The 117,883-nt window shown below is 38.1% G+C and overlaps 2 protein-coding genes and 1 long non-coding RNA gene across 18 annotated transcripts; 2 read left to right on the plus strand and 1 right to left on the minus strand.

Annotated features, from left to right (window-relative positions):
• Positions 1-1,329: 1,329 nt before the first annotated feature.
• LOC144296130 (uncharacterized) lies at positions 1,330-37,665 on the minus strand. 7 transcript variants are annotated; one of them, XR_013363288.1, is made up of 9 exons: positions 34,367-37,662; positions 32,219-32,344; positions 31,471-31,687; positions 30,689-30,824; positions 25,232-25,311; positions 23,355-23,422; positions 22,099-22,331; positions 9,677-10,236; positions 1,330-1,755 (listed from the first exon to the last, which is right to left on the minus strand). XR_013363288.1 is itself a non-coding variant. In XM_077869053.1 (8 exons), exons 1-4 carry the CDS (start codon positions 34,367-34,369, stop codon positions 30,757-30,759), a joined length of 414 nt encoding a protein of 137 aa, XP_077725179.1. In that variant the 5' UTR covers positions 34,370-37,662; the 3' UTR covers positions 9,385-10,236; positions 22,099-22,331; positions 23,355-23,422; positions 25,232-25,311; positions 30,689-30,756. The 7 variants fall into 7 exon arrangements, 1 of the variants encoding a protein (XP_077725179.1); XR_013363292.1 differs by lacking the exon at positions 1,330-1,755 and adding an exon at positions 27,895-28,588 and having other exon boundaries at positions 9,385-10,236; positions 34,367-37,665; XR_013363290.1 differs by lacking the exon at positions 1,330-1,755 and having other exon boundaries at positions 9,385-10,236; positions 30,689-30,901; positions 34,367-37,664.
• LOC144296131 (uncharacterized) lies at positions 1,558-13,226 on the plus strand. Of its 3 annotated transcripts, none has more exons than XR_013363294.1 (6): positions 1,558-1,794; positions 2,997-3,137; positions 3,458-3,574; positions 3,728-3,843; positions 7,293-7,384; positions 9,604-9,751. It is a non-coding gene; the product is annotated as an uncharacterized LOC144296131 (long non-coding RNA). The 3 variants fall into 3 exon arrangements; XR_013363293.1 differs by lacking the exon at positions 9,604-9,751 and adding an exon at positions 11,634-13,226 and having other exon boundaries at positions 1,559-1,794; XR_013363295.1 differs by lacking the exon at positions 9,604-9,751 and adding an exon at positions 11,634-13,226 and having other exon boundaries at positions 1,572-1,693.
• Positions 37,666-39,047: 1,382 nt separating the features above from the next.
• On the plus strand, positions 39,048-112,258 carry AGFG1 (ArfGAP with FG repeats 1). Of its 8 annotated transcripts, none has more exons than XM_077869054.1 (15): positions 39,049-39,304; positions 57,644-57,737; positions 83,311-83,426; positions 86,649-86,811; positions 87,818-87,971; positions 95,468-95,587; positions 96,246-96,317; positions 97,842-98,051; positions 99,175-99,355; positions 102,183-102,262; positions 102,481-102,573; positions 107,159-107,206; positions 109,582-109,740; positions 110,826-110,917; positions 111,572-112,258. In XM_077869054.1, exons 1-15 carry the CDS (start codon positions 39,138-39,140, stop codon positions 111,629-111,631), a joined length of 1,809 nt encoding a protein of 602 aa, XP_077725180.1. In that variant the 5' UTR covers positions 39,049-39,137; the 3' UTR covers positions 111,632-112,258. The 8 variants fall into 8 exon arrangements, with proteins under 8 accessions (XP_077725185.1, XP_077725180.1, XP_077725186.1 ...); XM_077869061.1 differs by lacking the exon at positions 39,049-39,304 and adding an exon at positions 42,697-42,848; XM_077869059.1 differs by lacking the exon at positions 95,468-95,587 and having other exon boundaries at positions 39,048-39,304.
• The last annotated feature ends 5,625 nt before the right edge of the window (positions 112,259-117,883 follow it).

The following is a 117,883-nucleotide window of genomic DNA, read 5'->3' on the forward strand; positions in this document are numbered from 1 at the left end:
ATGAGGAAACACAGGCCAGCTGTTCCCAGATCTGCTTTTTCACCCGAAGCCGGAAATCCAGATTTGATCTGAAATTTCTCAATTTCTAAATCTTGGCAATGAACTAGAATTAAAAAACGAAAACCCAAAAAAACCAAAAGAAACACCTATGCCAGATATTTTTTTTGTCCGTGGACGGGATCCAACCTGGGCCCCCGGGTTATGAGTCCTGCCAGGGTCAGCCCGTATGGCAAAATCGAAGGTCAAAGTGGGCCTGAAGTCACATGTGTTCATCTTCACGAATTTCAAAACCTTGCTTCAACGAGGGCCTGCGCGTGCATATTGTTGTGGCTGTATCTGACCCACCCAGTCCCGTGACCGACCAGTTTCTCTCTTCCCTGTCTTTCAGGGTACTGAGGTTGGTGGGGATCTCTAAGCCACTGCTGTTGGAAATCTCAGCTTCTGAACTGTGTGTTCCCAAGCAAGGAGTCAGGCTGAGTGAGGCCAGCAGGAAGGATGGGACTAGCTTCTTCTGTCACCCTGACAATGTTTTCTAAACCTGGAGTGAGGCTTCCTGACTCAGTCTCTGCCGCTTTTTACATGGGAGTTGCCAAGAAACAGAAGAAGGGATACTAAAAATATAAGCTTTGTCATCCTTCTCTTCTTTTTTCTTCAAACCTTTTCTCCATGAAACGCTTCTACCCAACTCCCGAATCTCCATTTGTTTTTCTTCTTTGTTCGTTATTCATTCACTCAGTAAATATTTATTAAGCAAATGATGTGTTCCAGGCATTGGGTTAGGTGCTGGGGAAGCCCAGAGAAATCAGACTCAGTCCCTGCCATTGGAAGGCTTATGGCGACCTAGGGAGGGTGCCTGGGTGGCTCAGTTGGTTCAATGTCTGCCTAGGCTCAGGTCATGATCCCAGGGTCCCAGGATGGAGCCCTGAGTCAGGTTTCCTGCTCAGTGGGGAGCCTGCTTTCCCCCATTGCCCCTCCCCCTACTCCTACTCTCTCTCTCAAATAAATAAATAAATAAAATCTTTTAAAAAGGGGGAGGGGAGGAGAAAAAGAAAGACCTACAGTGACATGGGTTCTTGGATTATCCAGAACTGAGGCTCGAGTATGTCTGGTGACCACAACCCTAACATACATAGCTCTTCTCCCTCCCCCACCCCCCACGAGTGGTGAATTGGGCTTGGGAGGGTGGAAGTGGATGATAGACACCGAATTGAAAGAAATGACTGAGGTTCCTTAAGAGAAAAAGTCATCGTCATGGTGCCTTGCCTTTAAACTAAATAACGATTTCAACAAAGGCATTATTATACTTTCTTTTTTCTTAATAGACTTTATTTTTCAGAGCACTTTTATATTCACAGCAAAATTGAGCAGAAGCGATTTCCCATATCTTCCACCAACACACCACTATCACAACGCCCCCACACCAGAGGAGTTCACTTGCTACAGTCGATGAACCTCCATGGATACACGTCGTTGTCACCCACAGTCCGCAGTTCACATTAGGGTTGGCTCTTGGTGTTGTACATTCTATGGCTCTTGATAAATGTATGATGACACGGATTCACCATTATGGTGTCATACAGAGTAGCTTCACTGCCCTCAAAAATTCTCTCTCTGTTGATGTTATTTCTGAAATTCTGAAATGCTTAAGAAGAGGAAATATCTGTAGCCCAAGGGGAGGATGATTTGATCAAATGTAGGAAAAGACTCAGCTACAGATGGGAGTCTGGGGGAAGCTGCAGGTTCTTCTGTAGGAGCCTGGGAAATGAGTTAAAATGATTGACTGGCATTAGGCAGGTAACTCTGACGAAACAGCAGCAAGACATTAGTGAAGCCAGGGAGAAAGCACTATTCCCTTTTTGTCCCTCCTCTCATATTTACAATTCACAGTACTGGGAAGCCTTGGTGCTTAACACACTGACAATACTACTTATTTGTTGTTGTTGGTTGTTGTTTTTTAAAGGATTCTATTTTTTTTATTTGAGAGAGAGAGAGAGAGAATGAGTGGGGTGAGGGCCAGGGGAGAATGAGACTCCCCGCTGAGCAGGGAGCCTGATGTGGGGCTCGATTCCAGGACTCTGGGATCATGACCTGAGTCAAAGGCGATGCTTAACCAACTGAGCCACCCAGGCGCCCTACCACTTATTTGTTCAAGAAAGATAATCCTAAATTTGATTTGAAATTCCTTATTGCGACAAGGAATGGCTATATTTGCTGAGTAGATTTACCAGAAAAGGAAGGCTTCTTCAGTCCAAACTCTACTGGACTTATATTTTTGGAAACCTCAATGGAGAAAAAAAATCTTCCTGATGAGACATGTGCAAAACAGCTTTTATATATTAAATGTTTGGATCCATATCCTTAACTGTTTATAACTGCCTCAACCTTTATTTTATCATCAAAATAAATGTCTATAGATTCAATGGTTTGAATAGGCTTCTAGAATTGGGGTAGATAGGAAAGGCTTGACTTCAGCCTCCTCCATGTTTGACAGAAAGCAAGCAGGTCTTAAATCTGGAGTCACCTGCTCTTGAACCCACACCTGACCCAGCCAGAAAAATGGACGTGTGTCAGTGACCTGGGGAGAAAAGGATTTTATATAAAATTAAAAGAATTGTTGACTTAATGTCAACAATGTTACATGTTACATCTTGGGTCCAAGTAACTCTGGGGGTGGGCACATTTCAGAGAACAGAACCCAGCAGAAGAATTGCTTCCTAGTGAAAGGGGTGAGATGAGATCACCAGCCTGGATCATCACAGCCCCGGTCACTGACCTGGAGACAAGGGCAGCGTTGAAATCTGCACATCAAAGGCATTCCTACTGTTGCTGAGACACTTCTAGGGACCCCACAAGATACCGGAAGGGAAGGGGCCAAGACATGGCGGCTGAGCCCTTGCAGTGGTGTGGGTGGGAAGGGGAAGTTGCATTAACAATTATTGTGACTTAATTTATACCTGGGCAGCCACCAAGCTAGCTTCTCTCTGCTCCAAACCCAGCCTTCCACAGCCTGCTCTGGGATCTGCCACTGAGGCGCAGCCAACCACATTTTTGGTGTATGCCTAGAAGATGCTGGAGGGGAACTGAAAGGCTGGAGGAAGAAGAAGGACATGCTCCTTCCCTGACCACTTCCGGCTCCTGTGAGCAGCAATGCTGGCAACACTTCCTCACCATGGAGCAGCGGTTCTGTCCATGACAGCCACCTAATCCAGTGTGCAGTATTTCCAACGCTCACAGAGCTGGTCTCTTCACAGTCCCTCAGGAAGCCATCTTTGCTCCTGCTCTAGTTTTCAACCCTGGGGGGTTGGGGTGGGCGGAGTGACAATTCCTCCAAGCACCCAAGATTCAATGGTTTCAGCCTCATGTCTTTGTTTCCAAGCCCTAGAGGTGATGGCTGCTTCCTATAGTTGCTGCTTCCATGATAATTTATTGCTATCTTTCTGCCATTTCTGTTTTCTAGTTAACAACTTTGCACTAGGTTATCAATCAAGTTCTCTCTGTTCAAATATCTTCTCACTGGACCCTGACTGACACACACCTGGAGTTCGCCCTGTGCTTGTATTCATTCAACAAGCAGGTAATGAGTTTCCCGCCGTGTGCCAGGCACTGTACGAAATGCTGGGGGTTCAGTGATGAATATGTCAGGCAAGCTCCTTGCACTCACGGGGGAGGAGGGAAACAGCCCCTGTCAGGTTGATGGCTGTGTTCCTAACCCCTCTGTTCCCACCAGGCGACACCCACACTGATCCAGATCCATTGTGTTTTTGCTCCTGATCCAGAGGGTGCCTCTTCTATTTCTGTTTCTGATTACCTTATTCAACGAAATAGTATATAACTCAACAAAATGTAAGTGCTCAAAGGATGAGCATCCTTTTTACAAAAAGTAAATTATGTGAAGGTTATTATCAACAGTGATGCAAGTGGATAGATATTATGTGCCTGAAGGGCATCTCATCTCTGTGTATCCTTTCCAAAAATCCACATCTCCAGTCTCATGAAAAAAACATTAGATATTGGGAGACATTCTACAGATACCTGGCCAGTACTTCTCAAGATAGTCAAGGTTATGAAAAGCAAGAAAAGACAGACTGTCAAAGACCAGAGGAATCTGGGGAGATGGGACAACCAAGTTCAATGTGGCACTGGGGCTTTGATCCTTGGACAGAAAGAGGCAATGGACAAGGGAGTAAAATCCAGATAAAGCATGGAGTTAATTATTATTTAATATGTCATTGTCGGTTTCTTAGTTTTGACAAATGTAGATGTTAATGACTGGGAGAAGTGGAGTGAGGAGTATTCAGGAACCCCCATACTAGCTTTGCAACTTATTTGTAAATCTAAAATTACTCCAAAATAAAATGTTTGTTGTATAAAAAAAAAAAAAAAAAAAAAAAAGCTAAATTGCATGCTTCGGGAGATTTGGTAATTGTGGGTTGCTTTCGAACAATGCCTTTAAATTAGACGTGGGCAAGGCCTAATTGTAAAAGATAAGGAAACAAGTTTCAATCTTGCTTTCCAAGTCCCTTTATGCTCATGCTTCACTTTGAAGCAACCGAAACCAGAAATTATAGACGATGCTCTATGTCTGTAGTTTATGCAAGAAAAATGATGCGGAACCTGAATCAACAAACTCCTATTCAGTATGATGACCTTGTTTCTCGGTTGAAACCGAGGCAAATGAATGTGCATTTATTTATATTTTCACCGAAATATTTAACATAGACATAATCACTTTTTTTTTTGACATAATCACTTTTCTATGATTCCCCAATTTTTGTGTAATCAGCCTACCAACTACCAGTCTCAAATGCACTAAGACTGCTTCTGCTAAAAACTAAAACAAGATCATTGTAGAGTGTGAATGGTGCTCTCAAAAAAACAACAACAGCAACAACAAAAAACAAAAAAAAAACAAAACCCAAAAAACAAACAAACAAAAAAATCAGGCATAGTAGAAAAGAGAGTGACCAGGCAAGGATGGGAGGCTTCTCAGGGGGTCAGAGGAACTCTCTGAGGAAATGACATTTGAGTTGAGGTCAGAACATGGCCTGGGGAATGTTCGTTGTCAGAATTTAATGATGGAGAAAGTCACACAAACAAATTAATGCAGCAGTGTCATAAGATGGATGTGCTGGCAATGGGGGACTCGACGGGAGGGGGCCCCTTCCTAACTGGGGTTGTCAGAAGAGGCGTCACAGGAGACACTGCCACACAGCAGTGCTTTGAAAGAGAAGGCATTTCCTAGGCAGAGGCAAGAGGGAGCAGAGTGATTTCAAGCAGTGGGCGCAATATTAATAAAGCACAAAGATGTGAAACAGCCTGAGGTATTTGGGAAACAGGGCGTAGAAAGGTCAGAGTCACACTTTATCAAGAGTTTAACAAAGCCCAGTTTTGCTGCTTAAAGTGTGGTTGAGGATCGACAGTACCAGCACCATCCAAGACCTTGTTAGAGATGCCGAATCCCAAGACCTTCCCAGACCTACTAAATGGAAATCTTCATTTTAATAAGAATCCCAGATGATTCACATGCACCTTATAGTTTAAGAAGCTTTGTCTAGAGGAAGGATTGGAGCGAAGCGTTTGGAAGTCAAGATACAGTTTAAGAAATTATAATAGTCTGGTCACAAGATGAAGATGTCCAGAGCTAAAACAATAACACTAAGGAAGAGAACAGATGTTAACAGAGGTTCAGGGGATGGAAGTATAAGCCGTGAAAACTGGTGTAGCTGGCATGAGGGAAGTGGGGAGCTCAAATGACCTTCAAGGGGTGATATTCCAGAGCCAGGAGGTGATCCCATTGTATGTATACGTAATTATTACTAAAAACTAAATGATATATAATGACAATAATATAAATTATATTAAATACAAATGTAATAAATTCTCATCATAAGTCACCACTCTCTAATTATTTTACTACATTTCACTCCTGAGATCATGACTTGAGCTGAAATCAAGAGTCGGCCATCCGACTGACTGAGCCACCCAGGCGCCCCTACCTTCTTAACCATTTCAAGTGTATTTTTCACTAACGTTAGGCATGTTGATGGTGTCGTGCAATAGATCTCCTGAACTTTTCCTCTTGCAAGACTGAAACTCTATACCCATTAAACAACAGACTGGACTTTTAAAAATAAAATTAAAAATCTAGAAACAGGCTCTGAGATATAATGTGGTCCGAGATTTACAAACACAAAGTATATATATATATATATATATATATATATATATATATATATATATATCACCTACATCTACCTATCTAAGCACCGTTAAACAAAGTTGTAGTTTTCTTTCCTAACTTCACTTTTAGGGCCAAAGAGCTTGGGTCCTAGTCAAAGATCGTCATCGATACAGAAGGTCCCCCTGCTACTTACGTTCTGTAGCTCTCCATTGGCTGACTTTTTAATAGAACTGGTAGCTAGCATTTCTGAACTTATTTTGTAACTATCTTTACCATTGACAAAGATAGTATCGAACTTTATTTCAAGCACTTGGTTTATGCCAGATACGGGGCTAAATCTCTTCATTGTAATATTTTATTTAATCCCCACAACAAGCTAAAGAAATAGGTACTATACTAATTACTATTTTACAACAAAGAAATAAAGACATAAAATATGCTTAATGCCAAGGGTTACATGACCAGCAAGGGGCTGAGCCAAATTTGGACCAAGATTAGAGTCCGAGCTCTTCATCATGAAAGTAAAGACTGTCTTTTCTGTACTTTCTTTTCTTTTCAGATCAGACTTCCAGGTTTAGCAATCTGGGATTGCTAGTCCTAAGAAAGAATGAGGATCCTTTTTTTCTCCTCCATCACTACCCACAACCTTTCCTCCTACACGGACCCAAACATTGCTCAAACCCTTTCCTCTGCCACTCTTGCGTAGTGCCACCAGGGTGATTGCTACCTTGTGTCCTACACCCTGAGATAGACTTCTGTCCTGCCAGGGAAGCTTGGGAGTGTTGAAAAGACTGGCCCAGAAATTATCGTGGACTCTTTGCCAGGAAAATGAACCCTGGTACTAGGCTTCCCAAAGTGTGTTTTGCAGAATAAGAAGAGTTTATATGGGAAAAGGGTTCTGAGTCACTTAAATTTGGAATGCTACAAGTTAAACAAAGTTAATCATAAAGTTAAATGTATTTTAATGCTGCAGAACATCTTAGAGCCTTGAATGGGCCAGTGTAGACTGTGACTCTCCCATGAGGGGTAGAACATGTACCATTTCTCTATGTACTTGACCTCAGAATCTCTTTTTTCATGCACATCTCTCTCTCATGACTACCGTTCTCAGGAAGACACTCTGGCAAACAGTTCCCCAGGGTAACCTCAAACGAATGAAAAATAGCTTCTTACGTAAGTCTGGGCACATCTCTCTTCTATAAGGTAAGAATGTATATTCTAATATTTTAGTCCAGGTAGAGCACTTGGGTAAAGGGAAAAAAAAATTTTCTTCCTCTATCCATCTTAGGTTCTCCTGCTGGGGTTCTATAAATTAGGCTGGTCAAAGATTGACAAGAGAAAGCAAACAGAACCTAATTTTGTGCTTTGTGTGTAAACATGGGAGCACTCGGCACCGAGTAACCTAACGCGGACGTTGGAACTCGGGTTTATATATACCATCGTAGGTTAGACAAAGGAAGAGGGGTCTTGGCTCCTGGGAGGGGAGACAAGTTGTGGTAAGGCAATGAGGAAAAGTATGCTAAACAAAGACTGTTTAGTGACATTTATCGTGGTGCCTCTTCAAGAGTCCTCCTCTTCCCAGCACAGGAGGGGAAGATGTCTCTAGTGATGTAAATTTCCTTTACAAAAGGAAACCTGTACCCTGTGTTTAAAGCTTTTCCTTCTCCAGCTGGTTCTCAAAATGATCCATATGCCAAAGAGGCAATGTTCTGGGGTGTTAGATCCTGGTGCCTTCCAGCATGTTCCCGTTTCCAAACGTAGGCCAACTTTAAACCAGCCATTTGCACCATAAGGCAAAACTGAGTGAGGTTCTAAGCTGGTGCTTAAACTGGCCTCTTGCACTGTCAGGAACGTACAATCCAGAATCTAATCTGTTCATTTGTAGGTGATGATAACAGAATCTACAGGTTCGTTCGCACAGATGTTATTGCTACTTATGAGATAAAGTTACTCAATTACTTAGGCATCCCTAGGTACTTAAAGCGAACATAAAGTATTTCTATCTAATAGCTGTATCTGTACCCTGTTACTGTACACCCTGTGGAGAGTTTTATGGCTCCTCCCAGGAATTAGAGGGGTGGGGGCTGGGGAGGCAGAGAAAAAGGAATATGTTCTATCCCCTAGTAAGCAAAAACCACAATGGAAACAATTTAAATGTTTCCTCTTATCCAGAGAATGTCTCCTGTAGTACGGCAGAAAATAAATATTGCCATTTGGGATGTGAGAGGGAGAAAAATGACAAAAATTAGGGAGTAGAAAAGCCTCTGTGCTCCATACCAGAGATGCTGAGATTCTGAATCATGGGATGTTAGACAGTTGTAAAGATTACTCGGTGCAGCCTTTCATCTTGCAGATAAGGAAACTGAGCCACAGAGCAGGAGGTGTGCTTGGACACCCGGTTGATTTCGTAGGTCCAGGAGGAAGGAGAGCTGCCACATTGCCAGCTCACTTCTCTGTTAAGCTCTGGCCCCTGGATGCAGCCTGCAGCCTCATGCTGCCTTGCTCATGTGGGTCAGGTCCAAATCCACGTGTTGGTCGGAAATGCTTCTACTTTACTAACAGCCTTTCACTCCTGAGGTTTGAGAGCCAATTTTTATGGTACCTGCTGACCCTAGCGGCTCACCTTTCTTCAAGCCTTTGGTGGTGCAATGTAAAGGCATCTGAATGGCTTCTCAACAGGAGATAGTCCATTTTGCAATTCCTTTCCTAGGCTGAGTTAATAGCTAAGCTCCTGTGGGATACGGACCAACTGAAATCCTATTATTTAGTGATCAGAAATGGCCCTAGTCCTAGTTTCTCATTTCCTTTGAAGGAGCCAACATGCTTTTCCTCTTTTTTCTTTTTTATGTAATACAAACTATACGGATTGTTTTATGTTGGAGAGATCTTTTATGGACAAAAAAAAAAAAAGATTTTTCAGACAAAATATTTGCAGTGTTTAAGAAGCAGGCAAATTTGAATGAGAGCCTGTGCCTATTTGCAAACTACTTAAAACAGATGAGATAAAAGACATAATGGAAAGAGTGAGCTTGTAACCATTCAGGGACTATTGAATTTCACGTGTCGGGTTAGGCAATCGATCAATCAATATCAAACTATACAAGTAAAAGCTAGAAAGGTAGTTCATATGGCTTGTCACGCGAGTCACAATAAGTCACAAAAAATATCACACAATATCAAAATGAACATTTAAAAAAATCAGCTTTATTCATTGCAGTATGGTTACAAACCGTAAAATTCATGCACTAAATAGAGTTTGATGACCTTTGACAAATACATACCCTTGTGTGACCTTTGTAACCACCACGACAGTCAAGAGATGAAACAATTTCATCAACCAATAGGTTCTCTCACGTCCATTTAAGAATAAGTTGCAGACGTGATGATCTTCTATTTCCTAAATACTTGTTTATATTATATAGGAGTTCTCCTGTGTGACCGTGGGACAAGGATCAAAATCAGGAAATGAACACTCAAACAAAGTTATTATCTTACCTATTGACCTTATTAAGGCTTTGTCAGTTGTCCCCGCGATGTCTCATTTTATAGCAAAACAATCCAAATGTTGAATTCAGATGTCTTGTCTCTTCAGTCTCCTGTGATCCAGGACATTTCCCCGAGCCTTTCTTTCTCATGACATTGGTATTTTTGAAGCGTACAGGTCAGTTATTTGGCAGGCTCTCCCTCCACTCAGATTGTTTGATGTTTCCTCATGACTAGATTCAGAGTATGCACTTTGGGCAGGAATACCACAGATGTGATGCCGGGTTCTCAGAGTGGCCCAGCAGGAGACACGTGCTGTTGACTTGGGTCAGCAAGGTGGTTGCCTTTGGTCATTTGGTTAAGGTGGCGTCTGCCACATTTTTCCACTGTAAAGTAACTGCTTTGCCCATAATAATCAAAAAGGATCTGAGAGGAATATTCCTTGAGGTGCACCATATGATTCAGCAACTATACTCATGAGCATTCTTCTCCAAAAGCAGTCAAATCTCAACTGACCAGAGTCAATAAAATGGAAGTTGTTCTTTGCTAGACTGTTGGTTGCTCCCTACGACCTGGGGAGAAGAGAGGATTTAAACAATGTTTTAAAACTGGCATCATGTGATGTGAGCAGCACTGGGGGTTATATAGGGCAACTGATAAATTGTTGAACGCTACATCTAAAACTAATGATGGGCTTTATGCTGGCTAACTGAATTTAAATTAAAAAAAGTAAAGCTGGCATCTGGAATTTATCTCTCCAAAAGGATATTCTAGGGTCTACCTGAGGTTCTGAGAGGACTGGTCTGGAACCCCGGGATCTACCGCAGCTGGCCATTAGCATGGGTGTTTTGATACCTCAGTCTTCAAGGGTTAATTCAACCATGATGATTCTTTGTGGTTAGAAAGTCAGGAAAGGTTATATATTTTAGTAAGAGTTTCAACAGTAGATGTTAAAGTGCTAAAAAAAAATCTTCCCATTTCCTATTCAAACTTGAATAAACACTTTCAGTTAATCAAGATTCTCTAGTATATGCAGAAACTCTGTTCTGTCTTTGACACATGTATTTCTAATACATAGTAGTCATTTCACACTTAGAGTTTTATGCTTTCTCACATATACGTGGGACTGTATTCGTGGACCATTAGATTTTTGCCACCAGAATTTCTCTTGTCATTTAACCTCCTGGATGGTTTTTAATGTTTTTAAATGAACATTCCTGGCATCAAATCATGTGGTAATTAATGGGCAGGAATTATGTTCATTCTCTAAAATCATCTTCTAGAATATTTATTTATTTTGTTGTTTCTTTAGAAGTGTGGGAAAATGTGCTACACATATTTCTCAAAGCTAGGCTGTTACCACTTTAAAAAAAAAAACAAAACACACACACACACACACAACACGACCAGATTCTAAATGCTTACTCATCGCTGGGAAAGCTTTCACAGCTTTACATCTACAGAAGCGCTGGGCCCTCCAGTTTCAGATAGTCTTCCTTTTATGTTTTGTTAAATAAGAAATGACGACTTGAGAGAAGACACGTCTGAGCATTAAGCATGGCCAAGGGGCTGGAGCTTCCTGTTCATTTAAGTCCACTGACAGATTGGTGGAGGAAGAAGAATATTTTCTTTCTCAAACAAAATCAGATGTGAAGAGCCAGAGAAGCAGCAGTGAACTGGGGGGTGGGGGGGTCGGGGCGGTGTGCCTGGATGCTTATTCGGCATTCTTGGCCTTCATGTCCTCCCCTGACTCCCACATTGGCTATGAACTGCTCTCTTGTTGGTGCTTCTCCAGGCCTTAACCAACCCATCCATTGTCCTATGATTGTGTTTAGCCCCCCACTCAACCGAGGACTCTGATTCTTACTTGTATCTAGGACACCTAGATAAGTTCCTGAGACATGTCAGGCAGTTGAATGGACAACTGAATGCTTCAGAGGTTTGATTAATATCACCTTACATTTCATAGGTAGAAAGAAACAAAATAATTCAGCACAACCCCACGTTTTATGGAAGAGGAAAGCAACTCCACGTATTTAAATGACTTGCCAACGTCACCAAGTATTTAGATGATAAAATAGGACTAGAACTCATCTGGTGCTCTTTCCAATGCGATATGCATACATAAATTTGATTCTTACAGGACTGGCCAAAAACAAACTAGAAAGAATGTAGAGACTTTTCTCCTCATGTTCTTTACTTAATGTTGATATAGCTGAAGTCCCTGGAAAAATTCACCTTTTGAGAACAACAGCCTTGAAGTCAGAATCAGTGGCTGTGACAGATAAACTCTGTCAACCTTCATGTCCAAGCAGCGATCCCCAGGGGGTCATCTGGAACCTGCTCCACTTAAAAGGAATTTTCCATTTTAGAATCAAGTGCACAGATGACCCTCCCGGTCATATTATTTCTGAATCTTTGTACTCAATAGTCCCTCTACTTGAAATTCTTTCTACCTATTAAACATTTTCCAAGACATGGATAGATGTGAAAATTTTAAAATGTTGACTAAATAAGAAAGTTGCAGAAGGAGGAGTATAGTATATAACATCACTCATGTAACTTCTCTACTTTTTAGTTACATACAATAAAATGTACTTTTCCTGCTATACAGTTCTATGAGTTTTGACAAATTCAGAGTTACGTTGCTTTTGCCACAATCAAGATACAGCACAGTTTCATCACACACATCCCTAAATTTGCCTCTGCTACCTCTTAGTCAAACCTCACCCTACTCCCCCAAATCCCCCCATGCTCTTACAACCACTGATCTCTAAGTTGTCATTACAGCCTTCTTCTCCAGAACATTCTGTCAATGGAACCATAGTGTAACCTTTTGAGATTGGCTTTCTTCACTCAACATAATGCCCTTGATATGCTCCAAGTTGTTGCTTATATCAAGTTATTTTATTCATTATTAGGTACTATCCCACCTCATAGATGACCTGTTTTATTTACCCATTCCTAAGTTGAGAGACATTTAGGTTTCCTGTCAGCCTTTGACGCTTATCAGTAAAGCTGCTGTTAAACACTCACACACAAGTTTTTGTGTGAACATAGATTTTCATTTCACTTAGCAACAACACAGAAATAGGATTGCTGGGCAGTTGAGTAAGTACATATTTAACTTTATAAGAAACTGCCAAGCAGTTTTTCTGAATGGGAGTTCCAGTTTTGCCACATCCTTTCCAGCACATGGCATTGCCAGGCTTTTTAGTTTTTAGTCATTTTAATAGCTATAGGTATATATTTCATTGTGGCTTAATTCGATTTTTTTCTAATTACTATCAATTTGAACATTCTGAAAGTGATTATTTGTCATTAGTATATCTATCTAGCGTAGAAGTATTTGCTCAAATGTTTTGCTCATTAAAAAAAAAAAAAAAACAACAACCAACTGGGAGTGCGTGGGTGGCTCAGTCAGTTGGCTAAGCATCTGCCTTCAGCTCAGGTCATGATCCCAGGGTCCTGGGATTGAGCCCTGAGTCATTGGGCTCTCTGCTCAGCAAGGAATCTGTTTCTCTCTCTGTCTCTCCCTCCATGCTCATGTTCACTGTCTCTCTCTTTCAAATAAATACATAAATTCTTAAAAAAAAAACTGGATTGTTTGTTTTCTTATTGTTGAATTTTGAGAATTCTTTATATAGTCTATGTAAAAATCCTTTGTCACATATGCGATTTGCAAATACTTTCTCTTTTTCCTCTTCTCTTTCCATTCTTTTAAAGGTATCTTCTGCAGAGCAAAACCTTTTGACATTGATGAAGTCCAATTAATCATTTTTTCTTCTACAGTTTGTTACTATTTGCATCACACCAAAGAACACTTTGACTAACCTATATTGTCCTCAAAAAATTTTATAGCTTTATGTTACTTTTAGATCTATGATCCATTTTGGATTTCTTTTTGCATAAGATGTAACATAAAATTTGAAACACATAAGCACCTCTGGATAAACATAAAATATATGGGAAAAATACATGGGGTAGGAGAAAAAAACATGGAATTGGGTAAAATTTACAAAGAAGTATTCAATATGAACCATAACATTTTATTTCCATAAAAATAATGAATCTTGAAGTTATGGGTACATGCAATTTTACATAGCCTCATCACAACTATAAATCCTGGACACTATATATAAAACAAATGTAAGATTCTAAAAGGTGGAGAGAAGAAGGCAGACTGGCTAGGGCCCTCAGGTCTCTAATAATGACATGGTGCTAAGTTCTCTGGGGTTTTTTTTCTGTCTCATACATATTCTAGAGAAATTCACAATTATACTTGGGGACTTCACCACTCTGCTCAACAATTGGTAGAACAACTAAATAGAAAATCAGCAACAGTATAGAATTCAACATCAATAACTAATAGGACCTCACTGATATTTATAGAACCCTCCACCTGATAACATCAGAATACACATTCTTTCCAAGTACCAGTGGAAAATATATCAAAATAGGTTATACCCTGGGCCACAAAAAAGAGCTCAAAACATTTAAAATAATTGAAATCATACAGTGTATTTTCCAACCACAGTGGAATCCAACTAGAAATCAAACATGGAAAGATAACACGAAAATCTCTAAACTCTTAGAAACTAAACAACACACTGCAAGATGATCCAAAGAGGTTGTCTCAAAGGAAATAAAAAGTTACACTGGCATTAATAAAAATAGAAATAATGCCACATAAGGAAATTTGTCCCCATGAAAATTATATGATTTTCTATTGTGGAAAATCCCAAGGGAAAAACCAATCAATCAATCAATCAATCTCCTAGAATTAATATGTATGTGTAGCAGAGTCACAGGATACAAGATAAACTTATAACAATCAATCTTATTTCTATATACTAACAATGAATATGTGGACAGACATTACAAATATGATACCAGTCACAATTGCTTTAGAAAAGTAAATGACTTAGGTATAAATCTAACAAAACATGTATAGGACTTGTGTGTGGAAAGTTACACAATGCTGATGAAAGAAGTCAAAGAAGCTCTACTTCTTTGAGAGACACACTGTGTGTATGGCTTGAGTACTCAACATCATGATCATGTCGATTATCCCCAAATTTATATACAGTTTTAACATAATTCTTATCAAAATCCCAGCAGGAACTTTTATAGATTTAGGCAAGATTATCTTAAGATGTATATGGAAAGGGAAAGGCACCAGAATAGATAAAACAATTTTTAAAAAGAAGAATAAGGAAGGAGGAAGTAGCCAACGTGATTTTAAGACATATTATATAGCTGCAGGAATCAAGATTGCATAGTATTGGTGGAAGAGTACACTCAGATCAGTGGGATGGAATAAAGAACCCAGAAATAGGCCCACACAAATATGGCCAATGAATGTTTGACAAGAGTGCAAAGCAATCTAATGGAGGAGGAAATGTCACCTTAATGGTGCTGGAACACTAGGACATCCACAGGCAAAAATATGAACCCCAACCTAAGTCTCAAACCTTATTTAAAAAAAAAATACCTTATAAAAAACCCAGAGCAGATCATGGACCTAGTAAAATGGAAAGCTATAAAACTTTTTGAAGAAAACAGAGGAGAAAGTCTTCAGGATCTAGAGCTAGGCAAAGAGTACTTACACTTGAAAAGAAAAGCACAATCTCTGAAAGAAAAAAACTTAATAAATTAGACTTCATGAAATTAAAAATTCTTTCTCTGACAAAGACCCTGTTGAGAGGATAAAAAAGAAAAGCTGTAGACTGGGAGAAAACCTTTGCAAACCACATACCTGACAAAGAACTAGTATGTAGAATATACAAAGAGCTGAGCTCTCATAACTCAACAGGAAAACAAACAACAATCCAGTGGAAGAATGAGCAAATGACAGGAAGGGACATTTCACAGAAGAGGATAAACAAATGTCAAATAAGCAGGGTAGCTGGGTGGCTCAGTGGTTGAGCATCTGCCTTTGACTCAGGTCGTGATCCCAGGGTCCTGGGATCGAGTCCCACATCAGGCCCCCCCGCAGGAGGCCTGCTTTTCCCTCTGCCTGTGTCTCTGCCCCCCTCTCTGTGTCTTTCATGAATAAATAAATAAAATCTTTTTTAAAATGGCAAAGAAGCATATAAAAAGATATTTGACACCATTAGTCATTGGTAAAAGGCAAATCAAAACCACAAGGAGATACCAGTAAATAATGACCAGAAGAGCTAAACTAAAAAATAGTGACAACACAAGATGCTAAGCAAGGATGCAGAGTAACTTGAGCACTCATCAAACTACTGATGGAAATCTCAAATGGTACAGCCTTTCTGGGAAAGAGTTTGGCAGTTTCATAAGAAATTAAACATGCAGGGGCTCCTGGGTGCCTCAGTAGGTTAAGTATCCAACTCAATTTTGTCTCAGGTCATGATCTCAGGGTCCTGGGATCAAGCCCTCCATTAGGTTCCGTGCTCAGTGCTCAGTCTTCTTGAGATTCTCTCTCTTCCTCTCTCTTACCCCTCTCCCAGCTCCTGTTCTCTCTCCTAATAAATAAATGAAGAAAATCCTTTAAAAAAAAATTAAACATGCAACTACTACAACCCAGTGACTGCCCTCCTGGGCCTTCATCCCAAAGAAATAGAGACTTAAGTTCACAAAAAAACTCTGTATATGAGTGTTTGTAGCAATGATAATAATGCTTATCAATAATAGCCCCAAACCAGAAACAATCCAGATTCCCTTCAACAGATGAAGGGCTACACAAGCTGTGTACCCTGGAAGACTGTTCAACAACAACAGAGAAAGAATCACTAGCACACAGAACAGCTTGGATGAATCTCCAGGAAGTTAAACTGAGTGAAAAAGCAAGTCCCCAAAGGTCACAAATTATATAGTTCCATTTACAAGACAATGGCTACGTGATGAAAGTATGGAAACAGAGAACAGATGAGTGGTTTTCAGGTGTTAAGGAGAGGTCATAGTGGAAAAGATGTTTAGTGGGGTTATAACGGGGCACCATCAGGGATCCTTGGGGTGATGGAAATGTTCTGGGTCTTGACTGTATCGGTGTCAGTGACTTACTTGTGATATTATAGTATAGTTTTGTAAGATGTTATGGGGTGAAACTGGGTAAAGGTTACAGGGGAGCCTCGTATTATTTCTTATAACTGCATGGGAATATACAATAATCTCCAAATAAAAAGTTTAATTAGAAAAGTGGATCTGAAGCAAAAACGGCAACATTTTAGTATTTATAAAAATAGTGCATGAGTGCGGATTATGTAATTTTCCATATTTTTTATGTTGGAAGTTCCTTTATTTGAAGAAAATAAAGAGCGTGTTAAGACTCAGGTCACGTGTCACCTGCAGTCAAGACTACTGTCAGTTAGAATTATATTAATTGCTCTTTCTCCATGACTCTGTGGGGATAGAGTCAGAATGGGAGCATCTTACATCTAGCACAGTCTATTTATCTTTCTTTACACCTCCTCTCGGACCCCTGGATTGAGCCCAGTGTCTTGAATACAATCGTTATTCTTATTGATACTGTCAATATTATACATTTAGCTGTGTTCTAGGGCTTCTCAATGAAAAGGAAAGAAAAAAAAAAACCCACACAGATTGAGTCTTCATTCCATAAAGAAAACAAAACAAACAGGCCTAAACAAACATAATAGAAATTGTACAGAAATTCAAAGAAACCATAAGGTATTGCAGCACATATACCATACTCACAGTATGCTTTTTTTTTTTTTTTTTTTCCTTCAAAGCAGTTACTTCACCCAAGAGGACAAAGTATGGTTTGTGGAGTGAAAAGTCTGTGTTTGTTCCTTTGATGCTGGCTTCTCTCTCTTAATATCATTCCAAATGCCTTGGGCATCAAGCAGCAGACCTTGAATTTAACCTCGGCTTAAACAGTGAGCCGCTGCCTTGGCTCACAGGCCTGGAGAGTCGGAATGGTGTGGTCGGGGTGGCTGGGTCTACAGCCCTAGTTCTAGATTCCCTTGCTCTGTCACCCTTGTGGGCTGACTTCATTTGGAGGCAAACGTTGAGAAGTCCTGGGCTTGGTATCCTTGGTGACAGTGTCTGGAGGGAGAAAGGAAAGACCTTGTCTTCTCCTCCGACAGGGGAGACTTGAGGACAGCTCTCTGCTCACCCGGCCTGCTCACTGGGCATGGCCAAACCAGCTGCTGACAACAGGGTTGGGTTTCTGAACACACCAACCACCACCTCCCCACCCCCACCCATGCCAGGGGGAAATCTGGGGTTCAGGTGGGATGATGGAAGCTCTCTATCAACCCTTCATTCAGGGGCTATTTATTTCTGCCTTTCTCTTTCTGCAAATTTACTCAGTTTTATTTCTATTAATGAGGTGGTACCAGGAGTTTAAAATTCTGGGCGGATTTGAATTTAAGAGAAGAGAGGAACTTTCTTCCTCATGTTTTCTGCTCGTGATGCTATATGCTAAAAGGCCCCAGGTTAGAGCCAGATGGGGCTTGTTACTCCTAAACATCACAGGGAGAGATGCCCAGGCTGGGGGAGAGATGACTTGGGTGGAGCTCTGATTCCAAGGGGATAGAAAGCCAGAGAATGTGGGGCAGGTGACAGGAGGCCAGGGGTTGGTCACCCTGTGGCAGTCCCTTTGAGGCTTGGGTCAAGTTGGTGAGTTTCTCTAAGAGCAGACTAGAGGCCAGAAAGACTCCACAAAGAGCTTCAGGGGCAGGCCCAGAGAAAGTGGTGCCTTTCTGGTATGTGTTTAAAAGCACAAAGGTTAAAGGCGAAAGGTGTGTTCAGGGAGAACGGGAAGCCAGCCAGGAAGATAGCTGAGAGAATGATGCATTCCTGTTTTAGGATTTTAAAGAGGATGGTTAGGGTCCTGCGTCTTGAAGCAACAACACATTCAAGGTCTGTGTGGCTGTTAATGAACATCCTAGTTCCACGCGCTCCCCTTGGATTTGCAGGATCAACGTTTTTTAGTTTAAAGCTCCATTGCATTTCACTAAGTGAAGCCCTTTTTGTAATTAAGGAAAAACAGCTACAAACTTCCAAATGAACTTGGGAACTTGGATTAAAAGCAGATAAATAGAGAACCCATCGAAGGCTAGGAACAATGTTATTTAAAGTCTGCCACTAATATTAAGAGATTATTTTCTCTAATTATCTCTCTCATGTATTTGGAATAGCTTGAGACATTTATGGGACTGGCCTGGTAAAGATTTAATGGTGATATAAAGTACTGTGAGCTCTGGAAATAAAACAAAACAAAAAAAAAAAAAAAGAGAGAGAGAGAGAGAGAGACAAGGAATTGGGGCACAGAAAAAAATCATTTTTTTTCTCTCTTCTCCTCTCTGAAAATTTCTAGGAGAACACATGAGAAACTATTAATAGTGCCCGTTTCTGAGCAATGAGGCTGGAGGTTGGGCAGGTAGGGAAAGGAAATTTTGCTTTCGCTACCACTCTGTGAGGTAGGCATTTTTCCATTCACCATGAGCTTAAATGACTATTGCAATTTGTAGAAATTAAGTAAAACAGAAAGAAAAGAGTTTATTAAGTGTACTTAAGTGTTTATTAAGTGAGTTTATGGAGAAAGTTGGGGCTGGATTTTTTGATTCTTGGTTCCCTTATGATCCCTGCTATTGTCTTCCCTGTGAAGAATTCGGGTTTGAATTATCCTGGGCAGCATCATTCAGTAGAGGAGGATTGCAGGCAACTGATTTTTAATAACAATAAAGGACTAAGATTCTAGACTCTATCCTTTATGAAGATGTCTCATGTATTCAATATCACCATAAGAGACTCCTCTAACTGTAGGAAACAAACTGAGGGTCGCTGGAGGGGACATGGGGGGATGGGTGAACTGGGTGACAGGCATCAAGGAGGGCACGTGATGCGATGAGCACGGGGTACTATATGCAACTGATGAACCCCTGAACGCTACCTCTAAAATGAATTATACGCTGTATGTTAATTGACTTAATTTAAACAAAACAGAATTAAAAAATAAATTAGTAAACATCACCAAGGAGTCTCCACTAAGCCTTAGCTGCACTACTGTCACAAATACCCCAGAAAATGCCCGAAGATCAGACACAGTTCATTAGGAAATGTTAACAGAGTTGTAACTGAATGCAAGTGACAGATTTTAATTCAAGTTAGCCCAATAGTGCAGAAAAGCCCAACTTTGATTCTGTTTGGGGTGGGGGAGGGGGAAGGCTGTCATAATCAAGGCATAATTTCAAGGAAAGAGTGACTCCTTAATGGGTTACAGAGGGAGGGGCTTTAATGCTTCACGTGGGCACTGCTTATTCTGCTTCGGAGCCCGAAGAGTTTCATAAGGATTTGCAGGGGATCTGGCTTGCTCCTCATACTTCCAAAACATCTGAGCTAACGTGGAATTTGTAACAACTCTTTGGTCTTTGAAAATATAAACTCAAATTAGATTTCCCAAACCAGAAACTCGAAGCAAGCAAAAATATTATGACAAATGATAACCTCAAGCCAATGTATTCATAATAGTGCTTACTTTTTTGATGCTAGTATTTTGGTAACAGTTCCTAAGTAAATTGTTTTATCCATTTTTTTTTTCTCTTTATAACCTCTCCTGACCTGTAGGATTGAAATCTACAGGAGGTTGAAGAGCTAACCAGGAACCTTTGGGCTGCCAAGGTCCTTCCAAACCTGCACACACAAAACTTTCAGTTATGTCTCTCCTTTCTGTTTCGTCTTTCCTTTCCTTACCTTGTCCTTATGCTCCTGCTCCATCCTAGCTTATAGTCTCTTTTCCTTTCTTTACTTCCTAAAGGAGAATGAATGCTGGATATGATTTGGGGTAAGGGCAGGCAATAGGGTTATCTCTTGGAGACTCCTGAGATACTTGCTTGCTACCAATAGGGTTTCATTTAAGGTTTTGACTTTAAAGATCTACTTTGCCTATCAAAGCATACACTCGAATAATATGGAGAAACAAAAATATAAGCTTCTGATGAACGGTACAGCTCTGATAATTTAGGCATGTGTGACGGTTTCTTTTTCCTTGAGGCTCTTGAGAGTCAATTACCTGATTTGAAGTCTTATGAAATTCAATCATCCGTCTCTTGAAACAACTAGAGAAGATGCTTTTGTTTCTCTGTATGATTTTTAATACTTGCTTAAGCTGGGACTAAGAGCCAGGATTAGTAGGAAATGTTTAAAATGGTTTATTTCAGAATAGTGTGTATTCCTTGAAGCCATGAAGCCAAGGAATCTGCTTTGCTTGGGGCTGAGTGAACAGCTAGACAGCAGGAAAAAAGAAAAAAAAAAAAAAAGCATAGGAAAAGACCTTGACCAGTTTCTCAACCTTGGCAGTAATGACATTTGGGGCCTGATAATTCTTAGTGGTGGTGGAGGGGGGGCTGCCTCAGGCAATCTGGGATGTTCGGCAGCATCGCTTGGCCTCTACCCAGTAGAGGCCGGTAGCAGCCTCTCCTCCCCCCAAGCCCTGACAACCAAAAATGTCTCCAAATATTGCCAAACATCTCCTGGGAGTGGGGTGGGGGGTGCAGAATCGCTCTCCGTTGAGAACCTCTAACCTAAATAGAGCGGTGTAACTGTTTTATGGACAGTCTCCGGGAGTTATTTCAGAAACTTGAAAAAAAATTAAAAACTGTAGCAGGGTAAAATGGCACATGCCTCCTCATGTTCCTTGGTCATTTGCCTAAGACGGTGTGTCACAGCCTCTCCCAGGGGACATCAGCCTGCTTTAGGACTGGGCTTTGATGACCTAATAGATCTTTTCCTGTCTCAGGATTCTGGCTAATGACAGCATAATCAATGTGCTGATGCTGAAAACATGCTGAGAAAACAATGGGAACAGGGTCAAATTCTCCTGAAGAAAGATTTCTTTTCTTTTCTTTTCTTTTCTTTTCTTTTCTTTTCTTTTCTTTTCTTTCCTTTTATTTTCTATTTTCTTTCTTTCTTTCTTTCTTTCTTTCTTTCTTTCTTTCTTTCTTTCTTTCTTTCTTTCTTTCTTTCTTTCTTTTTTCTTTCTTTTTTAGTAGCCTGGGCCAAACACAACATTGCAGTGTCCATTTCTCATAAGGCAGAAAATGTTACAGATTCGAGGCACAGTAAAAGTTGGCCTTTTTATGGTAGTGAGGGCCGGCACATATTCGTATATAGATGGAGCTAAGATACAGTCGCAAAAGGAAAAATCTTGAAATATGCAACCAGGTGGCTTAAAAATCACAGCCAAATCTAGATATTCAATTTGGCAGTAAAACACCTTCTTTCCTTTTTGGGAGAGAGATCACACTATGCCTCCTCGATTCTGCTGAATTATGAAATGCAGAAATTGAGACACGGGACCAGTTTTTCTCTTTCTTCTTTTCTCCCCCCCCCCTTTTTTTCCATGATGGTGTTCACAGATATAAGAAAAGTTGATTCAACACATCTGGATTGTAAAGTCAAATATGAGGCATGGATGTGTCAGTACAAGTATTACGTACCGCTGATGTGCAATTGAACATTGAAAATCAAGTAGCTGCCTTAGCAAGCTCTGTGAAGAAGGGAGCATGGATTTTTCTGTCTTCTCTGTAGCTTGCAGAACTTTTTATATTATATGAACCACAGGCAGGTCTTCAGTTGTCAAAGCTAAACGTTATTCCATGAAATGCTTCCTAGTGGGTGGCCGACTGGCTGCACCAGCCATGTAGCTTGATGCATCTTAAAATGTCTTCTCCTGCTAGGAGAGGTAAGAAAGGGTCAGACAAGGGACTGGTTAATTGAGAAGAGGTTCCCTTTCTTGAAAAACACCCCCATCCATGTTTACTAAACCTCATTAATAGAATTTACTATTAAAAAATCTACAAAAAATAAAATTCTCTATTCTCTGTCTGCCTCTTGGATTTTCCCACTCTAACATTAGTCTTGGTTGTTTCCCTTGTCGGGGATGGTCTTGCTTCCCAGGGCTGAGTGCCCTCCAAACCTTGCCCATCTCCAGCATCCTATTCTACAAACAAATGAAATTCTGTATTCTCTGTCTGCCTCTCGGATTTTCCCACTCTCAACATTAGTCTTGGTTGTTTCCCTTGTCTGGGATGGTATTTCTTTCCAGGGCCAAGTGCCTTCAAAAGCCTGTCCATCTTCACTGCCACCTCCTCCATGAACTTTCCTATCCCTCATCCTTTTGAGACCAGGGCAATTGCACCTTCCTTTGAGCTGCCTTCTCATATTATCTCACCATTCTGGTGACACTTCACTTTCTGTCTCATTTTGAGGTCATTTACATTTCCTTTCCTATTATACACGAAATCCTTCCAGCGAAGGCTCTATCTCTGATTCCTTGCTCTATTTCTCATACCATGTGGCTGAGGGCACTGCATTTAGTATATAACTTGTGCAGTATATGGCCCTGTAGGTACCCTATCCGTGTTGAAATCTGTTCTACCCTAATTAAATCAGCCTGGAGGTCAAGAGAATGGGGTCAAGCTCCCCTCCAACCCCATCAGGTGAAGAAAGGCAAATATCAGTTTTAGTTCAACTCCCCGGACTCATGTTGCAATTGTTCCCTTTGCAAACATGCATCAGCATTTTTGCTACCCTTCTTTCTACAGATCTGTGATGAACAAACTTCCTAGTAAACATGGTCTGCTTCTTGAAATGGGGCATGTTGCTAAAGACACAGCCACTCTTTTTCTTTCTCTGTTGTATAACACACCAACCTGCTCATTCATATTTAGAAATATAGAAACAATTACGTCACCTAGTCCAGTCTGTTTGTAGGGGTGCCATGGCAGGAGAGATGTTGAAATGACACCATGCCTGACCTTCCTGCAAGATGAGAAAGAATGTTCTAGGAACGAATTCTTTGGCTTAGGAAGTACGACAGGTAGAGTGCCTAAATCCATTGACTTGTTGCTTTCTATAAATTGATAATTGGATTAAAGGAACTATTTGAGCTGAATATTTCTTCCCACAGAATGAGAATGAGATTTCTTTAACTTGGCTTGGTATGGGGTTACTCTGTCTTCCTCCTTTAAAGAGCTGAACTCTGGCAAAACTGTTTCATGTTTTCTGCCAATTTGTGGTCATTGCCACTTTTGCAGTATTTGAAATTCATGTAACATTTATTCTGTCTCCAAGGTTGTGCCATCGGTTGGATCTCAGATGGTACTGGGGAAAAGGCAATGGTGTTCTAGTGGGCAGCACATGGAAGGACACCTGGATTGGCATCCTGGCTCTGCCACTATTGGCAATTTGGTTTGGGGAAAGCCAATTAACCTCTCTTTCTCCGGTTGCGTTTTTGAGAAGTCAAGGCAACAATAATACATATCTCCTAAAATTGTTGCAAGATTTTAATAACACGTGAACATGCATCAGAATGTTTTTCAATGTGAGATAAATGCCAATTCTTATACCACCAGACTGTCCAGTATCGGAACCATACATTCATTTCAAATCAACAGTACTTGATGTTTAAATACCTTCTCCATGAGGGACAGAGAAAGTGAGTAAGAGATGCTGACCTTGCCATTGGAGGGCAGTTTATCCAGAAATGAAGTTGAGAAGACATGTGAGTTTAGTCATGTTTGCTTTGTGAATCTCACTTTTGTGGATGTTGGTTTCCCTGACTGAAAATGAAAGTAGTAATATCTACTTCTCAAAACCAAATAAGATGATACACATGAAATATTGAGCCCTAGGCTCGACACATCTAGTTGCTCAGTAATGCTACCACTCCAAGGGGTGTAAGAAAAAGGCCAGGCTAGTATTCGAGGCTTCAAATTAATAAACAAGAACCAAGAACCATTATTTCTGGTTGAAAAAATCTGACAAGGCTTCATATAAGATTGCAATCTGGCCAGAGGATTGAAGGATACATACATTTCTGCATTTGCAGGTAATGGTAGCAATGGGTAATATGTGCCTTGCATTGTTCAGAGCACTTTACATGGACCACCTCATTGAAGACTCACCAAAACATGGATAAAAGTTGTCATCCACTTTGCAAACAAGGAAATCGGGGCATGGAGAAGTGAGGTGGCTAACCCAAAGTCCCACACATGGTTGGGGGCAGAGCATTAACCACCTGAGTGGCCAGGTGCCTGAGCTTTATTCGGCTCCTAATCTTGGCACAGGACAGGCCAGGGGGCAGGTGGGAGGTAAGAGGGAAGGGGGAGTAAGGACAGAGCAAACAGTACAGGAGCAGAGTTGTTGAACAGAAAAATCTCAGAATCTTCCTCTCCTGAGAAGCAGCCATGTAAAGAGGAGAAAGAGGAACAGTCAGAAAGAAATGGTGTGTGATGGAGAAGCTTCAGGATGCAAAGGCCAGAGGGCTCAGGCTTGGCACAGTGGCCACAGAGAGGTCACAGAGAATGGCCTGGCATGGAGCCTGTTGACTCTGGAGGCAGCAAGAAGGAGGGTTCCAGACTTTGCAAATCCGGGCCAGATTTCAACATAGGGCCTGGCTTTTCTTAGGACGGTACCCAGTCTAAGAATCCAAGGCTAACCCCTGCTATGTCCATAAAATGCTGTTGACCTTGGACTTTCACCAGAGACTCATCTGGAAAACTCTCCTCCAGTGTACCCTCTCATCAAGTCTTAGCAATTACGTATAGCTTTTTAAAAGGTTAGACTTACAGGTTTGTTATGCCTGCACAGTAGAATGCCATGGTGTTCGTGTCTAATCAATCACATCGGCATCTAGATTGTGTAAAGAACTTCGGCAAAGTACAGTGAAGGGAACAAGAAACAGTGGTTAGTTGTTAAAACACAAAATGCTACACAAACGTACATTTTCCTTAAGGAGCATAAGGCCTCTGAGTACATCTAGTCTGTACTGTCATTTTGTGTGAGATTTCCTCTCCTGTCTCAGATTCAGAGTTTTACAATTTCACCGGGCCTCAGGCATCAGACTTTGTATCAAAGAGAATCATGATGTCTTTATATAGCCCAATATTGTTGGCATTTAGATTCAAGGTTGCTTCATCTGCAAAAGTTAATTGGACGGGATGATGGTTATTCCATGATAATACATGATAATACATTACACCGCCTTAGAGTTACCCTTGGGCCTGGCATTTCATTAACAGTCCAGAGTGTGTCTCGCTAAGGCTTTTTGGCTCCTCATTACATGAGCTCACCTCTGCATACAAAATTAGAGTCACTGAAAGGTAGTTAGCATAAATTATTCCATCATTCAATCACAAAAGCATCTTTCTTTGGGCAAAATATTTATGACTTTTAAGTCACTTCCTTGTACGCACATTTCTGCTTCCCATCCAATGAAGAGAAACCTAACGTTCTATTAGAGCAATCTAGGCAACAGTTTGGTTTTTGCCCCAAAGACCCAAAGATCTGGTGGGAACTTCTTCGGTTAAAAAAACAAAAAACAAAAAACAAAAAAACTGTACAAACTACCCACTGGAAATTTTGTCAGTTTTGTTCCTATAAAGATAGGTAGATACCACCAGTGAGTAATATATCAAGGAGAAGAGTAAATGCTATTATTTGTGTTCAGCCTTTTTACAACGTTGATTTTTCCCTCCACTTCTTTACTTTAGAAACCTTTTGGAGGGGATGTTTTTGTTACTAACCAGTATACATCCCAGAACAAGGGCTTTATTCACTCATGGGTTTATTCATTCAACCATTTATGCATCAAATATTCACTGAGAACCTCTTAAGTGCCTAGCACAATTCATGGCCCTTGGAATACATAAGTGAAAAAGAAAATTGGTGAAAGAGCTTCCTGTCCTCTTGGAGCTTATATTCTCATGGGAGATAGATAATAAACAGTAAACATAATAAGAAATAATGATATAGTACCTAGGAAGTTCAGAAGTGCTCTGGGAAATAAAAACAAAGACAAAAAGGAGAGTAGGCTCATGGGGATGGCAGGCTAGGGTGTGCATATGTGCAGGCAGGTCAAACAGGCAGGTTCTGTGGAGAAACTGGGAGGAAGAGAAGTGAGGGAGTTGGCCAAGCAATATTCAGTTTAATGCAGAAGCAAGGGCAAGAGTAAGGGCCCCAGGTGGGAGCCTGGTGTCTTTCTGATGTGGGCAAGGTCAGAGGGGCTGGGGCAAAAAGAGGAAGAGGAGGAGCCATGCAGACAGGGGAATAGAGGTGGGGATGGGGGATGGGCAATACAGGATTTTGACTGGCAACTGGATATGATCTGGAAGCTTAAAGAGACCCCTCTAGCACTGGGTTGAAAATGGACAGTGGAGGAAGGTGAGTGTGGAAATGGAAAAAAACAAATGACTTCTTAAACAGGAATCCTATCAGAAAGTATGCAAACCTCTTTGGTTCACACTGTTTTAATCAAGACTTTGAGTTAGAAGACCCAAAACACAGCACCACATCCTGTCCAGCCCCTCTCTCGTGCTCTCCATGTCTTGAAGGGAAAACTCAGCCATTCTCCCCAACACTGGCTGCAACGTTCCTAGCACGTGGCTTCTCCCACTTGGGTGGAACATTTAAGTTGACTCGGTAGTCCCCTGAGGGGGCCGTATGGTTATATCACAGAAGACAAATCATCAAGTCAAAGGGGGCACTGGGGCAAACACAGGGTTGGAAGTTGCAGAAGTAGTTCTGGAATGCTTAGTGGTGCAAGCCAAGAACAGTGTCAAGAAAGGGAGCCACCACTGGGGTAGTCGATGTATCTGAACTCCATGTCCAGTGGATACATGGAGCTTATCTTCTTCATTCTTGTTTTTTAAGAGAGAGAGATCTGGTTTTGTTTTTGTTTTTGTTTTTGTTTTTGTTTTTGTTTTAAGAAAGAGAGAGAGAGAGTGCTGCTACAAAAGAGAGTATCAAAAACCAAGACTCAAGACTTCAGGGCCATAGTTAAGGGTGAATTTGATACTTCTAAGGAATTGTGTTTGTAGCCCAGGCAAACATGGGGAAGTCAGCAAGAATTCTTAGGGCCCGGGACTCCTGGGTGGCTCAGCGGTTGAGCATCTGCCTTTGGCTCAGGGTGTGATCCCGGAATCCCGGGATCAAGTCCCACATCAGGCTCCCTGCATGGAGCCTGCTTCTCCCTCTGCCTATGTCTCTCTCTCTTTCTCTCTCTCTCTCTCTCTCTCTGTCTGTCTGTCATGAATAAATAAATAAAATCTTGAAAAAAAGGAATTTTTAGGGCCTTCTCCATTCTTTCACATGACTGAGGATGTAGGAGCACAGATGTTAGAAGAAATCCTAAGAGAGATCCCTGTCCTAAAAAGGGAGGGCTCTAGGTCTCTGCTGAACCAAGTAAAGCCATCAGAAAGTTTAAGTGGGAGTAGAGGGAAATATCTACTCACAGGAGACTAGAAACAACGTCGGAAGATCATTTAGCCAGAGGATGGCAAATAGGTTGCAGACCTCATTGCCTACTGGGAGTAACTTCTGGAGAGCTGAGGTGAAGGATTCTCAAGCCACATCTGGTATTGGTATAGACGTGGTACCAAGCGGTGCCCACGGACCACGTAGCTATCATTCCTGACCAGCCCGTCCTCTTGCCTTCGTATTTGTCTACATTTAAATCATCTTAGAAAGATGAGGTGCTATTCTATTTTTAAGAGGTTTGCAGAGGACATTATATAAACTTCTTTCAGAAATGCAAAGATTTGTTATGTAAAATAAATTCTCCTTGCATTATCCAAGGCTTTGTTACTTTAATGTAAAGTTCTTTTCTTTTGTCTTGGCCTCGGTGGAGAGTGGAGGATGCCAGGTCCTGGGAACCCATTGTGGTGTCCTGGCCACCACCTGGTTGTAGACCTTGGACTCTCCCCTTGCTCTGGCCATTGACTCCATCAATTCAGGGCTTCTTCTCCCTCGGCGGACTCTTCCCCATGTTTGTCGCCTATGGTGGCAAACTGAGGTCTTCAGACTGAGAGACAGAAAGATGAGATGGTGGGTCATGGAGAACCTGTGCTCTTTTCCTGGATCTGCCACAGATTCCTTTGAGGCCTTTTTTTTTTTTTTCTTTATCTTTCAGAGGCTGATGATCCTCAACTGTAAAACAAGAGGGATTTTAACCGAGGCACAAGGGCAGGACTGAGATCATATTTTATATGTTCAGTGCATAGTTAAGGGATGGAGAGCTGGCATCTTGTATCAAAAGGAGCTGTAACCCCCACGCTGGTAAGAGTCACAGGCAGAGGTGATATCTAATATTCTCTCCATTTGAAATGTTGCATCAAAGATCCCTCCCTCTGTATTGATCACTGTGTCTCATGCTCACAGCTGCAAGATGGGACAAAGCACTCCTCAAAGGGCAACTTTCAGTTCTTACAGAGAACAGACCCATCTTAATATTAAAGGACCTATATTAATCAACTTTGTAGAAAATGACTGAGGTAGACCAAAAACGTAACCTGTGGGAGAAAGAGGAAGTAGCATTGTTAAAATTACCCTGAAAGCCTTGAGTTATGAAAAGAGGAGACATCGTTCTAGAGGATCTCCTTGTCTTTTAAGGTCACGAATCAGAGGCAGTATTCTTGGGAGACAGGACACAGTCCCTGAGGCACCCAGGAACAGGCAGTGGCGGCAGACCTTGTCCTGGCTGTGGTCCAGGGGAACTTTGGTTTTACTGACTGTATTCGTTCTTAGGGCTGCTAGTTTCACAAGCTACGTGGCTGAAAACAACTGGAATTTATTCTTTCACAGATTTGGAGGCTAGGAGCTCAAAATCAAGGTGTCAGCAGGGCCCTGTTCCCTCCAAAGGCTCTACGGAAGAATCTTCCCTTGCATCTTCCAGTTTCTGGTGGTCCCAGGTGTTCCCTGGCTCATGACAGCATCCCCCCCCCATGTCTGCCTCCATTGTCACATGGCCTTCTTCCCTGTGTGTCCTCTCTCCTCTCTCCTCCTCTTGCTCCTCCTTCTTCTTCTTCAAGATTTATTTATATTAGAGAGAGAGAGAGAGAGAGAGTGAGAGAGAGCAAGTGAGCTGGGGGAGGGGTAGAGGGAGAGAGAGAGAAGGAGAGAAGCAGACTCCATGCTGAGCATGGAGCTCGATGTGGGGCTCAATCTCATGACCTTGAGAGCATGACCTGAGCTGAAATCCAGAGTCAGAGGCTTAGCTAACTGAGCCATCCAGGCACCCCTTCTCTTGTCTTCTTATACAGGCACCAGTCATTGGATTTAGGGCCCACTCTAAATTAGGATGATTTCATCTTGAAGTCCTCAACATCTTCATAGACCCCATTTCTTTTTTTGTTGTTGTTGCTTTTTAAGATTCTATCCATTCATTCATGAGAGACACACAGAGAGAGGCACAGGCACAGGCAGAGGGAGAAGCAGGCTCTGATGTGGGATTTGATCCCTGGGCCAGGATTGTGCCCTGAATCAAAGGCAGACACTCAACCACTGAACCACTCAGGCATCCTGATAGACCCTATTTCTAAATAAGATCACATCCTGAGGTTCCAGGTGAATGGAGGACACTACTTAACTCACCACACAAGCATTGTTTGAAGTTTAAAAAAAAAAGAGAGAGAGATTGTACTCCTGTAGTACTTAGTATATTAAAAAAACAAATGAAACAATCACAAAAAAGAATGTTCTAGGAAGCCAGTACATATGTGTACACACACACACACACACACACATTTGCTTGCTTACGTTGGCTGAATTGTAGGTGAGGTGATTGATGGGAGGAGAAGGGAATATAATAATGATACGTAACCCCTGTAGAGTGCTTACTATCTGCCAGACACTGTTTCAAGTGCTTTTACATATTAAATCACTTAATCCTCATAGCAATCTTATAAAGTAGGTGATACTATCATTCCCATTTTACAGGTGAGAAAACAGAGGCACAGAAAGGTGAAGTTACTTGCTCAAGCTTCCAGGGGAAACCTGGGATTGGGATCCAGACAGTCTGACCCAGAAACCGTGCTCATAACTGCCCTGCCGTCCTGTGTAAGGCACACAGAGGAGATGTAGGCCTGCTTCAAGAAACTTCTCACCACTTCCTAAACACACACAGACAGGCATGCTCTCTCTCCCCTCCAAATAGAACAGCAATGAATGCGCGCGTAGCTTCTATGGTTAGGTGTGCTTGGAACATGTCATCTGCAGAATCTATTTGACCAGATATGGCCAGACACTTACTCAGAACAGATGAAGCGCCAGTGTGGGCTGAGCAAGACGCCGTTGTTCATGCACATCACCGACTGCCCTTACAGACCACACGTGATTTCCACCAACCAGAGTGTGACGTGGTACGGGTTGAAGAGTAGCCACATATCTAGGGGGATGGGGGGGCTCACTTAGAGCAGCTTCTAGCAAATTGCTGCTAAGCTGCAGCTGTGGTTGACTTGGTACCTTAAACAAGCAACACACAGCGAATGAAGGAAAGGGAATTAGTAGGCATATTCAAGATAAGAAGAAGAAGGACGGTAGGGTTTACAGAACTGCCAGGTGCTGTGCTGGGTAGAGCACCTCATTCAGTCTTCACTTCAACCTTCTGAATCATCAGTAGCCCCAGGGCTGGGATGATGACTAATAATAAAGTGGTAGGTTATCCTATGATAAAAACGGCTAGGTAAACTTGCTCCAGGGGCTCCCACAACCTCCACAGTGGACTCTGCTCTCTGGCGCCACGCATACTCAGTGAGGACAAATCTGTCTGGCAACCATGACCTAAATGAACATTCAGGACATTTTTACTGTGGGAGCTTGGTGTGTGTGGCTTTTTGGGTAATTTCCCTCACCTAAATAACTTCTTGAGCGAAGACAGGTCCTTCAAGTGCACAGCCTGAAGCTCTAGGGGGTGGGGGGCGGGGGGAAGGCAACCTCCCCATAGGGCAGAAACCACAGGCTAAAGCAGCCTAGTGACGGTCAGGCTGTTTGTACCCTCAGGGGCCAGATCGAGAGCAGGAAAGCGTACATACCTCCTGGCTTTTCCTGCTCTCCTGTAGGAACGGGTTTGATTGACAAGAGCATCCCACAAGATGATGTGGTGCTGACCCTGGAGGCTGAGTCATGGGCTCTGGAGTTAAACCGCCAACCTGCAAATCCCAGCTGCATCACTTCCCAGCTGTATGCCGTTGGCAAGGTCCTTAACTCGGCAAGGTCCTTAACTTGGGGGCGGGTCCTTAGTTTCTTCATCTGTAAAATGGGCATGACAATGAAAGGTACCTGCCAAAGGCTGTGTGTGAGGATTCCTGCGGTTACTCTGCAGCGCATGCTCTGTGTAGGGCTTACTGCTTGGGGCCAGGAAATGTTAGTCATCATTACTGAGATATCACCAGTGGAATTCTGTGCAATCGCTTCCCTTCTGGAGGTGAGGTGTGATGCTGACATCATTCAGCCGGGCTCCAGAGAGTTCCTTTGTGTTCAGTTCACCCCCTGGTGTACAAGGAGCTATTACCCATCTGCCAGCCTCAGGTGAGAAATAGCAAAGGAAGAGGAGTCTTTTTAGAGACCCACTTTTGAAATGTCTCCATCTGACCCCTTCAAAACGGAGGGCTCTAAGTCCCAGAGGCCCCGCTGGTGTTTCTTTTCTGATAACTAGAGCAGGTTTCTCTCCCCACAGGGGCCTCTTTCTTTCCCCTGAACCAGAAGGGAAGGTCCCCTTTCTGTCCTCAGTAATGGGCAAGAACAACGTTCCATTGACGACGTGAATGGAGCATTTCTTACCCTGAGACTCTTGCTGCTGCAGACGCAGGGACCTTTTCTCTCTCCCTTGGCTTCTGAAGAAGATGATTCCAGGTCTCCAGAGGCCACTGGCGCAGGGCGGCTCAGGATTTCTGATCCTGGCACAATCTGAGGAAGGGAAGCTGCGCAGTTGCAGAGCGTCTGTAACAGGCCATTTGGCCTATGATTTCTGACATTCCCAAGTCCCAGAATTGTCCCGTGTCACCTGCCCCTGGGCCTGCCCTCACCACCTTCTTTCACATGCCCTCCCTTACTCTGCTTCATTTTCCATCAGAGCACTTGGCACCACCTGGTCCATTTCTACTAATGTGTTTATTGTTTGCTCTCCCTCTTGTGGGGGCATGGGCTCCAGGAGGGTCGGGACTCTGACCTGTTTGTTGCGGAATCCCCCAGGGTCTAGCACAGTGACTGGCAGATGGTAGGTGCCCACTGGATATTTAGTGAATGCATGCATGCATGCATGCATGCATGAATGAATGAATGAAGGCTGAAAAGTCTTTTTGGTTTCCCTCCAAAGTCCAGAAAATGCCTTTCTGATAAATGGATAACTGAAGTCTAGTTGCAATTATTCTGGGCTTCTAGAATGGCCTGGGATTGAATCAGTCAACCAACTGGCATGTTCCTTCCATGGCCTGGCAAACTCGAGACACAGGTTATGACTGGATCCCTGCTCTCTGAGCAGAGTTTGGCTGGTGAGACAAAGCTCATGAAGGACACAGTGAAAGGAATCCCAGCAGAAGAGAAGGTCTTCAGCAGCTGGGATGCTGTGGGGGCAGCTTCAGCAGCCTCTTTGTTTATCCTGGCTGTCTTTAGGGAGAAGGAAGCCAGGCGACTGTTTGGTGCTGAGGGACATGGGTCCTTCAGGTGTCTAGTTTCTTGGCGCTCTCTGCAGAGACTACCCAGAAACCACACTGATGTTTCCAGGAAGTGTGCACTGACTGCCTGTCTTCTGTAGGTTTTTTCCCCTCTTCCTTTTCTATCTCACTGCTTCTTGCAAATTAAAAAGCGCATCAGCAAGCGAGGTTAAAAATAATCAAACCACAGCTAAAGGAAGGCGCTATCAACAGAAGAATGGGGAAAAAATTGAGTTGAATATTGTTCCACGGTGCTTCATACATAGGCCCTATGATTATTCATTCTATGAAACCCGGGGGCCTAGGGGAATTAATGAGGCCACCATCACTTGGCCTTTTACACTGTGTAAATGGGCCATAAAAAGTAGCATTGGTTTTAGGGCCAGAACCTGGAAAGGAGGGAAGTTGTCAATGAAAAGGGAAAACCCCCAGGTCCAGTTTTCCTAGATTGTAAATGGTCACTGTTGTCCAGTAGCTCCTCTGCTAATCGAAATCGCCTTGGCGCATCAGGGGGTTCTAAAGGAACGGAAGATATGAGGACCCTAAGAATGTAGGATCGAGGTTCTCCAACAGACCAGGCTCACCAGCCCGAAACTGGGTGTCTGGGGGAGGAGCGGGAGCTTCTGAAAGGTCAGAGCTTCAAGCTGGGGCTGGGCAGGGAGGTGGGGAGTGGGGGGGACGTGGCACTCATCTCAGAGAGGGTTTATGCCACTTCAGTGTTTTCAAGGCTCCCAGTATATTAGAACATGAAAAGATGTCTAAATGGGGCCACAAAAACTGTGATATGCTTAAAAATAATTATACTTAACAAATCAGACCTTTTAATACCCAAGCAACCCAAGAAAACAAGTGAATGGTGTTATCCACAAAGTAAATCCAGGACTTGTTAAAAGTATGAATAGAGCTAGATGGGTGCTGGGGATTAAGGAGGGCACTTGTTATGATGAGCACTGGGTGTTGTATGTAAGTGATGAATCACTGTATTCTACTCCTGAAACCAGTATTACACCATATGTTAACTAACTAGAATTTAAATAAAAATCTGGAAAAAAAAAAGTATGATTTTAGGGCCTGCTGCATGCAGGTGGCAAGGATCACATGGGACATGCATGCGTGCCTGCCAGGATCTTCTATTATGTTGGTGGTTCTCCTTGACCCTATGGGTAGCTCAGTTAGAGATTATTGTTAAGTCTAAATTTGAGTTCTTCTTGAATGGGGAGCCCTCCCCTCCCCACTCCGATGCTCTGGGCAAGGAAGCCACTTCTAGTTATCCTACCATACTTGTTATTGCTTGTCCTGCTTTGCTGTCTGGTAAGACACCGAAGGGCCTCCTTTCTGGGCCTCGCCTCCAGGCGCCGAGGGTGGGGTAGCCTAGGATGAGTTGGCAGCTCCGTTGCTGGCTCCTTGGGGCCTCTCCAAAGCCAGGGTTTGTTCAGGACATTTTCTGAGTCACCCTTGGTGATAAGACAGGCAGGAGCCTCTAAGCAAGTCAGGTTTTAGATTCTTACCGTCAAGAGGTTTGATTTCAGAATTTGCAAGTTCTTTAACAAAACTATAGTAGCTTGGACAGAGCTGTAATCATTCTGGGAGCCAAAACAGCAGAGACAGTGATAAACAGAGTGCGGAACCCACTGCATAAGACTGAAGGACGCTTTATTCTCTGGCTCCCCACTGCTGTATTAATTTATTCATTCAACCAATATTTACTGAGTCCCTTCTAAGAGCCAGGCTCCATGCTAAGTACTGGAGGAGTAATGGTGAGCAAACGTAGACCTAAGCCCCTCCTGAGTGAAGTCCACTATGTAGTGGGGGGGCTAGGGACCCTAACTGGAAATCACAAAGCACTGTAAATAGCCACAGCAGCATGTGCTCTAAAGGAGAGGTACATGCTACTATGAGCACCTACTATGGGGTTTGGCTTAACTAGGAGGGACAGAGAAGGATCTCTGAAAACCAGATATTGAGCTGGATCCAAGGGATGAGAAGGAAAAGAGAGGGAGACTCTTTTTGGAAGCAACAATGCATGTGCAAAGGCCCTGAGGTGGGACAGAAGGGAATATGAAACCCTGAGAAGGGAGTAGGGCTGGAGCAGGGTGGTGGAGATTTAGGGTCATGCCTGGGGCACATTGGAGCTGGGGCAGGATGGGGAGGGCTAGCATGGTCTGCAAGAAGGAGGCCGCTTTCAAAGGGCTTTTCTTTCAGCCTCAGAGCAGTGGGAAGTCACTGAAAGGCTTTAAGGGGGGGGCAGGGAGGAGACTGGGGATGTCTGAGTCACATTAGCATTTTGAAAGATCACTTTGGCTGCAGTGCTAACATCTCTGAAGGTAATTTCTGCTTCATAAGCAGGGCCAGGATTCAGTTACTGGAAGTAGAAGCTGGTGAGGTGCAGCCCGGTGAGGTGCAGCCTGATGTGGGTTTGAATCCCAACCTATTGCTTCATTTCCAGCGTGGCCTTGGGCAAGCCGGCTTTTCAGACTCTCAGTTTCCTCCTATATAAAGTGAGGATAATGATACCTCCTTGCGCGTTCATGTGAGGGATAAGGAAATTTCAGTAAATAAATAGTGTGTCCTGACATACTGCAAACCTCCCTTGGGATTTTTAAAAGTAGAAACCTGCTTTGATATTACACAGAGTACGAAAAGGCCAAAATTCAGCCCGCCATATGGACTTTCAGCTTTACATGTAGGAAATATTTTGGACGTCACCTGAACTCCACCTTCCTACAGATGGATACTCTGGAAATACCTTCTCCTGCTTCTCTAAACAACACAATAATGAAACAACCGCGTATTAAACTGTTTGTACAAGGTGCTGCAGCCACACCTTCTGATTTTGGCATTTATCAGATGACAAACCATGGAAAGATGAGCAACCAGAAAACATACAAGTGACAAGGGAGCATCACAAACATAGAAACAAGCCATTGGCTGTGGGTTAAGCACGTTTGTGGGTGATGAGTAAGAGTCTGCTGCGTGTCTTATATTTATCTGGACAGGGGCTGCTAAGTAAGCCTCTGTTTTGATCAGTCCAGGTTTGGACATTCCAGGGCTGTCATCTAAACAGCGCAGGGCCCTGCTGTCATGGCACTCCAGATGACCTTAGGTCAAGGGTCTTGTCCAAAAGACTCAAGAGCCAACTTTAAGAGGCTCCCAAAGGCCAGTGAGAAAACAATGTGAGCACCGAGGAGACAAAATATGTCAACTGTATTTAATTTCTGGAGTCTGTAATGACATTGACAAAAATATTGATCACCACTGCAAGGTGATAGGAAACCAATATGTTCTCTGGAAAATTTGGGAATAAAGGAAAAGAATCTAACATTTACCCTGTCTTTCTGACATAAACTGTGCCAGATAGTAGCTGAGATGCAGTTCATCTTTATGGAAACATTGCCACTGACAAATGGGGAAGGAATGACAGAGCTAGATTATCACCTCTGTGTAACCCTTAATAAACCAAGGAATCTAGACATTAATCATCAATGGCTGCTAATATCATAAAAAGGGAGAAAGGACCCCCTTCGCACTCCTACCCTCATGTGCCGCCTGATTTGGAAGCACACAAAGACATCATATTTTGCCAAGAACAAAAAAATATTGAACTGGAAACAAGTGAACTAGACACAACCACAAATTTTTAGAAAAGGTAAAGGTGTTAAATAACATAAGCAGTGAGAAGCAACATGGCAAAGGACCCAGTTCCAAAAACAAAACAAAACAAAACAAAAAACAAAAACATAATTACAAGAGGCAAAGGAGATAGAGGGGAAATGCATAGACTTTATAACCCATATATTACCCAACGACAATGTATGGATTAAAATAAGCTGTAAAAATCTTTTTTAAACATCAGTGAGAAACTTCAACGCTTGATGGGATATTTCATGATTTTAAGGAATTATTAATTTTTTAGTTATTAATTTTTTAATTGATACCATTATGGTATCATGGTTCAGTTAAAAATTATTTTTTTTAGCAACGCAAAGTAACATGTGTGCAGGTGAATGGTATGCTATCTGCAATCTGCTTCAAAATAATAGAAGGAGGGATGGGAGGATGGGGAGGGTAGGAAGCACATTAGCCATTAGCTGATAATTATTGAAGGTGGGCCATGGTCTCATGGGAGTTCAATATATTCCTTAAAAGAAAATTCAAAAATAAATCTATTGACCAATCCAAAACCTGTTGATCACTTTCTTGTAATATTTAGCTATTGTTGATAGTATTATACTAACATGAAGTCCCTCTTGGGCGATTCATCCCTTCACTTTCATGGGAGGTCTAAGGCTTGGCCTTGGAGATTAGGAAATGTGGGTTCGAATCTTGCCTTCCCACTCCCCAGCTGAGCGATCTTGGGACTTCAGCTCTCCGGGTCTCCCTGTACTCCTTTGGGACATGAGGGGCAGGGATGCTTTCTAACATCCTGCTGGCTGTGTTTGCTTAGAGTGATGAAGAGATTCGGGTTCTATGGTCTGTCTGGGTTGGAATCTCAGTTTTCCAGTATGTATGAAATTTACTTTCATAATAAAGTAAATTTACTGAATTTAAATTTCCCCCTGGGGGGGGGGTTACTTAACCCCCCCCCCCCCAGGGCTTCAGCTTCCAGACTTAGGAGAATGGAAAGAATAGTAATGCTTACCCCAAAGGGATCTTGCAGAGATTAAATGAGACACTGAAAGCCTCGCTTCCAGCTCTGGGAGGGGCAGAGGGTGGAATGGTAAAGAACATGCTGGGGCTAAGCTGTTTGGAGTCCAGCGGGGGGTGGGGGTTGGGGGGTGGATCCCAGACAACACTCAGACAACCCTACATAAGAAGGAGGATTTCGAACAACTAGAACTACGAAGAAAACCCAACGCAGGGATTTCATGGAGGGCTGCTTTCAGCAAGGTGGATGGCAACTCTTTAAATACGTTGGTTGGGCTGAAGGAAGTGCCCGAATGTATTGACCACATATCCATCTATCATGTCTCCACATGTGGCAACGTGTGGGGATCTCTGGTTGCCACAGGGGCTGGGTGGGGGGGGGGGAGTGCTTTGAGGAGGGTTTGAATTGTTCAGGCATCTGGTGGCTAAAGGCTAGGGATTGTGTGCAACATCCCTCAATGCTATATTCCCACACCAAAAAAAAAAAAAAAAAAAAAAAAAAAAGGAAAAAAAAAGAAAAAGAAAACCCCCAAAACAATCAAGTCCAAAATGTGGATAGTGGCAGGGTCTAGAAACCTTCAGAGAGAGAGAGAGAGAGAGAGAGAGAGAGAACAGCAGGGCAAGGGGCCTGGGTCAGAAGGTCAGAAGGGAGCTTGTGCGTGTGTGTGGGGGGGGGTTGGTGGGGATGGGGGGGGAGTGTGCAGGTGCCAAGGAAGGCCAGGGTGGTGAGAGAGGCAGGCCGGGCTCCGGAGGAGAGGGCTCCTTTTAGGGCGCGGTGGGTGGGGATCTGGGAGCAGGGGAGGAGGTTGAGTCGGGCGAGTCGGGTGCTGCGCGAGCCGTGCGATACCACAGCGGCGCCGTCGCCCGCCCGCCCGCCCGCATCCCTCGCCTTTGCATCCTTGCTCCTTTGCCCCCGCCCCAGGCCGGGCCTCGGCGCGGCCGCTGGAGCGCGCTCCTCCTGGCCGGCAGGGGGCGCCGGCCGCCACTTGGCCTCGGGCCGCCCGGGGCGGGCCTCCTCTTGCCGTGCCCCTTCCTCCTCTGTCCCCCTCCGGAGGAGTCGGGAAGGTGGCGGCGGCGGCGGCGGCGGCGGTTGTCCCGGCCCGGCCGGTTGGTGCGGCCCGTCCGCCCGCGCCCCGCAGCGTCCGCGCCGCGCCCAGCGCAGCCGAGTGGAGCCGAGGCGGCGGGGGGGGTCCCGGCGCGGGCGGCGCGCGCTGACGGAGGGCGGCGGCCGCGGCCAGGGCGGCCCGTGGGAGCGCGGGCCCCCGGCTCGGGCTGCGGCTCCGGCTGCGGCTCCGGCTGCGGCTCCCGCTCCGGCTCCGGCTCCCGCTCCGGCTCCGGCTCTCGCTCCCGCTCCCGCTCCCGCTCCCGGCCCTGCCGGCCTCCCGGCCCCGGGCGCCGCGGCCATGGCGGCCAGCGCCAAGCGGAAGCAGGAGGAGAAGCACCTGAAGATGCTGCGGGACATGACCGGCCTCCCGCACAACCGAAAGTGCTTCGACTGCGACCAGCGCGGCCCCACCTACGTGAACATGACGGTCGGCTCGTTCGTGTGCACGTCCTGCTCGGGCAGCCTGTGAGTGCGGGGCGGGTGGGGGCGGCGGGCGGCGGGCGGGGGCCCTGCCCGGGGCCGGCGGGGCCGGCGGGGCGGGCGGGGCGGGGGCGCGCGCTCGGGCCGCGGCGGCCGTTGGGGCGCGGGCTCGCGGGCAGGGGCGGCGGAGGCCGGCGGGCCGGGGTGCGGGGGGCCCGGCGCGGAGCGGGCGGGGCGTGGGCGGAGGCGGCGCGGCGAGCATCGCTGGTCCCCGCGGGGCCCCGGCGCCGCCTCCCCCGGGCCTCGGCTCCTCTCCGGCGGGGCTGGCGCGGAGGGAGCGGGGCGAGGCTGGGCCGCGGGGGGCGGGGGGCGGGGGGGTCCCCAGCGAGGCACCTGCCGGGCGCCCGGGGGACGGCGGAGCTGGAGGGGGGAGGAACAGGGACGCGTAGCCGGGGCTCTTTTTTTTTTTTTTTTTCTTTTTGTCTTTTTCCTTATTTTAACTCCCATCCCCCTCCTCCCTCGGGTCGGCAGCACCTAGGTCACTGGGAGAGCGCGTGCACTTCGGGGACTAGCGGGGGATTGAAATGTCTTGGTGGCCGCGGTTTGAATCCCGGGGCGGGGGACGGGGGTGGGGGGTGGGTGGAAAGTTGGGATGAGGCTTCCTGGCGACCGAGGCAGGCCGAGGAGCAGACGTGGAGGCCCTGCGGGGTTTTAGCTCGTAGGGTCCAAAGAGACGTCCTTTGAGTTTCGGGGAAAGTTTCAGTGGGAAGGAGAGGGTGGCCCGAAGCTGTGTCATTGTCCGCTCGCTGGTGGCGACGGCCGCTAAGACTTCTCGGCAGGGGCGGCAGCTCCCCGGCCCGGCGCTGCGCGGCGAACGGGCACAGGCGGTGGGAACACAGCCCTGTCGGGGACCCGCTGCCCCGGGATGCTGTGTTTCCCCCTTTGCTGTGCGCGCAGACTCCGCCAAGGGTTTTGTTTTGACAGCGCGACTGTGAAATCGCCCCATACTAAGATATCCTTTTACATAGAATGTTTCAGGAATGTGGGTTTTAGGAAGAAATTTGTAGATGGTTTGGGAACGGATAAGTTGCTTTTCCGTACTGATTCTCCCGTATTCGAAGCGGTTCACTAAATATCCCTGAAGCGTGTGTTAGACCAAAACAGCGACTTTTGGGCTCTTTCCTCTGTGATATTCCTTTCAAATAAAGTAATTTAGCCATTATATCCTCCCCCACCCTTAAAAAAAAAAAATCCGTTGTCAGATTAATCCTGAGACAGAGTACATAATGTATTAGAAAACTCCTATTTGGAAAATGCAGGACGTGCCCGGCAGTGCATGATCTGCTTGCTTGCTTGCTTGCTTGCTTGCTTGCTTATTTATTTATTTATTTATTTATTTATTTATTTATTTATTCTCTTCATGTTGGGCAACAAGGCGTTATTAGTCTTTGGCGAATGTTGTTTCTTCAACACACATGTACTGGGTGCCTTCTGTGTGAAGCCTTGGGGTGTGCTGATGGATACAGGAAAATCTCTGCTCCTTTGGTGCTTACGTTGTACTAGGGGAGGTGATAATACATAAGTAAATGAGAAAAATGTCCGGGTAAGTATGAGCTAGGATAGTAGGATAGGAGAGCCCTTGTTGAGAGGTTACTCTCAGATCCTAGTCAGGGAAGCACTCTGAGAAGCTGACAATTAGTGTTATTACTGAGTCACAACAGAATCATAGAAATGAGTCGGATCTAGGAGATTTTCTGGTTCCTGCTTTACACTTCCATATGAAGTTAAGTTGCCACGGATTAGGCAACTTTGGTTCTAAAATGAAACCAACAGACCACTGTTTTAAGTGTATTTGATTTTTATTATATGCATAATAAATGTATCCTAAAAACAAGGTCTTTTGGTACCTATGAAATACTTGGTTTGAAAAAAATGTACATAGCTACTGTTTTGAATTTCTGACATTTCTCTGTGATTCTTCAGGGTGACGTGTAGCCTATACAGCAAATGTATAAGATTAAGAAATATTTACGAATTTCTTCCTAAAACCCACATTTCTGAAACATTCTATGTAAAAGGATATCTTAGTATAATGACAATTGTTTATTTTAAGGAGTTTAATCTGTAATAGACAGGACTTAATATCTTCATTCACTGGTGATTTTACAAATGTTTATTGCTTGCTTGGCCTATGTCATACATTGTGGGAGGCACTGGTGTACCTTGGATCCTACTATCTTTAAAGAGCTTGCCTTCTGACTATGTAAACAGTGATGATACATTGTAATATTTTTCTCTAAATGAGCTACCTCTGAAGTATGTAAATGGATAGAGAAAGCTTCACAGAAGACTTGATGTCTGAGCAAAGACCTTCCTTTAAAGACAAGATCCATGTGACCGGCTGCTTCAAGTTGAAAGAACAAGTACTTGTGAGCTAGATAAACCTGGTCTTGAATCCTGGCTCTGCTTGTTAAGCTGTGTGCTATTGAACAGCTCAGTCTGCAAGCTTGAGTTTGAATTTTCTCATCCATGAATAGTGAGGATGAAATTTACTTTGTGGATTTTTTAGGTATAGATTAATTTTCAGTATTAGTGATAACATGTGTTCAACATCTCACTTGATGCCTACTATGAAATAGCTGCCCAGTAGATAGGAGATATTAACAAGGAGGAAAGGATATACCGTGAGTAGGGAACAGTAATGTGAAAGACATTGAAATGAGAAAGCACCCTTAAAAAATAGGTTAGGTTGGATTTTTCAGATGTGACCCAAAACCTATTTGTTTTACGAAAGGCTTTTTCCGATGGCTTAACGACGTTGCCTAGATTTCTCTCATCCAGAGATGACTGCTTCCAGTTGCTGGGGTGCATATTGCCTTAATTTATGTCAGTGTCCCAACTTTTCTGGAAGTTCTGCAGTTTGCTCAGGTCATATAACTGCTACCTTGAACCAGTGCCCTGATTGGACTCATATTCTACAATGACTTCATTGGAACAACAAAGATCGCCAAATAAAGTTCTCAAATCAGAAATCTGGGATTCTTGGGAAGGAAGGAATAGATGCTGGATCAAATGTCTACTGCAGAAATATTGAAGGGACAGTTGCTCCTAAAGATTTCTGTCCTTGTTGTTTGTTTTTTTAAAAGATTTTATTTATATGAAAGAAAGAGCTGGCGGGGGGGGGGGGGGGGGCGGCGTGAAGAGCGCAAAGGGAGAGTGAGAGGGAGAAACAGACCCCCCATTGAGCAGGGAGCCTGCTGTGGGACTTGATCCCAGGACCCTGAGATCAGCAAGACCTGAGCTGAAGGCAGATGCCTAACGGTTTAACCTCCTGAACTACCCAGGCACCCAAGGATTTCTGTCCTTGAAAAGCAGTAATAAAGGAAAATAATTTGAGAAGAATGAAGTAACTATTGAGTTTAATAACTATTATATATTTGCTATTCAGATAATATAGTAGCTTGGAAGAATATAAGTTTGAAATCCGATCCTGACACTGCCACTAGTTTTGTGACTTAGGACTTATTAATCCAGGCCATCATGAGCCCATTGACCTGGATCCATCTCTTCAGCCTCAGTGTCTTTTGTGGTAAGAAGACAATGCATAGCTTAAGGTTGATATGAGGATTAGATGGTACAATTTGAGTGGTTATTGAGCATATACTATATGAGAGGGTGAGGCTAAGCAGTGGATTTACAGAGTATAAGTCCTCTAGCTACCATTGGGAAAACTTGATTGTTTAGAAAATGCTCCTATACAGTAAATGGTGTTTACTCTTATGAATTCTAAATTGGAGAGATTAGTCACATGCCTTTTATCATTAATTTAGCAGTATCTTTGTTTAAGCAAATTGAACAGGCATCTTATTGTTTATATTACTAGACTCAGAAAATCTTTTTCCCAATCACTGTCATGTGCCTGTGTGGTGCTCATCCGGAGTGTATAACTAAATTCAGATAGTGAAACTTTAAGTGTAGGTGCAGTTATACTATCTATTACTGAGCTAGAATGGGGTATCGTAAGATTAATTTGTCACTTTCTTTCTGGTTCTAGCTACAGAAATGCTTAAAATTTTGAATGGATAGCCAACAACAAAACATTGCCTTCAGGTTAAAGAACTTTTAGTTGATTTAAAGACCAATTTTAGACCATATTAGTTAACATCAGTATAATCAGTAAATAAGAATTGTTCATCTTTAAAAATGAGTCACAAGTTTTTTAGAGAGGGTTTATATAAAATAAATAAAATTTAAGAAACACTTTGTCTCAATACCAGCTATTTTATGTGGACAGAGTATTTAAAATGGGGATTTAAAGTTTATACACTTGCACTTTATTTTGTGTACATTTTGACTTATGGTGAATATTGTAAGAACTTTAACTTGAAAGATGAAAAGGCATTGCATTTGTTTTTATACAATTACTAGCATTAGAATGGATCGGAATCAAATACTCTTTTGGAGCTCCGTTATAATATTCAGGACCTCATGAGGTTACAGTAGCAGTGGTTTATATCTTTAATTCCTTTTTAAAAATTTTTAAAGTACTTTAAAGTGGCTATATTTGATAAGGTATTTTGAAAATGTAGTACCATTTCAATTTACTGTTAAGTGGGAAAATTATTTGATACTTCTTCATTATAAAGGCTAGAATTTTTTTTAAGCGAATATGAAGTTCCTGGCATTAGGACATGTGTCGGGGATATAACAAAGTATTTGTTGAAATAGAAAAAATAATAACTATTAATCACATTTATTGAGTGCTAGCTGTGTGTCAGGTGTGATTTTAGTAAAAATCTTATGAGGAAAGTACTGTTATTACTCCCTCCCCCCCCCCAGCTTTAATTGTAAAATTAGTGCACGTTCTTAATGCTTTGTTGTGATACCCTGGTTGATGTTGGGATCCAGAACTAATGTTGATTCTACCATTAAAAAATGTGTAATGGTTTCCTGTGAATTTTTGTAAATTGTTTTGAATTCTGTATTTTGGGAACTCAGATGGTAGATTTTAACTTCATTGGAGTTTAAAAGCAGGGCAGATTATGGATGTACATTCATTTTTGCTTTATAGCTATACTTTTTAAAAGAAATTATTTTTAAAAGTTTTTTTTTTTTTTTTTTTTTTTATTCACGAGAGACACAGAGAGAGAGAGGCATAGACACAGGCAGAGAGAGGGAGAAGCAGGCTCCATGCAGGGAGCCTGATGTGGGACTTGATCCCAGACTCCAGGATCACGCCCTGGGCGGAAGGCAGGAGCCAAACCGCTGAGCCACCCAGGAATCCCCAACTTTTTAAAAGAAATTAAAGGAACTTAGTTTTTCTTAACTTTCTGTTTTCGTAACTTTGAATTCTATTCAGAAACTGCTGTTGTGTATTGTGAGTGTAATGGGAATTTGGTGCTTACTGTTTTGAATTTGTTCCATCTATACTGCCATGAGTGAATTCTCTTGCTGTTTTCTATATCTGAATTGTAATTAAAACCTCTTACCCTGTGCATGTAGGATTGATAGTGATTAGATTTATTTAAGAAGTCAATTACTTGTGTGTGTGTGTATGTGTATTTTTATGTACTTAGGTTTTTTATTTTAACATGTAATTTTTAGTTTGCCAAAGTTTTTAATGTAACACCTAGTACTTTTCTTTGAATGTGGTTCCACAGATTAGATTCTTTGTCCATTTGATACAGCCCAGACTCACATTATGTTTATAGTTCTTAGAATTGTAAGCCACTTTTTTTTTTTTTAATTTTTATTTATTTATGATAGTCAGAGAGAGAGAGAGAGAGAGAGAGGCAGAGACACAGGCAGAGGGAGAAGCAGGCTCCATGCACCGGGAGCCCGACGTGGGATTCGATCCCGGGTCTCCAGGATCGCGCCCTGGGCCAAAGGCAGGCACCAAACCGCTGCGCCACCCAGGGATCCCTGTAAGCTACTTTTTAAAGCAAGTCGAGTGCTGGATTGTTTTAGATCTTTTTTCAATCTTTTACAATTCTTGTCTACAGGTAAATAATACCTTTTCATAGTAACTGAATTTAGTTAAGTCCCTAAATCGTTTTTATGAAAAAAATATTCTCACTCGTGTCAGTATTTTACAAAATAGTCAGTTCAACTATGTATTTACCAAATACTCTGCCAACTGTATTACCAAGTTATAATATTAAACAGCTCTTGATAAACATAAAACTCAGTTGGAAGGAGCAGCGGGGAGACCCCTAGCTGTGTATGTTTGATGTGCCGTAGGCATTTACTGTAGGTTTTTCAGCAGGGAGGAGAAACATGGATTCATCCAGCAAATTGATTAAGAGAGATTCTTCTGTAGTGCATCTTCTGTCCTGGGAACACTCTTAAGCATATGTAGTATGGTGCCATCATATTTTCACTTTTTTCTCTAAAATATGCATAATGCTCATATTTTTATTTTTTTATTTTTATTTTTTTTTTTATGATAGTCACACACAGAGAGAGAGAGAGAGAGAGAGAGAGAGGCAGAGACACAGGCAGAGGGAGAAGCAGGCTCCATGCCCCGGGAGCCCGACGTGGGATTCGATCCCGGGTCTCCAGGATCGCGCCCTGGGCTGAAGGCAGGCGCTAAACCGCTGCGCCACCCAGGGATCCCTTTTTTTTTAAATTTTTTTTAAAATTTATTTAATGCTCATATTTTTGAGAAACTCCTATGGAGATATTCAGGACTTGGTGCTGTCACCCTTCCCATTTTCCTCTTGACTCATTAATGCATTTCCAACTTCATATAGTCACAGTGATAATTGGTGAGGAATACCCATCATGGATTCCGTTAATATATATAAAAAAGAGAAATCATTCATAACTTCAAGTACTTTGATTAGTAGCATGTTCCTTGTGACATCCTTTACAGGTCCACACGTGAGAGCTCTTGCCCTAAAGATACCTGATTCGGTGTGGTAAGAATGAAATTCATTAACTTAATGTTACAATAAGGATGGGAAACTTGTTTGAATTGTTCAAAATATGAGGAATGATAGGTTTTTTTTTTTCTTTTAAGTTAGAACACATTTTTTTTCCCAAAAACTCCTGAGTAAGATGTAGTAGTCTCTTTTTGATTGGTACTATACTGTTTTAGAGGGAGGGGAGTCATAATTACGTCTTGCTTTTATTCTGGTTGCTTCTTGGAAGAGTTACATTAACTGTAGCATGCTCTACAGAGTTTTATCAGGATGTTAAGGAGATTTAAAACTGTGTATCAAAAGAACAGTTCAGGAGCTAGAAATGTTGTTAGCTTCAAGAAGAAAAGACTAGCGGTTGTGGGGAGCTGTACATATGTCACTATCTTTGGGTAATTTTAAGGCCTGTATGTGGAAGAGGTAATATTATGATTTATTCTCGAGGGAGAGGTAGGTAGGAGACAAGTGTATGGAAGTTACAGAGAAACATGCATATTTACAAAAGGAAGAGAGGAATTTTTCTTATTGTCAGATTCTAAAAAATCTTGTTTTCCCCCCGTTTCTTAATAGACTGTGCAAGCTCTTTGATGAGGAGGGTATTAAAATCAGTGGGACTAATAATGTGGGAAGATGTGGAAGCTCATTTCTGTCTTCAAAGTTTTATCTCTTAGTGAATCTTGGTTCTAACTTTGAACAATTGTGTTCAGTAGATAATTCAGCAAAAAGTACCTATTGAACATCAATAGGTATCTTTCATCAAAGATAACAAACAACCTGTGTTTGTCAGTTAAATTTAGTTTTGAAGAGCAAGAATTGTTTATACCCATTCTTTATTAATTTTAATTTAGTTTTAATTTTTATCAAAAGGGTACATGCATATAATTTAAAGAGGCAAAAGGCTTATAATGAACAGCAGTAGTCACCTGTTACCTCCATCCATTTCTGATTGCCCCAGACAGTGACCATGAACTCTTGTCTATGCCCTCCTTCTATATTTACCTTAGTATTTCTAGATAACATACTTAGAGCAATTTTTTAAAAGTTTTCAGTTTTGGCTTTATATATTGACTTTTTTACTGTACAAGGAGGAAGATAAGGATTTGGTCCTCTTAATGCTTTCTCCTTTTCCACCTACTGTTTCTACCTCTTCCTTATAACGTTAATTACAGTCGTTGGTTAAATCATTATTTAGTATTTGCCTTATTGCAAGTATACATATTGTTCTCAACTGAGTCATACAGTATATTGCTCCTATTTTCTTAATTGTACAACCTTTCACCCCGTGAAGTTTGTACTTGTATAGTTCTCTTCATTTGCTTTGTTTTTCCTGTGCATATCATTAATACATCCCCAGATAGTCTCTTGACTGAGGCGTAATACTTCTTTCTATATGATCAGACACATTAGGTGCCTTTTTGTTTTGTTTTGTTTTGTTTTGTTTTGTTTTGTTTTTGTGGTTGATCAGTCTTTTCTGGGTACTTTTTCATCTTCTAGTCTGGAAATCCTGCTCTCTAGACCTGCTATGCAGTGGTCATCCTGGGACTTTTCTTCTGCCTTCATTCTGGGAATTCTTTTCATGTCTAACCTGTGTTGGGCCCTCTTTCCAGGATCCCCACATCTCCATTAACCTCCTGATTAAAGGTCAGTGAGATAGCGTTTTGAGAGGTATATGGCTGTAAATGTCTTATTCTGCCCTCATTTTAAATTGATAGTTTGTCCCCATTCATAAGGTGGAAATACTTTATCCTTAAAGTTTTAAGGCAGCGCTTACTCATCATCACATCCTCAGTATTGATGTTGGGAAGTCTGATGCTATTCTTTTTTTTCCCCAAAGGATTTATTTATTTGAGAGAGAGAATGCACAAGTGTGGGGAGGAGGGGCAAAGGGAGAGAATCTCAAGCAGACTCTGCATTGAGCTCAGAGCCCAAGATGGGGCTTCATCCAGGACCCTGGGATCATGACCTGAGCTGAAACCAAGAGTCAGGCGCTTAACTGACTGAGCCCACCCAGGCACCTCTTGATGCTATTCTTATTATTGATTCTTTGTGCCCCATTTTCCTCATCCTGCTGTGGGAGTATATGTGATCTTTATTGCTGCTCTTCTGAACTGTACATTGAGGTATTTTGGTTAGGTCTTTTGTTAAATATTGTAGCCATTCTTTTGGACTCATTGATTTGTAAGTTATGCTTTTTTTTAGTTCAGAGATGTTTTCTCCGGTATTCTTTCTTGTTGATGATTAAAAAAGACTGGCTGCCATTTTTCTAGGATCCAAGTTAGGGAGGAGACTAGGGGCACATAATCTATCACTCAGTATGTGGGGTCTCAGTTAATCCCCCGGTTTTTAGCAGGGTACCTAATAACAGTTCTTAGCTGTGCCTGAGTCTAGAATCTATTTGAATAATTTCTACAGATTAAATGTTCATTCAGACTTCTGCCTAGGGCCTGGTAAGGTTAGTCTTGTGGCTGTAGCGAGACTGGGAGTTTATTTTTGACCCTGTGTAAATCCCCCCCAACCTGCCTTAATTCCTTTTGTGAATCTTGTAGGGGTTCTGTAATGGGAATCCGCCTCCAGTTGGCTTCTCTCCGAAGAAGCTACTGTTTTGCTTTTCTTTACGTTGCAGTCAGTTACTGCTGGTATGTTCACTTTTTAAATCTTCCAAATTTTGTTAGTAGAGAACTAGAGTTTGCTTTTGGTCTCCTCCATTATTTTGTGTCCTGCTGTTTCTGTGGGTTAATGCCTTTTTATTCCTTTGCTTTCATTTCAGTGAAGTTTGGAGAGGTTTGTGAAGACATTCTTGGGTTTTGTCCACTTTTTTTTTTTTTTTTTTTCTAGAGAGAGAGCGCGAGAGAGCGAGCACATGAGCAGGGTAGGGAGGGAGGGGCAGAGAAAGAAAGAGGGAGAGAGTATCTTAAGCAGGCCCCCTGCTGAGCACAGAGCCTGGAGCTAGGGGACGCCTTGATCTCACCACCCTGAGATCATGACCTGGGCCAAAATCAAAAGCTTAACTGACTGAGCTACCCAGGCACTCCCTCTTTTGTGTGTGGGGGGTGTTGTCCACATTTAACTGGGACACCTTAATTGGGTTTAAATTGTTACCTCGAGTATTATTTTTTAGATGTCTCCCGTTACAAGGACCTTACATTGTAGTATTTGTGACTTTCAAAAAAATAAACAGACCCAAAATAGCAGATGTGGTTTATATCGTATGTGTGTTTTCAGTATTTTAAAGTTGCGTTCTAGATAGACTGATATTTTGGACTATCCAGTACATATAGGGCCTTGGCATCAACAGTTTGTAGAATCTTGATATCCTGTTAAAGGCATCCTTCATCTGTTTGTAGATTTTAAATGTATAATTTTTCTGAATTAAACATTATATCTAATATATTTTACTAAATAATTAGGATTGGGATAGATCTAAATGTCAAATTAACTTTATTACTTTATGTCAAGATCAGCAACCACATAAATTTCCAGTCTATTAAAATATTTTAACCAGTTTCTCTCCCAGCAGGAGAAAAACAATTAATAAAACTAAACAGGCTTTCTTATTCATCTAACATACATTGCTGTTTGAGTTGAGGAAATAGCTATTTGCAAGATTGTTTAAAGCATAGTTAAAAGTAGCATACTGGTGGACATACGGAATGAGTCACACCATCTGGTTACAGTCATACCTGGGTGGTGGTCGTTAAAATAAAAGCTCCTGGGGATCTGCATATGACTTAATTATACTGTGAAAGCATATTGGGCTCTACCAGTAGGTGACTTTGGAACTTCTTGAAACCAATTAACTGGCAAACATGCTTTCAAAATATCAATACTGCTGTTATTAAATGAGTCATTATTTAATTTAATTTTTTTTTTTTTTTTGCACTAAATTGGAGACTTAAAATGTGTATTTTAGGATCTGGAATGGGTGGTACTTCAATATTGGCACTATAAAAATGATGTGGCTTACTTGTCCAACACTTTCATCCAATAGTTATGACTAATGTCATTACAGTAAAATGTTTTATAAACATTGAATTCACATGATGGCTAGACTAGACTTAAGCAAAAAAGAAAAAGGGAAGTGGCGCCAGCTTCCACGAATACACCTTGAAAATAACTAGGTAAATAATTCAGTTTTGATTATATTTCATTCAATTAAATGGTCAAACTTGGTAGGTGGAGAACGTAGCTCCACTGATGAAAAAAAACTTATTTTCATTATTTTAAAAATTGTGATTTTACTGTGAATAATAACAGAATCAAGACTCTAGTATTTTGTTTCTTAGGTTAACCTACATCAATATTAAGTTTTTTGGTATACAGTTGTATGAGTCTTAACGTGTATAAATTTGTGTAACTGCCACCACAGTTAGAACATGGAAGTGTTCCACCATCCATGAAGGCTCTACTTAACCCTTATCTGTTCTTAACCCCTGCCAACTACCTGTAGTTCTCCCAGCATTATTTTTTCTTTCTGAGAATGTCAGGGAAATTGTATCTTAAGTATGTAACCTTTTCAGATTGCCTTCTTCACTCAGAGTAGTACCTTTAAGATTAATCCAAGTTAGCTGCAATATTCCAATAGTTTGTTTCTCCTTAGTGCTGAGTAGTTAGCATTCCATTCTGCTGCTTGTGAATTTATCAGTTTCCCACTTGAAGGACAGTTGGGTTTCCAGTTTCTGATTCATATGAATAGAGATGCTCCAAATACTTATATACTGATTTGTTTGGTGAACTTAAGTTTTCATTTCACTTGAGTAAATAAGAGTGGGATTGCTAGGTCATATGGAAAGTGTACGCTTAATTTTATTTTAAAAAATGGCAGTTTTTTGTTTTGATTTTCCTTTTATACTGGTTTGGAAGTTGTAAATTCCATGTACTTTTATGGTCATCATTGAAATTTTATTCTTCAGGGGTGCCTCGTTGGCTCATTTGTTGAGCTTTTGCCTTTGGCTCAGGTTGTGATCCTAGGGTCCTGGGATCAAGTCCCACATTGGGCTCCCTGAAGGGAACCTGCTTTTCCCTCTGCCTGTGTGTCTCTGCCTCTGTCTCTGTGTCTCTCATGAATAAATAAATAAAATATTAAATTAAAAAAAATTCTCCATACTGACATTCTAGAGTTAATTGGTATTTTAACTTTCCCCTCATAATACAAGGTCTTTAAAAATACAAAGTACCCTCACTTAAGGGCTGTTGTTGGTGAAACATTAAATTTGTCTGTTCTTCCTCATAAATTGAACACTTTAAAATCAGATGTTGCTTGTTTAGATTTATCTAAGGGTGTTTACCAGTTTCTTTCCTTACCTCTTTGCATTTCAGTCTTCCTGGGGTCATTCTTCTTCTATACTCTGTATTATTTTAGTGAGGACCTCCTGGGATAAACTCTTGGTTTTTGTTTATCTGAAAATATTATTTTGATTTTATACTTCAGAGATCGTTTTGCTGGGTTCACAGTTTTTTCTTACTACTTAAAGATAATGTGTTATCTTTTGGTTTCCATCGAAAAGTCTACTTTTAGTCAAATTTTGTTTTCTTGGTCTTTCTTTTCTGACTGCTTTTAAGATCATGTTTTTGAGGTTGCAACAAAATGTTTCTAAGTGTGGATTTTATTTATCTTGTTTTTGATAAACTATAATTTCTACTTGTAGATGCATGCCTTTCATTGGATCCAAAAAAATCTCAGCCATGATCTTTTCAAATATCATTTCTTTTCATGTTTTCATTTGTGCTCTCAAAAGTAAGAGTGTTGATTTTAGGGTGCCTGGGTGGCTCAGTTGGTTGAGTGTCTGAGTCTTGTTTTCTGTTCAGGTCATGATCTCAGGGTGATGAGACTGGCCCCTCATTGGGCTCTGTACTTAGTGGGAGAGTCTGCTGTAGATTCTCCCTCCCCCTTTGCCCTCCCCCCTGCCCCCGCTGTGCACCTTGCTTTCTTCATCTCAAAATAATAAATCTTTAAAGAATGTTGATTAGATATGTTAGATATTCTCGTATCCTTTTTTTTTTTTTCCTTTGTCTTTTCTCTCTCCTTAGTCTGTGCTGCCCTCTGGGTTGTTTTTTTCCTATCTTCTAATTCAATAATTTTTCCTTTTGCTGTGTTTAACAAAAAACACAACACTGCTCTTTACCTGCTTTGTTGAATTTTAATTTCCACATTTAGAATGTTTCATTTCTAAAAGTTCTGACTTTTAAAGTTGAATAGTTATTCTGGTAACTGCACGTCTTTTTTATTTATTTATTTTTTTAAATTTTTTTTAAATTTTTATTTATTTATGATAGTCACAGAGAGAGAGAGAGAGAGGCAGAGACACAGGCAGAGGGAGAAGCAGGCTCCATGCACCCGGAGCCTGACGTGGGATTCGATCCCGGGTCTCCAGGATCGCGCCCTGGGCCAAAGGCAGGCGCTAAACCACTGCGCTACCCAGGGATCCCACGTCTTTTTTATTTTTATACCATCTTTTATTTATTTTAATGTTTCCTATATACTATATTTTCTATTTTGTATATTTGATCACTTTAGTGTCTAAAGTCTTTGGGAGAGGTATATTTGAAGATGTTGTTTCTACTGACAAGCTCAGTGTCATGTTTTGTTGTTGTGTAGTGATTTTTATTGCCCTTAAGTTTTCCAAATTTTGATAACATTAGTTGGAAGTTCATTCCTTCCAACAACTTGCATATTCTTCTGCTGGGATCCTGGGATACTACAGCCTGAAGCAGCTTTATTTCTCACCCAGGGTCTTAGGTTTAATAGGTCTGTCTCAGGTTTAGCTCTGTCATCTTGTCTTAGGTATTGTTGGTTGGCATTTGCCTTCTGAGCAGTACTAAATTTTGTGTATATAACGTGTCACTTTTCTGGTTTCAGCTCAGTTTTTGTCTCTTTTTCCTTTTGAGAGGGGAATCCTTAGAGATTTTTTTTTTCCACTTTCTAGAAAGTTCAACAATATGTTAACAGGATTTTTTTGTTTTGTAACTTAAGGAGTAGCTATCATATTTTAGCAGAGGAGACTTTTCAGAATATCTAGTCTGCTGTAAGACTCAAGGTAGAAATGGGATGAGATTAAATGTGCAGTGTAGCTATTTTATAAATATTAATTTTGTTCTGCCTTATTAACTTATATTTTGCCCACGTATTTGTATTAAGCATGCATGACGCAATAGAGTTCCATTTTTGATTATTTTTTTGTGGACATTTTTCATAGTCTTTTTAAATTTAATATGTACTAAAAATTTTAAACTTGTATACTTATTTTGTTATTTATCATTTCATAGAAAATACTCATTTCTGTTTTTTATTTTTCTGAAAATAATGTCTTTATGGGAAAATTTACTTTTTAGTTATTTGTGGGGTGAATGGGTATTTTGTAGAAGATTGAACCTAAGTAGGATTTATATTCACTAAAGATCCAAAGGAATTCCAGTAATTTCTTCTGCTTAGTAATTAACATATGACATATTTAGAGATGTGATTCTCATCCAGAGGGATTTTGCTTCCCAGGGGAGATTTGATAACATCTGGAAAGATTTTTCATTGTCCCTACTGGTTTGAGGATGATATTGGTATTTATTTAGTAGGTGGAGGTTTGGGAGGGATACTTCTCTACATCCTACAATGCATGGAACAGCCCCCTCACAATAAACTGTTAACCTGACCCTAAATGTCAATAGTGCCAAAGTCGAGAAAACCCTTATTTAGAGACGTAGAGATAAGGTGTTGATGCTGGTAGGTATATTTGGGAGGAAAGGCTTTGCAGGTTTTCTTAGAAAAATTGAAAGAAAGCCTTAGAAAGGAAAATTGTTCTCTCCTTCCTGTATTTTCTTTCTTTAATTCTTCAGCACAGACATTCACATCCATATAGCCAGGACCGAAAGTCCAAAATTTTTGACTACTGCCACTAGTCAGTTGGACTCTGTTATTTCTTGCTGTTTCTTTGTCCTATTATAGAATAATGCATATTCATCGTGGAAAACTTGTAGAGAATAGAAAATTATAAATAGAAAAAAATCATCCTATCCTATCATTTATATGCAAGGACTATTAACATTTTGGGAGTATTTAGTTTGTTTTCTTTGCAGATATTATGTAGTTCTGAGAATATAATTTTCATCTTAAAAAAATTAAAACATAACCATAAGTATGCATAATGTTTACATTGTTATTGCCATTTATTTAATCACTTCCCCTTTGATATTGAGGTGTTTCTGATGTTTTCCTGTTATGAATAGTGTTTGATGAACATCTTGTATGTAATTAGTTAGCTATGTTTCAGATTCCTTCTTTAGAACAGATTGTTAAAGGTAACTACTAGGTCAAAAGGTGTGAATGAGGTTCTTGACTTGATACAAATTGGTGAATTTATCCTATTTTATAGTATATGAAGCTATTAATTTTCACTTGGACTTACCACTTTTTTTTTTAACAGAACTATTTTATAAACGTGTAATGTCTATATAAAGGTTTTGGAAGCTAAGTGGGGAAGAATCCTTGTATATCCTTGCATTGAGAATATAGTTAATTGGCCTGAGTAAATGAAATGTAAAAGCGCAATTAGAGAAAGCAAATGAACTAATGTAAAATTTCCTTTACATTATGTAATTTATATAATTATTGTGGCCTGGCAAAATTGTGTCTTCCAGTTGTGTAAATTGAGTCCTATTTTAAATGCACTGAGTCAGCTCACTCGAAGAATTCCTGTAGTAAGTGTTCTTGTTAAGTGGGAAAAAGTTTCATAGTTTGGTTATGAGTTCATTCTGGTTGTATTTGTTTCATAAGTTCAAAATTTTGTCACTTATTTAAGTAATATGAATGCCTTTATGTGTAAATTGGACCCCATGATACCAGAGGGCCTTTTGAGATCTGTGAGTAAATAAGCTATACATTGCACTGCTCTCATGAGTGTATATAGCAGTGTATATAGATTACATTTGTATAATATAACTAAAAAAGAATCAGGGGTTTCCTCTTTTAATGATAGGGGTATAATTCTTAGCTTCAAAATTTCTTATCCAAAACATATACCGTTGTAATAGTGTTTGATGTTTCCTTATTTAGAAAATTATTGCTTTGCCTTTTCCTTTTTTAAAAAGGATACTGTAAGGGAGGTGGAAAGGTAAATGGTTGGCTGGAACAAGAAAGGAGATAATTTAAGGAGAGAGTAAGTTGCTAAGTGAGAGGGAGGGAGTAGCGGAATTTAAGAGAACAGTAAGTTAATTCCTTCTTAAGTTATTTTGGAACAAGGTAGGATGTAGATGCAAATCATAAATAAGTTTCCCTGAAAATGGTGAATCTAGTCTTGTTGTCATGATACAGATGATTTGGAAAACAAACTGTACTGCTTTATTTATTTTTTAAATATTTTATTTATTCATGAGAGGCAGAGAGAGAGAGAGAGGCAGAGACACAGGCAGAGGGAGAAGCAAGCTCCATGCAGGGAGCCCGATGGGGGACTCGATCCCAGGACTCCAGGATCACGCCCTGAGCTGAAGGCAGATGCTTAACCACTGAGCCATCCAGGTGTCCCAAAGTGTACTGCTTTAAATGAATAATGGCTTTCCTAAATTTTCCCTTTTGGAAATTTAGAAGTTATTTTTATTTTTTATTATTTTTAAAAATTTTATCTATTTTATTTTAGAGAGAGCATGCGAGTGGGTGGAGGGAGGGATACAGGGAGAGAGAGAATCTCAAGTAGACTCCTCACTGAGTGCAGAGCTGGGGATGGGGCTTGATCTCACAACCCTGAATTATGACCTGAGCCGAAACCAAGAGTCAGATGCTCAAGCAACTGAGCCACCCAGGTGCCCCTACAAGAGACTTTTAAAGTCTTAATTTGTGATTGCAAAAATACTTGAAAATAATTTGTTCTGTAGTTGTTTCTTGATAAGTTTGAAAGTTTTATGAAGATGAAATTGCTGTGTTCATTTTTTTCTACTGTGCAATCTTTATTTCTGTATCTTATGACTTAACCCAAGAACTAAAAGTAAATGAATTAGTTTAAAATTTAAAACAACAGGGATGCCTGGGAGGCTTAGTGGTTGGGTGTCTGCCTTTGGCTCAGGGCATGATCCAGGAGTCACAGGATCAAGTTCCACATCGGACTCCATGCATAGAGCTTGCTTATACCTCTGCCTGTGTCTCTGCCTCTCTGTGTCTCTCATGAGTAAATAAATAAAATCTTAAAAAAAAAAAATAAGACAGCAACGAAACCCAACTTAACATTTTCCCTTTTCAAAATATGAAACAGATAATATGCTTTGTCATAATCCAAAGCATGATCTGAAAGATGTACCATCTGACAGAGAGGAGGAGTGGAATATGATAATTGAGGACCCTTCTGTTAATTCTGAATTTCCCTTATTGTTGACTTAAAATTTTATGAATTTCTAGGACTATTACACACCATACTTAATTATTCAAAAATGTTTCCAGATTATTTTTGAAAGACCTTTCATTCACTTATTATTTTGCATCATTGTTAAATCAATTAGCATGGATGATTGCAAGAGGAGTATGACATATTATGTAAAAATATTAATAATCTATTCTAGAACTTGGATTCCAAATGAGGCCTTTAGCAGAGGACATGACTCAAACATAATTTAATGAAACTTTGCATAGATTACTTGTTACTTTGCATAGATTATTTAACTCTTACTTTGTGGGTAGTAGAGTAGGCTACTCTGATAGTTGGACAAAATGTAGTTTTTTTACTCTTCTCTGAGTGCATTTGTATTCAGTTTTTTACGTGCATTGTAAAGATCATCAGTAAATTTAGAGATAGAGTTCTCTTAAGGCCATCTATACAGAAAAGGCTTCAAAGTTGTAAAAGAACATTTAATCATGTGTTCAGTATTTCTCGAATTCCCTCATGTCCCTTCAGTTCCTCATGAGCACTTATATGCCTCCTGAGGTGATGAAAACGTCCTTTATTATAAATTTTTATCTGAATTGAAGGAGAGGTGAGACTTCATTCTTAAGGGTTAATAATTTCCAGTTTTCTTGGGTTAGTTTTCAGTTTTCAAATCGGCCTTAAGCTTAAAGGTAATAGCTGTTTGATTGGAATATTTGTATAGCTCAAAACTTAACAAATCATTGTTATTTGCTTAGGAAATGTGAAAATATTTAATTGGTTACTATTTGAATTCTTTACCATAGAGATGTTACATAATCTACTCCTTCCATTTAGAAACACACTAAAGCAGTATTTGTATTTCCTAGAAGCTCAGGTGTTACAGGTGCGATGTGTTCCTAACTAGATAGTTATCTGAATTTATATTTAAATGTATCATTAGTGAGTCTTAACTTACTTGGACATATCTATTGTGAGGATTAATAGTTCAAATTAAATTGTAAATACTTTTAGTTTATGGAGTGAACAGTGTTCCACTTTTAAATGTGCTAGTTAAAAACGTTTTACATTGATGTGAAATTTTTAAGATACATAATAGTAAATTTGTAAAATATTTTATTTTTTAGGAGAGGGTTAAATCCACCACACAGGGTGAAATCTATCTCCATGACAACATTCACACAACAGGAAATTGAATTCCTGCAAAAACATGGAAATGAAGTAAGTGTTTTTACAATTTTTAACTTTTTGGCATTTTAATAAGATTTATTAAGTTGTTTATAATGGTGAATTTCACTGTCTAAAAAGTTATCTTTGTATTCTATATTTAGGTATTTTAGAATGTACTATTTGATAATGTACTTAGAATTAATATCTACTAAATATCTAATTAAGTACTTTTATCCTGAGGTGAAACATATATCTAAAATTCATCAATGTTGAATGTAAAAGGCATTTTTGGAGGACATCTAGTATTGGAATAACTGCTAGTGCTTGCTTTAAAAGACCAAAAGAGAGAGGAGAAAGAGAATGAACTTTGTGGTAAACTTCTGTTGGGCCGTTGTGTGATCAGCTTTTACCTGAGTTCCCCTCCTGCCTTTTTATTATATGCTGAACTTCATGTTGAGCCCGTGCTGGGTGGGGAGGTGGAGGCTGGCAGAGCTGGGTGGAGAGGAGGAGGCTGGCAGTGCTGGGTGGGGAGGAGGAGGCTGGCAGTGCTGGGTGGGGAGGAGGCTGGCAGTGCTGGATGCAGAGGAGGCTGGGTAGGGAGAAGGAGACTGGCAGTGCTGGATGCGGAGGAGGTTGGGTAGGGAGGAGGAGGCTGGCAGTGCTGGGTGGGGAGGAGGCTGGGTAGGTTGGAGGAGGCTGGCAGTGTTGGGGACAGCCCAGCCTTAAGGACAACCCAGTAAGAATTTGAAGAGTAGCTTTTTCCTTCTGACTGCTGTAATAGGTTTCCAGTAGTTTCATTCTGTATGCTTTCTTGTTTTTAGTTCTATGTTTTTACCACGCTGTTGGTAAAAGTGGCGATCTAATATTTGAAAGAAAGCTATAAAATTGACCAGAAAAATGGGCATTTGGGGATAAGAATGAGCCATGCATTCTAATTAATAACCATTATTTCATTTTTTCATAGAGAGGAAATAATTATTTATACTATTGCTTGTGTTTTTTTGATATAAGAAAAAAAAGTTGTTTTAAGATTTTATTAGTGTAGTCTTTTTCACCCTGAGAAGATATATGTTAACATTTTGCATTTTGCCTAACATTTTTTTTTTTTTTAAGATTTTATTTATTTATTCATGAGATACACAGAGAGACACCGGGGCAGAGACATAGGCAGAGGGAGAAGCAAGGCTCCATGCAGGGAGCCTGATGTGGGACTCCATCCTGGGACTCCAGGATCATGCCCTGAGCCAAAGGCAGGCGCTAAACCGCTGAGCCACCCAGATGTCTCCCTCTCTAACATTTTTATAGTAATATCTTAAACTTGCTTGCCTTCTTGTTATGCACGTGTGTTTTTGGCTCTAAAACAATGAAGAAGTATACATTCAAAATTATGAAATATTTTTAAATATGTGGTTTAGAGAAGTGAGCACAGAGCACACTATTTTGCTGATAAGAAATTATTTTGCACAATCAAGTTCCAGACTGATGTGGGAAAATCTAAAGCCTAGGGGAAAGGGCAGAAGATTTGTAATGGCTGAACATATAGAATAATATATTTACTGATTGAAATACAATTTGGACTGTTTTTATGAAGTTTGGGATTAGATCAGCAAAGCAAACTTTTAATTGTACTCTTAGAGTGTTGGCCTAGTATGCAAAATTTTGGACATCAGAATATGAAGTCGTAAATAAATATTTTTCTGTGTTTAGATTAATTGTCTATTGATAGTAGATAAAGTCAGAGTAGTATAACTAAAAAGATAGCAGTCCATTGGAGAAGTAAGTAAAAACATCTGTATCCGTCAGGAAGTAGCTAAGGTTAGGTGAAGATTGGTCTCCAAATACTAAGATTGAAGGAACTTTCAATTGTGTTAAAAGCATTTAACGTAAGGTTTCCTCTCTTAAAAAAGTTTTAAGTGTCAACGCAGTATTCTTATATAGAGGGATAGAATTGTACATTAGGTCTCGATAACTCATCTTGCATAAGTGATCTTTATATACCCATTGAATAGCAACTGCCCACTCTGCCTTCCCAGCCCCTGATAACTGCTATTCTACTTTCTGCTTCTGTGAGTTTGACTGTTCTGGATACCTTGTGTAAGTGGAATCATGCGCTATTTGTCCTGCTGTGACTGGCTTATTTTATTTCACTTAGCATAGTCTCTTCAAGGTTCAACCATTTTGTCGAATATGGCAGTCACTAAGACTGACATCAAAATAAATTTAGTATACATACAAGAAAATACTTGATTTTAGGCAACTCATATCAAAAAGTAGAAAAAAAATAAATGTAGAGATGACTGGAATAGGTTCATGAATTTCAAATCCTTTTTTTTTTTTTTTTTTTTTTTTTGAATTTCAAATCCTAAAAGGAGTCATGGAAATTAATAGGTCACTTAAAACACTCACAGGGCAGTTATTGTGCTAGGTACTACAGATTTAGTTACAGACGTTTCTCATGGGTTTAGCTGACAGAAGGCTTACAGTCTGCTTAGGGAGATAGATCTGTGTAACAGTGATAGCATGTTAATTAATGCTAAAAATAAGTTTCAGAAGTAATATGCAAGGAGAGACTTTTATTGGTGAAACGGAGAGTATTGGGAAGATCTCATAGAGGTAAAATAGTTAGAACCTAAGCTAGCACAAAGATATTGGTTCATTTGTTTTTAAGTTTGTTTATAAGTAATCTCTATACCCAATGTGGGACTTGAATGCATGACCCTGAGATCAAGAGTCACATGCTCTTGTGACTGAGCCAACCAGGTACCCTGTGACAGGAAAAGATATTAAAGGCAGAGCAAATACAGTACACAAAGAAAAGGGGAAATTATCGTAATTCATACTGTTAGACAATATACCAACCTTGTATATATTTGTTAAGGCAGATGCACATAGTTTCTTTCATCACTAAGAATATCTTAGAATCTAAGCATTGGGCTAGATATATTTAATTCTTTTTTTTTTTTTTTTAAAGATTTTATTTATTTATCCATGAGAGACACAGAGAGAGAAAGACACAGACATAGGCAGAGGGAGAAGTAGGCTCCATGCAGGGAGCCCAATGCGGGACTCGATCCCGGGACTCCAGGATCACACCCTGGGCCGAAGGCAGGTGCTAAACCACTGAGCCACCCAGGGATCCCCTGATATATTTAATTCTTAACAATATTAACGGTATCTGTGTTTTTAAAAACTTGAGAGATGCATGGAAGATGGGGATTGATATTATGAAGTGCAGGATGGTTAGCACAACCTAAAAACTTCATAGACTTCAAGTGCAGGTGCTTTATTAGTTTATCTTACTTAAACATTTAAATCTTAGTATAACATGCATGGAGAAAAGTATACAAATCTTAATGTTTCATTTGAAAACATGTTGCCATATTCTTACTGTGTGTCATTTTTCAGTAGTTTGGAAAGGACCATACTCAATCGTGTGTATTTTGGGTTTAAAAGGCACTGCTGTCATACATCTTGTGCATGAATGGGTCATGTAGAAGATGAGTGTTTCACCAGTTAAAAGAGTAAATTGACAGCTGTCTGGGATCTTCTTCCTCTGGAGGGCTTAGTGTTCTGAGGGGCATATTTGGTTGTCATGATTGGGGTATTGCGGGCTTAAGCAGGTAAGTGCAGTGGTTGTTGGATGACTAACAGTGTGTTGAATGGGATTAACCTACATTCCACATGCTTTGAATGTTCCTCCAGACATTTATATGTGGGAAAACCTGTTTACAGTCATCTGTATGTATAACTTAAATCTGTTTTAATGCTTGCATTAAGTTGTGAACAATTTGCCAAAGAAAATCATGCTGCCAAATTCAGAATAAAGAGTAGGAGAGGACTGCCAAGTTGCAGGGTAAAGGACACAGATACAGGGAAACCATTTAATTCACCATCAGTGCAGCAGCCTAGCACATGTATATATCTAGGGAAGATTTCATTTTTCGTTCAGAACTATATTAAGAATTGTTCAGTGGTTTTGGAAAATCACAAAACTGAGAGCATTGCCACTTCCGGTATTTGACTTATTAAAGTACGTCTGAATTGGTCTGTAAGCTGTGGTAAGCAAATAAAATTACTACTATTTATAAGCATATATCAAGGATATCCTCGATATTTATAATAGTATATCATTAGTTTCTACAGATGTGGTTTACAAAATACTTGAATATTACTTTCGTATTCTCAGACTCTAGTATGTTTGGTGGAGCAGATATGTACATTAGTACATTGTAGAACATGGCATAGCAGATATTGTAAAATATTTTGCAGTAAAACACTTTGTATTTATTATTTGAGGAAATTATTTTGACTTTTTTAAAAAAGTAAAATATTTTATAAAAAATTTCCACATATCTTGTAATACTTTCTTTCACATTGTGATGTTAACTTGAAAAAATCTTTAGATATTGTGGGTAATTTATGGTCCTCAGTTTGAAAGAATTTCACTACCGGGTTAACTTTTGATTATCAAAGTTAATGGAAGGAGGGCTGGTGATCAGTGCTATAGATAATTAAATAAAAAGAAAATTTATTGGTAATTTTATTTTGCAGCATCAGTTTTTCTTTTCTGGTAGCAAATTAACTCTTCTTAATTATGCTCTAGGGCTGAGAATAAAAGAGTTACTACTGATGCTGTGCAGGCATACAATCTACATGTAGAAATGAAACCATGCACTGATTGACAATATTTAATTATCTTTATGTTAGATTATCAAAATAACCCAAGAAACTACTGCTTAAAAGAAAACTTTTTTAAACCCATAAAGTAAGGTACTCTTTTCTCTATTAACATTTCTTTTAAAAGATTTTATTTCTTTATTCATGAGAGACAGAGAGGGGGGAGGGGGGAGCAGAGACCTAGGCAGAGGGAGAAGCAGGCCCCATGCAGGGAGTCCTGTGTGGGACTTGATTCCAGGATCATGCCCTGAGGTGAAAGCAGATGCTCAACTGCTGAGCCACCCAGGCATCCCTCTATTAACATTTAAAATGGATTGACTTTTCATTTTTGAAGCAGAGACTTCTTAATCACCTATTATGTACCAGGGACTGTCCTTTGGATGCTAGAGATAATGTCAGAAGTAAAAGCAGACATGATTTTGCCCTTATGTAAAGCTTAGTGGTTAGTGAGGGAGAGAGACAATAAAAACCATTTTGTCAATTCCATTTTGGTTTAAGAGTAAGAAAGGGCTTCACTTGGGAGTTGTAGATACTTTGAGAGTATGGGAGACATAGTATTTTTTAGGAAGTTATGATTAAATAGGCCTTATTTTATAAGACAAGCTATTCAGAGCTTTGGGTCAATTAAATTGCATCTTTGGGAGAGATTGGAGCTATTTATAACCAGAAACAAGCACTATCACACACAAAAAAGTTTTGTTTCTGAAAAAATTTAAAATTCCAGATTGACATTCTCTGACAGTTTTGCTGGATTATGCAGGTATCATTTTATGATATGTTATATGTACCTAACCTATTATGAGGTTAAACAGAACACTAGTGGTTTATTTCCTAAATGATCCTGTCCTGTAAACTATAGTAAACTATAGTATGTGAAGTTGGTTCTCCATATAGAATCGTGCACTCTGAAAAGTAGAAAGCCAACATCAGAACGTGTTTGGGACATTATCAGCAAAGACAGTGAACCTTTGTATCGTGAATCAGTGTATGGAAATATCATGTAGTTTCAAAGTATTGTATTCATTTCTTTATGTAGTTTTATTAAGAGATAGACAATCTTACCCAACCTGTAACTCTGTAGGGAAATTGATAGCTTATTAGATACTTCTTGAGGTGCAGTGGTCTTATGCAGAAAGGGTAGGATTTGGACTGGGCAGGCTGAGAACATTGGACAAGATGCCTCTGAGACTCCATTTCTACTAACTATAAAGTAGTGACAATAATAGCTTTGTATTATAAAATACTTTGAGGTCAGACCACCTACGAAAGTTCCTAGTGTAATTCTTGTTGAATAATGTAGATATGCAGATGTTTATTGAATCAAAATCTAAGATAATAGAAGTTATATGAGTAGGATTATCAATATTTTTACTCCCTGCACAGAATGGTTTTATTGGAGGAATTTTTTAGTTTTCATAGAATACAAAAGTATCATTCATGTTAATACTTGTTTTATGTATTTAAACTTGGAGTATTTTAACTTTTATGGTGAGCTTAAATAATAATAGCAAAAATTGGCTATTATTTTAGTAACAACCTATTAAATGTCATTATTGAGTGTAGAGCTAAGTTACAAACTCATTACTTCAGAATTTACAATTACTGTGTTGTTAGCAGAGGTTGGCAAACTGTTTCTGTAAAGGACCAATAAATATTGTAGGCTTTGTGGGCCACCTCCATACAGTCTGTTTCATATCCTTGTTGAAAAAAAAAATTGTTTTAAATAATCCTTTAAACATTTAAAAACTGTTGTTAGGTCAAGGGGCAGTGCAGGAGCAGGCCAGTGGCACAATTTGATCTGTAGGTAGTTGGCTGAAAACTGCTGGTCTATGGCATTCCGAAGTTTTCAGTTCTCAGTATGAATCCTTTTATAACCTTCTTAGTTATTAATCTTTTTCTTGCTTCATTCCTAGCAGAAATGTTTTAACTATAGCGATCGCTGTTTTGTTTTCCAGATATGCTCTCTATTTCAGTTTTCTTGCCATTTTGCTCATGTTGTTTTATTTATTGTGAATCTTTTTAAAGCCCTATAAAATTTTTACTCTCCTATCAAGTCTTCCAGGAGTATTGTGGCTGACATGGACTATAAAAACCTCACTCATACTTTAAAAATTTATATATGCACACACATTCCCTATAAGATACCACACAAATTTTTCTTTAAAGATTTGTTTATTTGAGAGAGAGAGAGTGTGTGCATGAGTGAGTGTGAGGGAGGGGCAGAGGGACAAGGAGAAGGAGAGAACCACAGGCTGACTTCCTGCTAAGCAGGGAGCCTGATACAAGGCTTTATCCCAAGACCCTGAAGTCGTGACCTGAGTGGAAATTAAGAATTGGCTGCTTGCTTAGTTTACTGAGCTACCCAGGCGCCCCTACACAAATTTTATTTTTGTTGCTCTTGTAGTTTCTTCTGTATTGGCTATATTACCCTTAAAACAGTATAGACATTTTTGTGGCATTATCTTATATACTTTTTCATTACACTTAAAACAGTGAGAATACTGTTACTCCCAAGGGAGTTGGAAACTTTAGGTTCATGTGGGTTTCATTGGATTTACTTGTAGTAGCGTAGGTAGGTAGGTAGGTAGGTAGGTAGGTGTGAAAAATCATGGGCTTTACTCCCCAGAGATACTAACCCTGGATGGTGGAGTATAGCAAAGGACTGTCTGTTTGCATTTTTGGCCAGAACTGCACTGTGATTCTAAGCTGAGGGCTGTAGACTGTCATTTGAGAAAACCACTCTAGCAACTAAAGCCTCCAGATTAGGACTCAAAATAATCTTTGGTCTGATTTCACCACCACTAATAAGATGAATCCTGTCATTTGGGCAAACTACTTTTCCCTCAGCTTTGTTTTCCTTTGTAATCTGTGAGAAGTGCCTGTTTTGTACCTTTGTTTTGTACGTATTGTAACATGGTCTTTTTGATTGGTGACTGAAAACCCATAGTATTGTAGAAGGAGGTAGATGTTAGTTTGTAACTACTGTTCTGAGCATTTATTTAACTTTGTTTTTGCACTGGTACCCCAGGTCACATTATTTCCTTCTAGCTTAATTGTCTCAGTCATTCTAGCCTCCTCTTATCTCCGCTTTTTTTGTTTACTTCTTTCTTGTTATCATTGTGTTATCTTTTTAAAAACTTCATTGGATCTAATTAAAAATAGAAATTGTTAGTCTTTTTTGTTTCTTTTAAAACTTTTTGTTATGGAGATACTCATATATTTACACAAGTAAATAGAATAATATAACAGACTTCCACCAACTATGGTCTTGTCCCTTTTTTATTATTTTGAAGCAAATTTGAGACCTATGAGTTCATCATCAACTTATGTTATCTCTAAAAAAAATAAGAACTTTAAAAAATATATTCTCACAATACATAGAGTTTTCACATCCATAAAAATTAATAATAATCTAGTTATCTAGACACTATTCAGATTTCTTTTATTTCATAAATTTCAGTTTTTTCCTTCTCTTAAGAGTTTGTATAAATCAAGATACAAGGTCCACATGCAGTGAGTGGTTAATATGGGTTTTGAAACTGTACTGCTGATAAGAGATCAGAGACTAGATGATTATGGTTTGGAGCCTGTATCACTTGGTCTGTGGGATAGAGCCAGTTTTGCATTAGGATTGTGGGGGCCTCAGCCCAATGGGGCTGGATACCCTGTAGCCTGGGGGCCCTGCCATCTTAAGTCTCTGAGAAACAGAAGAGCTCAGATGACTTTAGGCCTCACAGTCAGACCTGCAGCACAAGTGTCCAAGTGGTACACGTCAGAGGTATAGTCCTTCACCTATGTCTCCTCCACTGCCCCAGCATCAGCTGCTATATATAGCCTTCTAACGATTGATGTTTAGTTCTTACTACAGAGCAGGAAAACTGTTTGGTTTCCAGTATAGCCACTAGCATTCATCTTGGCAGCAGAGGATGCCATCTGGTTATATGGTACTTTATGAATTGGTAAGAAGAATGTTGAAACAGGTTCTGGGGCCATAGCATAGACTTTTGAGGAATTGGTATTGGTATTTTTGGGGAATGATATTGAAGATTTCTTTGTTCTTTTTCATGAAATTCAAGCCATCCTGCACAGGCAATATCAACTTTGGGTAGGAGTAAACAAAGGCCATGCCCAGCAAGAACTGCTTAAAGTTTTAGATGATATCTTGTCAGTCTTCTACTGGACCATGGGCTCCACCAATTCTTGAGTCTCCTACTGGCCTGTGACTCAAGGATCTTTGCAAGGATAAGGTGGTTGTGAGCAGTCATCTTCCATTGCAGAACTTGTTATAGCATGGTGCTGTAGGTCTTACTGCAGGTGAGGGGGGGGGTCTCCAGAAGTGTGAGTGTGGTGGGGCAGTAGTGGCTCTGCTTGCCAGGTTGAGCTACATGCTATATTGTCTTCAGAATCCCAAGATCTCATCTTGGGCAGAGGCTGCTCAAAGCCACAGCATAATGGCCACATTTGCCTACCTTCTGCCCCTTCCACCTTGTAACATTTTATTATAAAAAATTCAAATATGCATAAAAGTGGGAAATTTATGCAGGTACAGTAAATATTGTACTATGTTTGCTTTAGCACATATCTGTGTATCTGTCTATTAGTCCATTTTATATTTTTAAAGATTTTATTTATTCATGAGAGACACAGAGAGAGAGAGAGAGAGAGAGAGAGGGAGAGACACAGAGGGAGAAGCAGGCTCCATGCAGGGAGCTTGATGTGGGACTCCATCCCAGGTATCCAGGACCATGCCCTGGGCTGAAGGCGACACTAAACAGCTGAGCCACTGGGGCTGCTCATCCATCTTATATTTTTCTTACATTTCAAAGTAAAGTGCAAAAAAAAAAAAAAAAAAAATTCAAAGTAAACTGCAAACATTGGTTCATATCACCACTTAAATCTTAGGATATCATTAGTTGGAATTCAGTATTTGTTAAAAATTGTTTGAGGTATAATTTACATAGACTGAAATGTAAAAATCTTACCTTGGGAAGAGTTTTGATAAATGCATCCAATTTGATAACCTAGACCCCTGCAGAGATACAGAACCTGACTGTCTTCTCAAAAAGTTCCTTGCCATTCCATCTTATTTAATCTCTGCCTCATCCAGAAGCAACCACTGTTTTGGTTTTTATTTGTATTCATAAATCTAAATTAAGTGTGCTTCTTTGTGTAAAAGTTTTTTTTGAGAGTTGTGCCTGTGAACACATGTAGTTCCTTTTTTATTACCTAATACTTTTCTATTATATGAATAGAAGATCTGAAGATCAGAATTTGTTTATTCTTCTCTATGATTAGTGAATATTTTCCTTCAGTCTGTGGCTTTCTCATTTATTTTCTTATTGATGTCTTTTGACAAGCAGAAGTTTGTCTTTTTGATGAATTTTATCAATTTTTAGTTTTATAGTGAACAGCTTTCTCAGCTGTTTTAAGAAATCTCTACCTACTCCCAAATCATAATAACCTCATTTTATCTTGGAAGCATTGAAATCTTTATGTTTTACATTTATATTTATGATTAATCTCAGATTAATTTTAATATATGGTATGTTAGAGGTTGAGGTTTCTATTTTTCTTAGAATATATACAATTGTTCCAGCTCCATTTGTTAAAAACACTTACCTCAATAGATTGCTTTGAAACCTTTGTCAAACATGAAATGACCATGTAAGTATGAGTATGTTTCGGGGCTCTTTGTTCAGTTTCATTCATTTATTCATTGGCCCTTACACCAGTACCACACCAGTCAATCTTGAGGTCAGGTAGCGCAAGTCCTCCGGTTTCCCTTCCTTTGAAGATTCCTCTACATGGCTAAATTAGGAGTTGGCAAACTCTACTCCCCACACCCCTGCTCAAATTTGGCTTATTGCCTGTTTTTATATGTCCCAGTTAGAGATCTACTGTTGTTTGGCATGAGGACCAAGCCTGGGCTGCCTCCCTTCTGTCCCTTTTCCTCCTTCCTCTGTTGGCATCTTCTGCACCAAGTATTGGAATCTTAACATGGCAGTGGATGACTCCGTCATCTTTGGCCAGCTGCTCAAATTGAGATGAACGGGCTCTTGAGGACAGAAGGGAATGCTGGGATCTGAGTGTCCCTGGGGCAGAAAATGAAAGTGACCACTGTGGTTATTCAGATGCTCTGTTTCTTGTATCAGTTTTGATGATTTGGATTTTTCAGAAAATTTGCCTCTTTCATCTAAGTTACCATATTTATTGACATAAACTTGAGAGCTCCTCTTTTAAATGTGTATAGATTCTATAACAGTTTTTCTCTTTAATTATTTCATTTATTCTGTTTGCTTTGTGTTATTTGCTCTTTCTTTGCTTAAGGCAGAATCTAAAATTGTTTTGACAGCTTTTCTAGTATTTTAAAGCAATACATTTCTCTTTATCCTCTGCTTTACCTGCTTTGCACAAATTTTGATATATTGTATTTTATCAGTCAGTTCAAAATGTTTTCTAGTTTCCCCTGTGATTTCTTCTTTGGCCCATGGATTATATAGAGGTGATTGTTTAATTTCCTCATCTTTGGTGTTTTTCTATTTCTATGTCTCTTACTGTAGTCTCTAATTTATTTCTGTTTTTGTCAGTGAACATTCTCTGTTTGTTCTCTCAACCCTTTCTTATTCTTTGAGACTTGTTTTATGGTCCAGCACATAACAGTCTGTCTTGGTGAGCATATTATGTGCTTTTGAAAAGAATGTGTTTCTGAGGTTGTTGGGTATAGTGTTCTGTAAACGTCAATAATAAGTTTGTGACTGATAATGCTGTTCAGCTCTTGTAGGGTCTGCTTTACTGATTTTGTCTAGATAGTTACTGATAGAGCAATTAACTAATGATTGTGGATTTGTTTATTTTTCCCTGTTGTTTCATTTATTTGAAACTTGTTCGGGCCAACATATTTATTATTACTATGTCCTCTTGATAAAAGTGTCTTTCTGTCATTACACAATGTCTCTCTTTACCTTTGGTAATACTGTTTCCTTCTTTGAAAAGAGTGTATTATCTGATATTTATATTGTGTTGCTCTATAGTGTGGCCATTTTGAAGCTCTTTATCTTTGTTTTCTAAAGTACGACTATGATGTACCTATGTATGCTTTACAAGTATGTGTGTGTGGGGGTTTATACTTTTTGGTGCTTGCTGAGCTTTGTGAATGTTAGTTTGGTCTCAAAATTATTTTGTTTATTTATTTATTTTTAAAGATCTTATTCGTTTGAGAGAGCATGAAGGGGGCGGGGGGGGGAAGGAGAGGGAGAGGGAGAAGCAGACTCCTGCTGAGCATTGAGCATAGAGCCCAATTTGGGGCGTGATCCCAGGACCTGGAGATGATGTCCCAGCTGAGGGCAGACGCTTAACCATCTGAGTCACTCAGGTGCACCCAAAATTATTTTAAAATTGGGAAAAATTTTGACCTTTTTTTCCCAGATACTTTTTTCTGCCTTATTCTCCCTCAGTTCTCCACTTGAGACTTCACCTGCATATGTTATACATTCTAATATTGTCCTACAGGTCCCTGAAGCTCTGTTAATTTTTTTTCTCAATCTTTCATTCTTCAGATTTCTATTTATGTGTTCATATTTATTTAACTACTTTTTTCAGCTCAGTCTCCAGTCATCAGATGTAGATAATTTCTATTTATCTCTACCTGACTCTTCTGTTATCTCCATACTCCAGTTTTTTATTTGGAGTTAATTTGTATTTTTCAGTTGTGGACTCTACATTTGGTTCTTTTTAATAGTTTTTATTTCTCTTCTAAGATTTCATAGTCTTACTCATTTTAAACTCTTACATATGGGGATATGAGCTACTTTAAAATCATTGTCTGCTAATTCCAAAGTCTTCATCATATCAGATCAGATCAGATCAGATCTGTCTCTGCTGATTGCTTCTTTGATTGTAGGCCACACTTTGCTGTTTCTTTGTATAAATCTAGTGATTTTGGATTATATCCAGAATATTGGAAAAGGTAGGTTGTAGAGCCTCTGGAATCCGTTTTGTTCCTTCAAAAGGTATTGGTTTTGTTTATTTCTTTTTCTCACTTTTTACTTCAGCAAATTCTGCTTCTCATGGTGGATACCAGTTAAAATCTCTGTTCTTTTAGTCTCTAATTGCTTGGAGTCAGCCCCACACATGCTTAGGTCAAGGGTGAGCCAGAGATCTGGGTAGATCTGGGCAGAGTTGTCCTGCAAGTTTTGTGCCTCCTATTCTCTTACTCTCTCCCTCCTGGATTTGCCTCTCACTTTTCAGTTGCTCTGGTTGCAGCAATCTCCTTTTTAAGATTTGTGGATTTCTGTTTGAGTTTTACAAGCTCTGCTTCATACTGACTGGGTCCTGCCTTCTAGTGATGATCTTAAAAAAAAAAAAAAAAAAACAAAAAAAACCCCAGCAAATCCCTAGTTTTCCTCTCCAGTTTCTGTTTGCTGTGGTTGCTCTTTAGTGTCTTCTGATAGTTTGCACTGTGTGTGCAGAGTTTATAGCTGTCATCTGTTGGAGAGTTGGGTGTTAATATGAGCTATTATGACATGACTGGAAGTGGAACCTGCTTTGCTTGCCTTTTTAAATTATTTTTTTTGTAAGTTTCCCCTCCATTTATTTACTCCTATTCTCTCTCCCTCTTTTCCTTCTTCCCCCTCACCTCTCCTTCTCCTCTCTTGCTCCTCCCTTCTCCCAACCCAGTTTTTTGTTTAGTAGTTTCCAGTGTCTGGATTTTGCTGATTCTGTCCATGTGATAGTGTCAGTAGTCCTCTGTCATTGTAGTTACCTGTAAATTGATAGTTGGATCTAGTAGCTTCATAGATTCATATTTAATTTGAAGAATGGGGAAGATCCAGTGTTTCATAGATTGGGTGATGTATTCGTTCATGGGTAGACATTGTATTGGGGGGGAGGTGGTTAGCAGCTGTTGCTGCAGTTCTTTATTCCTACATCCATTAATTTGGGGTTGTAAAGTGGTGATTGCTAACTTTGTGGTTTTCTAGGTAAAATCTGGGAACCTGTTGGGGATCCTTGAGACCTTCTCAGGGATTCTGTAATGTCAGAAATTTTTAATAATAATTTAAAGACTTGATTTGCTATTTTTACTTTCATTCTCCTGAGTAAACAGGAGACTTTTCCAGAAGCTATATAATGTAAAGATCCAGAAGTAGATGAGAAATCCACTGTCTAATGTTTAATCCGGTATTAATGAAATCTGCAAAGATGTAGAATAGTGCCACTTTTTTCACTAATATTTTTGGTTTTAGAAAATGTAGCAATTTTCATAAATGTCATTTACATTAATACTTTTATTCTTTTTAAAGCACAGTAAAACTATGTAGTGCAGATAAAGCTATTTTCTCAGTATTTGTTTTCAAAATGAGTTAGTTCCCTAGCATCTTCCAACAGTGACCAACTAGCTGTGTGTTTTTTGATACCATTATGAAATTAGTTATTTGATGTGTTTCTCTGTTGTAGTTATTCTTATTGATGCTCAAATTGTCCCCTTTGGACATTAAGATAATCTGTTTTGGAAACCTTACTTAAAAACCTCAACTCTTCTTCAAACCTCATTTCTGCTTAGAAGAGCTTTGCTTGAATATTCCTTTTCCTTTTTGTTTCCTTTTTTATTAGCCTGTGAGCCATCCTTGTATTTGCAAATGTTCAAAGACAGCTAAATGTTTCTTCTTCTGATCATTAATTTTTACAGAATGTGGTTCAGATCAGGTTTACTTCAGAGGCTTGTTTTGCATTTGGGCCCCTTAGTCTCTCTATTCCTCAGCCCGAGTCTACATCCCCAGTCTCAGTCAGCTGCCTGGCAAATGCATGCCTTCAGTCACCAGGACAACCAGACAATACAAGTGTCAGTACAAATCCATTATTATCATTGAGCCATAGATTGAGTTAAACATTGGAGTAGTGTTCTTGTTGGAGGTGGTTTACTGGTATTGATGCTATCTATCCTCAAACCATTGATAATCCACAAATAGTTCTTATTTCATATCATATCATAAAATTGTTCTTCATATTCAGTTCTAAAGGAAATATGTTTAGGCTAACTTGCCCATTCTGCTTCCTTGCTGAGTATCTTGTTCTGGTTACATTCTGGAAAATACAGAAGTTGAAAACTTTCTCTTTGGAGAGAAACGAAAACCTTTGGTTTAATCTTTCCTTCTTGGCAGTCTTGCATATAAGATTCATAACTATCTTTGGGACTGAGAATGCTGTGCTTTAAGAGGTTCACAAGTTAAGTGTAAATGATTGAAACCAAAACACTGGTGTGAATTTTTTCTTTTTAGATGGTGATTCTAAAGTTCATTCAAAAAAAGCAAAGAAGTAAGTAACTGAGAAGAATTTGTAAACCAAAGAGTAAATAGGATTGGCTCTACTTACATACTAAATATATCTGTGCTTATAGGCAATAATTTGCAATATAAATGCAGTAATAACAATAGTCTGAAACTAGAATAGGCACAGATCTATAGACTATATCCCGAGATATGCTGTAATCTTAATATATATCAAGTGTATCAAGTTATTATAAAATACATGAATTTCAGCAGTACAGTATGGAAGGGATTGGTTATTCAGTAAAGGGCAAGTCAGGTAGAGTGTTAACTAACGTAATATACTAAAATAAATTTCAGAAATATTTTAAAGTTAAAATTTAAAAGTGCAAAAACAGTAAAAATATGGAAAATGTCTCAGAGTATCTCCCTACAAGATACTTATTAATCCCAAAGGGAAAATCATGACTTCAGTGTGGAGAAATCTGGCATATGTCACTTAACATCACCCAGGAGGGACTAAATGACATCATGTGTCTCCTGATATAATGCACTGAGAAAGACAACATGACCTATGTGCGTGACATAAATTTTGGTCATGAGAAAACCTAAAAAAGGGAACATACTGGGCAGCCCAGGTGGCTCAGCGGTTTAGCGCTGCCTTTGGCCCAGGTTTGATCCTGGAGACCCGGGATCGAGTCCCACGTCAGACTCCCTGCATGGAGCCTGCTTCTCCCTCTGCCTGTGTCTCTGCCTCTCTCTCTCTCGCTCTTGTCGCTCATTAATAAATAAATAATACAATCTTAAAAAAAACAACAAAAAAACATACTACAGAATACCTGACCTGTACTCTTCAAAGATGTCAAGGCCATGAAAACAAAGACACATGAAGGGATGGTTCATAAAGGAACTGTTCCAGATTAAAGGCAACAAGATGGTTATGGATTCTGTACTGGGTGAACTTTTTCCTTTTGCTATAAAGGACATAATTAAGATAATTGGCTGGTCTGTGGATTAGATAATAATAAAACAAAATGTTTATTTCCTGATTTTGATAATTTTGCTTATGATTATATAAAAGAATGCCCCTATTTTAAGGAGATACACACTTGGGAAGAGAAGATTCAAATCTAAATGGTTCAGAAAAGATTTTGTCTCAAGAGAGAATGGTAAAGTAAATGTTAACATTGGAGACTTTGGGTGAGGGGTATGTGGGAGTTCTTTTTTACTACACTTGCAACTTTTCTGTAAAACAAATTATTTTGTGGCTTAGAAACAGACTAAATTGTAGTGTTTAAAGATGTATATACTTGGGAGTAGACAATAAAAAAGCCACAAGAGAATACCATAAAAATTAATAGAAAATATAGCTATCTGTTTAACATTTAAATGTATAAGGACTTTAAATACTAAAAGCAGTGGAAAAATCAGATATTGATATATTTAACGAATACCTGGAAGCTTTTTAAAGACATAGCAAAGTTAAAAGAACAATTGTTTACATAAATTTTACATATGTCATCTTAGTTCACGAAAGTAGGGCAATTGATAACCTTTCTCGAAACTAATGTGACTTCACTAAAAATTTTACATTTATAAAGCTTTTTATAATTTGCAAAGCACATTCATGAATAAAGGTGTGTTTCAGGCTGGGAGTGCTTACCATGCTCATGGTCCTTGCTGATGGAAGAAAGGGGAGAGACTCCCTCCCTGTCTTGGAAAAAACACAAAATAAAGATATAAAACACACAGCTTACTGGACCAGGAATGGACAGCTAATCTTAGGGGCCGGTGACTAATCAGATCCTTCCTCTTTTAAGAAATTGAATTAAGATTCACAGAGGCTGGATTCAAATGGTGAGTCACTTAAACCAAAAAGACACTATATGTTTGGGCCATGTGCAGTCTTAACAAACAGGGAAAAAAAAATCGTGTACTAAGATAAGAGCAGTGACTTTGTAGACATACTGTGAGAATCAGAGGTGATAAACTGTGTTTGGTGGGACAAGTGTGGAGAGGAGCTTTGGCAACAGAGAGAGATAGTCTAGGTCCCAGATGGTTTTCTTTTTGCAGCCCAGGTTCCCATAAACTTTTTGTTTTCTTGAAGTGTTGCTATATGCTTCCTGTGTAAACTTGTTTTATCTGAACTGTTATAGCTGGGTTTTTGTTCTTTGAAACCTACCCGGAGCACAGTCTAAAATGAAATCATGTATGGGAATGTGCTGTGTATTGTGTATACTGCCTTTTACTAAGTGGCCACAGTAGGTTTCTGAATTAAAGCTCCTGGTCTCCTTTACAGACCGTAGATATTTTCAGGTAACTTTTACTGCTATTTCCACTGCATTTAATTTCTCTCTAGAGTTCTAAGTATTTGCTGCTTTTATCTTTTCTATTTCTTTGTACTTATCAGTTACTTAGAAAACAAGTGTTAAATACCTGTTAATCCTTACATGAAACTTATTCTGGTTCTTTTTCTCCTGTAGTCTCTAATGAGTGGGTCTATATAATAAATTGGCCCTTAGATACTCCTCATTCTTGGAAAGTTCTTCCTCCAGGGAAAGGCTTCTTTCATTTTTAGTTTCATCTCTGTTATTCCTCATGCATCTCTGTTATTCCATCTGCCCTTCTAGCTTCTTCTAAAACAAGCTTTTATTTATTATCCTATTTAAATTGTTATTATTTTTGGATGCTGGGATGGTATTATAGTAAGTCCATAGTTTCAGGTAAATCAGGGGTTGGCAGACCTTTTTTGTTAAGGGTTAGACAGTACATATTAGGTTTTGTGGACCATGGTCTCTGTTGTAGCTACACAACAAAGCGGAATAGACAGATAAACAAGTGCACGTGGCTGTCATCCAGCGAAACTGTAGCTGCCAGCACAGACCGTAGGCCAGATTTAGTCTGTGAGGTGTAATTTGCTAACCTCTGGTCTATATAGAATGTGAGAATTTGGATCAGTGAATTTATTACTTCTGCATGAGTAAGTGGGTAAGCCAAATGTTCTAGGTCAGCATGTATATTTTAGATGGAGCAAAGGGAAAATATAATTTCTGCAGTTCATGTATTTCAACACTTGATAGGAAGTTGCTTTCACTCATGGGCTAGGTTATTTATTTAGTGTCTGCTGTGTGTCAGGCATTGAGAGAAGAAAGTAGTGGTGATTCAGAAGATTCCTGCGTCATGAAATTTACATTCAGAAGCTATGAAATAAAGGGGGTGAAAAGAAATACCATATTGTAGTAATGAATGTATGACATTTGGTGTGGGGAATATTGCCCCCTTTGGATTGGATGTTCAGGGAAGGCTTTCATAGGAGATCTATGTGGCTGGAAAGAGTGATGATAGAAGATAAATCTGCAGAGTTATCAAGGCTCCTTTGGAGCCAAAATTGTGAAGAATTTGATTTTTATGTTAAGGAAGCCATTATAAGTTAGTTTGTGCTTAAATTTAAAACAACAACAGCCTAAGATTAAATAAATTGGATTTGATATAAGTCATATTCCCTCACATATCCATTTATGTGTCTGGTTCTCCAAGGCTCTGGTCTCAGTGATCTGCACATAAGGTTTGAGAGTGCCTCTTCAAGCTTATCAGTTGCATATGTTCTAATTTGTGCGCATTTTTTAAAACCAAATTTTAAGATTGAATAAACCATACAGTACAGTCCTGAAAAGATATATACACGGAGAATTCTTGGTTTCTCTTGCGTAAGTCCTATGGATAGTGTCTTTGTTTCTCTAAGCATTATTAATTAATATATATCCTTTAGATAGGCTATAATGGAGAAATACCCTCCAGCCTAGAAATATTAGCATAGTCATGCTAATGTAGGCTGGATGGGTATAGGAAATGTTAATAACTTATTTTTCTAGTAGTTAACTTGAGTCATAACATGTATTGGAGATATTTTTCTGATATGGGATTTTTAGGGCAAATTAAGCCAAAAAACTTTCTTTTTAGGGCAAAATAATGTATTGATGATACATAGTATCTCTTGAGACTTCTACCTGTTAATATTTTATTTCTGTTCAGTTTTTCTTTGTGCTTTCAAAGAGTGGGTATTAGTTACTTGTTCATGAAATTTTCAATTCTTTAAGTCTCCTATTGTTTCTCTATTTTAAGGGTAATATTATCAAATGCCATAATTACATCGTACCATGGAATCAGTAATCTTCCCACTCACACAAATTTCTATTTTATTTTGCTGTCCATGAGGGGATTATAAAGCTATAATCTCTACCCGTATCTACTTTCCTTCTCAAGCCTGGTAGAGGACTGTTTTCTTACCCTTCCTTTTTTTTTTATATGAGTAATTGAGAATTAGTATGGATGTTTCCTATCTCTGGTGTCCATAATTGAGTTTGTTAAATTCCTTCCACTGTGTGTATTTATTACCATGGTTTGGGTGCTGTGCTGGATAGCTTCCATCTGCCCTTCTAGCTCTGGTCTTTACCCTGATCTGGCTCCAGGTAGCTGGTTTATCTGGATACACAAACTGGTTTTCTTGACTCCTGGCTTCCACTTGGGTTTAGCTGATGGGGGAGTATGGTCAGCAGATCAAGGAGGGGAAGGAGGAAGAGATTAAAATATTTATTTTCTTCTTCCCTGTGGGATTTCTTGTATTACTTTCTGCATCCTTCCATTAAAGGTCAAACTCCCTTCAAGTAGCCCTCTTCCTTTTAAGGTTGCTGACCTCTCCCTGGCCTTCTTTCACTGCAAGTGGATGGGGTTGGGCCCTGCCATTACCAATGTGGGGAACTATACTCTCATATGATTTCCTTACAGCCTCCCTGTGCTTTGTAAATAGTCAAACTTATTTCAAATTTGCCAAATTGAGTATACCACTGTTTTCTGTGGCAACCCTGACTCATAAGTATGCTTTAAAATATTTTCCATTCTTCTAAAGTGGATTAGCACTAGAATAAGGAAAAAAATATCCTGACAATTTCATGAGTTTATTCTGTTGGCTGATGCGTAATTTTACTTTAAAGTAAATAAATGATGTGTGGTTTGAGCATTAAAGATACGTTTACTGAACACGCAGTATGGCACCACCCCTTGTTTTAAGTATTGTAGGGAATTCAAAAGTACATGAGACATGTGCAGTAATTTGAATATGAGACACTTGGTAATGAGTCTCATGTGAGAGGTACAAAGTGCTACAGAAGTTTGGAGGAGGGAGATTATTTTATCAAGACAACTCTGATTCTGTCTGCAGCAGAAAAGAAGGGAGACTCATAGTTTCCTGTGTTCCTGAGGAGACCTCTACTTTCCAGCCCTTGCTCACCTCATTATTCCATAATCTACCTCTGAAAGTAATATTAACTAATACTAGTTAAAGTTCACTATATATGCATGCCTATTCCAGAGTGGAAAACACCTATTAACTCATTGAACCCTTCCACCATCCCTGTGAAGCATGTTCTATGACTAAGCAGAGTTGGAGGGATGCCTGGGTGGCTCTGCGGTTGAGTGTCTGCCTTTGGCTCAGGGCATGCATGATCCTGGGGTTCCGGGATCGAATCCCGCATCAGGCTCCCTGCATGGAACCTGCTTCTCCCTCTGCCTGTCTGTCTCTCTTTCTCTGTCTCTCATGAATGAATAAATAAAATCTTAAAAAAATAAATAAATAGAGTTGGAATTTATATTCAGTCTGGTTCCCTAGTCTAGGCTCTGAACTCCCCCCATCCATCACATTTATTCTATAATTAGAACTGATTATCCACCACTCTCAAAGAGATTATCAAAACTAATTCCATCAAGAGTGCAGCTCTTCCAGATGGTGGCTTTTAAGTATCATTCTTGTTCCTCAGTGGGGTTTCTGGTCCCCCAGCCCCATGTTACTTGTGCCAGTAGATTTTATCAACTGCTGTGGCTTCTGATTGCAGTCATACCTGTCAGACCCCTCATTCATTAAAGATTTTAGCTCCTTACATAATGTCTTTTTTCTACTAGTGTTAATCATTTCTGCCAATCTCGATATCCACATGGATAATCCACATGATTATCATAATATTAGATAATTTGGCCTTCTGAATTCCTTGACCTCTTAACCTCCAATAATTCTGCATTTTGTTTTGGACTTTTTATCAATAACAGTATCACCCCCTCAGAGGTCAAGTTCAGGTATCCTGTTCTCTGAGCACCTCCACTTCTCTCTTCCCAGCACATTCCCTCTAATTTCTGACTCTCAACAATTTTGGTATAACTGGAGGCTAAACTTCTTTGTTTTCCATCATCTTATCTGCGTTTTTCTCACCTTAGATCCATGGTCTGTTATAACCACTTCTTTTTAACTTCTGTTGTATTTTACCTTGATTAAAGCCAGCACTTGACTGCTTTGTACCTAAATAGCCAGAGGGAGCTGGAGGAAAACCTACAACTTCTATGACTGGTTTCACTTTAATACTTAATGACCATAGGCTTCCATACTGCTTGCTGTATTAGTAATTTACTCTCCCATTCTCCTTTAACTTGGAGAAACAGTCCCTTTTCAGTTTACTAACAAAACAAGCAAAAAAGAATTTTATACTTTCCTATCAAGAAATCTATAAGCCTGAACGTGCAGTTACTATTTAGTAGAATAATAACAGAAGCCAGTATTTCAGGAACTAAAATGTGAATGGGTCTCAACGAGACAGAGACTGTGACATTTTCTCAGATGTTTCCCTGGAACACTGTTTCTCTTAAATAAATGTTGCCTAATGATAGGATTAGTGACTACAAAATTTTGAGGAATACTGAAAACTATATGTAGTGTTTGTATATAAATGGAAAGGAAGTTTCCATCTTCTGGCCTAGATTTTACTAAAGCATTGGTTTTCAGACTTTGACCTATTTCCCAGTCACCCAAAGGACTTCTTGAGACACATGGCTGGGCAGCTGTCTCTTGAGATTCTGATTTCTTAGGTCTTAGATGGGTCCTGAAAGTTTACATTTATTTACAAGTTCTTAGGTAACACTGATGTTGCTGGTCCAGGGAATTGGGGAATATATTTTATTTTTTTTGTAAGATTTATTTACTTACTTTTAGAGACCGCATGTGCTGGGGGAGGGGCAGAGTAAGAGGGAGAGAGAAAATCGAACTGCTGAGCATAGAGCCTGACTTGGGACTCTATCCTCTGTTCCTGAGATCATGACCTGAACTGAAACCTAGAGTAGGATGCTTGACTGACTGAGCCACCCACATGCCCCGGGGGAATGCATTTTGAGAGCCACTTCATTTAGGTATGAAGGTACAAATTCAACTGCCAAGAGTAGCCGTTATGGTTAGGATTTTGAGCAATATAGAAAATAGTTACTGTGGGTTAACATAGAAGTAAGAACTGACTAATGTCAAGTGACTGTGATAGTGAGAGAGGATGAATTTATAGTGGACCAGAACAGCTAGGTTTTTTTGTTTGTTTTGTTTTGTTTTTTAAGATTTTATTTATTTATTCATGAGAGAGACACAGAGAGAGGCAGAGACGTAGAGGGAGAAGAGCAGGCTCCTTGAGGGGAGCCCAGTGTGGGACTGGATCCCAGGACTCAGGGACTACACCCTGAGCTGAAGGCAGACGCTCAACCACTCAGCCACCCCAGATGTCCCTAAAGCAGCTGATTTTTCCAGTCAGAGAGTAGGAGCAGAACTGTAGCAGTTTTACAGAATTTTGAGTGGCAGGGCCTACAGGGTGCTAATGTCAGCTGTCTATAAAGTTTACCATCAAGCACTTCATCTTTGCTTTGTATTACCATGATGAATGCCAAGACAGTAACTTAATGATCTCTCTTCAGCCCATCTCCTTTTTATTTATTTGTATATTTGTTATTTTTTCACTACCAGTTGATAATTTAAAATTTGCATATGGTAGTTAATGGAGATTCTTGGAATGCAAAGACTAAATGTTGTAAAGTGTCCTGAACTAATTGTGTCAGTTACAGTTAATAATTCTTTGATTTGGACAAATGATTACCATGTCTCTTGTTTTCTCATTTGGGAATTTTTAAGATAAAAGAATTAGAAATTTCCAATCATCCCTTTATACATGTAATTGTAAAGCCACAGATTCCTTCAAAATTACATTTTTGGAGAATCACTGGTCAGGTTTCTGACTGAGGAGAGTCCTGTGTGGTTCTTTTTAAGTTGCTAAATAGTTTTTGGAGAAACTGGCCCTCTACGGGGTTGATAGTATTTCTGGCAATAAGTTGCGTCACCCTTTCTGGGAGTCTGCACTTTTTGGGCTTTGCCCAAGGTTGTGCCTTAGCCTAGGATTTAGGTGTGAGGTAGCTACACTGCCTCAGTGATGCTATGTATAGTATCTGTACTGAGCTTGGAGTAGGAGGGAAGTATAAGAAAAGTTGTCTTGAAACATGCTTGAGGTACAGATAGAGGAAAAAGTCCTTCTTTTTTACTTACCCACTTCAGTGAGCAGGTAAGATTGATAGGTATGCTGCTGCCTTTCATTCTCTGATTCCTCAAATATTTATTTGACTTTTTGAAACAGGATACTGTGTTCTTTTCACAGTGTCATAAATATTTTTTTAAGATAATATGATTTTGGAAACTTATAGACTAGTTTCTGATAGCTTTACTGAGAAATAATCAATTGCAATAACTTGTGCATATTTAAAGTATATAATTTTGATGAATTTTGATGTATGTGAAGTCATCACTATAGTGACAAGACAACATGCATTTTCCTCAACCTGAAGAGTTTTTCGGTGCCCATTTGTAATGTGTGCGCTGATCTGCTTTCTATCACTATAGATAAGTTTATATTTTCTAAAATATAAATGAGTGGAATCATACAGTCTGGCTTCTCAGCATAATTACTTTGAGGTTTATTCAATCAATAGTTTATTCCTCTTAATTGCTGAATAGTATCCTACTTGGATATTCCAAAGTTGATCCATTTAACCTGTTGATGAACATTTGCGCTGTTTCCATTTTGGAGTTATCTGGAAAGCTGCTGTGAACATATGTGCACAAACCTGAGTATGGATAGGTGTTTTTTGTTTTGTTTTGTTTTTAGATTTATTTTTATTTATTTATGATAGACATAGAGAGAGAGAGAGGCAGAGACACAGGCAGAGAGAGAAGCAGGCTCCACGCTGGGAGCCCAACGCGGGACTCAATCCCGGGACTCCAGGATCGCACCCTGGGCCAAAGGCAGGCGCAAAACCACTGAGCCACCCAGGGATCCCCTGGATAGGTGTTTTTATTTTTGTTGGGTAAAACTTAGAAGTGGGATGACTTGATCATACGGTAGGTATATATTTAACTTTTAAGAAACTGTCAACAGTCATGCCAAGGTAGTTGTACCTTTTTAACATTCTTGAGAGTTCCAGTTGTTCTGTATTGTTACCAATACATGATATGGTTAATCTTTATTTTTAGCCATTTAGTGGTATCTATGAGTGTCTGTGTAGTGGAGTCTTGGTGTCATTTTAATTTTCTGCTTGACTAGGGATTTGGGGATGCATATTTGCAGTGTGTGTATCTTTTGTGAAGTGTGTGTTCAGTTGGACTATTCTGACAAGCTTTTTATAATTGAATTTTAAGAATTTTTAAATGTACTTTGGATTCACATTCTTTTAGGTTCTTAACACATTTTGCAAATACTTTTTATTAATTGGTGGCTTGCCTTTATACTTTTTAAGTTTTTTGAAGAGCAGTGGTTTAAAATTTTGAAATCCACCTTTTCAGTTTTCTTTATGATTCTCTGCTCTTTGTGTTCTATTTGAGTTCTGCATCATTTCATGCCTGTAATTTTTCTAAAAAGTTACTTTTTAGCTGTTAGGGGAAAAGCATAGGAGGTAATTATAAAGCTAGAGTTGTATCTGCCTTGTATTTTTGTTATTGTTATTTTTATTTAAGCTCACATCATTTATGATTCTAGTAGTTTTCATTCAGGTGTTGTTGATTTATATTCTCTCTCTCTCTCTCTCTCTTTTTTGAGTAATCTCTACATCCAACATGGGACTTGAACTCATGACCCTGAGATCAAGAGTCACATGCTCTAGGAGTACTTGGGTCGCTCAGTTGGTTAAGCATCTGACTCTTGGTTTTGGCTCAGGTCATGGTCTCAGGATGGTTGAATTGAGTCCCACGTCATGCTCAGTGTTCAACGGGAGTCTGCTTAAGACTCTTTCACTCTCCCTCTGCTCTCCCTTGCCCCCATTTGTGTGCATGTATGCATGCACGCTCACTCTCGCTCCCAAATAAATAAATAAATCCAAAAAGAAGAAAAAAGAGTCATGTACTCTACTGACTGAACCAACCAGGCACCTCTTTTTGATTGATTTTTAAAATTTGTCAAAGATCCATGAAAATGCTGCTGGTCTAATTCCTCTGTTTTATGGGGTGAAGGAACTCTAAGGTTTATAAAGGTACATGACTTTGCTCAGGGTTTCCAGTGTGATCACTTCAAGACCAGCAAGTCCCAGATCCTCTTAAATCCCATTTCACTAGTTGTTCCCCTATGAAGTGTTATTTTTTATGATACTTTTGCTAAGATTTTATTGCATACTGGAATATATTAAAATAAATTTATTCATTTGGTGCTTCTTTGTGGTAAATATTCTCATTGAAAGCTGTGGTATTAAGTAGGTTAGCTTTTTGAAAGAATTCTAATTTTCCCTTAAAATTTAATTAAGTTAAGATGTTGAATTTAACACTTTTTTTTTTTTTTTAATTCTTTCCAAAGGTCTGTAAACAGATTTGGCTAGGATTATTTGATGATAGATCTTCAGCAATTCCAGACTTCAGGGATCCACAAAAAGTGAAAGAGTTCCTACAAGAAAAGTATGAAAAGAAAAGATGGTGAGTGAATAGTTTGTATTTAGAGCAAAGACTCCCAAATTCATATTAATTATGGGTAAGATTAATCTGACATAAAGAAGGAAGGATTAAAATTAGATAAATAGGAAATAAGGAACTAGGTATGTAGGTAGGTAGAGACTCATTATATCCTGGCATTTTTGTGCATTTGGTTTCTAAAAGTCTTGACTTCTATTTGAGTCACCTGTGCCTAACAGTACCTTCCTTTTTCCTTATTCCCAGGTTTCCTACCCATTTTTGGAAAGCTAGAGGGATCCTCCTTTCAAATCCTTCTGTAGCCCTATAAGCTTCTCAAGACATTCTAGATTTATTCAGCCTCTTTCTTAAAATATTCATTCATTTAGCAAGAATTTAGCATCTTTTATATAGTATGCACTGTGCTAAAGCTCTTGTGGAGTAATCCATCCACTTAATTGCATTTTGCAGTAAGTCTTTGCTCAAAATATCCTCACTTCTCACCCAAGAAGTCATTTTACTACCTGGTTAGGATGAGAGCATTTATGCTCCCCTGACTAAATCCATCAGATGTTAATTTTTAAATAGAAGTTAAAACAGGTTGGACTTACAGCTAGTAAAGCCTTTTAAAAAGCAGAGCAGGAAATATGTCTAAAGCTAGTGTTCAGCTACTTTGGAATCATCATTTTTAGCTATATGAACACTATTCAGTTTACTAAGACTCATTATTCACTGGTGTATTATTTCCTTCTCAGGGGCTTCAGAAAATTTAGGAGTCACAAATAGGGGGGACTAGATGAGGAGGAAATAATGGCTGCTTGTTTCCCTGAGGAGCTGTATTTTAACCCAGGGAATCCTTAGGGAGTACTTGCTGTGGTTCATGGGTGAGATATCTCTACCCTCATTCAGTGAACACATTAGAAAGAATCAGCTTTGATTTATGTGCTCTACGAACCTTGGATTCTTACTGTTCTCTAGAGGAGACTACCTTCTGCAAGGCAGGATTAGCCAGAGCTAGGGCTACATTCAGTGGCACTAGATACGCTAGGTATGAATGCAGATAAAAAAGCATATTACGGTAATAGTAAAAACGTGGTGGCATAAATGATTCTCTTAAAATGAAGTGTATAATTATCCTTCTATTGTTTCAGGTCTTAATTTCCAAGACCTTGTATCCTGTAGTTAGACCTTTCTCCTTGGATAGCCAACGCCTAATTTTTTATTTTTTCGACAGCTTTACTAACTCAGAAAGTTAGTTTGAATAGAATTTAGCTAGGGTTTCAGATAGTTTATCTTCCACTAGTGAAAGAAAGGTGTGCGTAAGAGTTGATAGATTTAAAACCATAGATTCCCTCCTTGCATTTATGATGGTAATAATAATAAAATTATTAATTCAGACCATAACCCAAAAAACTGTAAACCTCAAATAATTATAATTCATTTTATTTTTTCTGTCCTGAGAAAAACAATGTAGTAATGATAAAAATGATACAAATACACACTCGAACGGTGGGCACCTTGACAGAGTGACCCACATTCAGGCGGGCCAGACCCTGTGCATTTTGAACTCAGGCTGCTGCATATCTGTAATGAGAGAGCAGTGTGTGGTGGGTTTTTAAGATGACATAAGCACTGTGCAAGTATATTCTCCCTAAAGATCCTCACTGTACTTAAAACCTTGAGGCTATAGTCTTAGATCTGAAGGGGTTTTGAAATTGACCAGTTTTCATACTCACTTCCTGTGCTATACAAGCCTAACCCTTTTACTTTTAGTCAGATGAATGTTTGAATTATATAGTTTTATCTGGTTTTATCCTTTCATAAGACTTGACTGTACTCAAAAATGGATATCATCAGTGAATACACCAGATTATGGTAAAACATAACTTCCTGTTTTCATTTTCATATTGCATCTGTCCCATTAATTGGGAAAGCAGTTGTGTTGTTATTATTATATAGTTTGATAATAGCTAACACTTATGTAGCTAATACACCTGTACTGGGAACTGTTCTAAGTACTTTACAAGTGTTAACTTGGTCATACTTCATAGCTGTATCTCCATTTTATAGATGAATAGTCAGAGGCACAAAGGGTTAAAGTAGTTTGCCCTGGGTTTTGTAGCTGTTGAGTGGTAGAGCTGTGATTTGAACTCTGTCTCTAGAACACATAGATGCTCTCAACCACTGTTCTCTCTCCTAAGTCCTCCAAGTAATATGGGGGTGGAGAGTGGGGAGTAGGGTAGGGTGGGACAAAACCTAGAAATAGAACGAAGGCTCTTACATGATCCCAGCCCTAGAGATTAGCATTGGTGATGTTTGAGATTGTGTTCTTCCTGTCTCTCTTCCCTTTCTTTATTCTCTTCCTCTTACAAATCTTGTACTTACATGATAGAGATCAAACCTGAAAGACCTGTAAAGTCTTTGGGACATTTTTCCATGTCAGAACAAGAGTAGCTCTGTAGTATTCCCCTTTGAGTATATTTTTCTTGATAAATGTTTGATATGGGGCCAGTTTTTTTAAATTAGCTATGAAAACATGCATGTACATGTATCTGTGTTAATTATTCAATTAATCCCTAAAGAGAAGTTTCCGGAAGTTGTACTTCTGGGACACAGAGCAGACCTTTTTATATATTTTATGTATTTAATTATATATATATTTTAGTAACAAAATTTATAAAATTTATGCTCAGAGCAGATGTGAATATTTTAATTTGCATTTTTCTAAGGTTACAAATGTTTTCATTTCTGTGTCTTCATTTGTGAACTGTTTCTGCTTATTTAAAAATTGAGTTGTTGATCTTATTCTCCTAGATTTGTAATAGATCTTTATATTTTAGACTATTAACTGTAATGTAATAAATGTTTTTCGTTTCTTCTCTCTTCCCAAATGTTATTTATGATCTTATGATACTTTAGTTTATGAAAATTAGAGTTTTAACTGCTCATAGTAATGAATAACTATAGGTCCTCTGTTGTTAAAAAAAAAAAAAAAGCAGTTACTATATTTTATTTATTTCTAAGAAAAATTATAATTGAAACAAGTTTTGTGGTTAGTCTTTAGTACCCTTGCTAAATGCGTATTTCAGTTAGGTGCAGTCTTATGCAATCAGTTCTAAGAGGGTTTTGAAATAAGATTAATGTTGAAATAATCTTGTAAAAAATGAGAATTAAGTTTATCATTTTTAAGCATAGTATTTGCTACATTTTTCTTAGGTAACTGTCTGCTTAATTTTTCATATGTTTTAGGTATGTCCCTCCAGAACAAGCCAAAGTGGTGGCATCAGTTCATGCATCTATTTCAGGGTCCTCTGCCAGTAGCACAAGCAGCACACCTGAGGTCAAACCACTGAAGTCTCTCTTAGGAGATTCAGCACCAGCTCTGCACTTAAATAAGGGCACGCCTAGTCAGGTGAGTAGTCTCAAGTCTTTGTAGAAGCTTCTACTTAAGGATAGTGAGTATCGTGAAATTGGGAATTCTTTAAGACTGTAGCATAAGTTTAAATGTCAATAGCATTCTATCCTAATGGTTTATAATATATTAAAGAATCTTGGTTAAGATGTGCATATTTTTGTTCTTTTTTGCTATTGTAAATTAGAGTTTCCTTGAATGTGCGCCATAGGTTTGTAAAGGTCTACAGGAAGGTTGTTAATAGTTAGCTATCGTATAACATACACTTAGTAAAACATGACTTTAACTCCTCAGTTAGAGCAGTATAGTCTCTGTGATGGACTTTTACAAGAAAGGATTTCTTGGCAGTAAAATTTTCTCCTTGCCTGATTGTGAAGCATGTTTATCATTGAAACACAACATACCTTATTTTAAAAAAATTAAACAGATGGAAGTCTTTTCATAAGTTGGCGTAAAAGTGTGTGTTTCTGTGCTTTATTACAGTTGATTGACCTGTGACACATTTGTTCTTCTCTGGCATTGCAATGTCTGTCCTACACAAGAATGCTTCTGAGGCATAGTACTATTTGAATTAAAACCTACCCTTTTTAATAATACACACTAGGGCATCTGAATAAAATTACTTAGTTTTCACAAGAGTTTTGAGTGAAAAATGAAAGGCTAAGTCAGTATATTGTACTCTTTCACATCATAAACAGCATGTGTTTTCTGCAAGTCTTATCATTGCTCTGTTAGCAGTAAGTCTGTCTTGTGTTTAAGGTATAACAACTGTTGTAATACAGTATTTCTTTGCTTTTGGCTTTGTACTTAGAATTGAGAGATAATGTGGGAATAGATGTTGAAAATTTGTGCTTTTTAAAAACTATCAAAGTATTCAAAACTACAAATAAAAGATTATGTGATCTGATCTCTAAACTGTGTTTTAAGCTTGGTGAATTGAAAATAATGTCATAAAAATGTAGCAGGTCTGACTGGAAACTCTTTATAGTTAATATGTGGTTTATAGTCCCCGGTTGTAGGTCGCTCTCAAGCGCAGCAGCAGGAAAAGAAGCAGTTTGACCTTTTAAGTGATCTTGGCTCAGACATCTTTGCTGCTCCAGCACCTCAGTCAACAGCTACAGCCAATTTTGCTAACTTTGCACATTTCAACAGTCATGCAGGTAAGTGTTTTTTCCAACAGCTTTTTTGGACGACATGTATATATAGCACCAAGAAACATCCATTCTCTTTTAAAACTTAAATATCAGTAAATATGTTGTTGAGGGAGTGGGCCCTCATAGCTGTTGAGTTGTAATATGTAGCCATGTAGTGCTTTTTTAATCACAGAAGAGATTATACTTAATGTCAGATACTGACATGACCTCTTTCCAAAGAAAAATGGGAAAAGACTTTTTAATATATTTTTTTTACTTTTTTAATATGGAAAATTGCACATACTCAGAAGTGACCAGTTAATATAACCCGTGTGTACTCATTGCTTATGACTAATCTGGTTTCATTTGTTATTCTACTCTTTTCCTCCTCTTACATTATTTTGAAGCAATTTTAGACATTCTAGCTTATTCTTAAGATTTTACATATATCTATAAAACAAGAACTTTGTTAAACGTAACTACAGTAGTGTTATCACTCCGTAAATAATAGTAATAATATTTATTATTATTCATTAGTCACAATTTGGATTTTCTTTTATTTTTTCTTTTTTTATTTTTTTTTTTTCAATTTGGATTTTCCATTCCAGTTCAGACAGACACACACGCACACAGTTTATTCAGATAAGGTGTACACACTGTAGTTGTGAGATATATTACTTAGTCTGTGGGTTCTTCCTCCATTTCATTTTTCTCCTTTGTTATTCTTTTGTTGAAGAAATCAGGTTATTTGTCCTGTAGAGTTTTTTTACTTGATTTTAATCTGAATTTGTTGATTGCACCACTCTGAGGTCCCTTAACAGGTTCCCCTCTCCTCTTTATTCTCTGTAAATTGATGGTTGGATCTAGATTCGTGATCCATTACAGGTTCTTTCTTTGGAGGGGGGCAACCTGCTACTTACCCACTTACGAGGCACATAATACCAATTGTTTCTGATTTGTAATGTGAGCTGTTGATGCTTTGTGCCTGGATACAGAATGTTGATACTCTAAATTTATCATTCCTTTGTTTATGAGCTGAAATATTTCTTTAAAAATTTTTGATATCCAGTGGTATAATTAGCAGAGGAAAGTTAATACATGACTGATTCTATAACCAATCACATATCGGAATGAGTTGAATCCCCACTATATTTTAATGATGATCTGTTTTTTGTTTCATATCATTATGGACTCATAGATTTAACATTTGCTATATCTCAAATCTGTTGTCATCATTATCTTTATTTATGTTCAAATTATCCCATCTTTAGAGTAGCAAGCATCTTCAGGTTGGCTCTAAAAGATACAACTTCTTTTTTATTTCCAGATTTAACATGTTTGTTACAAAGAGTTTAATGCACTTCACCAAAAATTAGAAGTTGCAGAGTTTTGTTTTGAAAATGAATATATAAACCTTGCAGTTATCTAGATAATTGATTTAAAAATTGATTATGAAGTACAGATGTAATCATTTGTGTCTTTCTAATTATAGTAGTAAATAACTGTAATGGACAGTGAAATGGCATAATGTAGTGAAAAGAAATAGGCTTTGCAATCAGAATGAATTATTGTTTCTTGATGCCTCCTTCTACTTCTTAAATAAGGTATGATGTAAACGATCTAAACGCCTACATTGTATTTATACAATGGGAAATAATCTTTTGGATGCCAGTAAGCTTTGATGTGTATGTCATAGAAAGCTTACCTGTCTGCATTTGTGAATGGTTGAGTAAGCATCAAACCAAACGTAGAGCACTAAAACTAAGAATAGATTTAGTCATTTCGTAGCTGTTTTATTTGGTCATTTGAAACTTTGCTTTATATTTTTGCATGTATATATGAGGTATTAGTTAGCTAATGTTTTTTAATTGATTTGTTACAGATTTTTAAAATTTTAATTATATAATCAAGAAAAATTCAAGACTATCTTTCTAAAACTTGTATTTCACTGGTTTATGAGTATAACAGAAACTAGCACTTAGAGAATTGATTTCCTATTTGTATTTTAGAACTTATTTAACTTCTTTTCTCACCTGTAAGATTGTGATGTTACTCCTCCTTTTTCTTTCAATTTGAAGACCTGGCTTATAGTTGGATAATAATGGTATAAAGTATAACATATATAAATGTACACATCCAAAATGTACTGTTTAAGATGGTTTGAAAAATTATGGGAAAGCTGTGCTTCAGCCACATTTCTTTCTAGCAAGCATTAAAGGAACTTTTTGTTTTAAATATTAGTGAGAAAATAAATATTAAAGTATTTTCTAAGGGCATGCCACAGAAGCAAATTATGGTGTAATTTGTGTGTATGTGTGTTTGCTTTAAAAAGAGATCCTGTGATAAAGAGGATCTCTTTCTCAGCAGAGATTATACTGAGAAGAGTAAGAAATCAGGAAGCTTAAGATGTTGGGGCTGTGGTAAGTTTCCTTTCTCCTGTGTTAGCTGAACAGGGAAAAGTCCAGGAAACCTAGGGAGACTTCTTCCCCTTCACCCTTCAGATGGGCAGCTAGTCTCCTGTGACCAGACAGGTGCCCCAACTCTTTTTTTTCCCCACCTGTTGCTTTTGAATGCTAGCAAAAGGAGTTGAAGAATCCAAGAATGTAGAGTGAACCTTCTGTAATACATGAATAGTTTACATTTATCTCAGTTTTACACTTACTGAAATAGAATTTGAAATGACTGATAAGTAACTACCAAGATATTTTATAAATTTTTAATTTACTTCATGTTTCTCTTGTGTTTTTGTCTTTTAATACAATTTGTGAGTATTCATTATTCAAGGAATTAGTGCCGTGTTCTTCCCTGTAGTGTCGTTAGCCAGACATCATTATACATATAGGTCATTGCAGCTCCGCAAGTTGCTTTGTACCATGATCCCACTCATAGTATCAATGACTCCTTTAAAATGCTCTTTGAGAATAGTAGCCCTTATTTAATTGTAGAATTTTTTTTTTTAAAGAAAGAAAAGAAACCTGTAATTTTTATCAGATTGATAGAGATCTTAACTATTTTGTCTCTTTTCCACATGTGGTGGAAATAGTAGGAAAGATAAGTCTGTGAGGATAGAGTTTAATAACCACGTCAGTTAGGCCAGGTTGCCTAAGAGGAGTAGTTTTTTAGCCTAAAGTTCTTGTTTACAAATGCAAACTCAAGTCACCTTTTTTTTTTTTTTTTTTTGCTTTTTTCAAACATGATTTGATTCCGGGTGAAAAAAATACATACACATGCTACAAGAAGAAGCTTGTAAAATTATTTATTTCCTCTTTTTCCATTCTATATATTTTTTGCCAGCCTTTACAGGAACCCTGAATCTTTATTTTTCCATATATGGTTCATAAATATAAAGTCATTGATAGCTAAGTTGTTACCCTGAAATTTTCATGTTTTTTTTTATTTATTTGAGAGAGAGCAAGCGACTGTGTGCGTGAGTACAGTAAGTGGAAGGAGGGACAGAGGGAGAGCATCTTCCAGCAGACTCCCTCAAGAGATCATGACTGAGCCAAAACCTAAGAGTTGAACACTCAACTAATTGAGTCACCCAGGCACCCCCTAATTAAGAAAAACTTTTTAAGGTGAAAATTTTCTCCTATACAAATTGATATCACAGATGGAACTTTTAATAGCAAATGATGATTATATAGATATGCCAGTCTACTTAGCATTATTTTATAGGGAAACCTGTTATATTTTGCAGATAGTTTAGTGACTTAAAAGCCAGATGTCTTCACCCTTCACCCAAACATCCTGGCTGAGATGGTACGTAAGGAAGTGTATCAGTGGTGGGATTATTACTGTGTTCAGGAAAAGTCATCTTCTACAGAAGTACTTATGCAGTTAGAAACATAATTACCTTACAGAATTTCATAGTTATTTTGCTTGGTAATAAGCTTACCACAAACTTATAACTATAAACTGTCATTGATTTTTGTTACGCCTTGTACTAGGGATGTTAAACTTTATTGTCTTGCCACCCAGTTAACATAAGTGAGTAGTATAATGCATTGTGGAGGGAACTACATGCAAAGGGGGATGTTCTAACCCCCTGTTGCCACATGGACATATGGGTTCGAGATTACCAGACACACTGATTTTCTTTTAAAGAGAAGCAAGAAGGCTTTTTTATTTAGTGTGAAATGTTCTCTTTAAATGTTGGGATTGATGGAAAAGAATTTAAATATGTAGGTGAAACAAGGTGTATTTGTCAGCTGAATTTGATGAAGGCAGTTTCTGTCTCTGGTCTCTATGTTTAATCTTCCTTTTTCATGTGTACCTGTATCTCCCTGGAGATGAAAGACAATTCTCAGCAAGATTCAGGCTCATTAACTTAGTGACTTAAATTCTTAAATTGAGATTTCTTTGTACTTTTTGAAATAAGATTATTTAAAAAGCATCCTTACTAAGGTTTTGTTACATTCTGTTTAGTTTATATTTCTTTTTATAGAGATTGCTTGAGGTTCTAGATAGTAATTTCTGTATTATTGAATTTATTAGTGTTTAATTTCCAAAATTGTGGTTTCTAAAATTTCATTCTACATTACTTATCAATTTTAAAAGTCACTATAACCAATTGTTGAAGACACTGAGTAGATTCAATGTCTCCATATAAAAACTGAAAGAAATATTACAAAGTTGGTTTGCTGTAATGAATAGATATTTGATTAATGTGTTTGGTGCTCTGGTTGGAAAACACCAGTGTTTATAAATGTGATAAAATAGACTTGACTAACTAAATGGGTTACATTGAACTGATTTATTTCCTGATGGTGCTTGAAACATGTTAAGTGTATATTTTCTCCAAATGGTCTAAATGTAAGTTAAATGTAGAATATTTATTATTATAGAGTACATATTCACATATATTTGAGGTTGTAAGTAATAAACCAGTTTAGGGACCTAATCTCTTTTTCTCCAAGGGATAGATGCATTTCATTTATTCTCAAATGTACAACTAAATTGTTCAAAAAACTGAGAACTTGTCTTTTGAAATATAACCCACTCTAAATTTGACGACTTCTTGTACCATATTCTCTTATTTTGTTTTCCAGTAAATATTTGACTATATAAACTTATTTTGTCTTTTAGTGGAATTTTCCTCTTTTGGGCCGAGGATTCTGAAGTTCTTAAATATCTATTCCTGTTGCCTTATAAATTGTAGAGTCATACTGCTGGATTTGCAAGTATAGGCCTTTTTTTTTTTTTTTCTTCTTCTTCTTCTTCTTTGCTAGTGAAAAAACTGATAACGCCAAAACAATTGAGGGACTTGTCCAAGGCTGTGTATGGTGTTTATGTTAGGATGGAATTCTCTGATTATTTTGGATTCTCTTTTCACTAAACTTACTTGATTATTACTAAATGGTAACTGTGTTTTTAAACTTATTTTTATTATTTATACTTGTGTCAATATTTCTTCCAAAATATTTTTCAATATATTGATCTTTTATTATTTATTAGTATATCTTTCATTGTGTTTATTTTGGGGGAAGGTAAAAAAAATCTCAGCTTATAAAGAAATTGAATTTTATTATGTTAGGTAAAAACAATAACAAAAGATTTCAGAGTATCCAGAAAAAATACAGAATTTCTTTTGTTAAGCAATAAGCAGCCTTTTAATTTAGATACCTCCGTGTAATATTTGAGAGCTAAGACAACCAACCATGTTTAAAAAAGGTTTTCAAGAACAAAGCGTGAGCAGTGATATGTATACATAGGATAACACTTCCCACCTGTCAGAAGTGCTAGATGTGGGGACGTAGGAAAAGAAGTGTCACAGGAGTCTAGTAAAAGGAGGTCTACTTTATAGGTGTGTTCCCCCCCCCCCCTACAGTCATGCCCTTTCAGCTATACACAAAACAGTGATTACGTAAAATGTTGTAAATTTTCCTGATTATCTTCCTAGAATAATGTTTTACTTTGTTAGTGGAAAAATTCCTTATTTAGTAACATTTTTTGGTTTGTATATAGTTAATACATATTTATTGCAAAAGCTTAGTAAACTCAGGCAATGGAGAAAATGATACTAATCTGAAAACTCACTGCTTTGAGTTAATGAAAATGCAGATTTTCTATGCACATGATACCATGCTAACAAAATTGGCAGATGAAAATGTATTTGGAATTTATTAACCTCTTTATTTTATTTGTCATAAGCATTTTTGAATGGACTACGTATTTTACGTGATTTTTTTAAATGACTGCCTTATATTTCTTTGTATGATGTTTCCTAGTGATTCCTCATTGCTGGCCATTTGAGGTTTAAATTTTTTTCATTATTATAAGACACAAGTTATTTAGCTGTTGGATATAATACTCATTTACAAGATTATTTCTTTTTTTTTAAGGTTTTATTTATTTAAGAGAGAGAGAGAGGGCATGCACACATGAACGGGGTCAGGTGGGGGTTTTGGGGGGGTGGCGCAGAAGAAGAGGGAGAAGCAGACTCCCTGTTGAGCAGGGAGCCTGATTTGGGGCTTGATCCCAGGACCCTGAAATCACCATCTGAGCCAAAGGCAGACGCTTAACCTACTGAGCCACCCAGGCGCCCCTACAAGATTATTTCTTTACAGAATTTCCTTGAAGTAGAATTCCCTGCAAGGATTTAAAGCCGCTGACTTAACTATGTTGATGGCATTTGACCTTTATCTTTTGGGCATGCTTTTCATTCTTCCCACTTAGCATTCCCTTTGCTGCATACCAGCCACTTCCCATCATAGTCTCTCTAATAAAAAGATAGCATCCATTTTAGCCTTTTTTAAAAAAATCTTTTGAATTGTTTTATTTAGATACATAGTTTAAGTTTAGAGAAGTCTAAAAATTTGCTCTTATGTTGATGATCAGTGAGAAAATACCAGTTGGTCATTTTCAAGGAGTCTGAAGTACACTAATGTTTTAAATGTTACTGTTTTCATCATTTCTCAAATTTTAGTATGTATGAAAAATGGCGGCTTCTAATAGAATGTGAATATCTTTGATCTGTTTGGCAATCATGTCCTTGTACACTACTTTTTTTTTTTTTTTCATTTTTATATGCCATGGTGTAAAATAGCTGTAAACTTAGAAAAAAAAAACCCAAGAGAATATTAATGGAATTTCACCTTCTTTGTATCATTATTTTGGATTTACATAGTTGATGAATCACTTACTACCATCTTAAATCTGAATTTTCCAGGATGTAATCTATATCCTACAACCCTGTTTGCTTTACTGTAGCTCACTTAATGCTCTTAGTGTTTCCTTTAATAGAGTCACTTGTAAAGTACTATTCTGGAGGTTATTCAAAGGGTATTGAGTACACATTTATCATTGTAAAAGTGTTTGGGGAAATTTTTGGATACTTTTTAATGAATTGCTTGAAACTGGGTTAAATAAACATTGGTATGATTTAAAATTTGATTTCTAAATGAATTCTCTTCAAAGTGTGTTGTGAGACAGACACTTTTCATAAACTTCTTAAATTCATTTGTCATATTTTTCATTTATAATTTTCATAGTCATTAACATATATTGTTCCTTACCATTTACAGCTCAGAATTCTGCAAATGCAGATTTTGCAAACTTTGATGCATTTGGACAGTCTAGTGGTTCGAGTAATTTTGGAGGTTTCCCCACAGCGAGTCACTCTCCTTTTCAGCCCCAAACTACAGGTAGAACTTCTCTGGCATTATGCTTCAATGTTTACTCTAAAACACAAAACACTCTCTATGTAGTTTGAAAAATTATTCTATTAACTTAAATTCTATAATTATTTGATTTTCAAATAGTTCTATCTTATAAAGCTCTGGGGAAACCTGAAATCTTTATTTTTGTCTGTGTTCATCTGTGTTTTTTTAAACTCTTTGATGTGTTGTCTAATCCAAAGGGTTTTCCATTTCCTGCATATGAATCTTCCTTAAATTTCTTATGCACAGGAGCTTTACAGTGCTAAAAATGTGTTAGGTTGACAGAGCACATTGATTTAGGCTCTGAATAAAGGAAGCTAATGACTCGCTTCCATAGAAATAAAAATATAAGTAATTTTCAAGGCAGGAAGCTTGAGAAGATAAATACTAGTACTCAAAAGGAGATCATGGAACACTTGATTGGACTGGAAACAGTTTTCAGTGCAGGAATTGGTCTTTAAACATGAGTGCTCTCCCATAAACTGTATTGTTTTCAGAATCTCACTGAACCCTCGTTTAGATCTTTGGCTGATTATTTTTCTTTCAACTTTTAACTCTGTGTGTTGTCTTAAAGCCTTTTCTTTCAATTTTCTTTTTTTTTCTTCTTTAAATTCCATCATTCACATAATTTCTGGCTGTCCAGCATTTAGAATGCTTTCATCTAGCTGCAGTTTTGGTGAATTTACTTCCGCTTTTCCTCTCCAGGCTTCCAACAGTAAGTTCTGTTGTCAAGTAGGCATCTTTTACTAATTTGTATGTTTTTTGTTGTTTCATGGATTTTTCAATTATAGAATGCTATTCATCTTCTAATGATAATCATTCTGAAATTCTCACTTTTATTCTCTCCACTGTTAACTAAACTCAGAGAACACAATAGTATACGAAAAGTTTATTTAATAGTTTAGTTTTTAATAATTTGAAGTAAACTTCATCATACAAATGTTGAAAGCTTAGTATTATTATGTACTTTGTTCAACAGCTACTTGTAACAGATCACAATCTTAAATACCAACACACATTACTTAGTTTTAATTCAAAAGGACTGGAGTTTAATTCCTAAAAAAATTTTTATCAGTATATATTTTAGAATGTCTATAATACTAATTGATGGGAAAGTGTGTTCTCTTTTTTAAAATAGGACTGAATCTTTCTGCTTTTTAAAATACCTGTAATTGTGTTTTATTATCACTTAATATATAATTATATGATATACTATTTTTGTAGCATCAAAAACAGAATGAAATAGTCTGGCTTTAGTCTTTTGGTAGGACTTTAGGGAAGTCTCTAGAGTACAGAACAGTCTTTAAAATCTTAGCAGTATATATACAGTAGTGACCATTATTAGGTGAATTGTGATCTATAAATTTAAAAATTGGTATATTTAGACTATACATTGTGTACTATAATTTTTATTCCTTGAACTATATATAATAGGGCATGATTTTACTGAGGACCACATGACATTATATGTACATTAAATTATTATGTGGAATTAAATATGAGCTCTTAAAATAAGTCTAAAGCTCAAAGACCACTTTTTAAGAAATTGTGGATCAAAAAAAAAAAGAAATTGTGGATCAAAATAGTACATCTTAAACATTGTATTTATTTAAAGATTTTTTTTTTTTTTTTTTTTATTCATGAGAGACACAGAGAGAGGCAGAGACATAGGCAGAGGGAGAAGCAGGCTCCCTCTGGGGAGCCTGCTGGGGGACTTAATCCCAGGTCCCTGGAATCACGACCTGAGCCAAAGGCAGACACTCAACATTGAGTCACCCAGGTGCCCCTTCCTAAACATTTTAAATCTCTATCTTGGGATTAGTTTCAACCCAGTCTTTATTGGAACTACAAGAGTTTATAGTATAACATAACTTTACATCTTGCTTATGGAGTCCATTTAAGGAGAACTAGTAAAAGATGGTAGTGTATAGATAGCTGAATATTCTGTAAAGTAACTGAGTCTCAAACCTGGTAGTTTGGAGTTACTCCTCTGTGAATTATATTCTTCACCTCAGGGTAGATAATTACACAAAGAAACTTGTTACCCTACATGTTGCCAGGGCCTTTGAAAATATAGTTTCCCAAATTATAAAAAGTCATATGTAGATGATTCAAGTTAAATGCCATTGGCCAGTAGGATTACTTATAGAACACTTAATTAAGGAAGAAATCATATAATCTATCAAAGGATTTTAGGAGAAGTATAGAAATTTCAAGTGTTTTGTTTATTCTGTTACAGGTGGAAGTGCTGGATCAGTAAATGCTAATTTTGCTCATTTTGATAACTTCCCCAAATCCTCCAGTGCTGATTTTGGAACCTTCAATACTTCCCAGAGTCATCAAACAGCATCAGCTGTTAGTAAAGTTTCAACGAACAAAGCTAGTCTACAGTCTACAGACAAATACGCAGCACTTGCTAATTTAGACAATATCTTCAGTGCTGGGCAAGGTATTTAAGCTTTAAACAAAATAAATACAAATTTGTTTATTAAATAGTCCTCTAAATTTGGTTGTGTTTATTACATTTTAAGGTTGTTGTACTTTACTTGTAAAGAAATTTTGTACTAAATGGTCATGACTGTATGGGACATTTTGGATGTGAAATAATCAATAATGGGCCGTTTGGAAGGCCTAGAAACTATTTCTAAACTTCTAATTTTAAAAGAAAATAATTGACAAAATTTAATTTTGCCTTAGCATGTTTCCCTGTTGGAAGGCCATAGAGGGCCAACAAATCCTATTAATAGCGCTGACAGCCTCCCGGTTATATTGTGGTTTTTGTAATATAGTTATTTTGAACTATATTTATTATTAATATTTTGGTATTTAAAAAACCAAACCCATCATTTTTACAGTATATTTTTATACCTGGTTTTGCTCTTAAGGCCAGTATTTTGTCTCGCAAATTGCATAGTGTGCTGGAGAACGGCAGAGGTCTGCTTTTAGACTAGAGTCTGCATCCTGATCTCTTGACCATGCTTTGTCATCTCCAGAAGGAAGATAGTAGTAATAGATTGGATGTGTATGTTTTATTGCATCTCCGTCGTGTAGAACAGTGCCTGGCACATAAAGTGCTGTGTAAATATTTCCTCTTACTACTGTCTCTAATTTTTTCATGATTAACCCTGGGGAAATGGTATTATTAATGGGTTCACGTTAGGTCTGGCATTTTATAAGTTTGTATGTTCACTTGAATGAGATGCACCGGTTTTAGAGATGTTAATGTAGCACTTTGAGAATTTGTTCTTTATGCATAATCTAGACATGTTATTGGTAGAGAGTCTTAGTTTTTGTTACAAAAAGAGCATTTTGTCTTTACCACAGTAGTATGTATAATAACTAATCTTGTCTGATAGTTTCTAGGTAGTTTATTAGGTAAGACTAGAGTTCTGTCCATTTATTTGCTTAGCTTTAAATCAGTTTTAAATTTACACCTTTTTCATGGCAAATGAAAAAGGTGTAAAATTTAAACAAGTTGATAAATTTGAAAGCATAAATTGATAGCATAACTAAATTGATAAATTGAAAATATAACTAAGTTTTCAGTGTAATTTGTTTTTGTGTGTTTATAGGCGGTGATCAAGGGAGTGGCTTTGGGGCCACAGGTAAAGCTCCTGTTGGTTCTGTGGTTTCAGTTCCCGGGCAGTCGAGTACATCCTCAGACAAATACGCAGCTTTGGCAGAACTAGACAGCGTTTTCAGCTCTGCAGCCACTTCCAGTAACGCATATACTTCCACAAGTAATGCTAGCAGGTACCTTGTCTCAGTCACTGTTCTTGGTTTTGTGTTTGATCTTTTTCTTCGACTCTGAATAACAATGTTAAATAATGACAGGGGACATATTTTTGAAATTCTCAAATCTTTTTATAGTTGCAGAATCTGAGTTTAATTTGCTAATTAAAATATAATTCTTGAGTAATTGCCATTTTATCTTTTTATTTAATCAAAGGTCTTGTTATTTCTCTTCCTTGAACACTGAAGTGTAATTGAGTATGTACACATCTCAGAATGGGGAGTTATATACAGTTTTAATTATACTGAACCAGAGAATCCATTTAGCAAATTATATACTTTTAAGGTACAGTTTTTAGTTATGAAGACTAAACACTGAAAGTAACATGTAGTTTTAGTTGTAAATAAACATTTTTAGGAATGTTTGCAAGAGAACCCAAGATCCAGTTCTGTATCTCGTCAGTGTCCTGCTGGTATTAACACATAGACATATCCGTGAACTGTGTTCAGATATAACTGGTGTGAGGGAATTCTTAGCAGCGGGAAGTCTTAACACATTTTAAGAGCAATAGATCTTTAAAAACTCTTATAGTTGTAACTTCTACATTTCTGAAGGAAACAGATCTAGAAGTACAGGTGACTTATCATAGAGTGCTTTGTCCATCGTTTTGTTTTCCATCCTGCAGATTGTCTCTTCTTTTGTTATCTGACTAGGTTTTTGTTTCCCTTCAGCACTTTTTCTAGGGAGAAATGGGAGGATTGTAACATCAACTACTTGGATTATCCAGTAATTGATTTTCTGTGTGCCAAATAGGAAAAGTTGAATCCAAAGAATAAAGTTTAGAGTATTAATATATATTTTGTTTCATTAAGATTGTGTTAGACATACATAATAGTGAGCTATAGCAAGGTGACCATAGAGTCTGGAAACGTAGGTATACATAACAAATGGTTTGTTGAAATTATATTACAGTATATTAGTGGTCCACACAGTGTGGTCCTTGGAACATTTGGGATACCCTGAGACGCTTTCAGGGAGTCTTTAAAGTTAAAACTGTGGTCATAATAATTCTGATAGGTTATTTGTGTTTTCAGTATTTGACATTTGTATCGATGGCACAGAAACAGTAGCGAGTACAGACCTTCCAGTACTTTGTCACAAATTAAGGCCACGACACCAAACTGTACTAGTAGTCATCTAATAGTCGTTATATTTCTTACCACCATACGTTCAGCTTTACTTGTGATAGTCTTGATTTAGTTTTTCTTAGGAATATTCTTTTTAATTTTTTTATTGAGGTGTAATTGGTATATAACATCAATTTCTGGTGTACAACATAATGATTTGATGATGTTTGTGTACGTTGTGAAATGATCACGTCAATGTAGTTATTGTCTGTCCCCATACAGAGCTCAGTTTTAGGATTTACTCTTTATAACTTCAAGTATGCACTACAATATTATTGACTACATATGACTACTTCATGGCGCCATGCTGTACATTACTTCCCCATGACTTATTTACATATTCATACAAATATTTTTAATGAAACAGTAAAGAAAATTAATTTTATTGGGGCACCTGGGTGGCTGAGTCCGTTAAGTGTCCAACTCTTGTTTTCAGCTTGGGTCGTGATCCTCAGGAGTGTGGGATCCGGTTCGTGTTTGGCACTGAGCTTGGCAGGGAGAGATTATCCGCCCCCCCTCCCCCATTCTCTCTCTAAAATAAATCTTTTTTAAAAAACTTAATTTTATTCTATCTTGACCCTTAAATAATGTCTTCTTTATATGTGTTCAAATAAGGCATGTATCAAGTAGTTTCTGTTGCATATTAAAGTATGGTGGCTGGCTTGAGGAAAGTCAGCTTGTGTGGTTGAGTCATAGAATGAACCAGCCACTGGTCTTATGGAACATTGGTTTTCCTTAAAAGTAAGACTGGTATTCCATGGTTATTCAAATTTGGATATTTGGTAGACATCTTCTCAAAAATGAAATATTTAAGTCTGTCACTTTAAGGAAAATAACTGATAACATTGACACTTCTGAGCAAATACTAGAAATTTAGAAAATTTATTGACTCCACCATGAGCATGACAGCTTCACATTATGTTTCTGATGAGTGGTGATATTATGAGTATAAATTTTTTAGTTTTGCATTAGGAAATTGTTGACATTTGGAAGATTTGCATCAGATATTTTCCAAATGCTATAAAATGAGTAAAAGATTCATTTAAAGTGCTAGATAGATTAGTAGATGTTACTTCAATAGAGCGCAAAGGAGTTCATTGATACGATTTCAGATCCCATTTTGCAGCTAACCTTTAGTGAACTTATCACTGTGATTTTGAGTATGATATCAAGGGAAGTACTCAAAATTAACCTGAAAAAACTATTCAGATTCTCCTAGTTTTTTCAGCTAAATGTCTATGAGAGCAGTTTTTCTTCTTGTGCTTTAACCTAAACAACATACCACAACAGACTGATTTTCTATTAAGGCAGCCATTGAAGGGATTTGCAAAAATATTGTGACTCTTAAGTTCCTTTGGTTTTAGGAAGTATAGTTCTTTTTCATAAAAATGCTACTTAACGTTAGCATGTAATGCCTTTATGGTTAATTTTAAAAGAATGAAATTTTTAAAAACTTCTGTTTTTAATTTCTGTACTATACATAGTGTTAGTATACAGTATATTTACACAAAGACTCTTTGCGGGGGTTCTAAGTAACTTTTCAAAATGTAAATGAATCCTGAGACATAAAGTTTAAGAACTGCTAGGATATAAATAGCTTTAAAAAAAAGCTTTAAAAAAAAAAGAAACTGAAAAGACCTCTTTCTATATTTGTTTTCAGCAATGTTTTTGGAACAGTGCCAGTGGGTGCTTCTGCACAGACACAGCCTGCGTCTTCAAGTGTGCCTGCTCCATTTGGAGGTATGTGTTTCTGGTGTAAATGCAGGTATATTGTATTGTATTGCATTTTCTTAGAAGTACTGGAAGGCTATCAAAGCAACAGTTTATTATCATAAAGCTCTAATTTTCTTTTTTTTTAAGCTCTAATTTTCTATCTTCATAAGTGTATGAACAAATATTTTTAATAATTGAATACAAATATTTTAGGATTTTATAGTGTATTTTGTAATTTTTTAAAGCTACGCCTTCCACAAATCCATTTGTTGCTGCTGCTGGTCCTTCTGTGGCATCTTCTACAAATCCATTTCAGACCAATGCCAGAGGAGCGACAGGTAAGAAATAGAGATTATAGCACAGAAGACTTTGGGAAAGGTGTTTATTGCAAAGATACCACAGGAAGAATATCAGAAAATAAAGTTTTTCTTTTTTACTGTAGTGAATGGGAAGTGGATGGAAGAGTTTGTCCATAAAGACGTACACTAGCTGAAAGTTTATAAAATCCTGGACTTTCATATTTGAGAGGGACCCTAGAAGTTGTCTAGCAGCCCCCACTGCTCAGTCACAGCTTTCATTCTTCAGGTGAGGAAGCCCAAGCATGTAGGCGAGACAGCCACTTTGTGACTGAAACAGGACTTTTGAACACAGTAATTCTGACTCATTTGGTGGTCTGGTTTTGGAATTACTGGTTATTACTCATTCAAGCTTAATAGGAAAAATTTATGAGAAGGTTTTTTTTGTTTTGTTTTGTTTTGTGTTTTCCTCTTCATGAGATGGCGAGGAACAAATGAGCTTCATTACAGGAGGTCTTAGCAATCCTGTCCTTTCTAGTGCTTCTCTCTTCTGGGTGTTCACATGTTTTAAGTTGTGCAAACCTGATTTGATTTGGGGTATAATATTTGAGTCTTTTCTCTTGATAATTTTTTAATCCTCTCCTTTTTCTATCACCCTGAACACTAGAACTGTTGGACAGTACCTTGGGGTGTCACCAAGTGTATGTGGTATGGCCTGATACCCATTAGGTTTAAAGTTGGCCAGCTTTGTTTTTGTGTACGTGTCCAAATAATTTTAGAACTAAAGCCTTAAGCATAGAGCATATATTGATGTGAAATCTTGAAAGAGTAAGGTGCTTGTAACATAATGATTGCCTTAAGAATTGGTTATTATTAGTAAATCTGTGTCATTGGCAAGATTAGGAACTGTGGTAGTAGAAGTTTGAAACTATAACTTTCCTCCTATATAAATGTCTTCAGTCATAATTTGTATCTCGCATAATAGTTGTTTAATAAGTATTTTAATTTCACACATAATTTTTTAAAAATAGTTTGTTTTAGTTCAAGTGTACCTGATCAGTGATTGTATTAATTTCTGTTGTGTTTCGATAGAAATATTCATCACTTAATATATATAGCATTTCTATTTCTTAGCAGTTATTTTGACTTGATGGAATGAATATGTAAAATGTCTCTGAGCACATAGGGTTCTGTACATTGTCTCATTTAGTCCTCTTAACTCTTATCAAATACATGTTGACAGCTGAGGGAAGTGAGGCTCAGAAAAGTTAAGTGAATATGTTTTGGGTACCGCCAGACTTGTGTTCAAATTGTGATTTAGTATTTACATGGGAAGTAAACCTAAGGTATCTTTTTATATGTTAATTGGAGGATGTACTAACATTTGTTGAGTGTTTAAAAACTTGTTTGCAAGATAGTTACAGTTTTCATAGCTGTTATAACCCTACCTGACAATTGAAGGATGGAAACTCAGATTGTACCTTGACTAAGCTTGTATTGATCTAACTTGTCTGAGCCTTATTGTCAGCCTTTCTATAGAATGTGAACAATATTTTACTGGCAGGGTCTTTGTGAGAATTTAGATGATACAAATCAGTGTGCATGGTCTTTGCATTAATCTACATAGTTGCCAAGTCTTTCCTCTTACTTTCCTTTCATGAGTGTACCTCCACAAGTTGGTTTTGTCATATAGAGTTAAGGGCTTTTTTTGCTTATTTTATGTAGAGTATCCAAGTCTTTAAAGTTAAGGTTCTACATAGGATGTACATGCATATAGAAGGTATGATGTATGTTCAGGTGTTACAAGGTAATCTTTAATATTAGGCTAGACAGAATTTATTGAAAGGTAAATCTGTGTTCATAAATTTTTATTTCAAGGTAAAAAATGTTTTCGATTTATCACATTGATCACCTTCATTTAAGTTGTAATAGAAATGCTTAAAAGTAAATGTTAACTACATCTGTTTCTATTAATATTGAAATATGAACAGTATTTTGATAAACATACTATGCTTAGGAATTTCCAATGTCCAAATTAATATTCTTTAGGAAATATTTTTTGTTGCTTTTAGATATTTTATTCCATTTGAGGTAGCTTTTGAAAGAGGGCATTTCATGATAGTTCTGTGCAAAATTTACTACATTTTACTGCTACATTTCTTTCCTAAATACATACTTTAATAATAATTTTTCTTACGCATTTATAAAGCTTTGGGGCTTTTTTTGTTTGTTTGTTTTTTACCATGTTACATAGAAACCTTCATTAGGATATTAGCCAATATGGCCTAAGACCTTTTTTATTTTAGGATTCTATAATAGCATTCTTTTTTACAGAGTTTTTGAGATTTTAAATCTAACAGAGTTAATAACAATTTTCAATTACTATGAAATTCTCTTATAATTCTTAAATCTCTCCTTTGCTATGGAATGAATAGTCTTTATTTCCCTAACTTCATTTGAATGAATGAATGATTTTAAAGATTTTTTTTTTAACCCCCAAGAAGATAAAGTTAATAGAAATGTAGAGATGAAAAATTCCTAGTAGCATCTAGGCCAGTATCCTTGTTGTATTACCCAGGTGGAGACCAATTTGATGGGTTTGTCTTAAACTTTCAAAATTAATTAATGACTAATTTAATATTTGCACCCAGAACTCTTTTAAACCAGCACTGTTCCCACAGGTTCCACTTACTGTACTCAGTAGGAATATACACCTAAGAGGAATGAAAATGTGCATCTATGTAAAAACTGATAACAATGTTTATAGCAACATTATTCATAATAGCCAAAAAGTGGAAACAACCCAATATGTTCATCAACTGATGAATGGATAAATTAAATGTGTTATAATCATACAATGGAATTTGTTTGGTAATTAAAAGTAATGAAGTCCTGATGCATGCTACAACATGGATGACCTTTGAAGACACTAAGCTAACTAAAGGAAGCTAGTCACAGTATAACATAGAACCTGTGATTCCATTTGTAAGGTGGCTGTCCAGAATGATCACGTCTGTAGAGATGGAAGGGAGGGGAGGTGGGAGGGAGATGACAGTTGAGAGGTATGGAATTTTCCTGGGCAGGGATGAAAAGGTTCTACAGTTTGATTGTGATGATGGTTCTACAACTCTGGGAATATGATAGAAGTCCTTGAGTTCTATACGTTAAGTGAACAGATAGTGTGAAATGTGGGTTATATCTAAAAAAGCTGTTTAAAAGGCCTAAAAAATTTTTTATAGCAATCCAGGACTAGAGCTTGAGAGGGCATCATTGTCATCATTATCATCATTATAGTAGTTAACACTGGTTCACTGTCACTCTTGACTAAAGGTTAGTTTTTACCAAAGTATATTTTGTAGAGCATATCTCTTAAGATGGTATCAAATACTCCATGGAAAAGGGTTCTATGCCCAAATGTATATGAGAAACACTGCTATAAAGAGTTTAACCTTTATTATTAGTGCAGGATTTTTTAAGAGACTTAGAAGTTTTAAGAAAAGAGATAAATATACAGTGACCTAATTTATTATAGAACCTTCTCACTCAGTTACCCTTTTGTTGGATTCAGAACACAGTACTGATGTATCTTTTAAGTACACATCTTTTAAAGTTGTTAGCAAACAACTTAGAGCACTTTTTAAAAAATTATTGTTAAATTTACCTTTGTGGCAGCTTTGTCAAATAGGTACTTTTATCCCTGCTCTCTGCCCCCTGTTTGTAGATGAGGAAACGGAAGCTTGTGGTTGTTAAATAACCTGTAGTTAGAAGATGACAGAACCAAGACTCGTAACCAACCACTCTTAGCTCTCAATCGCTGTTTTCCCACATTTAATTGGTTAAGTATTCTAATTTAAAATACATGGACATATACTTTAGAAACCTTTCCACTCCGGGTGGTTAAAACAAAAAGTTTCTAGTAATTAAAAACCTAAATTTGTTTTCTGTTCATTACATGTATTTATATGTAACACCTCTCTGACCTCAGTTATGCCAGGTAAGATTTGCACAAGATGCATTTTTCTTTACTCTTTTCAGCCATTACATTGTAAACTGAAAGTTGCACTCACCTTTCTAATGATCTACACTGAATAATTTTCCTCTGATCATACTTAATTAGTTCACTTGAGTTCTCTATTTCTAGTTAGTGTACAGAGTTGTAAATAAAACAATCAGACATCATTAAGGTCCTCTCTGCCAAGATTTGACTTTTTAGATGCAAAAGGTGGATTCTAGGTCATTTTAGATAATCCTATGAACAGCATATTTTAATGTAACTCATGAGGCCTACAGAATCTTTTTATGGGCATAGTTGTATTTTGACATGAAAAAGATGTTAGTGTTTATTTAAAAATGGGCTTCATAAAGGGTTTTTTCATTTGGTGTTTATTTCACTGGTATTTATTATTCTAATTTCCCCTTTATTTCAAACAGGTTAAATATTAGTGTCATGAATATCATTGAAATTAAAAGACTTTGTGGATGTGTTTTTATTATGTATTCCTATGCTACCCACCTTATAACAGTATGTTCTAATTTTAGGACTTTTTAACAAAACAAATTTACTTTTATTCTGACAATAGTTATCCGTAAGCTAATTGACATTGGTCTCTTTATGGCTTTCCATAAGGCCTTTCTGGAGCAATGCATTCTCAAGTGTTTCCTCACGCTCATTTTGGTAGGTGGCCACAACTGTATCTAGATTTGTGTGGCAATTTGTCTAGCTGCTTGTGGAAGCTTCTGCTAGTGTTCTGGATCCCTGCATGTGGAATTAAGTTTTTTCCATGTTTAACAATGGAGTGGGCATGGATGTGCGGCATCGGTATTACATTCTATTTAAAGTTATGTGAAGATTGTGGTGATTTGTGCTTTAATGCTGAAAAGCATTATCGCTTACCTCCATGGTCACATTAGAATGTTAATAGCCTTTTTGATTATTTTTCTTGAGTTTGAATTCATAGTACTTTGACACTTTCGATATACCAAACCATTTTACCACATTATTCCATGGAGTTTGGTTTTGCTTAACTGTATACGAGTTTCGCTTCTTAGTGCTTTCTTAAAAAGTGATTTGTCAAAGTCTGTCAGTGCATTGTTGTCTGTTATGAAACCCTTCTGTTACCCTTGCAGTGTGCTTCTTATTCTTTAATTGACTTGCTTCCTAGTGGCTTGTTTCTCTTGTTTTCTCACCAATTGTAATTTCAAAAAATTTAGCATTCTAACTAGGTTCTTTGAGAAAAAATGCACTGTAGATTATAAACAATAGGATTATGAGGATTACTACTCTTTTTTCCTCTGATCATACTTTGGGTAGTATCTATAACATGACTTTCAGTTGTTTGTTTTTTTTAAGTAAAATATAATTTGTGAAAAAAAAAATATAATTTGTGTAACATTTTCAGTGTTAATTCCTGTGCCTTGAATCAGAGATTGTTGATAAATTAAAAAAAAAAATTTAAATCAAGAAATTCAGTTAATTATCATGTTTTTGATAGCATGCCAACAATATTTCACTATTATAATTGCTAGTATTCTGAGTTAACAGCACCATTATTGGCTCTTAATTTACTGGGACTTTTTCTAGAACATATATTCAGATGGTTCTGTTTTTAATACTTACTAGCAATAAGTAATACTGTTTTGCTACTACATTCTTTTTTGTTTAAGACAGAGGGGTAGGGGAGTGGCAGAGAGAGAATATTAAGCAGGTCTTGCACAGAGCACAGAGCACAATGTGGGACTCAGTCTCAAAACCCTGAGATCATGACCTGAGCAGAAATCAGGAGTTGGACACCTAACTGACTGAGCCACCCAGGCACCCCTACAACATGTTTCTATAACGCAAATTAGTTTATAATTAATTCATAAGTGGGGGAATGATGGCAGTGTACCACATGTGTAGTGGTTGTTCACACACTGATTTCAGTGCAGTATTGATCACACTGCCCATTTACCCTGCATCTATTTTTTTCTAAGAATGCTTATTTCACTACCTTTTCAATCTTTATGCATTTTGCCCTAATCTCTATAATTCAGCAGTCCTAATCTTAAACCCCTTATCCAAAGCAGTCTATCTGTTTGTCAAACAAGATATGGTGGTCCATATATTTCTTTTCGAATTGATGTATTAGGAACCTCACATGTTCTTTTAATTGTGTTAGTAGTTTTATTAGGGAAAGTCCTCTCCCACCCTGGCCCCTTTTTGGGCTCTGGTTACAAAGCTGCATTGGTTACGAAGCTGCATAGGTTTTGGGAGACCCGCTTCTAAAACCCTATTTCTCCTATAAGTGTTGTTATTTTCAGTGAACTATTTTTAGAGGTTTTGAAACTTTTTTGTTAGGAACATACTTAACTTATACATAACATACATAACTTAGTGGATAAAATTCCATTTTTAGCTCTTATACTGTATATAGCAAAACAAAATTAAAAGCAATGTATATTAGTATACATATGACTTGGTTGATGATGGGATTTAAAAGCTTGACTGCTGTTTAGATTTTTAAATTACTTTGAGAAGTTGTTTCTCTTTCTTTCTCTTTCTCTTTCCCCTTCCCTTCCCTTCCCTTCCCTTCCCTTCCCTTCCCTTCCCTTCCCTTCCCTTCCCTTCCCTTCCCTTTCCTTTTTTTCCTTCTCCTTTTTTATTTATTCATGAGAGGCACAGAGAAGGCAGAGACATAGGAAGAGGGAGGAGAAGCAGGCTCCATGCAGAGAGCCTGATGCGGGACTCGATCCCAGGACTCTGGGATCATGCCCCGAGCCAAAGGCAGACGCTCAACTGCTGAGCCACCCAGGTGTCCCGAGAAGTTTTATTATTTCAAATGATAGCTTTATTAGTGTCATTCTGGACATTGGGTTTTAGGAGAACATTTTATAGATTGTGTTAAACTGCATAGTGCTAAAACTTACTATTAACTTAGTGTTTTGGAAATTAAAGTGCCTTTAGTGTACAATGTAATGTTTTTCAAGTGAAATCATTCAGTAGTATGTGGTATGAGGAGCAAAGCCTGCTTGTTCCTATGTCGGTGATCAGCTCTTGCTTTCTCCTGTCAGCTGCAACCTTTGGCACCGCCTCCATGAGCATGCCCGCGGGCTTCGGGACTCCTGCTCCCTATAGTCTTCCCACCAGCTTCAGTGGCAGCTTCCAGCAGCCTGCCTTCCCAGCCCAAGCAACTTTCCCTCAACAGACAGCTTTTTCTCAACAGCCCAATGGTAAGATCTGACACTTGGCTTAGCTGTTTGTCCACTTCAGATATCCTTTATGATAATGTTTTATGTTTGGACTGAAAGGCTTGTTCAGAGAATGCTGTGGCGTTATCTGCTAAACGTTTACTACCCCAAAACAGATACCTTTTATGATTTGGGCCTTAGAAAACTGAATGATTTGGTTAAGTTTTTGTGACCAGGTTATAGACTTAGGAGGAATCCGATACTCTCTAAAGAGTGCCCTTTCTTAGAATGTGTGTCTTTTCTTATCTTTTTTCTGTTTTTTAAAGATTTATTTATTTATTAGAAAGAGACAGACAGAGCTTGTGTAATGAGTTGGGGCAGAGCAGAGGGAGAGAATCTTCAAACGGATGCCTGTTAAGAGTGGAACCAGAGGAGACACTCAGTCTCACCAACCATGAAATCACAACTCATGAGATCATGACCTGAGCCGAGACCAAGAGTTGGATGCTTAACTGACTGAGCCACCCAGGCCTTCCTCGAGTGTTTTTCTTATTAATTTCTCTTGCATGTTCTAATACGCCTCTAAATTTTAAAAAGAAACCTTGTAGATCTTGAGTATTTTTTTGTTTTGCATCAGAAAACTATTGTGGATGTTGCAAATCCTCCATAGATTTGAAGATTATTCTTAAATTACAGTTGCATATCTATTTTTTAATGTCTGTGGTTAGATAAAAAAAATCTGGAAATAAGGCCCATGGCAGAGCCATAATGATACAATATTTCCTAAGGAATTTGTGCTGTTCACATGAAGCCTTTGTGTTTTGTTCTCAGCCCCTTTCAAATAGTCACAGGCTCATCATTAATTCCATCCTTTGAATGTCAGCAGCTTACGTAGCTGAAACAAATCAGAATTAACCATTTCTGAGAAAGCTATATGAAAGCTCCTTTACATATGCCAGAGGAAAGTTTGTCTCTGGTATTTGAGAAAGCATGAGACTCAACAATTTAACATCGATATTTTATTGTCGCTCTGGTAGGAATTTCTCTGAAACTCCTTATGAGGCTCTACAAGCATCAGATTGTTTCTGAAAGGTATGGGTTATAATTGGTGGTTCTGTTTTAACAAGGTGCAAGTTTTGCAGCATTTGGGCAAACAAAGCCAGTGGTGACCCCTTTTGGTCAAGTTGCAGCTGCTGGAGTATCTAGTAATCCTTTTATGGTAAGTGAGATGCAATTTTAAGCACTTTACAAGCTGTTGTGTGTTATTTTCAAATTGGGGAAAGCAAGATATGACTTTCCTAGATGCTCTTTGCTCTTCTGATGAGACAGTGTAAGATTTTACAGATTGAGGCAGCCATCATGTACGATCCGTTTTTGATGTAAAAAGACAATGCACACGCATGTTAATCAGTTACAAATCAAAGCACTGACAATAAATAAGCTTTTGTATAGCATGAAACTTGTCTGCTCTCTTGTCCAAATAATGTTTTAGTCTAAAGATTTAGTGAATGTGTGAAAAGAGCTTGGAGTTAGAGGCTATAGATTTAGTGAATGTGTGAAAAGAGCTTGGAGTTAGAGATTTGGTTTGAATCATAAATGATTTTCTTAAGGGCTAAGTCCTTTCTTAGATTCTTTTTCCAGAATTATATGAAATAATAGATATTAAAGGCCATAAAACAGTTCCTGACACCTAATAATTTTATCATATTATGTTGCTAATAACACTAATGAATAAATGATTGCCAATCATTATAAAATAATTTCTAATCTAAATATTGTTTAAATAAAATTTAATGAAAGTTTGATATTTTCAAAATTTCCCACATATATCACTTTTACTTGTCTATTTATTTTGTCTTATGTTTTCCTTTAGACCGGTGCACCAACAGGACAATTTCCAACAGGAAGCTCATCAACCAATCCTTTCTTATAGCCTTATATAGACACTTTACTGGAACGAACTTTGACGTGGTCACGTTACATCTCTCCGCCTCTTGCACTGTTGTCTTGTTTCACTGATCTTAGCTTTAAACACAAGAGAAGTCTTTAAAAAGCCTGCATTGTGTATTAAACACCAGGTAATATGTGCAAAACAGAGGGCTCCAGTAACAACTTTTAACCTGTGAATTGGCAGTAAAAGGTAGCGGTATCATGTATATTAAAAATTGGCTAATATTAAGTTATTGCAGATACCACATTCATTATGCTGCAGTACTGTACATATTTTTCTTAGAAATTAGCTATTTGTGCATATCAGTATTTGTAACTTTAACACACTGTTATGTGAGAAATGTTACTGGGGAAATAGATCAGCCACTTTTAAGGTGCTGTCATATATCTTGGAATGAATGACCTAAAATCATTTTAACCATTGCTACTGGAAAGTTACAAAGTCAAAATTGGAAGGTTTTATTCATTCTTGAATTTTTCCTTTCTAAAGAGCTCTTCTATTTATACATACCTAAATTCTTTAAAAATGTAGAGGGATACCTGTCTGCATAATACAGCTGATCATGTTTTGCTACAGTTTGCAGGTGAAAAAAATAAATATTAGAAAATATGCTATTGTTTTTGTGTTCTTGCTGCAATGCCTTTACCAAAGTGGCCTTAAAATACGAGTAGTGAATTGAGAACATCTTGAATTCTTAAATTAGAATTTCAGAAGACTTCTAGTGACTTTTATGTCTAAAAGAGAAAATTTTATAAAAAGGCCATGTAGAAAATTTATTAAAACTACCATGACTGCTATATTCAGGAATATGTCAGTGGTAAAGCATTTAAATGTAGCTTGTCAGAGTCACCATAATCCTTCTAATTTCTTTGCAACTTCTTAATTTTGTGAAAATTTGTATATATGAGAATTTGCATGTATGTGTATTTACAAATTTTTTTAAATATCTTGAACTCTCAGACTGCAGAAGTCCTATTTTAACTATTGATTTTTAAACAAAAATATTGTCTTTGAATGTATTGGAAACAGACATGCATTAACTGTGACATGATTGCACCTCAGTTTTTTTTTTTTTTTCCTTTGTTTGGACAAACATTATTGAAATAGGACTTTTATTTATGTTCATTTCTGGGGGGAAACAAACTGGAACCCAGTGTTACCTTAAAGTTATAGAATACTTTGTTTAAAAAGACAGTGATACTAATGTTTAGTTATATCTTTTTGTTAATAGTCAGATGAACTTGTTTAAGTATTTATGTACAGTAATGCCTCATTCATCAAGACGTGATCTAGCAGTCTCCTTAAAACAGAACACAAGTGAGAAACTTGGAATAGTTTTTAAATGTCTTTAAGCAGCCCACATAAGTCACAAAGTCTCTGTATGTTTGTTTTTATGTGAAATTTTGATTATTTGATTTGCCAGCCCTAGCAGTTCAGATGTGATGGTTTGGAAGGAGATAGAAAAAGCATGAAAAACCATCGACCATTTAGTATAAGGACAGCCAGGCCAGCCTAGAAGACATCAGTATTACAGCATGTTCTGATAATAGTCTGGTACTATGACTCTGTGTCATCAAGAAAAGGTAAAATTACATATACAAATATGTAATACATGTTTGAAAAGTTTTATCTTTACAATGATTAAACATTTTTTTAAAAGCTTTGTTATTAAAAAAAATGAACATCAGTTTCTTCAAACATTTTGTGTTGAATACCTTTTCCAGTGGTGACTACATGAGTTGTTACACAATCTTAAAGTCTGTGTAGCTTCCCAGACTTGTTAAAGCATTGCTGTCCATTGCATCTCCAGCTCAATGTGTGGTTTATTTTAACTATTTTGATGAGCAAGAAGACAGGGAAATCTCTGCCCCTTTTTGGACATTATGCTTCTTCTCTTAAAATTGAATGAATGCTACAAAAGTTTAGGGGTGTGTGTGTATACTTGAAGTACAGTTTGGGGGTCTCCCTCTTGCCCCTTTTTCACGGAGGGAATACTTAAGAGATGTCTTTGAATTTCTGTGTTTTAGATTATATTGGGTCCCAATCAATTCATGTGTACAAAGTTATGCTATATAACTGTAGGCCATTACCCAAATAACGTACCAGGCTTTCTTTCCATCTAAGAAATAAGTAAATTAAACAGCTGTTAGTAAAATAATTTTAAAGACTATTTTTTTTCTGGGTAAATCTTGAAGTTTATAATTAAATGAGAACTCTTACTGATTTAAATGAGTGTTTATAAAATTGAAAAAGTGATCCAGCTTTAATGTGGATTTAAATCCACTTCTGTTAGACTTTTATATTCAGATTTGCTTTTGGTTCTGTATAGACCCATCAGAAGTGTGTTGAGTACCTAACAGGAGGAAATCCTTAAAAGTGATAGGGCTTGAAGACCTTCAAGTTTTCTTGCTTACTGGTTGAATGGGATCTTCTCTCCTGTCTTTGCTCTCGAAAGAAATTTCTTTTAGAGTGGCAAACATCGTTGATACAGTTTAAAGGCATATTTTATTCTCATTTTTGTGACAGTAGAGATTAGGCAATCACCTTCTTCCTTAAAATAATTCCTTGTATAAATTTGAAGAAGCGCCTCAGTGCTTTGCCCTAGCTCCCAGCACACACCTTCTTTGGTACAGTTCCTGGAAGTTGGGGAAATGGAGAGAAGAATACCTGGCTGCTTTTGTATGACAGCACTAACAGTTCTCAAACATTTTGGTCTCAGGACCATAGCTTTTAAATTATTGAAGATGCCCAAAGAGCTTTTGTTTATGTAGCTTGTATCTCTCAGTAATAACTGTATTAGAAATTAATACTGAGATACTTAAAAAACGTGTTCATTCATTTAAATATAACAGTAATAAACCCATTGCATGTTAACGTAAATGCAATTTTTTAATAAAAACTAGTTGTCTTCCAAAAACAACTAATTAAGAAGAAAATTGTTTTATGTTTTGCACATCCCTGTAGCACCGGCTTGAGAAGCAGGGAGACTCTCCTGCTGCTTGGGCATTGCAGTTATTTTCTATTACATGTCATGTGGGCACTGGGAAACTCTACTGCGTACTTGTGAACACATGAGGGAGACCGACCATTGACATCTTAGTAGTATTATGAAAAAAAAAATAAAAATAAAAAAAAAAGTAGTATTATGAAAATAGTTTTGACACTTGGCTTTTGGAGACTCTCTGAGGTCCTCTGACCACACATTGAAAACCACTGCACTACACTTCAAATTTCTATTTTCCAAAATAATAGTGTGTGGTTAGGGTAAACCTGCTGCTCCTTGAACTTCCAAGTAGTTTTTTTTGCTTGGTGGGAAAAATGGAAAGTTGAGTTGAAACTGCAGACATTTTTAATACTGTTTTTGGGCTCTTCTATTTTTATTTGAAATTATTTTAATAATGATGACATTAGTGAATAGTCCTTCAAGGGTATCAGGACCTGATGCATGGTTATTGATGTTTATTTTGGAATTGTTTACTATTCCAACCACTTTGAAATTGTGTCATTGTTTAATAGCTATCAAATAGCTATTTTAAAAGTGAAAAAAATATTTTGCAGAAGAAAAGTTCAAAATGAATAGTTTCTTATCTCTGCTGTTTATAGTTAATAATTTTAGCTGTAGTTGAATCTTTTAAATGAAAAATGGATTCTTCTAACAAAAATCCCTACCCTTCAGAAAATCTGCTATTACAATTAAAGGAATGTGTTTACTTCTTGAGAAAGAGGTTTGCTGTGGTTTTCCCACCAGTGTCTTTTTATACAGTGTTCATTTTTAAGGAGAAACTGTTGCTTCTCATTTAAACAAAATGTTTCAAAATTCTTTGGAAGTGACTTTAAAAGATAGTTTACAATAGTTACCACAAACTGGCTTCTTTGCCCCTCTTATTGGCATACTGTAAAATATGCTTTTTTGAGGTAATACTGTTCCATCCCCAGGCAGACCTTCTGCCTTGCTTCTTGGGCCTTTGTCCATCTGTTTGTGCTCCTTCACTGAACTTGTGTTCAGAGAGACTCCTCTCATCTTTGGCCTCCACCGGCAGTCTCAGACTTCTATCAGAAAATTAATCTCTAGGAGACCATTGTGAAGATATGTTTTTTAAAAAGTAATGACTTCAGAGTAATGTGGTGGTATTATGGGGTATAGTTGATTAAGCCCTTTAAATGTATGAGATGCTTGCTAAGTGCTTTTCATGTATAATACAGTCCTTAAAGTAGATGCATACTTGAAGGATGAAAGAAGGCGAGGAGGCATAGGGAGGTTAAGCTAATGACAGCTTTTGCTCTGGGGAGCACATATTTCACTGTTGGATTGAACAGCTGTCACATTTATGTGTAAGTAGCCTTTTTGAAAAGTCTTAAAAATTCTCCTGTCCCTAATAAAACTTAGTTATTTGAGTTCCATTCATAATTTGATGAAATCAGTACAGTTTATTCACTAGGCTTTTATTTAAACTTTACAAATTAATTAATGGGGTAATTAGGGGAGCTTGTTTTAAACTAAAGCGGCATCTGAAGTATCATAATGATTCCTGTTTTGTGAAACATTCCAACTTTGATTGATACCGTTTATGCCCTAGGCAGTTTTAAAGGTTACTTTCCAAAGGAGGCCATTATTAAAATTTGTGTTAAATTAGCCTATTGTATGGAATTTGTCCTCATTAGTTAAATTTTTCTTTGTATATTTTTAAACATTATAATATCATTAAAATTTTGCATTGTATATTTGGATAAGTGAATATATGACCAAGATGTAATTCTTAATGTTGTGCTAATGAGACTCTTTTTCTCTCATGAAAAAGTGCCCTGCTTTGTACTATTAACTGATATTTGTTGTATAAAGACTCTCACTAAGGCTGATGTCACCTATCAATCTGATGTCATTTAACTTGGAGTTAGAAAGAGATGTGCACCTGGCTCCCAAGCCTTTGCATGCCAGCTCCAGCGCAGTGCTCAAAATTCCACAACTTGTTCATTAAATTTATTGGTGATTGTATCCAATATTTGAAGAGCTTTTTGTTTTATATTAATTCTGCAAGTATTTGGACACTAAATCACTTTTAGAAGTGGACAGAGCACTGAGGTGAGAAAGACTCAAGGATTGTAAACCCTGCTATTAAAAAGTCCAGTTATTGTGCTAATGGTAGGGCTTGCAACACACTACCATGACAGATACTTTGAATTCTGTCTGTAGTTTTGTTTTGTTTGACCAGCACAGTGTTTTAAAAACTTGGATTTTGAATAGCGTTAAAGCATGCACTCTTAAGGTGGCCACTAATCTACCAATCCCAATTTTCTTAACCTCAAACATTCAGATGTTTGTTTAAGATCTTCCAATTGGCAAATCCCGTGTCTAGGTAAGAGGGCTCTTATGCCACCTCATTGTTCTGATTTTGGAATCCTGTAGGATTTGAATTTATGGTATTACTTTTAAATGAAGACTTTTGCTAAGAACGTGTTCCTTTTCAAACTTGTAGCATCTATGTATTCTGCCGATTTTATGGCCTTAGATTAGAATTCAACATGTGTTTAAATGTATTTTTGAAATCTGCTTGTCCAACTCAAAGGACTGTGGAGTAATGAAAAGAGAAATGTTGTGACTCAGGCTCTTGTAAAAAGGAAAAGTGATCTTGGATAAGATATTTTAATTAGTGATTAAAATGTTCATTGGTTAATTTTGTCGTTGGTTCTCTGGAATCTTCATTAGGTGTCATCCAAGCTACAGTTTAATCAATGAGAGTTAAGATTTAAACTCAACTCTAAATTTTCCCATAATCTTGAGTGGAGAGAGAGAGAGGAAGCACACACCCAAGGAGCCTTCTAATTTTGACTCATTGACCATTAAATAAAAGGAAGCAAAGGATTGTAAACTGATGTTATACAGTCAGTGTTTCATAGAATGCTGTGGGTACAATCAGGTTTTTTAAAGACTTTAACTTTTTATATATGTTATAAAATAATACGTACTTACGATTTTTAAAAATTATGCAATATATAAAAGGTGTAAAGTGAAAAATTATGTCTTGTCTCCTTCCTGTGACTTCTTTCCCACGCCCCAGGGGAATATAGTTTCTTGTATTCTTGTACAGTCTTTCAGAAATGTTATCATTTATTTTATATGCCTCTGTATACATATATACTCCTCTTGCTGTCGTCCCTTATTTTAAATGTACAATTTTGTAACTTGGTTCTTTTTATTTAACTTGGTTATCTTTACATATTAGCACATCCAACTCT

The sequence above is a fragment of the Canis aureus genome, chromosome 24 (assembly GCF_053574225.1).
Source record: "Canis aureus isolate CA01 chromosome 24, VMU_Caureus_v.1.0, whole genome shotgun sequence".
NCBI classification, from domain to species: Eukaryota; Metazoa; Chordata; class Mammalia; order Carnivora; family Canidae; genus Canis; species Canis aureus.

What these genes read in the sequence shown, in the direction of transcription:
- LOC144296130 (XM_077869053.1), bottom strand. An exon ending in GCAGCAGCAAGAGTCTCAGG is followed by an intron (nt 31,688 to 32,218) that starts GTAAGAAATGCT and finishes CCCATTTTACAG; the next exon opens with ATGAAGAAACTAAGGACCCG. An exon ending in AGAGCAGGAAAAGCCAGGAG is followed by an intron (nt 30,825 to 31,470) that starts GTATGTACGCTT and finishes CCATCCCCCTAG; the next exon opens with ATATGTGGCTACTCTTCAAC.
- AGFG1 (XM_077869054.1), top strand. Translation starts at nt 39,138, where the DNA reads ATGGCGGCCAGCGCCAAGCGGAAGCAGGAGGAGAAGCACCTGAAGATG. An exon ending in TCCTCTCCAGGCTTCCAACA is followed by an intron (nt 96,318 to 97,841) that starts GTAAGTTCTGTT and finishes ATTCTGTTACAG; the next exon opens with GTGGAAGTGCTGGATCAGTA. An exon ending in TTTTTCTCAACAGCCCAATG is followed by an intron (nt 109,741 to 110,825) that starts GTAAGATCTGAC and finishes TGTTTTAACAAG; the next exon opens with GTGCAAGTTTTGCAGCATTT.